General features: G+C 39.0%; 4 protein-coding genes across 6 annotated transcripts; 1 reads left to right on the plus strand and 3 right to left on the minus strand.

Moving 5' to 3' along the window:
* Nucleotides 1–9,716: 9,716 nt before the first annotated feature.
* On the minus strand, nucleotides 9,717–16,718 carry TMEM267 (transmembrane protein 267). The gene is made up of 2 exons (XM_009820904.2): nucleotides 16,375–16,718; nucleotides 9,717–11,081 (listed from the first exon to the last, which is right to left on the minus strand). Exons 1-2 carry the CDS (start codon nucleotides 16,696–16,698, stop codon nucleotides 10,746–10,748), a joined length of 660 nt encoding a protein of 219 aa, XP_009819206.1. The 5' UTR covers nucleotides 16,699–16,718; the 3' UTR covers nucleotides 9,717–10,745.
* Nucleotides 16,719–22,385: 5,667 nt separating this feature from the next.
* Nucleotides 22,386–34,710, minus strand: CZH5orf34 (chromosome Z C5orf34 homolog). Its single transcript, XM_059833877.1, has 12 exons — nucleotides 34,516–34,710; nucleotides 34,037–34,126; nucleotides 30,208–30,854; nucleotides 29,531–29,626; nucleotides 28,129–28,252; nucleotides 27,180–27,271; nucleotides 26,887–26,956; nucleotides 26,430–26,600; nucleotides 25,329–25,417; nucleotides 24,503–24,595; nucleotides 23,667–23,707; nucleotides 22,386–22,893 (listed from the first exon to the last, which is right to left on the minus strand). Exons 1-12 carry the CDS (start codon nucleotides 34,708–34,710, stop codon nucleotides 22,700–22,702), a joined length of 1,902 nt encoding a protein of 633 aa, XP_059689860.1. The 3' UTR covers nucleotides 22,386–22,699.
* A 5,065-nt stretch (nucleotides 34,711–39,775) lies between these two features.
* PAIP1 (poly(A) binding protein interacting protein 1) lies at nucleotides 39,776–64,190 on the minus strand. Of its 3 annotated transcripts, none has more exons than XM_059833675.1 (12): nucleotides 64,068–64,190; nucleotides 62,861–62,978; nucleotides 59,091–59,272; nucleotides 53,491–53,679; nucleotides 49,908–50,020; nucleotides 47,201–47,312; nucleotides 45,834–45,959; nucleotides 44,641–44,747; nucleotides 43,147–43,264; nucleotides 42,958–43,012; nucleotides 42,247–42,340; nucleotides 39,776–40,081 (listed from the first exon to the last, which is right to left on the minus strand). In XM_059833675.1, exons 2-12 carry the CDS (start codon nucleotides 62,889–62,891, stop codon nucleotides 39,988–39,990), a joined length of 1,221 nt encoding a protein of 406 aa, XP_059689658.1. In that variant the 5' UTR covers nucleotides 62,892–62,978; nucleotides 64,068–64,190; the 3' UTR covers nucleotides 39,776–39,987. The 3 variants fall into 3 exon arrangements, with proteins under 3 accessions (XP_059689658.1, XP_059689659.1, XP_059689657.1); XM_059833676.1 differs by having other exon boundaries at nucleotides 64,064–64,190; XM_059833674.1 differs by lacking the exons at nucleotides 62,861–62,978; nucleotides 64,068–64,190 and adding an exon at nucleotides 60,496–60,730.
* A 437-nt stretch (nucleotides 64,191–64,627) lies between these two features.
* Nucleotides 64,628–112,220, plus strand: NNT (nicotinamide nucleotide transhydrogenase). The gene is made up of 22 exons (XM_059833301.1): nucleotides 64,628–64,675; nucleotides 65,738–65,935; nucleotides 72,299–72,528; nucleotides 73,675–73,892; nucleotides 75,369–75,456; nucleotides 76,159–76,247; nucleotides 77,881–78,068; nucleotides 78,822–78,955; nucleotides 80,695–80,886; nucleotides 82,021–82,174; nucleotides 87,082–87,243; nucleotides 88,055–88,165; nucleotides 88,937–89,082; nucleotides 90,067–90,262; nucleotides 90,891–91,124; nucleotides 93,018–93,178; nucleotides 93,921–94,100; nucleotides 98,388–98,547; nucleotides 99,943–100,024; nucleotides 107,588–107,706; nucleotides 108,688–108,803; nucleotides 110,069–112,220. The coding sequence occupies exons 2-22, from the start codon at nucleotides 65,785–65,787 to the stop codon at nucleotides 110,216–110,218; spliced, it is 3,261 nt and encodes a 1,086-aa protein (XP_059689284.1). The 5' UTR covers nucleotides 64,628–64,675; nucleotides 65,738–65,784; the 3' UTR covers nucleotides 110,219–112,220.
* The last annotated feature ends 31,959 nt before the right edge of the window (nucleotides 112,221–144,179 follow it).

The following is a 144,179-nucleotide window of genomic DNA, read 5'->3' on the forward strand; positions in this document are numbered from 1 at the left end:
ACGTTTTTTTTGTCCTAGGCCTTAACTGACTTTTTGAATGAGGAAGTGAGTCTGTTGTTGTGATTCCAAAAGGCAAAAAGCAAAATGGGGAATGGACAGAAGGTCTACTCACAAATACATAATCAGTGAAAGCTCATGCCCTACAGAGGCAATATCTGACTACACAGATCCGTGGTCTGGTTCAGCATGATGCTTTGTTTCTAACCTGCTTCTCCTGAGTCCTAAAAAGCTTGAAGGTGGCTTTCAGGACAACATGTGTTCTGAGCATCTATTCTGATCTCCCTGTCTTTTAAAAACTCACATTGTATGTATGTATAGGGGGATAACAAAAAGTCACAAATGTTCAATGGAAACTTGTTAAATCAAGTTTAAAAAAAAGGTTGGTGCTCGTTTCTACTAACATAAAAAAATACACAAATGTTCTGGTCTTACACTTCGGCTGAAAACATGTTTACGGTCACAAGAGACTTACGCAGGGACAAGCGCAAACATAACCGCTGCATGAGGTTATACTAACACAAGCCTGTGTGGAATACATGCAGCACATTACATCAATGCATGAGGATCAACAACCTTGCACCAATTTTACAGGGAACAAATGTGATTCTCCCTCTTTCCTGACCCAAATTCATTGACTGTTACAGTGACTTCTGAAGTCATTATCAACCCTGAACTATGATCTCTTGCAGCCCTTGTTTATACAGGAAATTAAATTTTGTCTTATCAACCATCATGCCCACATGTTACATTTTCGTTATTTAGCTAGCACTGAGATTTTTATACAACTTCACGTGATGTTACATCTGCCAGGTAACAGTCCCCTCACAGTTCTGAAGCCATGACGTACTCTTTAGTCTCACATAGTATACTCAGTTTTTCATTCACAGAGTTGAATTCACACTTTCTTTATGCCCAGCATAGGTATGGAAGCTGGGGAAGAGGAAAAAGGGCTTCAAGACTTCTTTTATGCTTCTGATAGCCTGGCATAAGAAATAAGAGGGTGGCTCTAACGAAGGCGCTTTCCTTTCTGAATGGGCCCCATGGCCCACTGATCGTGAAACAAGAGTGGTGTGTTTTCACCCCAAGTTCCTGCATAAATTTCCTGTCAATATCCATCCTGTTTCAGGAGCTGCCAGGTAGCTTGGCAGAAGTGGGGAAAACTCACCGTGTAAGGAACATTCATCCAAAACAGCTTCTTCCCCACACCTTTTTGATTTTTTTAGTTCTTTTTTCACAGAAGGGCACAAAAGAACTTCAGTATACAACTCTGTCATGCGTTATGATGAAACACGGTAGGCAGGACTGCAGCTGGGTTAATTTATGCTGCCTCATTTGCAGAAAATATGATATGCCCTGCTTTTGAAAAAGGCCATACTTTACCAACAACAGGAGACATACATAGTAAATTTCTAAACCTTAAAATGATGCATGAGTTGGATATAGATCCTCCCCATCCTCCTCCATGATGTCACTGTCTGTGGAAAATCTACTTAAGAATTTTTTTAAAGATAATTTAAAAAAAAAAAAGCGTGGGGCTATTCTGGGCAGCTCTCTTTTTGGAATACCAGATGCATGAGTTTCACAAGTCCAAGGAGCATGGGAAATGTCAACATTTGGAAAGAAGTACTAATTTGCATTTATTAGTTCTAATTTGTATTTATAAAGTCTGTTACTTGAAGCTAAACAAGATCAGAATCACTTCCTCTATTTTCCTATTTTTATAGTTAAACGTTATCTACATGATATAAAACAGATTATTTATATTGTAAGACTACTTGGGCAGGGACTGTCTTACTGTTACACAACAGCTACCATAATGAGTGACTGAAACTTTCCTGCACTAACCAGAACAAATAAATTATTAATAAGAATGTTGTTAATAATATGCCTGCTTCTGCAGTTCTCAGTCACTAAGTCCAGGAAGGACTTTGGTTGCTGGATTTGGCCTGCTTTTCTTTTGAATTCCACTTAAAGTAATGTGATCACCAAATATTCCTCATTTGCAATACAGGCTACACTATGAAACTTGCACAGTGAACCACGCTCATTTCTTAGCTAACAGATTGAGGCTGCATGGATGTAACAGAGTAAAATTTGATCCAGGAAAATACACAGAAATAAATTTGCACTCAAATCTCTTTTAGGTTATGTTAAGCACTTGAAGTTGGGCAAGTAAATATTCCCTTTTGTTACATCTCGTCTATGTTAGGGTACCACTGACTGTATGTTGCCAGTTAAAGATGGGCCGCCCTGACTTGTCCACTCCTTCAGGGACCCAGTCTTTGGGTTGCAATAAAACCCAAAGAGGACTAAGAGACAAATCTTCGCAGTAAGTACTGACTGTCCTTCCCAGGGGTGGTTCCGTGCCCTCCAGAGGACATTACGCACACTCTCTCCCTGTAATGGCTTCCATTGCCTTTTTTTCAAATTATCCAATGGTTTCCAGTCCATCAAGTACTTGGATGGAAGAAGAGTCCTGCACATTTGTATTTATTGACTAACTTGGGGCAGAGAGGTGATTTACTTTGGCAAGTGAATTTGGTATCTTAGTTCCTCATCGCTATTCCAAAGCCTATTTCCTGGCATTGGAAAGTTGTAATAACCTGCTCTTTTTTTGTAGTTTTAAAACCCAAACAGTTTCATCACTTTGGGTCAGCTAGCAGGAAGTGACTGATACATCCTTTCACCATGAAACTCTGAGCTAGTAATTGCAGAGTTTGAAATGAGCTCCTCCCTAGAACAGTCTTTTTCTTGAAAAACTACATTTAATCCTAACATTCCCCAGCCAGCTCTACTTCTTCAGCTTTGAAGAATTTATCTTTCAACACACTTACCCGGCCCCACTTCCCCACTTGTTCACATAAGACAATAAACCTTTTTTTTTTCCCTCTGTAAACTAATTAGGGACCTAGTGAGATTGGGTAATGCTTATACAGCACTTCGGAGATAAATGTGAAATGCTACCACCAGGATAGTCATTGCGATAGGAATACTAGAGGGAAGAAAACAAGTTTCAGTTAAGAAGTTTTACTTTGATAAATTGTGAAGGGATATAACATTCGATAGCATTAAAATGTATTTTTTGCATGTTACAGAACACCTCTGTTCAACTGTGTTGATTTTGAAAGCCTAGCAGTTACCTCCTCCAGAAGGTTGGTAAACCATTTTCTCCTGTATGTACCTCTGCAAGTTCTTTCCTTCTCCGTGAAGCAGGCTATTCAATTATTCCTAAAGGCTTGCAAGTATGGGTAACTCTGGGACAGAAAGTAAGCAGAAATAGCAAATACCCTTTGTAAACATGACAGGAGGGTGTTTTCAAATGTCTTCAACACAAGGTATTTTGCTGAATTTTGTTTTCCAAGTCTGTACATAGTACAAACTTGGAAAATTTTAGTAAAAGCTGTTCTCATTACACAATCAATGTTTGTTACTGCTGTAGATGTAATTATGTCAGTGTGCCAAATCAGCTGGAATCTCAACTGAAAACTAAAGCTTTTATCTCCCATCAATAAAGTAACTCTTGCCAGGGAAACTGGAGTGATATCCTGGCATAAGGAAATAATCACCAGCGCCAGGGAAATAACGTGTTCTCTACCTTCAATCAATACTACTGCTTTTGAGAGATGCTTCCCCCCCGGTTGGTATAGCATACCATCAACAACTCAGGAACAGAGCATTCTGCTATAATCATGCAACTCACCTTCACCTGTGCACTTGAAACCTTTCATCTGTCATGTAAGCTTAGAGTATGTGTACACTATGTGGCAATGAGAACAAACTCACTAAAAGGCCAGTCCTTCTGCAAGCTAGGGAGGTGGAATAACCGGATGAAGAAAAAAGCTAGAGCAAAGCAACTTTGTCTTCAATGCTTTGTTTTTCAATAGACTATTTTATGATATCAGTTCCTTTCTTCCAGAGGAGATGCATCTACAGCCTGTTGTGTGAGCAGTTTGGACAGATTCTGATGAAAGGCTCAGTGTATGCCTCGTACAAAGCATTTTCCATTTTTACTGAATAACTTTCAAAACCATGATAGGTGAATGTTTGTGAACATGTGCCAAAGGCAAAAAAAATGTACTTAACGTTTCCAAAGCTTTGTATCTGTTCACCATAAAGAGGGAAAATGCTCACACTCTTGATGACTAAGAAGACACTGCCTTTTTCGCAGAGCTAATCCAGGCAACAGAGAACCAAAGAAATGTGACAACATTACTCCCTTCGAAAGAGACAGCAAGAATATACTTTCTTGTAAATCAAGTCACAGCCAAACTGGTTTTCTTATCTAATATGAGTTTTCAAGAAATTTGATCATTCAACAAGACTTTCAGTGGCAGAAATTCATTGGGAAAAACCTCTTTTTTTGAAACTTGGGATTTTCTTTTTAACAGAAGCATGTTTTAACACCCACAGAAACTGCTGAAGCATGGAGCCCCACAGACCACGTACTCAAGCCATCGTTCTCCTTAACTAACACTGCAGCACTCCTTTGCACTGAGTGTGCAGATGGCAGCAGCAAGTACAGCCCACATCTCCTTGGTAGTGCTGGAGAGTAGTATCAGAGGATTCTACCTGCAATAAATATTTATCATGACAATAACAGGTGATCAGCTTTTATATACTGCCATTAAGAGAGACTGATAGTACCTAGTACGAGCTCCGCTGTAGGACACACAAGTAGAGCCTCTTCTAAGTCAACTTGTAAGGGAGAAAGAGGTGCAATCTTTTAATAAATTTCATGTTCCTAGTCCAAGTCCCCATACACTGGAGCTACAGCAAATTATTTTTTTCAAAGAGATGTAAACTGAAGCAAAAACTTAGCATTGAAAATTTCAGCCACGATAAATATACTAACTGCAATTGTTAAAATCTTTTAAAGAGAAACTCCTGGCTTTGGACAGATTTTGATTTTGAGGAAGAAAATAATCTAATTTTACTATAAATGTTTGCTCTGCATTTTAAAACTTACAAATAATTTTAAAAAGCTGATCATCCCTCTACTGAAATATGTCAGTCTAGAAGTGATGTTAAGTGCCTCATGAGAACTGCCTTTAGTTTTTTCACTTTTTCATGGTTCGCTACATGTCAAAGAATCTTCTGGATAAAATACTCCTTGAAGAGACAGTTTCCTTCTCCAGCAATAGGAGATCATGGTGAATGACAGGAAGACAAATCCAATCTACAATCCCAATTTTAGTCAGCTACCATCTAGTTAGTACAATCTGTGGTGACTAGAGTGCAATTCAGGACACCAGAAGTAGGCATCTTTTTTCAGAAGAGATAAATCACATTTTAAGCACCACTGAACAGACTGACTAGCTACACGCTGCATACAAAGGGACTCTATGATGGTTTGCTATGAGATAGATGTCTACCATTTAGTCTGCTGAATCCAGCTGAGGTATCTGGGTCAGGTACATTGAAGCAGAAGCATACTCTTCATCCAACCTGAGGTAAGTCAAGCACCAGGAGAGTGCATGAAACACTGCTGATGTCTCTGTAGCCATACAAAATTACTAGAAATACCACTGGGTCAGCATTTACATAGACACGTAAATGCAAGATGCATGGTGCAAAAGCATGTTAAATTGTTTTTACTTTGGGGAAAAATTTGTAAATAAATCGTGCATAAATTTTTACCGTATGAAGTTGTAAGTGCATTTACTTTGCTTAGTTATGTTTGATGTACAAGGCATACAGAACATTCACCCAAAAGATGCTGGCAAATCACTCAAACTTTCACATTAACAAAACACATCTAGAAGGGAAGATCTCTCTCTCCAGGGACTAATGAAACAAAAATTACTTGTGCTAAAGGGTTTTGCTAGCTAGAGTATTTGTATCAAAACTCTCCAAGCCCCAACCATGCTGCCACAGTAAGACTAGGAAATAACTGACTGCTTGTGTCTATCAATTATATACCGTTAAATGAACAAAAAGACATTGATGATTTTGTTGAAAATACATTGATAAAGCCTTATTACTTGAATCTTACAGTGTTCATCTGGCCCAGAAACAGTATTTTTAGAGCAGTCATCACAAAACTTGCTTCTAAATTGCTGGCAGTAATATAAAAAAGAAGTTGGTTTTGTTTGACTATCAGCAATTTAAAAGTGAAACTAGCAGCACTATAACCTTGTAATTCCTTATGTCATTGTTATGTCTGCTATCTTTGGTTTCATTTCTTTACCATAATTCCTGTACCAGAACACACAGCTACCAGCTCCTTTGGCTCATCTGTAAAAATTGTTATGAAGGAGTGGACAGCAGACCAAGAAAACTACCCCACACCAGTCCAGGGACCCTTACTCAATGTTATGCAGTTTTTAAGGGGAAAACCAACTAAGATCAAAATAAGATTGAATTCCCTTGGCAACATGAGGAAGACTTCAGCAACATTAGTAACATTCCTTGGACAAAGGAATTGTTTCTGTGGTGGATATGGCAACAGCATCTAGTCTGACTTGGTCAGACTTCTGCAACAGTTTCAGTATACAAATCCATTTTCACACAGATTGTTCACCCATATTTATGAATACAAATGTTTTCAGTCAGTTAGTTTTGATTAAACAAATCTGTTTTTACAAACTGCCTAGAAATCTACTTAACATTTCCATGAAAAGGAATGCAATATAATTTCTTTTCTAGTTTTCAGTATTCTGAAGATTTCCTTAACCTTGCATTAAAACATTAGTAGCATACTTGGGTTTCCTAGTCACTGAGACAAACACTCCTCCTTACCCCAGGAAAATTCAATACAAAATTAGGTTAAGCTAATGGAAAATTATGGTATGAACATAGAGGGAAAGATCAGTGTGTGATATATATACATATATATATGCAAATACAAGAACAATTTATCTTTAAGAGGGGATTTATGTTATAAGTAACAGAAAACAGTTTTACAATACAGCATTCAAATTTATAATTCAATGTAGAGGACATAAAATTTGGGAAGTTTTGAGAAAGAACTGAAGGCACCAATTTATTATTTTGAGAAGTGTTACTTCTGGTTTTTTTGTAATGAATACAAAGGGTACTTTAACCTGACAGCTCTTCCTTTGTTTCAATGCAAGGACTGCCTGTAGCAGGGAAACAAAACCTAGCTTGTGGACTAGGTTTTACCAGCGGATCAAAGCCCATGCTGTGTAACATTTACAATACAGAATTTCTTCTGCCCTGAATAAATTTGCATAATTGACACAATTTAGATTGGCTCAAGTACTTAAACAGAAATGTACTCTTCTGATGCATTTAATCATTTAGCTTCATACTGACAGTAGCTGCTGGAATAAAAATATATATGTTCAAAATTAACTATGTACAAACCTGTCCTTTAAACTGAATTTTAAACCCTTCCCTCTCTCGTTCTGGAACTTTATTTCCATTAGCAAAGGAAATGTTCTTCTGATAATAAGCTAATACCAATGGCCTGGCTGTTAAAATTATTTCAGTTTAATTCAAACTCACCAGCATTTTCCTTGGAGCGTAACATCAATTATGAATAATTCACTTATCGATAACCAATTAAAGGCACATGATACAATATACTTCACTGTAGAAAAAAGGGGCACCAGTAGTCATAAGAAAATAGAGATTACCTTTTAAACTAGAATATAAACTGATACGAAATGTGTTCACTCTTTCTGTTAAGGCCACTAGGGAACTAGGAGAAATTTTATCTTATTTCTAGAGGACTGGGGAGAATAAACATTGTAACATTTTTCTTTTAACATGGCAGTTATTAATACCTACTTTTTACAACAGCAATATATTAAACCAGGAAAAAAAGCAGCACAGTTCCAACACACACGTAAGTGAGAAAAAAACCACACTTGAACTTTGTAAGTACAACTTCAAAATACATGGAAAAGATTTAGATTAACATAGTAAATGAACCACTGAAATAACTAATATTTTAGTGATATGTATCATACATTGTGCATGAAATTATTCGCTTGAGTTTGTTAACAATTTTTTGTGTAATTCACATGCTTTTTGTACTTCACATTTACTCCTTACTGTAATGCATGCGGTAAAGCACAAATTCATTATGCTTTAGTATCTTGGTTTATTTTTGCCATAGCTTTGCTACACGTGGCAGGTATCAATGCATAGTTGGAAATATCAAGGAATTTGCAATGTACATGAAATACTGGTATAGAATTGTTAAGCAATTCATTTATAATAGGCAGGTCTATCTCCTAGGTGACATGGGCTGAAACAAATATTTAACTTCTCCTTTGTTCTCTAATCTGGCTACCCGCAAATTACAGCATTACATGCAACGTGTCAGTTTACCTTGAAAAGCTGTCAATGGCCTGAGCTAAAATTGCCTAAATGTCAGGATGAGGCGTGAGACTGCCATGACTGTTTGGAGGGAAGAGAGAAAGAAGTCACGTGGCACAAGTGCTTGCTACTTTCCTTAATACATTTCTAAGGGGTATTCATCTATTGCTGCGCTAGGACTGGTATGAGAACATGACCAGAATAATAGTGTTTTGAAATACAGCTGAAAATTACTGTAAAAAACCCCACAAAAATAGCTAGAAATACAGAGAATGAAAATACATATTTTTAAACTACTGGAGATGTATCCATTAACTGATCCTTAAACATAGGTAGAATAGTACAACAATCTTAAGGACTGTCGGTGGTCATACAGCTACCAAAACTGCTACAGCTACAATCTAAAAATGAGAAAGTGTAACTCTCCTCTTTGTCCCTATATACATTTCCCTTTGCAACAAATCTGGATAAAGCACAAAATTATACAAATACTATACCATGAAACAAGAATACAGAAATTTTTCCACATGGATTTAAGCTTTCACTTCTTGCACAAAATGTATTCATTATTGGCATTTCATAGCCTGTAATTTAAAACACAGGTTAGAAGTAAATGAAAGAGCAACACTCCTCCTCTACTAAATCATCATGCCTTCGGATAAAAGACAGTTCCTGCTCTGAGAGCTCTAAAGCAACACACGTCTGATGTTGTTTCTGGGAAACTTTTACGTACTATAAAAGACAGAAATCCACAGTATGAGGATAATCCTTTAAGGAATGTCCTGCTTTTCCAATCTTCTTTCCAAGAAAAAAACTTTTATTCATTTTATAATAAAGGCTAAACAGGCCCACTGCACTGTCAGACAAGTTTCCATAAGCACAGATTTCTAACGTGAAGAACAAATAGGGCAGAGACTATTCTTTTTGTGGGAAGGCACATTTGAAAAGGGTGAAATGCTTTCCAGCTTAGTGTGCTGCAGGAAGCCTTTAATACTTTGCAACCACAGATGGTCTCTGGTACCCATTAAGCCAGCCATCCTAGTTAATATTTTCTGTAATTTTTTTGTACTTTACACTAACATACATTTACTAATATAGATTTACTATGAACACATCACCTAATCTTTGCACCCTTTGATGACTTAAGTTTAGCACATGCTACCCTATATATGCTCTCCCATAAAAATAATCCCTTTTGATGGCTATTCATCACAAACCAGAATAATTAAGGTCCCATCTCCTTAATGAGCAATGGAGTTCAATGAATAAAAAATTAACAATTATTAATAGACATTTCTCAGCTTGTACACTGTAAACTAGACAAAAGCTTAATTTTTAATTTGGGACTTTTTCTGAGAAATTTCTATAAATTGAAACTGTTACTTTGAATAGTCCACAGTGCAAATTACTACATTATGAACCTGCCACATAATAACATTTTTCCTTAAGGAACTTATTTATGAGGAAATTTTTATTTCCGTATAATAACAATGCATTTTATTTCATAATAGTTACGATGCTATTGCGCTTAATGGAAAATGCTGTTTACCAGTACAGTAGTAAGGTCTTTAAGCAAAATCACATTTTGAGCAATTTTTATTTTCTTATATCTTCCTGAATCTTCCCTAAAGCTTTACTGTAATAAGCAAGTCTGCCTTTACACAATCCTGAAATACTTACTAAAATTCCTTAGTTCCAAATTAAATAATATTCATAATAAGTATATTTTAAAAATTAAACAATTTGGCCAGCACACAAAATACTGTAACCAAACTGTCTTTTCCTTTCTAACCACAAATAACAGCTAGTAATTACCTGCAAATTGAGTATCAAGCAACTATAGAGGAACAGAATTTAGTAGAAACACTCTATGATAGCAGTGTTCAAATAAGTGCAGATATACAGTTGCACATTGTGAAATACAAACAGCATTTCTTTTAAAACAGTTGAATACAAGAGTCCAGCAGGAAATCAAATAAATAAATTCAAAAGACTAACTGATATTTTTTTCAAGTGCCATACACTACTAAGTTCTCACTAATACTTAGCATTTATATAGTACTTTACATTTTTAAAGTGCTATAAAAACACTATCTAGATGAAATGTATTTTCTAAAGGCAGAATACAAATCTGAAGTGAATGGTGATCAGATGAATGGCACCATAACAATAAACTGTCATGTAATTACTACAGAGAGAGACTACGTACTTTATTAATCAGCTAGCTATGCATGAACTATAATGGAAGATCACATATTTTACAACGGGAATGTATAGATATAAAACTATTACCATTCATGAAACAGGCTTCTGTGACCACAAGGAATTGACACAGGAGCTGTAACTGGCTCCATAGGCTTAAAATGCCTAACTTGGAAGTCATAGGAAGCATAAGGAAACCACTTCAGGGACAGACAGCTTATTTCAAGTGCTAATACAACCTTTAAGAGCCATCGTTCTTATACATCAATGCGGATTCCATGTTTTATAGACATTAATTCTCTAGTGCCCGTTAAATACATAATAAATGAACATAGATGAGGTAAAGATGCTGTAATTGCCACATAGAGCCAATATGGCAAAGGAGGAGTTTTTCCAAACGGGCAGATCCAGAGGCCATGACGAATCCCGTCACGGATGTGATGAGAAGTCCAGGATATGAACAACATCCAGGGAAGAAAGCACCATGAGTCCTTAAGCCTGAAAAGGTGCATAATAAACTTTAATGTCAGAGCCACAACAGGAATCACAGTAGAACAATGAAGAAGTGGTCTCTGTGGAAGATTCAGAGCAGCCTGCAGGAAAGAAAAATATAATTGGTGATAGCTACAATCATGACAAGAAAAGAAATGTTTCATGGATGTTTACAGGTGTCTTATCAAGTGGCTAAGTGGAAGTGAAAAGAAAAACATACTGTTCCTTTCCACTGTAGTTGATCAAAATCAACACTACAACTATTTTGATGTATGACAGCTGTGTGCTGCCCTCTCAGTAGCAGGGCTGAGGGTGCTGGGACAGGCTTTTCTCTCTCTATTGTATGGTATGAATCATGCATCCTACTAAGCATTACTGATGGCAAAACAGGGAGGGAGAGGGATGAGGTATGCTATTTGTCATATAGTCGTGGTATACAGCAACTTGTCTAGTCTGCTGCACTGATTATATATATATATAATTTCAAGATAATTAAAAGGAAAACAACCATACAAGACACTTGAAATACTTAATATGCTTTACTTGAAATATTTTATATGCTTTAATGGCATTTATTTTCAAAAATACATCCTGTATTATACTACAGTTAGCACCTGTGAAGTTGTTTTAGTTGGACAATATCAAAAACAGAACAGTAATTTCCAATACAACAAAAATATGATTTGTTACATGTATTGATTGCCTTGACACAGTATTCTTTATGGACAGGCAAAAGACAAGTTCAGAAGCCAACATATGAATAATTTGTGACTGGGGTTTTTATATTGACGACTTCTTTAAAGTTAACTCAGTTGAAAGCCTGATATTTGGTTTTAATTAAGGTGAATGTCTAGCTAGTGAGATTAAATTTAGCCATTTTAAGAAGTTAAAATTATCAATTTAATATACATACTTGAGAAAATATTCCAGATATACTTACTAGCAACAGCTAGAACTATCTCTGCAAATTCAGAGATAGTAAAAAAAAATTAAATTATAATATTTTTGATTTCTAAGCAACAAAAAAGTAGATTCTTGTTTCTGTAAGCACAGGAGAAATGATAGCACATTACTAAAAGATCTCTACAGGTGCTGATGTAATACTAATTGGCTCAATTCAGATAGTGGTGAGCATTTGGAAAGACTGTACCAGGCACCAGACACATACTCTTTGCACATGACGGTGCATCTGATTGTTATGTTGAACATATCCCTTGCTGCATCTACTGCAGAAAGCAAACAAAGCATCGCTACAAGACACCAGCCAGTAACCCATTAATGCTTCAGTTGTGTTAACTGTTGCAGGATTCAACCACTATGGTACGTGACAGTGGGACTCTGGAATAGCTTCATCAAGTTTTCATGGATAATTTAAACAACTGCTTGGAACCCTGTCTTCTCTGTAAGGAAACTTTGATGTAGACTTAGCCAAGAAATACAGGGATGGAAACTTAGGGACTACCTCGGAATATAATAGCCTGTGCTTTAAACCAAAGCCAACGTTAAAAAGCTTGCAGAAAGCTTTGCTCTATTAGCTTCCCACCACATGCTCGTCTATGACTCTCTCGATCAGGTGATGGGATTAAAAACCTCACAAACTGTCTCAATAACTTTTAACTGTAGTGGTATGGACCCAACTCCTTAAAGTTGGTGCAAAGGGTATATGTTCTACAACTTCACTTCTGTTTCATACAAGCAGATTGTTCACAGATTAAAGTAGAAAAATCTTGTGATGGTGAAATTGCTTATCACCTACCCTACAAAGAAAGTCAGATTTTTGTTACTGCCAGCAAGAGCCTAAGAATTTCATACTAGCCTAATTTTGAAAAACCACCCTGGATGGCGATACATTTTGGCGGATATCCTATTGGCTGGTCACTATTTTTGCACTTTGAAAAAATCAGTGGCAAAGTCTAAATGAGGCTTTTCCCTCTGCCCTATGGAGGTTAGGTGCCAACAGCAACAGAGTGAGTAAGGAGAATTTAAATGTTAATTACCTATGCAATTTATCAGTATTAGTACCAATCTTTATCCGGTTTTGGGGAGGTGTTTGCTTGAATTTTTTTTCATACAGAATTTTAGATGGCAGGTTTGTTCATACAGCAAACCTGAGCGCTCAATTTTAGCAAGAGAATACCCTATTTTGTAACTGCAGTACAGTCATTAGGCTTCTGAAATACTGTTGCCTAAGTTCTGAGAGAGGAATAGTCTGGGTTTTTTTTTACCTTCTGTAACTACAGGAACATTTACATCCTTGAGTTGCCAAGCCTGAGACAGACATGCAGTTTTGTTTGGCAGTAGAAGCTGTTATACTCTTTCTCCTAACAGGCAAATTTGTTCACCTTTAGAAATCACCAGTTCTTAAAAAAAAAAATAGTACAAGCCTTTTCTGCCTTAGACCTCCTGGAAAAAGATGATCATGGTTCAGGTAGATTTAGGGGGGAAGTCTACCATAAGAACAATCAGGCTGCAGCTGCAAACAGAATTTATTCACAACACAAATTACCTTTGCCATTTGCCTACATGTTCAATCAGGTGCAAGATCTTCTTGAAGTGCCTGCTTCTCCAGCCCCTCTCATATACTGCAATGAGCAGCTGGAGACAGGAGATAACAATCGCATGCAGGAGAACCCAAGCAAAGTCTTTTTTTTAATGCTCAAAGAAGACACCACGGAACTTATGTGACAACATGGGCTCCCTCACTCATACTCCATGATGCTTCATAAGCCTGAAGTCCTTAGTTTTGAGGTTGATCTATAAATTTAACGTTAAATTAATTGTGTGCATGCAAAGCTTATTCTCCAATTCCAGAAATGCTCCTGTGCAGCCCAGGTTGGTCAGCAGTGGCACATTAACCAGCTCTGTTACGTACGTTTGCCAGTACACTCTTGTTTGCCACCACACTCTTGTTTGCCACCAATTGCATTCTCTACACTTTTAGAAGCTGGTGAGTCTGAAGTAGCAAGCTAGCAATTTCTCCACATCTGTTCTGCAACATGAGCGTTTGGGCTACAATCCTGGGGGACACTTCTCATTAAAGTCATACCTGTATCACATTTAGCCCACCATGCTGCTCTTGTTTATCAGTAATGCTGAGTATGATGGCAGGCTGCAGTAACTTTCACCTTTAGAGCTAGTCAATGAGACAGATTCTTCAAACACCTATACTTAGATTCTTCTACACTTGTGTGTATATAATACACAGTAAAAACTACACGGAATACAAAGAAGTACAAATTCTAAGCAGCAAAGTCTTTGTAGACTTTATACTTGTTGCAAAAATAATGTGGGCAAAAGGGCAGATCACACGCTACTTGGTACACAAGTATTTATCAGAGTAAACATGTAAATACCACAGGTGACTATTTACCCTGAATACTCCAGAAAAATAACAACACCGTGAAAAACAGCCCAATAGCAAATAATCCAAGCAGCAAGCTGTGTCAGCAGGAAGAGGAGTAGACTGGAGTAGTGTGAAGGTAGCAACTGGAGGTAGAAGGCAATACTGCCTTGTGGTGCATAAAAGGGTTACTTCAAAAGAGTAACCCATCATCAGATTTAAGAGGGATGATGAAGAGCTTTATAGATGATTGTGTAGAGTAATGTGAAAAACACTATTGTTACAAATTATTAATAGTGGTGTGGTTAGTTAATTAGATTTCTTAATTTATTAGTTACTTAGTAATGTGTTGCATAAGCAGGAAACATTGTAGTCTCTTAAATCAGTTACTCTCAATCCTGCAATCTAAAGAGGAAGAATGGGACTGGAACTAACAAATATGTAGTAAAAAAGTATCCCATGAAGTAATAAATTACATAGGCAACAACCTGAAGTTACAACATGAAACTGAAAGGCACATCGTATTAAGCTGAGGAAAGAAAAATTATGTATTAAAATCAGGTCTAGTTAGCCAGGCAACAACATAGCAGAGAAGTTTATGGGGATTACATTATATCACAAAAAGACTCTGATGGCAGTACAGTAAGACATGAAACCTGTAATAGATTTTTTCTTTCTTTTTAAAAAGACAGAAGTGTTGATGCATGTGACATTAAAAGGAATTAATCTATGCTATTTGGCTCAAATGAAGTCTCACCTAAAATACTATACGCAGTTTGGGACAGGACCCTTTAAAGATAATTTAGGCAAAAGGCAATCCAGAGGAGACAAGAAAAATAGTAAAAGGTTTAAAAAACATAAATCCAGGCCCTTCAGATTTTTTTGTAAGTTATTTAGTCAAGAAAAGACTTTTTGTAAAGTTTTGCATGTAAGAGTAATGCTGTTACTGCTGTAAGGGACAAGAGACCTACACAGGATATGGTTTACAGGTAAACATCGGTTATTAGCCTGGTTAACATGTGGAAGAGGGAAGAGTTTGGAGGCCAATGACTACGAAAAAGCCTTTGGGCATCTTGCCTTCTCCTTACCTCAGCCAAGTAAGTTTGGCTACTAAAGGGCTATTTTTCTACCTGCAGCATCTTATACTTCTGATTTGAAAAACACTTTTGGGGAGAGCAGAGCAATCAGCTGTCCTTTGCACAGAGGCCTTTAAGAAAACAAGATCCAACCGTCAACAGCAGTACTTTAGGCTGGATATTAGAAAAACAATTTCTAGCTGCTTGGGAACTGAAACAACACAGGAACAAATTAAGTCATGAAACTGCAATAATTTACTTTGTTTGGGATACTAGGGATAGGCTACACAAACATTCTCCATCATGGAAAGTACAAGCATATTTAACCTTGCCTCACTGAAGACAGTAAGGAGATAGGTCACCTCCCAGTTCTGAGACAATACAATACTCAACTTTCTGAACAGACACTGGTGAAGAGTGTCATCTAGTGGTTAGAAGAAGTTTGACACTTGTTTTTTTTTTTTTTTTTTACAACCAACTATATTTAAGGGCAAACTCAGACTGCCTTTTTAAAGATGACAGCTCATATATAGCTTGTTTGTGGGAGAAATATTTAGGGCTGCCTAAAACCAAATGAATGAAATCAAACAGCAGCTGGATTATCTGCTTTCCAGATATTTCTACCCCTTACTGTAAACAGAAATGGAATAATCCACTTTATACACAAGCGAGCATGGCAGCACTAAAGTTTTTAACTTGGATAACAAAGCAACTATGTGATACACATAGGATAACATGTACACAGGCCTTCAGAACTCTTTTTTCAGAGCCTTGTAAGGAGCAGAACTTAACAGCAGATGTAAAATATTTTTAGGGCTCTTAAAATCATAACAACTGCATACAAATATAATTCCCATATATCTGTTAAAAATATATCTAATTAAAGATTCATTGGAACTTTTTCGGTTTGGGTATGGTAGAAGAACAACAAACTGTGATGAAGAAAGAAAATGAACAGTCACTGATCTGTTGACTTACCTTTAACGAGAGGGAGCCAGCAAGAAAGAAGTGGTCCACATCAATGACAGAGGCGAGGAAGCCAGCCAGAGTGACCTCAGTGAAGTCACTTTTCTTCCTGAGTCCAATCACTATTGCCCAGGACCACATTCCTAGTATACCATGCACTGCATTATCAGAGAAGGCTCGGAGCCAGTCATTTTGCTGAATGAAGGAAAACTGCAGAAGTCTGTCTGCTACAAAGCAGAATATTCCCAAACCTAGACTAGAAATAACTGAAGCTGTGCTGAAAGTTTGGAGAAGAGCATGGGCCTTTTCAGTCTCGGATGCCATGGCAAAAACCATGTCACAGCACACAAAATGTCATCAGGATATACACTGTGCATTGTCCTTTGTATCATCAGTTCTTCTGTAAATGTCAGAGAACAGAAAGAAAACTATTAAAGAAAAAAATCCATTAGCACAAAGCATTTGTTATCACAGCTACAACGGAGCATAAAAACCCCAAATTCAATGTTTGCATTTAATATTCCTTGGGAATCTTTGATTTCAGTTAAGTTAGTATGTTGACTTGAACACTACAGCTCTGAATTAAAACACTTGTCCTGTTTTAATTACAACAAGTACCTTTGTAACATAGAAAGCTCTAACTCCACTTTCAGCAATCTTAAATTTTACAGAATAATTTGAAACATGTCTATGATAATACATTGAATACAATACATTGAATTTCAAGATTCCTCCTGGTCTTAAATACATGATATTATCAAATTAAATCCTTTACACTGTAACAACAACAAAAAAGCATTCAATTTGGAGGATTCTTAGGACTGATGCTCAAAAATCCCAAATTTCTCTATGAAACAACTGTTAAAACTGAATTTCTAATCTATAATCCAAACCACTATTTCCACTTCCATACTTTATAAACGTATGTATTATCACCCTGGTACCCCTTTCTGAGCAACTCCTTGTTTAGCTTGGAGACTGGCACATAGAATAAGCTTTAAGAAAACCAGAACCACTAAAATATCTTCACTATTTATCATAAACACAAAGACAACAACCATTCATCAAGCAGAAGTAACCAAAACTAACTCCTTAGAGAGCAAAACTACATATGCTTTTCCTCAGTCTGTGCTCCAGCAGCAAACTCTACGGTTACTTTTAGGACTTGTCTATTGCCTGCCATGTTACCTTCATGACAGCTATTTTTGCAGAAAAAAAGAAAATTAACTAATCCCAGTAATTTTACTTTTCAAGAGTTGACCGTTGCAATTTGAAAATAAAGGCATTGTTATTAGCATTAATAATCACTTAAAAGTCCTTAAAAACTATTTGTGTTCTGTAATGGTTATGAAACCTTCTTGTACAAGGTAATTTCTTGGGAATAATTGTTGTCCTTAAATAACTGCTTGACACCTCAAAAGAAATTCCAAAAATAATTCAAGATCTTAAAGACACCTCTAGCGCACTCCCAAATAGCAATTATAGGATATTCCGATTATAAAGACAGAATACTCACTTCTATGATAACATCAAAAAGAACACTTTTGAAATAAAAATCCTCATATAAATGATGTATTCCCTAGCTTCATTATTTTAAACGCACTGGAAAGCAGTCTTTGAAGGACAGTATCAATTCTAACTGTCCCAATTGTTATGCTCTTCCGTCTTTTTGGGGAGCCATGGAGATAGACCACAGTTTCAAAGCCTATATCCTATCTAAAAATGGATTCTTCCCAAGAGGTTGCTATTTCCGTACAATACATTAAATCTTGATAATCCTTCTTCTTACTGTTCAGGTAAATTTTTATTCTAAACGGGCTTTTTATGAGTGCATTAGACTTCCTTTAAAAATGAGTACTTCTAACAATGCTGACACATAATAATTTATTATTTTAAACACATTATTGATTATAAGCCCCAGAAAATATAAAATGTTTCTTCTGGCTTATTTATATGCCTATTTATTGTAGAATTATCCACAAGACATGACTACTGGCATTGAAATTTATAGAAAAAAAGCCCACTGAAGCATTTATTTGGAAAAGGTTAAAAAAAAGGGAAGCAAGCATGAATAATACATGGACTTTGCACACAGATGAAAAGTGGGTCAAGTTTAGAGTCTGTTAACCATGGCTGTGCCTCTTCTGAATGAACATGTAGACACAAAGTATTTCCTGAAACACTGGAACTGCCATTTTCTGGGGGGTGACTTTACAATATACAGTACACTTCTGAATAAATTCCATTTTAAGGAACAAGTGGTGATCCCCTCACAAATGTTTCTTCTATATAACCATCATGTCAGATTAGATTTTATTTAAAATTACTGTAAAATCTGTATAAGAATCCAATCTGGGAAGAGCTGATGTAGCATCATGCCTTTAAAAAGCACACCAGTACTCAGAATAAAACTTACCCTGGGACTAGGAGAACATATTTTTTCTATGCAGTTGACTTATTCCAGTAGGAAATGTGGTGTATGCCTCAGCGTTGAGCCTCTGTGCTTTCTGAATCCAGTCTGCCCAGTCCAATGCAGGAAAGACCAAACACCATTTGTTCCATCCTAAATAAATTGAACCAGGTAGCAGTAAGCACTGACACAACACAAAGCTCTTCAAACTTTCTACAAAACATACATGAAAACTGAACAATAGTCAAAAATACAGAAAGAAGCAACATCTTTTTAATGAATTCCTGAATAAATATAATTGACCTAAAAGCAACATCAGCTTCTCTGTTAAAGAAAGCAGAGAAAAAAGACCATAAAACAAGAGAAGGGCACAAATAAAGATAGAACAAGATAATAATTAAAAGATAATAAAACCCAATGTTGTAAGATCAGAAAAGGGCACTTCCAGCCTTCTGTTTTAAGTAACTGCATTTCAAAATATACAGAGATCTATTTTAACAGATGTGTACCTGAAATGAACTATGTGCCTGAAAGATTCCCACCTAATGAAACATTTAGGAGTCACATTCAGATATCTCTTTTTAATTTCATCCCACCAATTAGCGGTCTTGGAATAGATAGACAGAGACCTATAAATTCAAATAGCAACAGAGGTGTCAGTTCTGTGGTAGGCTTACACTGCTTTGCTATGGATATTATTAACATGTGCACAAAGTACACAGGAAAAGTATCACCACAGACTTAAAAAAAGTCCAAAATTAGTATGATTTGAGAATGATGCATCATGAGTGAAATAAAGGTAACAATGCCAACTGGAAAACAAGGACAATATATGAATGGGTGTCTCTGAGCCAGAATGAAAAACAGGAAGCAAAAATGTGGCTTCAGAATACCCTTAGTCAAGAGCCATGTCCATGGTGTAACTGTTCTTTTTAAACAGTCTATCTCTGCCGTCTGTTACAGACAAAAATTACTGCTGTGTAAAAATCAAGTCTTATTGCCAGGTACGATGCTGTTAAGTATAAATATTCTGCAGATCAAGAGTGAAATTAGACTAGAAAAAACAAAACTCTATTCAACCAAAATAATCTCAGAAATCAGAATTTTAATATAGAAGTAGAAACCGTATTTTTTGTCTGAAAAATAATTATTTTCAGGCTTTTTACAAAATATCACAATAAAGTGTCACAGGTTTTTCTATCCTATATATCTTAGAAAGCATAGCTGGGGAGCTTACATTCTTGTTCAAACAGAATAGGGGGAAATAGATGTATTACACAAGAATGCTTAGAAATCTGTGGGTGATCAGTCCAGTTAACATACTGAAGGAAAGGTTTAGGTTGGGTTTACATAAAATACATGCACACAACAGTTGACAGAGTAACATTGCTTAGAGTTGTGATTCCTCTATGACATTTTTATGATGGATGAAGCATTATGCGTAATCGACGCCTATTTTTGCTGATCTATTTAATTTCATTTAAGGAAATTATAAAAATCATTTTAACAAACACACAGTTAACACTGTAAACTACTGACACAAGAAGATATTTAGATCAAAGCTGTAAATATGCATTTGGGGAAACAACTGACACTAAGAGGCCTTTCAATTCATGGTGTAAAAGCAAAACAAAAATCCAATGGCTAAAATTATCATTTAGAAATATTGCTCTCCAAAATTTTTGCAAGACATTATCGAGTACATGAATACATATAGGAATTTAATGCACAAAATTAGTAGAACTACACACTTTATGCAAGAAGTCAAAAGATGGCAGTAGTCCCTTATAATTCTATAATCTCCTAAAACCCCATTAATTTATATTGGATGTTAATTTATATGAAAAAAATCCATAAAGTACAATTACTATTTAAGACACAAGCTCAAACCTTTAATGTATTATCTCATGGAAAAGCAGATCCAAGCCTAAAACAATCTGTGAAGAACTGATAATACAAATATTTTTGGGTCAGATAATTATAATGTATTTTCGGGGTTGAAGGGTGGAAGGACGCTAAAGAGGAAAGAGGACAAAAGCACGCAAGAAATTGTTAGGATTTCACCAAGATACTGAGGAACAAACTGAATTAAAACCACAAGGAGATTCAGAAAAACAAACAAACAAAATCCCTGTAAAATCAGGATTTAATTAAATTGTTTATTTCAGGGACCATAAATTGACGTGTTTGAAAAGAAATACCAAGACACCAAAATGCAGACCTTCTCTTTAATGAGTACCTTGGAACTGAGATGTACCTAAAGGAAAGAGTTGAAAGAAATATTCTAAAAGTATGCAGTAAGTAGAAACAGCCCGCAGTACTATCCAGTGGAAGAAAAAATCATTTGTCATCCCAGACAAAAAAAAAAAAAAAAAAAGGAAGAAAAAAGCCTGAGCAGTTTATGTATTATCCTCATTAACTACAACAGCAATCAGATCATAAACAGCTAATCCAATTTAAGATCAAAATACAATTGGTACGTATAACTAAAGAGAGGGACGAAGGAAAGACAGGCATGCGGCAGACAGACGTGAAATTACACAGATCAGCAACAATTTTCATGTCTTGAGGAAAGGGTATGCTTTGTCTCAAGCAAAAGCACCAAACCCCTCATCAGCCACCTCCTCAGTCATTGAGAAATAAAAATGTACTGTCATCTTTACCGCAAAAACGGAGCCAAGAGCGTTAGGGAGCCTTACAAGTAAGTGACATGCCTGGCTTTAGGTAAAGCACTGCTTTACCGTTTCTCATGTTAAGATCTGAGACGACATATGGGTACCTGTATTAATAAAACAGGAGTTTGACGCTGGCTCCTGTCAGACTGCTACGACAGCCTTCCTCCGCTTTAGCCTCTTCTCAGTAACACCCACTGCATTGCAAACGCCCCGGCTCCCCTCACCAACGGACCCCCGAAACCCCAACCCCGCGGCAGGCAGCCCGGAGCCATGAGAAGCCCGCGCCTACCCGGCCCGGGCGGCGGCGAGCGGCTTCCCGCCTCCGCGGGGCAGCCCCCTCACCCCGCGGGAAGTCGCCCGCCGCCGCCGCCGCCGCTCCCTGTGCCCAGCCCGCCCCGCCGCCCTCCGCGCCCACCTGAAGTACGGCCGCCGCCAGCCGCCCCCTCAGCCCCGTGAAGCGCAGCCGCCCGCCCGCCCGGAGCCCCGTCGGCGCCGGGCTAGGAGGCATGCGTGGCCGCGGAGCACGCTGGGACCGCGGCCCGCCCGCCGCAGCTGAGGGGGCAGCCCCTCTCCTTCCCTCTTCACCCGGTGCCGCGGTCGGGTGAGGGGCGCAGGGCTTGGTTCTGAGGGAGAAATTTTTCTAGAAATATTAAAAACAGCGTTTGGGTATTCACAACAAGATTAAATAAAGCGCTGGAAGAGAAACCAACAGTAAAAGGCTAGTATTTTACCACTAAAGAGAGGGTGCACCACCGAGTGACAGACCACACACCAGAAAGGGCTGAAGATGCTTTAAGTAGGTATTTATTTACCACCGAACAGTAGAGTGGAAAGCATTTGGGAAACTTTTTACTCAGTATTGAACTACTTCGTGTAACCATATGAATAAAAGCACATTTTTACTGTTAAAACTGCTAATGCCTACCCTAGTCACTTGAGTAGTAACTAAGTTGCTCTATAAAATTACACAATTCAAAGAGACAAACATGTATTTAAAAGCAGCACTGTCAGGTCAGCCCTGGTGTATTTATATAGCTGTGGTCTATTATTTCACCTGTTCTTTTTGCCTATCCACAACTGTGGTATTATAATGACAACTGATAGACTTTGCTGGTCTGCTGTGGTATTTTAACGGCAACTTAATCACTCTGCCTTCAGCCTTCACTTCCCGTGCACATCAAAGCCTCCTCAGATATAGCTGGGACAGCTCCTATGAAGATACGGCACACAGGTCTTCACGTGCTATGAGGCTTCACTTCCCAGAAGCTGCAAGCAGAGATTCAATATCCTGAATTACTTTAGAAGTTTTTTCCAAAGCCTCCAAGACGCACCCTTCACTGATTTCTTCTGGCTCACTCCCATTTTCTGTTTTTCTGACACTAATTCTAGACGGATTGGTTTTTGCAGCAGATGTCCTTTCCAGAACATTGCTATTATCCAATAAAACTAGCGTTATTTTGTTAAGAAAAAATATCAAACTCTTCCTCCTAATGAGAAAAATATTTTTCCACATTTATATTAATCATTCTGCACTGCAAAGTCTAACATTTCATAGCATGGTAATTACATAAAGCTAAAAAATTAGAGTATATTACTTACAATGTCTACAACATTTATAGAAAATATCTTTAACTAAATTTATCCAAAAGTTACTTTAAAAAGGAAACCGTCCGATGTCACACTGCAGAGCTTAACAGCATGCACTTTCCCTTCTAATAAAATTGAACACTGGCTTCAAGACAGTCAGAGTGGCTTTAAGCACATGCTGTGTAGGACACTTTCTTGAGCTGGCTGAACACAATGGAACAATACTGAGGTAGTTGATAAAACAGAAAGGTATTGTCCTGCAGCAAGCCCAAATGCAACTCTATCACCCCTCTTTCAAGAACAGATGAGCAGATGAGTGTTGGCAAAACTAATGCAATACCCATTAAAGGGCTTCCTTTTTTTGGTGATTTTTTTATTTTAGTTTTGTGCTCTGCCACTGTTTTGTTTCTGGTGCTGTGATGCACAAGTTGGACAAGATAAATGATGAAACAAAAATTATAAATAAGGAAACAAAAAATGGCTTAAAGAGGTAATTTTAATAAGTGGCTAAGTCAGTAAAAGCAGGTGAGAACAGGACAAAGAGCCTTTGATGATCTAAAATGCAGATATGAATATGCAGATGAACAACGGACTATAAAGGTGAAAAATCTTTACAGCTTTCAAAAGGATACAGTTAAATCTCTGTATTTTTTTGAGCTCTGCATCAGCAGACCTGTCCAACAAAATAAAGATTATTAAACGATTTAGTATCATAGAAGATTCTCAAATGTATTTTCTACTTCAGATTTTAATTTTTAACAGTTTCCAGCAATACTGAAAATTGGACGAGTAAAATCCAAGTGACAAAAATGCTTTACTTTTGTCTTTCATACCACTAGCCAATGGCTGCCATTTGTCAATCATTTGTGTTCCCAAAAATCAGGGCTCTGCTCTAAGAATAGTCTCATTGCTGTATATATGTATAAATGTAATTTTCATTTCATCAGCTACTGAATCTGCTATAATTTGAATAACAAGTGCAAGTATAATTGATTTCAATTAACACATTTTTAATACCCGAATGTTCATAGTCAGTAGACCTTTGCTCAGTATCATGGATTAAAAAGGACAAATATATTAGCAAGAGATACAAGTGCCATTTAGCAGTTCAAAGTACTGTTTTGAACTGCTTGGTGTTCTATTAAAAAGACACCTTTCTTAACCTAGTTTCTCTTTTGCACCTTGCAAAATACTATCTCTGTAACATTAATCCTCCTTTGGCAAAGTCACTGTAACTCTGATTTTTAAGTAAGGCAGGCAGAAGTGCCATGAAACAAGCTTCACCTAGAACTCACCTAACATTTTAAACACTGAAAGAAAAATATGAAATCACACAAAAATAAATTGACTTACAATTTTCATTTTTGACCCTTAGGAAACGCAGTCTATAAAACTAAAAAAGACTATAAACTGTGAATTTTATTTTCAACATTATTTTTAGTCAATTATTTAGGATAAAGATGAATACCAATTTTCTTCAGTTACAGAGCGTGCAGTGTATTCAGGAATCTCCTTCCTTTCATTCAAACTTCTGCACCATTCTATTGCTGTTCTGGTGTACCTATGTTAACATGGAAATTCACAAAGAAGTAGAGTCTATTTCTCATATAAGTAACTATTAATTCAAGCAAAAAAATGAAGGCATTAAGGAACACACCTGGATCTGAAAGAAAAAGCCATGATTCAAAAATCTAGCTTTTGCTCTAGGTTTCCTTGCCACTTTTTGATTCCCACTTTTTGTCTAGAATGTCCTTCACATTTAAATCTATGCAGTTATAGAAAATAATAACAAAGCTGTATGATTTGTAATGAATAGTGTACAAATGCTAATTTTTGTTTGTGAATATCTGGTTGCTAAAATGCAGCAAAATAAGCTTCTGATGATTCCCATAATGAGGCTGTAATTACAGCAAGCAGATTAGCGAAAGCAATCTGCAGGCAGAGGTCAATATCTGTAATAAAAAAAAAATTGGCCAAGTGCTATCCAATTCTACGTAACAGCTCTATATAGGACAAAGATTTTTTTTTTTTCTTATCCACTGATATAAGTGCCAAGTTGCAGCTCCGGTTATCTTTTTAAAAAGACATTACTGTAAGAATTATAATGGAATGACAGCATGCAGTGGTCCTGAGTCATACAGGTCCTGAATCTTTGCCAGATGTAAGATGGAGCTTTTATCATCACATATTGGGGGGAAACCAAACACATTTTCAGTAAATACCATTTCTTTATATAAAAGGATTCGTACAGAATTCTTTAATATTTAACTTTAAATTGTTTAAGTTACTTATACCTTTCATAGATTCCAGGATGACTTATTTGTATTAGCTGCTGTACCCCATCAGGAGTAGTTAACTTACACCAGCCTACATCTTCATTTACCTTAGAAGAAAAAAAAAATTACAAGTATTAATCTTCTGCTGCAGTCTGAAGAAAAAACCCCAAGTATAATATGCCAATTTAAGAGTTAAGTATCTATGAACATTCCACTTTAAACACTTAAAAGTTTGTGTTTTGCTAAGGATAGAATTTGGTATAGTCTGCTATGACGAATGCGGGGCGGGTGGGGGGGGGAAGAACACCTGGCATGGCCCCAACACTCGTTTTGTGCTGTTCAAGAATAAATTATTTCTGAAACTGTGTAGACATGTTTCCAAACCTGTAGAATTTTCAGTTCTTCCTCCTTTTATCTTAAGTGAGTATACACATTTGAGTTAGCTCACATTAGGAAGTTATATTGTATCTTTTGACACACTGACTATTGTATTTATCTTGTTTATAATAGAGATATCCTCAGACACTTTAACATCTTTTTTGTGTCTTGTCACCTGAGGGTAACAAGCAAAGACACAGAAGCGCAAAATCTCAGCAGTCAACCATGAATATAATTTTCTCTGTAGTGCTATTTTGCAAAAATCAACATAAACTTTTTACTTCTCTACTAAGTAGATTTAAAAATGTATATGGAATACTGTATGAGCAAGGTTACTTTTCCAAGTAATTTTTCACTATCCATTTGCTCAATTATAGATAATTTGTAATAAAAAACAAACACTCTCTTCTTTAATCAATGTGAGTGACTTGTTAAAAGGATAAAGTTTCATTTGCCTCTTTAGGCAGCAGTTATGCACTACAATATTTTTCTTCCTCGTTTCTGGTTAAAATACTGGCAATACATTAAGGGTGGTGTTTGCAGATAGTTCCTATTTTCATTTAGACGACTATACAAACTCAAGAGTAACCCACAGCAGCAAACTGCTGTGAGTTATCAATCTCTCAAAAGACTTCAGTTTCTATTTTACAGGCATCAAAACTTTAGTTTCGTTTCCTCATTAGTTTCCTAGTAACACTTTTTCACAATTAAGAATGGCCACTCCTCTAACCCATGAGTTACCTGGATCTTACCACAGGATGAGCTGAAATCCCAGACCATATTCAAGTTCATCCCATCCCAAAAAGCGGCATGGACTTTATGATCTGAGTACACAACAAGTCTTCCTATGCTGGGAATAACCTTTTCACACAGCAAAACTGGCAACATTTCCCGTCCATCTGTCTCAGGTACCTAGAACCAAACAAATATATTAGAAACTTGAGGAAAGGTCACTTACATCATTACAGCTGTTTGTCAATTCACTTGTTTTTCCAGGCCACAACCAGCTCTCTATCATGCAATTGCCTTCTGCTTCACAAATACACGTTTACACTGCATGCTTTTGGTTCCCAAACACATACCTTCTGATCTTTGAGGATACACTCACCATTCTTCCCTCTAGATTAGGTCCTATTCCCTATAGCCTATATAATCACCCTTATAACACTGAAAGATTTATAAATCTTCAGTTACATACCATTTTCCAGCAGCAGAGATAATAGTTATGAGTTAATGATAGCTTAGTCTTGTAGCAGTACTGAAGTATTCTGAGGAGAAAAAAACAAACAAAATATTAAGCATTTCATACTTAGTATGTCTTCTGAACAGTTGCAACCTTTGTTCTGTGTGTTTATACATGTCCTCGGGGCTAATATAAATTCCTTTAATTTTTATACTTTATGTCATAATAACTATTATGTGTAATTTTAACCACTGTGCTTTCAGAATCAGAGAAATGAATGTAACAAAGATGAAGTTGAGTAAAGTTACTTGGTTGCCTGAGTAATAGTGGAGGATATAGAGTATGGATTTCCTGGCACATCAGGAGGTAGGCTGTTTACCGAATACATCTTTTCTTCTCTCTGCAGTAAAGAGCAAAAAAGAGATGAGTTAGTTACAGGTACTGTAGAAGGAAAACAGTATTAAGAGTTTACAAGATGTAAAATTTCTGACCTCCCAGAAAGCAACTATGATCACATTTAAATTCCTCCCAGAACACAGATAAATATCTCCTTGAAAAGTAAAAAAAAAAAAGTATTTGTATCCTTTAAGCCTACTTCTGTGGGAAGAAACACTCACAGTTTCCATGCGCTCAGTATGGACTAAGAATTTCTCTTACCAGACAGCAGACTGTAGTTCATTACTGACTACAAGTTAAAGGCTAGGTTCGAAGGGGACAAAGTTGACTCTTAATTCTGCTTTAAAAATACAAAGCACTGCATAAGCACTTGAGAGGATCTCTGCTCTGGGGAAACTTAACAACAGACGGACACAGAGAGGCAAAACCATTTCTCCAGCACTGAACAGCTGGTCTGTGGCAAAGCCAGTACACAACCTGCATCTTCTAGGTTCTGTCTCCATATAGTAAAAAAGAAAACACTTCCAAGTACATAAAGACGAATCTCTAATCATTATATTAAAGACTAAAACCTTCTAAATTAGTGAGAAATGGTTATTGTAGAATCTTATTGGAGTACATACTTGAGCTTGTGAAATAAACGCTACAATGAGTAAGAGTTTTCTTACTGTGTCTATAATTTACAAACTACATTCTGAAACAGAAGAAAATCTCATTTTTTGTGAGACTGATTGCTTATTCAGTCATTATAGTAATTACCAATGTAGGGACTTCACTATAGACTGCATAGCTTAAATGCTTAAAACTAAGAAAACTGCTAACCTAAAGGAATTTGGAACATATTTTAAAATAGTTTTATACCTTTTTTGTTCCTTTTTGGATTGCATAATGTACGAAATAGTTTCCCAAAAATGCTCCCTCTGACTTGAAAAAAGAGTCATCACCAGGATAAATTTCCATTATATTTGTCCTACCATGGATAAATCTAAGAGAAATAACAAGATTTTTAATAGGTATTTAAAATGCTGTGTCACTAGACAAGCAAAACAGGTTAGTGCTCTTGAAGAAAGCACGAGGCAGAAACACATTTTCAACACAGCTCTCACATGAAAAAACCTTCTACTGTTTCACAAACAGCAGAGTGTACAGATTATTTCTTTTAAGCAAGATTAGCATTCCCAGGCTCTTTGTTTGCGTGTGTGCATGGGGAGTGGGAATTAAAGAAGCTAAGGAAACCTTTCTTGCATTGAGGTAAACATCTCACAAGAGCTGCTCATTCCATTGACCACAAAATACAGTGATTCTAAACAGAAAAATCCAATTCTCTTAGTGGACCAGCCCTACCTAGTCCACACAGAGAACTCTCAGTCTGAACAACGACTCCTGAACAACCTGAAGGTCATTTCCACTGCAGCTGTGTTTTGCACTAAGACCAGTGGTCTTTTACTTGTGATCATATGGTGTCTTGGAGCCTAAAACCCATTCTGCAACCTTGTGGTTAGATGCCTGGACTTTGGTAACCGGACTTATAAGACTAAGTATGGCTACTCACCATACTTCCAAAGAAATGAGGTATAGTACTGAACAGCTGCTAAACATTTTGTTCAGATGAGATGAAAATTTAGGAATTACACTGAGAAAAATGAAGAACACTGGGCAGAAAGATTAAAGCTTTAAAGAAGGATTATACTTTTATCAAAGACTTTTAGATGCTGATAGCAACTGTAGCATTTTCGAAGTCTGTAAAACAGATTTGAAAAGGCAATTTAAAAAAAAAGTTGAAGGGTTTTTTTTTCACATGGACAAGGTGATTTGCCAGGAAAATCCACAGTTTAGCTGCCCGCAATATGTGAATTATGTAGGTCACCAAGACAAACATTTCTAAAGCGTGAAATCTTCAGCATCAAAAGGAGCAATATAATTTGCAAAGAAACCAAGCACCATAACTGTCAGCGAAGTCTGTGAGAGCTCCACCTGTCCAGTAAGTCTTTAAGAAATCAGATAATCAGATCACTTCTTTAAAAGCCTTAAACATGATTTCAGATTGTTTGTTTCAGACATACCCACTTTCAGTCCTGGAAATATACTGTACTAGAAAATTGGAAGTCCAATGAACAAACAGCAGAAATTAACAGATTCTTACATGAAGATTGTGTACAATTTCTTAGAGTTAAAAAGGGACAAAGACAGACATTTCATCTTAAAGCTTAATTCCCATACAAATGACATTTTCCAAAGATGAAACGCGTGATCTCCTACATACCTATAAAAAACACCCTGACACCATACAATTTGGATTAGCTGAGGGCATGAATACTTTTCAGTATCTTGATTCTGAAAGAAGTCACAGAAAGTCCACCTGTATAAAATACAATAAAAGGTTCAGTAAGTCCAAAGGACAGGGTTGGTTTTTTTTGTGTGCTGGTAATCATTTCTGTACCAAGAACAGATGCACGCATACCTATTCAAAGGAAAAGAGGCCACATGTTTTCAGAGTCCTCTGATTCCTTAGCTATACACATGTTTTCTCAAACCTGCAAAGGTTTTTTTGATTATTTTCAGTGGTGCTGACAGAGAACGTATGCCACTGGCCCATCTCAGAAGTATTATCGTCTCAAAAATGAAAAAAACCCAAACCAACCCAAAACCCATGTTCTTTTTTCAGTATTCTCTTTTTCATTTACATATTTATACAGCAGGTCAGAAAATAAAATTTATTTTTCTGTGAACTAATTACTATATATTCATTACAGTAGGACAGAGAATGTTGGTTTCACAAATTTCATGTTTCAAGAAGTTCCTAAAAAACCCCAAAACCCAATAGTAATTTTTTTTTATTTTTTACAGTTAGAATTCAGTTATTTTGCTAGAGGTTAAAGTTCCTGATTGCAGAATTGTAAAACATATGTTAACAGCTATGAAGTAAACAGTTTAAATTACCTGTGTAAATGTGGGGCTCTGCAGCTGAGTGGCAAAGCTGTAGGTAAACGAGAAACTGTTTCATGTGGTTTGGGGTCTATTAAAACATCAGCTTCTATAGAAGCGTGGCTGTTTTTCTCACATGTTTTCATAACATTCTTAATAGTATGTAGGTTATAGCACATTAGTGCCAACGACAAAGGGTATTTCCATTCTTCGGGGTAGGAGGAAACAGACCAACACTGTGTAACCCATGTGTATTCAGAAGAACAACTAGTATACAAAAAAGGGACTCCACCTCTGTCTTTTTTGTCCTTTGGTTTGGTTGGTTCTCTGTATTTACCTTCAGCACAACCATGTTCATTCTTCTTATTCTCTATTCTCGTTTGTTTTGATGATATTTCTAGAACAGAATTTTTACTTGATTTTCCATACTGATCTCCAGTTTGATAGTTGCTGTTCTTTTGAGAGGAGTGTAAGGATGCTGCATATGACTGGCTGACTTTGCATAAGAACTCCACTGTAAATTCTTCCTGCAATTCTGACAGGTAAAGGTGTGCATAACCATCTACTGATGAGATCTTCACACTGCCATTGTCTATACATCTCGTCAGATCAGCCGTAGCAGGGTCAGGCCATCTAACTTCTAAGATATCACTGAAAAGAATCTAATACAAGAAAAAGGATTGGAATGTGTGGCAAGATAAAAATTACCTGCTTCCCACAAATTACAATGGAGAATTTACATTTAAATGAATTCAGCCCTTCTGCAAGGTGGTATATGACAACAAAATTTACTCTGCATTTATTTGCACACATGAACTCAAGAGGAAGCAAAATATCTAACTTTCCTATCTACTTCCTCCTGTTGTAACAGAGCTCTATCTAGTGGTAATGTTTTAATTTACTATGCATTCATAAACTAGCAAGGTACATGGCCAACTGACCAGGCACAATTGCCCACGGACAGTAGATATTTCTGTTTCCAACAGCTTCATAAACACTGAAGAGAAAGCCTAAATTATCTTGATCATATCAGTCATCACTAGAGTTCATGGAAAGTCCACACTAAAATTGTGTACATTAAAAACCCATGTGCTCTGAAATCTTCTCTTTATTTATAAAATTAAAATAAACCTGTAAAATGGCAGGTAACATTTATTTATGTGTTCTTACCAAAATGGAAATTTATTGAAAATGTTCTTAATCCCGCAGCACCACATATTAAGTTACACAGCTACTGCTAGGTTGTGGATGAAACATGTTTTTGAAGAATTTAAAATAACATAAAGATTTTTAGACTTCTACAATACAACATTTGCAAAGTCTCAAAAGAATAGCCTCATTTTACCACCGTGGTACTCAAGTACAGATTGCTGCTTCCATCAGCACTTTTGCTCAAAACAAACAAAAACCATTTTCACAGCATATGCCCTCATGCTACCCCTTCTACAAAAATGAAGCAGATAATTCTCAACAAATTGCTCCAAACAAGCACTGCATCTACCTCAAACCCCACACTAAAGCTTTGCGAAAGAGAAGATATAATTACAGTTTAGAAAATGCACTAATCACCTTCTGGAAGTAGACACATTCTGTCAAGATAGAGAATGCCCTTCTAGCCATCTGCAGAAGTCCTGCCCTACAATGAGGTATTTTCCTTTGTATTGTCCTTATACCTGATCACCACACAGAAAATATCCTTAGTCTGCTTTCAATTGGAGACTCCAGGTAAAGCACTGGATCCCAAATAAACACAGAAATGCAAACCCTCTCATGTAAGGTGTAAAAAAAACTTAGCAAACGAGTATTCACACTCCTCATCATTTGTTTTATCTTAATTTAATCAGGTTTGTCTCCTTTGACTGACCTTTAGTCAGATATGTTTCAGCCCTGATCATAGTTTGGCGCAGCACTGGAAAAGCCCGGAGTCCAATGAAAATGAAACAGGGCAGCACTAGTGTATTAGTAAGGTGGGAAAGTCTGCTGAAGGTATTTGGGGCACTAAAGATGAAAATTTACCATAAAGAATTGCAGAAGGACCCTAAAAAAAAAACCCAACCAAAAAAACCAAACCAATAAGGCTGCAGATAAAAATTCAGTGGAGATAAACGTAATGTGATATAAATGGGGAAAAGCAATCCTCCCTTTGCATATAAAAGGATGGGCTCTGAGCTGACTACCACCACCCAGGAATAAGATCTCAGTGTTATGACTGACAGTCCTATGAAAACATACTCTATGTTCAGCAGCAGTTTAAGCAACGTATCAAATGTTTGAAAATTCTAGGAAAGTAACAAGAACAGAAGATATAACCACGCCACTGAATATATTCATGGTTAACCTGCATTTTATTTGCAGTTCTGAACAGGCCACACCACTGACAAGATGCCCCTTGTCAAGCTGTCTAGAGATGTGGATGGTTAGTGTGGCCAAAGCAAACCGTAGTATTAGGTTGTTTTGAATTCAAGCATAAGCAAAGTAATACAGCGTGACTGTGGAAGCCTTTTTGTACCCAGTGGCCTGGTAAAGTATTGTCACTGCTAGTAACAGGCCACAGGCCTCTGGCTGTGTCTCATGCTAACTGTGCAAGTCCCAGCCTGGCCTGTTAGGCTTGTTACCAACTTGTTATGAGAACATGCAGACTGAACTGGAACTTGATAACTGCTACCTTCTTATAGTGGACTGCTGAAGTGTGCAAAATAACGAAGGCCTTGAAAATACGGACACTGGTTGAAAACAGAGGCCACAGAACAATAAACTGATAGTAAATTAACGAAGAAGTACAATCTCAAGAGCTACAAAAAGACGGCTTTTGCTTTAAGAAAAACAGCAGCTGATAAACTGAGAGGGGGGTGGGGGGGCAAAGGCAAAAAAAAGCCAAGCAACAGGATAAGGCACTTGCTATGGCTTGGGAAAGTTATCCCTCAACATCCTGAAGCAGGTAGTCACAGTGGAAGCTGTAAGTTAGAAACTGTCTAGAAACCCAGCCGTATTCCAGAAGAAGACGATCCTGGCCTGGGGGAGGGTTACCCACTAGTGCTAATGACACAGCATCGCTCGCTCCGTGCTGCGGTACCTTGCAGTGAATGTACACTATGACTGTTAAGGACTGACTGCTGCTAAGTATGTAGCGATACGGATTGACAGCATTCTCAGCAACTAAACAGTAGCATGAAGTGTGTTACTAATGAAGTGTCAGTCTACAAGTTTTAAAACCTAAACCTGCCTGATATATCAGTCGTCTTAAGATTCCCACCACAGTGTGCACACTCACGTGCATTCAGTGGGAACACCAAAGGGATGCTGATGAGGGGTAAAGCTCCTATAAACGGTAAAGGGGGTCTCCAGATGGACCTTCAGCCTGACCTGGGACAGCCATTCCCACAGGGTGACGCTCTGCCCCAGCCCTCTCGCAGGCCCCTGCAACAGTCTCACACAGGTACTTCAGTGGGGAAAATATGGGATTCTCAACCTCACAGCCTCTCGGAAAACACTGTCCTATTTCACTGAGTCCTCCCCGAAAGGTTTCAGGTGCGGAAAAGTGACGATATATAAGACAGCTCACGCTATCATACATACAAAATCCTAGATGTTAGTCTTACTAAGAGTAAACGAACTCTTCAGTGTTCAGCTACAAAGGATATGCATAAATATAGGACTAAGTAACATCGAGGACTGTAATTTAAAATGGCAGTAATCTAATCAAGTTGACAAACCAATGAGCCAAACTAGTCTGTAGATCTTCACGTCCTGTACTCATACACATGCCTGTAAAGTTATGTCAGTCCACTTTGTCATACTACTAGGGAAGTTTATTTTACTACAGGATCACATATATAACTCTCACCTTTTTTCTTTCTGGAGGTATAACACGCGAAGGTAAGTACGGGCGAGAAGAAAACTTGTTCCGGAAATCTAGAGCTCGTAGAAGTTGTTCCTATTGAAGTGCAAAGAAACACAAAACAAAATGACGCAACCCTGCTGTATCACGAGTTTTTCTACGCAGCGGTAACATCGTAGCTGATTCCATCTCCTCCTTTTCTGGAGCAGAGCCTCACAAATCCCCTCCACTTTGAAGGGAGGAAGAACAACTGCGGTTTCGCTGTGGAGCAGAGGGCACAGGCCTCCCGCGCGCCGCCCCGCCCCGCCCCGCCGGCCGTTACACGCCTGAGGGGAAGGCGGCGGCGAGCGGCGCCACTGGCGCGCGGCCCTTCGCTCCCTCCGAGCGGCTGCCCAGGCAGGCTCCACCACGGCCGCTTCCGGGAACCCGCGCAGTAACAGACGGCACACCCCCCCCTCCCCAAAGGGCCTGACAACACCACGTACCCTGTAGGCACTGACGACAAAGGCGACCCGCTGGCGGGTGGTCTCCGCCGGCTGGAGGGGGTGGGCAGCAGCGGGGAGCGCCGCTTCGTACAGGTACTCGCAGCCGCAAGGAGAAAGCAGCAAGCGGGACCCCCCCGCGTAGCGCACCTCCACCGAGTCGTCCCCGAACAGCACCATCAGGCTTTCCGCCGCCATCTCGCCAGAAGGCCTCGCGGGACAGCGGGGAATCAAGAGGAGCCACCCGCCCGCGGGGCGAGGCAGCCCAGGCCGCGGGCAGCCGCCGCCTCGGCAAGGCGGGAAGCCCCGGGCGGGGCGGGGCGGGGCGGTCCACGGCCCTCCCGCCCGACCCCCCCCCGTCGAGCCGCTCATAGGTTTGTTGGTGAATTTACCTCACCTTCCTGGTAGCGGGGAACGGGTCGAACATGTGACCAGATTTATGTACACATTCGTAAAAAAAGCTAGATCTAAATACACACCGTGACTTTTTACTTTAACTTCTTTTTTTTTTTAGTTTTTATCTGCTGGAAACAGGGATGTCTTTTTTGCTGCTCCAGAAATGAAAATGAGCAGTACAGAGGCCTAGACTATAGAAAAACCCCTATTTACCTGTAACTGTGCTTTTTTAAGACACACGTCGTTCAGCGGGTGCCCAGAGGCAGAGCACGACTACCGGGAGAACTGCAGCAGCGGCGGCGGCAGCGGCAGCAGAGCCCTCCCGCCTCCCCTGTGCACGGGGCGTTCATTCCCTGCCTCCCCGCACGATCCCCTGTGGAGAAAGAGGAGGCGGCTTAGGGGGCAGAACCGAGGAGGCAAGTCGCCGATGTACAGCATATCTCACAGACAGATTACAGATAAATAATTCTCTTGTGACTGCAGCTTTACATTCATGCGTTCATAGGGCAGGGAAATCGAAGAGATACCCGTGTACTCAGAACTGGGTCGGAGAAGCCCTAGCTGAATAGACTAAAAGATTTAACGTCCCAAAGGTCAATTTAAAAATCATGCTTAGTTGCCTTTTTGGAAGATAGATACATTCTCCCCCCTAAATTTACAGTTTAATCAAAGCTTTTTTAAGTGGATTGATGGTTTACCGTTAAGTGGAAATTTATTGTAAATTCCCGCTTAAAGCACTAAGGAAATGTAATTCAAGGTCCTTCAATATGCAGGCCACGCTAGATCATATGGGCTCATCTAGCGGTAACAATCGTTCCTTACCTGTGGAGGTACAGGTTTCTGGGATCAGTATGCAATCATGGAAGAAGCGCATTCACTACAACTTTCCACTCTCTGAAACTGCTTTCTCAGCAAAGGAGAGAGTAGACAACATCCAGCTGAGTGGCTGCAGGCACAGCCATGCATCAAAATCAGTCTGGTTCTATTTGCCATACCTTTTTAATAACTACTACTCTGTATAGTACCTGCCTGAAGCAAGTTTCAAAGTATGTATTTGGATTGTGAATCCTTTATTACTTTTTATTATTTATGGATGATGCATCATATTTTGCTGGCAACACCACTGCTACGGTCGGAACCCTCCATGTAGGAACTGTGGAAGTAGGTCATGTAGGCTGAAGCAGAGGTGGCAAATCAGCAATTCACAAACAGTGCAGTATCTTACCTGACTTTTGGCTGGAATGTCATTTTCCCTTCCTGTATGAACTACTCAGATCCACAGGCATAAACTGAATGGTTAGAAATACAATTCAGTCAGAGAGAAGTTGCAAACTTGAGCTATCACAAATTGAGTGAGTTCTGTGCAGTAGGAAGGGGAGGCAGAACGTGATAAGGAAGTAGTCACAGAGAGGAAGGAAAAAAAAAAAGACAAACTAGCTTGAGTGTCACTAATACTCAGTGCCATAATGGATTATCCTATTTGAAAAAAATCCAAAATCCCAGCTATGCATAATTTGTGATATCTGACATAGCTGCGCCAGTCTTGCTTCTTTCTGTAGTGCTAAAATTACACTTAAACCCAACATTTGAAAACCCAGTGACCATCTGTTTTCCTAAAAAAACCCTAAGTAGGCCAGTAGCAAGAAGTTCTTAGTATATTGGAAACTACTGAGAAAAAGTTGACTTCATTTCTGAATATGTAACTGTCATTCAAAAGCAAAGCACATGCAAAGCAGCACCTCTTGCAGCCCAGTTTGAAATTAATTTAAGCAAAGTGTGATTTTCAAATACTAAACATTTTTGTTAAAACATAATTGATTTGTCAAGAGTGGCAAATATTGTGCATACTTTTTCTGATATGTGAAGCTTGGTCATGTGCTTGAATTCAAATACAAAGCATGTTTCTTTTCAGAACCAGTGCTAAAGAAGTTTGCTTTACTTCTCCCCCAAAATTTGCTTTCCATGCTTCCGTGCCTCCACTGGCTTACCATTATGCCACAAAGAAAGTAAGTATTTTTAAAGGGTTGTTTATCTGCAAGGTATTGTTCAGAAACTTGTAGATGAGAAACACTTTTACATAGTGCACTTGAAATTTGTAAATGCTAAAATTCAGGTGAAATTATCTTCAAACCTCTCAAAACTCGTGTCTCTCCCTGCTGCCTGAACATGAGCCGGCAGTGTGCCCAGGTGGCCAAGAAGGCCAGTGGCATCCTGGCTTGCATCAGAAACAGCGTGGCCAGGAGGAGGAGGGAAGTGATTGTGCCCCTGTGCTGGTGAGCACTGGTGAGGCTGCACCTCAAATACTGTGTTCAGTTTTGGGCCCCTCACTACGACAAGGACATAGAGGTGCTGGAACGTGTCCAGAGAAGGGCCACAAAGCTGGTGAGGGGTCTGGAGCACAAGTCTTATGAGGAACGGCTGAGAGAACTGGAGTTGTTTAGCCTGGAAAAAAGGAGGCTGAGGGGAGACCTCTACAACTCTTTACAACTACCTGAAAGGGGGGTGTAGCGAGGTGGGTGTTGGTCTCTTCTCCCAAGTCACAGGAGGAGAGGAAATGGCCTCAAGTTGCGCCAGGGGAGGTTTAGATTGGATATAAGGAAAAACTTCTTCACTGAAAGGGTTGTCAGATGCAGGCTGCCCAGGGAGGTGGTTGAGTCACCACCCCCAGAGGTATTTAAAAAAAAATGTGTGGATGAGGCACGTAGGGATATGGTTTAGTGGTGGACTTGGCAGTGCTAGGTTTACAGTTGAGTCAGTGATCTTAAAGGTCTTTTCCAACTTAAATGATTCTATGATTCTCTATCATACACCGAACTATTGGCAGTTAAAAGCAGGCAGATGAGCAGCAAATGGTGATTACGACGGTTGATGCTTTCTCTCACATCTCATTCCACCATCACTAATTTGTATTAGACTCCTGTGAGATTTAAGACAAGTAGGAAAGATTATTAAGTGTTGAAGGCAAAGATTATCCTGTCTTCCTTACTTAGCAGGACAGAGTTAAAACCAATTTTTCCTTACTGCAGTACAGGCTTGAAGCTCTTAACAAAGCTTTCTATGTCCAGAGACCACAAACTTCTCCACTGCTTTGAACAAAAGCTTTACGATTTTTCAGTATTTCTAGTGGAGGACAAAGCTTATTTTGCAAACCTTGATCGGAATTGCTTCATATATACAATTCCTAGTTCCCAACATTTTTGTACAGGATGTCTTGGCATATTTCTTATCTACCTGTAAGACATACTGTCTCCACAAGCTAACAGAGTACATATCTGGAGTCAAACAGCTACTTTACAGAAAAAAAGAGACACCCTACAAAAAAGATGCAAAACTAAAACATGTAAAGCAGAGCCCTTTTAAGACACTATTATTTTACTACAATGCATATATGAATGCTTGTTCCTTGGGACTTTCAAGTTTTGAGTAAGTATGTTTTCCACAAAACATCTCCTTGTAAAACCAGCAGCAAGTCTGACCTGTATTTGGATTAAAAGTTTTGTATGAAAAAATATGCTTAACATTAGAAAATGTGTGTGTGAAAATAATCTAATTTAATTTTCACTTTCCTAGTTTCTGGATTTTAGTCTAAAGACTTTGAAATGCTAATATAGTTCTTATGACCGTATTGTCCTTTGATAAATTTTAGATTTCCAGTGAGTATTAAAAGATAATACTCTGCAACTGTGTACTTTAAAGAAAAAAAAAAAGGAGTGTTAGGTGAAAGGGAGATAGAAGAAGGACAACAAATTATTTTTTTAAAAGCAAAAAGACAAGGTAGTGAAATTATACCAAAGGAAACAAAGTTAAATTTTATTTTCCAAAACTCCAACCTAAATAAGTATGTTAAATAAACATCCAGAAAACAGTCAGTGCTCACTCTGTTAGCAGATGCACAAGTTATTTAACCAAACAAATAACAGTGAAATATTAACAGAATTATTTACATGCATATTTACAACATGTGTTCTTTACAGTAGCTAACTTTTGGGAAATATTTCCATTTGGTTTTGGTAAGGGGTTCTACTCAGTCTAACCAGTAACAGATTAACAGGAAACAGTACAACTGAGTTTGGCAACAACAACGATGGAGTATCCTAGGAAAACTAACATGATTATATGGGGTCAAAAAAAGAGCAGTTGGCTTCAGAATGTTAACATTTATGAAATATATGAGTTTACTCCAACTACAAAATTAAATCAAACTCATAAAATAAGAATGGAGAAAGTCACAATGGTTGCCAGAAGGTTAGACATGTTAGATACGTTAAAAAAAGAAAACAAACCTGAGCACTGCACATACTCTTGAGAAGCATGGGTTGAAACGTAACTATGTTCATATAGTCTTGAAGATCACAACAAATTAAAGGATAGGTTTTGCTTGTAAAAGTTGAGAATAAGCTTCTCTGAACGAAAGATCTTGAAAGCACCCAACTTCCAAAATACTGCTTGCTTTTTCAGATATCAACATATAACATGCTTATTCCAGAAAAAAAAAGTCCAGACCTCACCCATATGGGTTTTGGAAGAGGAAGAAAAAGGAAATAAAAAAAAACAAAAGACCCCACACAGAACAAAACCTTCACAAACCACTTCTCATGATTGTGATCCACAGAAAAAAAAATATCTCCATATTTGGATCATACGCTCCTTAGCAAAAAAAAGTAAAATTAAATACCAGATATCTTGCATATGGTAAAAAGGATGAGTAAATCCCAATATATACGAAAACAAGCAAGCAAGCAGTTACATTTATTCTTTCCCCTTTTCCCTCAAGGGAAATTTTATGGGACAGTTCCCCATTAAATTTTCATTTCAATTATGATAATTTTAAAGTAATTTTTATTGCAGCCAAAACATTGTTCATATACCTGTACATAAAATAAACTATGATATATACACAACATTTTAAGTTACAGGGCATAAGTTTACAATTTTTGGCAGATTCTGTTAAACAAAATGGAAATTGTGTAACTTTAGTACTTGGAGAAACTCAAGTTCCTTATTTTGGTACAAATGTTTTGTGTTCCCCTGTATTCTAACCATACCTAAATGGGCTTAATAAACTTAATGTGTAACATATCACTGTTTTCTATTATGTTCTGATTCTAGACAGAATTTTTCATATGCTTCTTCAATTTCTGGATCCATCTCGTCATCAATGTAATCAAAATACCTAAAAAATAATACAAAAAATTCAAAGATGTTACATACAAATTTTCAGAAACATTTATGCAGATGTCAAGAGTAAAACAGAGCTTTATAAATAGCAGTTAACAATGACATTTTCTGAAAGGGAATGAAGAGGAAAAAAAATCTTGGGTACTAGGAAAACAAATAAACAGAAACCTCAAAGCAGCATAGATAGGTACAAATAACTACAGTGTTCGTCACCATTTCACATCGTCTTATGCTGTCTACAGTTTAAAAGACAAAAATAGTTCCCAAAGTGATAGAAAATGCAATAATGCAATCCAAGCTTCCTAGAATTTAATAATGCATCTATACTGATCTATTTGCAAAAAACATAGTTAGCATCATATTAACATCATTTTTGGTTGGTCAACATCCTAGTTCAAACACTGTATCAACTGTCTTGGTTGCACAGGATATATTTATATAGAAAACCTGCATTCCTATTTGTTGATATATGAAAGGCGTCAACCTTAATTCACCTCCCTATTGCATCTGCATTATATTACCTTCTATTACATGGTAACCAGTCTTTCGGAAAAGGTCTGTCTTATTCAGATCACAGAAAAGACTGGATTCCAATAAGTATAGCACAGAGTGGAGACTACCACAGTTTCAAAATAAAGCTGGAAAGTGATGGGTATCATTTCAGGTTCCTTTCTCCCCACAGTTGTTGGGAAGTAACTTGAGTGTTCCATGTTTTTTCTAGGTCCAACTGGAGTGTTCATCACCATAAACTAGGACAGCAGATTTGTAGCTTGAACATGATAGTGTATATAATTCTCAACAGCCTTACAAAAAAAAACAGTCAGCAGCTATTGACTCTCAAAAAGTGTGCATTAATTTCAGATGCTCAGTTTATTATTTTCTGTGCCTTAGTTCCAAACAAGGGAAATAGAACATTTCATCTGCAGAGGCCATAAATGGTTATGTTTCACACAAAACCACAGTAAGTGCCGCAGAAACATATAAGGAAAGTATTTTTTTTTAGCATTGTGCATTGAAGAAGCAGTCTACACACTTATTTTATTTGTTCCTTCTTTCTTGTAGAAGTGTAGACTTGAGAAGGGACTCAACACAGAACCCTTCTCCCTGATGTCAGTCATGAGAAACAGCTGACAGAAGATCAGCATGCATTTATCTAAGCTTTTCTTAAGCCTTCAACAAAGAAGGTTCCACAGTAACCTTGCATGAAGGTTGACTCACAGTCTTCCACATGTCACTCTTTGGATTTGCTGTGTTTTTTAACTGCTGTCTGTCTCCATTTTGCATTTAATTTGTTCTACTAAGCACAGAGGTTCACATGGGTTTCTATGCCCGCCCCCCCCCCCCCCCCCCCCCGCCCCGTATGAGCTTGTCGATGTCTGATGACATCTCTAATTTATCTTCCAAAGTTCTTGCCACTCCTGTCAGCTAGGCACGATGTAAAAGTTTTCTAATTCACTAACAAAAATACTGATCCAGGCTAGCACTCTTATCCCACGTAAACACAACACTGAAAATGTTCTTACATTATCAAATCATGATCTGGAAGTCCTCTGTCAACCAGGGGAGTACAAAGCTCAGAGCAATTTATTTGAGACCATATTTCTTTTACTAGTTTCCTATTAAATTCTTCTAAACCAGTGTCAGAAAGTCAAGACTACATTCCTATCTATTGCCTCCCCCTTTGCCATTAAGTTGCTTTTCTTGTTCTACAGGAATACTGAATAGCCATTTAATTGAGTGAATACTATTGATCCTGAGGAGAGAAACTTAACAACCCCCTCCCTTTGAAAGACTCTGAAAATTTTGTAATCATCTCTAGCTGGGATGTGTACGCACATCACTCAAATGAATTCAGGTTGCCTCACTACCAACACTTCGAGGTCTGGTGCTTCGAAATTTATTTTTTTTTTTAAATGCAGAAGAGAGTATGTTTGCACATGTGCATACATACCCGAAATTTAATTACCCTACTTACTTGGATAAATATAAAATTTGTTTCAAGCTTGTGTGATTACAAACCAGCTTACACCCAAACAAACACAAAATTTCCATTGTAGAGCTAAATAATAATTATTTAGTTTCACTGTTGTCAAGATTGGATTCCTAAGTCTGCAGTAAAAATAACTAGTATAAAAAAAAAGACTCAATAAGAAAACATACGGATCTCCAGGTCCTGATAGATCTGTTCCATTTTCTTCATACTCTGGAAACAAATCCTCTCTTTCAAGCAGCTCTTGGTATTTTTCTTGGTAATCTGGCAAAGTAAAAATGAGACTGAGTAATATGTAAGATTAGTCATCTCAGTTAACATACATCTATACACCTTGAAAATAGCTTATTTAATGAAACCATAAAGAACATGAAATGTATTATAGAAAAAACTGCTGCTACAGTGTTTCCTCAGGACATCAACTGACCTCGAAGAATGATACCTATTTTCCCAGAGAACTGTAAAGGTAATCACTTGAGGTAAAGACATCTGTGATGTCATGCCACATTGTGCTCAGTTTACAAAAAACAAAGAAACCAAGGAAGAAACAAATGCTTTTGCTAGTAACAATAGACAAATAAAAGACGACTTGAACATTTTTGGCTTGCTGGAGGGACCAAGTGCTGAGGACTGTGGCACAAATTCTTCTGAACTATATGATCTCAAATACATAGTCTCCATTTCAAACATTTACCTTCTTTTAATGCAGAATAAGGCATGTCTTATGCAAAGACAGGAATTCAGACATAATTTTGTCTTTTAAGTTGTATGAGTTTCAGACGTTTGAAGAACAACTTTTTACGTACTTCAACAGGACATAAACTTAACTACAACTTTTTCAAGAAGACTGAAAAGACAGGTATACTAAGCTTGTGACATACCTGGATCTGCTGCAGTGAAAGGAACACCATCAGAAGTGTAAAATGTTGGCTCATTCTAAGAATAAAGTTATACGGAAAGTTATATGCATTCAGAGAGACAGCTGTTTGTAGTTTTCAGCAATGTGATTGTCTATGAATCAAATAAAATTCACATTCAATTAAGGAACTGAAGTGTCTGTACATTCTTACCATAAAATAGTTTGGGTCATTTTCAGGGGTAGCTTCTGTATGTGGAGAAGTTCCGTGAACTCGACCCCAGTTACTTGATCGCAGTTCTACTAGTTTCAGAAGCATATGTTTCACATCTCTGCAATAAAAAGAAGCACTACAAAAGTTACAATGTCTTCTGCTAAGCAAGAAACGGGGCTTCTTTTATCTTGCAAATACTAGATAGTTAAATCCTCCCCCCAAAAAGCTCTAAAAAAGGAAAAATTTGGTCCAGTCTGCAGAAAATTTTGAGTTAATTTTTTTCCCTGCAAGTCTAGCTGTTTTGTGTCAATTATGAGATACTTACCCTCTCCACCTCCTCTGTGATAAAGTAAGGAGACCATATGAAACAGAAATTGCTATAGTTTTTATCAGGATACCAAACATGCAGCACAAGTTAAGAGGCAAATCCTTTTCTGATAAAAGGATAGTACTGGGAAAAACAAGGGGATGATCTTAAAATTGTATTTTAATAATCTAATTTACGCTCCTAACTTTAGCCCTCTTAATCACACCGAAATTTTGCAGTCAACAGTGAGTAGTAATGTCTCCAATACATTAGATACCACCATCCATTTAATCTCTAAAATAAGAGAAAATGCTTTCTTCTTTTAAGCAAGCCCATGGAGAAAAGCCTCATAAAGGAGTAAGTAAATAAATAAAATCTTCCCTTGTTTTTTCTAGTAAAATAGGTTTTTGCTTCTGTTGAAGCCTCGGCTTGTGCTATCAATTTTCTCTGGTTCCTGAAGCAAAATTTCCTCATCCTCCCTGGGGACAGCTCAATTACAACCTACAGATGCTATAAGCTACCAGTTCACTTCCCTCCGTATGGCAAGAGATCAGGTTGCTGTGTCTGAATCTGCTACAGGTTAGTAAGATTGCAAGAGTATGAGGATGAAGTACAGCAGAATAAGATAACCTCATGCACGCAGTGGATTGCAAATTGAGAAGCAGAATATGCTAGCCAACCACTAATTTTTTTTTTCCAGACTGCAGTTAAGACCCTGCCAAAAAGGTATGCTCTCCAGAAAAAAAACCAAAAAACCACAAAGCATATTCCATTTTGCCTTTATATTTATAGTGGTGTGTATGTTTTTAATACTGTTACATATTTAATACTGTTTGTATATATTTAATACTGTTAAATACAGATTTAGAAGTATAAACTATGAGATATCACTGCTATTGTCTCTTTGTATATATACTTGCTCTTAGAGCCTAAAGCTCTTATGGACAATTTAAAGATAAAATAGAAACATGAAAAAACCAAAACCCACCAAACCCCCTCAATTAAATAATATGGGTTTTTTGTTTTTTTTTTTTTTTTTACATGGGAGGTGACCCAAATATCACTTTACTTTTCATAAATAGAAGTTTTTAAGATAATGTTTTGGACATGTTCATTATTCTTGAAGATTTTTAAGGTGTTCTGTTTAATATAGAAACAAAACACTGCACATAAACTTATCTTCTCACCTGCTACAGTTTGCATCCAACACAACATTTTCAATTCGATGAATCATTTCCTCCATATCATTCTTCCCCTTTTCTTTCCAGGCATCTTCTAAAACTGAGCCTGTCAACTAAAGACAAGGGATTACTATTTCTTTTTCTTAAAGCAATTTACAAAACTTTAATAAACTGTCAACGCAAGAGATTCTGTAACAATTCATAACATTTAGATGCACTGTGTGACCACGTGAGGGCTGAAGCTCCCAATTGCCTACATATTTTTGCCAAAAAGATCAAGAGACCTTGTAAATAGTTTAGTCTACAGACAGTATGATAGCTTTATGTCCAATGTTTATGTTACCTAGAAGTTCACAGACACCTCTCTCCTTTCAGTCTTGAAATATGATTTTGAAACAACTCTTCAGTGACATTTGTCAGAGCTTACTTGATTTAAGTACATGCTATAAAAAAGGAGAGCTTATTTTTTGCAGGTAATGCCACCAGCTTACCCAAGAAAAACAAATAGTTTAATAAACTTTAGAAAGACTTCAGTCAACTTAGCTAGCATCAGACATGCCAGAGGATTTTACCTGGGTATATGTAAGAGGAGCCAAGACTTATTTGACCAAGCCAGCCTGAATTTTAATACATAAAATCTGTGAGGCTGAAGATGCTGCTGAGAGCACTTCAGCAGCAGACAGTCTAAAACTGCTGTGGATAAAAGCCTTTTATGTTAAGAATAGGTACTTCATTGCCCAATAATTGCACAGTAGGAGTTAAAGCAGAAAAAATTAGTTTGCCACTATGATCAAAGTTAACAGCAATTCCTGATCTAGTCAGCTTAATTATTACATGATCCAAAATGCTTGGAATGGCACCTGATGATACAAAGGAATAAAATGCAAAGATAAAAGCAAGCATCTTAGTCATCATTTGTTCGGTATTCCCAGTTTTCTACTGCAGTCCTACCTTGATCCTAGATGATTAGGTAATAGCACCAAGAAGGTTTAATTAAAATAAACATATTGCTAAGCAAACAGGTGTTGGCTCCATTTCATAATGGTACTAAGGAAAAAAAAGAGTACAGCTTGTTCTGCTAACAATGTAATGCATAAACCCCTATAAACACTTCCTCATTTGCAGTTTCCCCCACTGCTCCCAAAAGTAGAAGGTTAAAAAACTTGATTTTTTTTTTTCTTTTAAAACTACTGTCTCACCTTCAGCAGTTTCACTGCACATATCAAATTACTGTCCACAGGATTAGAGAAGAGCGCATTTAGTAATTCCCGAAGGCCTTCTTGAAGAATTTCTGCTCGTGTTACCTGTCCCTTTGTTCCTTTAATCTGCAAAATATATATTAAAAAAGACATTTAAGAGACCTACAGTTTAGAAATCAATTTAGTCACATTTTCTCTCTTGAATACTGTATGATTTGGTTTGTGATCAACATAGTTGAGCTCTTTAGTTGGAAGAGCATGCCAAATACTGTAACTATTTTAGAACACAGACTTTGAGTAATATCCTTACAATTCTGACATATACGTCACAATGCATCTCTAGCATTTTGTTTCTTTGCTAATAAATTGCAAAGAAAAGCTACCAAATGCCTGGCAAATAGTCCACAAAACCCCAAATTCCCAGAACTTCCATGCTCTTTCCCAGACTAAATTATGTTTTCTCTACAGCTGTAGTGGCTTACTCCAAGAAGGCACTCTTTATGTATTTAAAAAATGGTAGAAAATGGTTTAAAAATAAATGGTATACTCCACAGAACTGGACAACTCCCCTCCCTCCTTTGTAAATCTTTCTTTTTACAATGAAATGTAGATTTCAAGGCCCACTTACGAACAGGAATGGAAGAGTCAGAGAATTATTTTCTTTCCTCATGCCAGCAAAACATTTTTATAATGTCTGCTTAAATCAAACCATTGAAATACTCCAGTGAAAAATATATTTTTAAATACACTACAGCAGTTAGTGAACTTACTGAACTCACAGGTGTAAGAATCAAGTAAGTTTTACATGCACATACCCTTTTTTTAAGTATCACAGATACAAAAAAAAAATCTAAATACAAGATTTCATGCTTCATGCATAAGCCAAGGACTCAACCTTCAGAAGAAATATCTTTAAAGGTCTGCATTTGTAATTGCTCATTTTGAGGATTTCCACATCTTCCTCAAGGGTTTGATAATAGCTTCTATTAGTGGCTGAATATGGAATTACATGGGTTATTGATCCTGATCTGCTTCAGCTAGGTTGTAACATTTCCAATGTGGGTTAAGCGCAGTCATGTCAGGTTTTGCCAGTCAAAAGAAAATACCAAAAGCTTCATTTCAGAGGTGATTTATGGTTGGTTCTTTTTATGAATTCTTACACTTTTTTTTAATCTTTATACACTTCTCTTGTAACGATCTTGTCATTTTTTGTTAATCTGTTTTTATAATGAAACTGTTCTGAAGTGCTTTTACTTTATTTCCCTCTCCCCTTAGAAAAACACCTCAAATTACATTCCATTTCAGTGTTTACCTAAACACAAGCAAAAATTAATGAAGAACCACCTGACATGCAACTTTCTCCTTACCTCTAGGTTAAGATAAAGTTCAGCTAAGAACAGCACAAAGGCATGAAATTGTTTTCGAGTAGTCTCATCTCCTTTGGTAGCTTCATCTCTGTTTTCATACTCTGTTCGACACCTGTAGACATTAAAACAAAATCATATCATCTGTAGACAGTCCAACACATATAACATGCTACTTATTTAACAGAATGCTAAGAACTTAGAAACTGCATTAAAACTGTTAAATGCTGAATGCTGGAAAGTATAATTTGTGAAGGAAATGAAAGGACTTCAAAGACACCATGGATTTGTGTCCTTTTAGATGAATACATATGATTACATGATTACGTTTTCAAGCACTGAAATATCTGAGACAGCAAAATGAAATAGAGCAAATTACAACATGTAAAAATTAAAAGACAGTTACACAGTTTACGTATTAGAAAATGGGTCCAGGAAGTGTAACACAGGCAACCAAATGTCCACAGAAATAAAGCAGATACATTTTCCCCCTTTCAGGGTGCTGCCCACATTGCCTTAGATGCCTTTACACTTATTCAATAAATTCTTTATCTCACTATTTTAAGTGACAGCGATGCATAATTCATGACACCAAGCTGAGTGGTGTGGTTGATACTCTAAAGGAATGCTATTCAGAAGGACCCTGACAGGCTAGACATGTGGGCGTGTGTGAACCTCATGAAATTCAACAAGGCCAAGTGCAAGGTCCTGCACCTGGGTCAGGGCAATCCCAAACATCGATACAGGCTAGGCGGAGTGGATTGAGAGCAGCCCTGTGGAGAAGGACTTGGGGGTACTGGTGGATGAAAAACTGACGAGGAGCTAGCAATGAGCGCTAGCAGCCCAGCAAGCCAATCACACCCTGGGCTGCACCAAAAGTATGGCCAGCAGGTCGAGGGAGGTGATTCTCCCCCTCTACTCTGCTCTCATGAGACCCCACCTGGAGTACTGCATCCAGTTCTGGAGCCCCCAGCATAAGAAGGACATGGATCTGTTGGATTGGGTCCAGAGGAGGGCCACAAAGATGATCAGGGGGCTGGAGCACCTCCCCTATGAGGACAAGCTGAGGGAGTTGGGCTTGTTTAGCCTAGAGAAGAGAAGGCTCCAGGGAGACCTCACAGCAACCTTCCAGTACTTAAAGGGGGGCCTACAGGAAAGACGGGGAGGCACTCTTTATCAGGGAGTGTAGTGATAGGACGAGGGATAATGGTTTTAAACTGAAAGAGTGTAGATTTAGATTAGGTATTAGGAAGAAATTATTTATGGTGAGGGTGGTGAGACAGTGCAAGAGGTTGCCCAGAGAAGCTGTGGATGCCCCCTCCCTGGCAGTGTTCAAGGCCAGGTTGGACAGGGCTTTGAGCAACCTGGTCTAGTGGAAGGTGTCCCTGCCCATGGCAGGGGGGTTGGAACTAGATGATCTTTAAGGTCCCTTCCAACCCAATCCATTCTATGAGTCTATGACTCTATAATTTAGATATAAGTAGAAGTACAGAGGATTAAGATAACGTGGCAGTGAGGTAATCTTTCTAGTATTCAACAACTGTGCTAAAAGTATACAAGTTTACATAGCAGTTCAAAAACAGAATTAAAAAATATTTGAGATAAAAGGAAAGCCAGACAACTTCTAATGTATTCTTAATGGTTATGTAATGGATTAAGAAACACCAGAGAAACTGAGAAATCTAAGAAGCTGAAATACAAAATTTAAGGTAGAAACTTGGACTGAAAAACAGAAGAGGAGCTCTCTGTGGTCATATTGTTAGGTTGTTCATCACCCCTCTTCCCCCAACATTAACAGGGATTTCCTTCCTGTTCAAGTAACAAACATAATCAAAAAACCCAGATGATGAAAGTGATAATTTTGAAGGCAAAAAGACTCATCTGCTTTGGGACAAGGTGAAAAGTAATTTTTTCAGCTTCTCCGTAAGGTACCACTCCTGATAAAAGACCATCAGAATGCGCTGCTGTTAAAAGTTTATCATGCTTTTGCTCCTAAACATAGGTGTACTAAGCAAAACTTTTAAAATAAGAGAAGCAAGTCTGAAGCTTAGAAAGCCAGAAGTCCTTAAAGAAAAAAAGGCTAATTTCTAAAGAATTCTGAAGTGTTAAAGTGTACTACTCCTTTAAATGTCATGCAGTAAGATTTAAGAGGAACTATATCCACTTAAAAAATGTTGCATTTTTGTCAACTATGAAGTCTAATCATTATTACACTGTAAGCCCCCAGAACTCTGTAGTAACTGAAAATTGAAGAAATTTATCTTTCTGGACTTCATGTATCTACTTCATAGATACAAAGTCAGTTAGCTGATTAATGAATAAACCTTACACAGCAACTCGAGCTGGAAAAGTAATTAAAGAAAACACAATGAAGTAAGTCCTGGCAAGAGTCAAAGGACAAGGACAGTATGTATATGTGCATTTAGTATACTTTTAAAGTTGACTAGCTTTCAAATTTACCCTGTAATTTGGGATCAGTCTAAGATACTCAATTCAAAAGAGCCTACAGAACTCTGAATGGAATCCTATTTTCATATTTTAAAAATTATGTATTTGAAATCCAGTACGTACCTGTGCTTTAACAATCCTCAATCTAAACTTCTATTTTAAATATATACCTCTTTGCACACAACATTAAGAGTTACACACAAAATAGGAAGACATGTAACCTGAGAAAGTAACAGGCTTAAAATGACATGCTGATACTGACCTTTGAAGTAACAACTGTCGGAAGTTCCCACTTTGTGGACTAATGGTTAGGTGGTGAGATAGATAGTTACACAACCGTGCTCCCATGTACGAAAAATTTGGGACAGATGTGGCCTTCCAAAATAAAAGTGGAAAAAGAAATTATTCCTAAAACTCATGATTAGGCTCTCAGGAAATATCTTTAAAAGCTTTTTTGAAAACAGTGTTTAACAGTTGATTAGAAAACTGAAGAGCAGAAGATTAGTAATTACTATTTGTATCTCATCAACACTTTGCTGTATGCATTTCAGCACTTAAAAGTTCATTATACTGTGCTTTTGTGGCTTTAAGAAAACAACCACCGTTATGCCACGTGTCCTCAACTCTACTTCTCCATTGTGACCTACAACGAAAGAGTGTCTGAAAGTCACTTACAAACTGTTCATACCAAAAAAATCAACAGTGGACATTAAGAGACTTTTTCAAGGAGATGCATTCTCTCAAGGAGCAATGAGTACGCTAAACCAAAATAAAAAATCACCTTCATTCAGTCTAAGAGCTATTTACCCCATAATCTCTTTTCGGCAATCATGAATGCCCAGGGAAAGAGTACAAGAATGTGGCAAGTAAAGATGAATACTTTCTCCTGTACATGCTGCAGCAATCTGCAGTATAGCAAACTCCAGATTCAGAGGTTAAAACTGTACCATCACAGTTCATAGGTCTTGATGGGTCCTCTTTTCTAAAACAAATCCTGTTACTGTTGAACATTTACACTTTTGTCATCTAAACCCAGGTGGTAGCAATGAAATTCCACATTGTAAGTTATCCACTGTCTGAAAATATTTTGCCTTAAATCTGATACTTCAAAATTTCAAGAGGTGGAGAAGAGTATTTGGGAATTCAATAGTGTCTACATTCAATCCCTCATACAGCTTAATGCGGTACATCCCCTTATTATGGCAATTTATTACTGTTCACTTGTTTTGAGCTCTCTTCTAACAACACTTTAATTTGAGATTATTTCTCGGATACAGCTTCAACGAAGAGGTTCTGGTGTAAATAACCTCATCAGCTCTGTCAAAAAGAAAACAGGAATACTAAGAACTCATTAAACTTCTACGGCTTTATCATCTTTGAACATTCCTCTTACATCTTGATCAGCACTACAGGTATGCTTGCATGCTTCTGCTTCTAACATGTTTGAAAAAAGCATCTTGCCATTAGTATGTCAATGCACTATAGCTAGCTACCTTCGACAGGCAGGGAAAAATATGTACTCAATGTAACTGTACTATGTGCATAAAGTCGCTGGAAAAAACTGAAGTGTCTATGGAATATACAACAAGTTTAAGTAATTAAGATAGTCAAATAGAATTTAGTTTCCATTTTCACATGCCAAGAGGCATGTGAAATAGCTAACGAGCTTTTTGATGCTTTGGTTCAACCAGTTCCTTGGACTAGAAGAGGTGCCCCCTTTTTAGAAGGCAAAATATATCACTTAAATTACACTTCTCTTTCCTAACAAAAAAAAAAAAACCAAAACACACACACATATTCTTCTAACCTCATCTGTATTTTTTAAACATTATCTTCTCAATTATTTGGTCTGTATTTGTGCTTGCATCAAATATTGAAACAATTAAATTTTAGGTATTATGACCTAGCATAGCACAGAGAGACTAAAAAAACACCTTACATCTTCTTAATAACCGATCATTACAGTGCAGTATCATCTTCCCTGAATTATTGTTGCTGGTAATCCCAGTCTACCTCCAACCCAGAAAGTCACAATCTAAGTAAGGCTAATCTACCAATACGTATCTTGAGAAATTTCAGTTGCTGTGACAGGAACAATCCACTGTATTAACTATACAACAGTCAAGATTCTTAAGCTATGAAGTCAGAGTGTTCAACTTTCGGAAAAAAAAAGAGAACTGACACTTCACTCTGTCCAGAGACATAAATGGATTAGGAAGAACAGAGGGCAAGGATATAATTAATCTTTATAGACAGACTAAGATAACCTGACACACAGAAGAACGGAAGACTATACGGGTTTCCTTCATTTTAGTCTTTTTCCTTCACAAACCTAGCATCTGTAAATCTGCTCAGTTGGGTTAAATTAAGATCACTGAAACAGATGCTTGTAAGTATACTTTAGCAATTTTAATTGTTTTGTGATAAGCCAGGAAACAAATACTTGAGCCTTTGCTCAAGACAGAATAATAATAAACATAATTGACTTATACTCCAACACTATCCTATCCTGACATACAACAAAACTAGAATTGGATGCTTTTGGATACTAGCACAGCTATTTTGTGCAATGTTTTATTTTTCACATAGTTTCAGACTGATAACACTCAGTGCTTCTCAGTTGAGGACGACATGCCCAACCCTAACACTGGACTTGTTTTTAAATAGGGGGAGAGAGGAAGGGGCAACATTAAAGACTCGCATTAAATGAGAGTCAATGTATTTAACATATGAAGTTAAAAATGGGATAAATTCCTCTCTTTTTCTTCCAATAAAGTTATATGGAATATGTTAATCTTCTTTTAACTATACTCCATGAGTTCAATTGAAGAATGGGGAAAAATACGCTGCTAACCACAGCTCAGGTAATCTTAACGTCTAACTAAACTGTTTGGAATTAAATGTGCATTGTAATAAGAAACTTCAGACTCTACAGTTCTGTACAATGACCAACCAGTCACACGGCTTCTACATACCCCAGATTAAAATATTCTGCAAGTATCCGCACTTAGAAGGTGAATAAGAGTTTTCATTTTTCAAGGTAGAATTTCAAAGCAACCAATCCAGGAAAGTGAGAGACACTCAGTGTAATAAATAGCAAGCACAAGTGTGACTTTATTCTCTGCAGCAAGCCCAAAAGACAGTAACAGCAGCTTATTTTCTAAGCAACACGTATTAAGCTGTTTTTTTTCAACGGCTCCCCCAATTAGTACAGAGTTCAGCTCAAGGTCTTTGTGCTCATTTCCACGGCCATCAATGGGACTGGGCCTAGTCACCATTAGACAAGCTTTCCTTTCCTTCAGTTACACTGTTCTGAAATAGGTATATTCCAAATGAAGAAGCAAGCTTGTCAATAAAGAGCATTTCCCAAAGGGTGATGGGTACAGTAAGTATAAATCTAACTTTTTAAAATACCAAGGAATTAAAAATGGCTAAGTTATGAAGAAATTTTTTTGCAGGATAGAATAAAAATGTACAACTCTGACATAGCTTAAGAGTTTCTTCAATCTCTATTATATAAATACAGCAATTCAAGTACAACTGCTTTTAATTAAAGTGCTGTAATTTCAACTCTAGTATGTGACCCAGGAGATCCAAATACAAAACAAAGGAGACAGAGTAAATTGAGGAAATTTATCAACCCACCAGGTATCCCACACTTCAGCTACCATTTCAATTTATTGAGCAAAATCTTTCCCTAAATATTTCAGTCTAAAACGAAAAATTCAAGTCATTAAAATACTATGTAGATACAATTACATAACAAATAATACTGGTATGCATATCTTAGACACTAGGTAACAGAGGCATAACATCCATGTTGTAAGACAGAATACACACACTACCTGCTGATAGATGAGTTCAACAAGTTCTTGTAGAGCTTCATCTGCAGTGACCCAGCCATTCAGTGTTTCAGCAAATTGCTCTATTTCACTTTCAAAACAACCTGGTTGCTCGGTGAGGTGATTTAGGAAGTCTTGTACATATTCCGCCAAAGTCAGATAGCCATCATATCTATCTTCAAAGGAAGAATCCTATAGCAGTGAAAGAACATACCAACTATTTAAAATGAATCTAAAATAATGCTGTTACACTTACTATCTCCAGAAATAACCATATAGTCCTTAGTCTTGAGTCTCTGCATACTTGATAGTGATCTTTGTTACACAGTCCACTTCAACATTTTTAGAGAGCATAGACCTCAATGCATCAAAAAGCTCCAGTAGTCCTATCATCTTAAGGACTAGGTAACATGTTTTTATAGAGATTAGGGTCTCCCAGCAGGACATACCAAAAGACAGATTAAAAAGAGATCAAACAGTTTGCCAAATCGGGTGCAAGATTAACTAACAAACTAATAAGTAAGTAGATCTGTTAAGAATAAAACTACCAAACTGAGGCTCAACACCCATTCCTGACGCATACACAAACCATGCTGCAGATATATGAACTGTAGAAGAAAAAATAATTGAAAATTTGAAACAAAGTATTTTGGGCTTAAATAGAGCGTGTATTGCCCCAAAACATGCAGAAGGGGGCGAAATTACAGAAATACAATATATACACTGTAGTGTTCCCATGTAGAAAGTATAGCTACAAAAACTGATCTTTTAAAGTCAGCAAATTTGCATCTCTTGGCAATGAATGAAACATTACAAGGCACGAAATAAAACTATTCAAATGATATTGCATTAACTTGCAGTTACTGAGGTTAAAAACCAGACAGTAAACACACCTGCTCCCTAAAGAAAGGATGAGCTAGCACAATACCACTTTATCGATGTTTATGCTCCTGCTGATGGAACAGAAGGTTGCTAGTTTTGTCCATTCAAAAATGAATGTATGTAACAGTCTCTAAAGTCAATACTCTTCTGTATGATTATAATGCTAGTGTATTAGGGGAATAGCAAAGGAAGCATACTTTGTGATGTCACTAGTAATAACATAGTACAAATAATTCACTTTGTCACACTACACAAAAGATTGTGAAAAGCATCTCATATAGATTTCAGAAGTGCAAGCAGGAGCCTGAAAAGGGACTGCTAAAGAAATGACTTATAATTAACGATTCAAGACAGAAGGGTAACATACAGAATATCAGAATTCTCAACTGATGTACTATTTAACAAGAAAAAGGTTTAAAATATATCTACTATAATGAAAAATTGAACTAAAAATAATAAACCACTTTTTTACTTCGTGGACGTAAATACATTGATAAGCTTTATAATTATATTCTCCCTCTCCCCACCACCCCTCCATTAATGAGGGGGTGTTGTTTACTTTCTGTGTTCAAAATGCCTCAGTCTCTCCTCTACAGTGAAAGATTTTTATGTGGATGTGAACTGTGCAGAAAAGACAGATATGCATTGCTGAAAATCAAGTATTGACATTAATTTCATGACCTCTGAAGAATGTGTGGGGGAAAAAAGCAGATTTTACAAAATTCTTCAAAGACCAATGTCGTAAGGGTATACAACCTAAGCTAACGGGGGACACATGAATATAACAAAATTAGAAAGATTTCCTATGATGTTTAATTAAGTAGAATATTTGCCCAGTGAATAATTCTAAAGACAATGTCAGTTAATGCTGCCCATCAGATATAGGAAAAAAATTATGGGTTTACAAAAATGGTGGCAAATTGTTACTACTCATAAGGATAAAATCTTCAACAACCTGATCCAAGTTGGTTTTGCTTTGAGTTGGGGACTGGAGCAGAGGAACTTCATAGGTCTTTCCAACCTAAAGCATTCTACAATTCTAATGGTTTGGAGCTTATAAAGCCAAAGAATAAAAGCTAACAGGCCTCTGTGTAACTCGCTAAATATTCTATTTCTCTAAAGAAAATCATCTTTTACGAGGCAATTTCAAATAGCCTAGTAAAAGTTCTGTACAATAAACTTAAAATATTTTGTTCCACAGAACTATGACATTACTGTGCAACAACTGCATCTTAATCACGTACAGCTGAACCAGCATCCCCCAGATAACCTGTTTGAAAACTCTCCAGCCAAGTTGCAGGGAATGCAGTTGCTGTAGCTAGGAAAAGAAGCTGCTCCTTCTGACAGCCATCACGTTGTTACAAGATCCTCAATTCAGCAGAGAGGAAAGTATGTTGCTCTCATACTCAGCTGATAAGAATTCAGTCTTGGAGAAGAATGACCTTGTTTTGGAAGGGGCCCCAATACCATTTGGTATACTGGTGTCCCTGTATTCTTACTCCTCTTCCCATTTTGTAATTAAGAGGCTAAACACAGAGGCTAAACTCTGTACCACGTTCACCTACTTGTACTAAATATGCAACTCCAAAGGCAGTCTAGGTTTTAGTAACTATGCCAGGGAACAGAACAAATGGCAGAGAAAAATGAATAATTCAAACATTGTAATAAGGTTGTATATTGCTAAATTAGTAACACTTGATACTTTAAAAACTAATTAAATTTAGCCCAGTAACTTGAAGACGTAAACCACTTACATTTCTCATTGGCAGATTAAGATTTAACAGAGAAGACAGCACCACATACTGTATCAATTGAAGGAAAACCAAACAAATCCCTCTTGATTATTTTCAAACAGCAGTTGGCTAACAAGAGGCTGTAAGTTTACACATTCATTACAAATTTATGATTCAAAGCCGTGAAAGTCAACTAGAAATTCTCCATTAATTTCAATGATTTCTCAGTCAAGCCAGCACTATCTAATCCTTCTCCTTTATGCTTAATAGATGTAGGATGGGATCCTGGATTATTCACAACAAAAGAGTCACCAATTTGAAAATTAGAGATTTGCCTCTCTTCTACTAAGAGTCAGTTCATGAGTTTAAAGACATAACAATGAAAAGGCTAAACAGGTACTAAAACTCCTCTGATTTACATAAAGATAAAAACCAGAAGGTCTATAGAAAAGATCCATGAACCAGATCTGCTCTTGGGCCCCTTTTGCGTACATGTGCCAATTACCACTTTTCTATACCTGATAAGTATTCACAACATTTCCACTTAGGACTTTAAGTCACTGATAGTTTATCATTGATTTGATTTCTGTTCAGAATTCTCAGGAAAAAGCTTTTTTCCCCCTTCAGATTATATGCACTCAACAAATTTACAATAAAGTTATTGAAAACTTAAGTATGAAGACTGTTGCATATACAAAATCACCTATCCATGCCGTATGAGGTTAAGGGGTACCCTCATGCTTGGCTGAATGTATAAAACCAACACCGAGGCTACTTAGCTTCCTTTTGGAAATTAACTGAAGTTAAAAAAAGCCAGGGGGAAGGATTATACAAAGATACAAGATAATACAAATCTCACTCCTGAAACTGTGAAGTGAGAACATCATTATGCCCTTCTGATGGAGTGACAGACATATTATTATCATACACCCATACCAGAGAACAAGTCTGACATTTCCTACTGGCAAGCCAAACCTAAATCCAGTCACCAGTTCTACTGCAGACATCCACAACTTCCGATGGAATGGACACCTGTATGCAAACAGAGAATTCCACGGAGGTTTTCTTTCCCAAAGTCCTGGTAAAGTTTTTCCTGAAAATTCTAGTATGCCTTGTACGCTGTACCCCTTAAAGTATCTTCATGGGAAACTGGTAGTTTTGAGTACCAGAACTAACTGGACATTAACTAATCTAATGTTATATGGACACACATAGTAATTACAATAATGTACAACCAAGCAGGAAATCAACGCTTTATTTCTAAAACAATAAATGCTTAACAGCAAAACCACAGTGTATTTTATAAGAGAAATGCAAATTTTCAGATCTAAAAATTCCAGGGAACATAATAAAAGAAATCTAAAAAGTATTAATTTTAAGTCAGAAAACCAGAAGTTTCTCAAAACAGCATTTTGATTCAAATTTTAAAACTCATGGTCAAAAATCTGTGTAACAGTAAAGTGTGCTAAATGTCTTATTTTTATTGCAAGTGAGCCCAGTTTATGAAATTAATTCAGTCATTACGCTAGAAAAACCTCAAACTTTCTAATAGTGAGGGAAGAAAGTCTGAAACACCACTATTCTATGCCTAGTGTATTCTGATGAGATTAAGGTCCCTGCAACATACTTTCAAATAAATGTTCTAGGCTTTGCTAGCATTTTAAGAGGTATTTTTATTAATAGATGAGTCACATTCATAGCATATTCCTACAACATAGCAACCAGGAACACCCACATGCTTGTGTGTTTTTGCAAAACAGCTGAAAAGCAACATTGCTGGCCTCAAAGCTTTGTAATTATAAGTATGCATTATGTATGCCATACCAAATGGTGGTTTATTTGGTCTTGAAACTGAAAACCTTTATTTATAGAAAATACATAACATGTACTGGGGCAAAGTAGTTATTTTTTCCCTAGATTACCGATTCACTGAAGCATGTTTGTGTTGGCATTTTGTTAACAGTTGTATATTGGCTACAGGCTTGTACTATGCAGGACAGTAATTTTATTTAGTAAGCTGGCAAAGCTGGTAGCATTAAGATAAAAATCAATTTTACTGGTGGGGAAAAGACTTCAAAAATGCCAAACCACTATATTTAGCATTCAAATCAAGTATTTTTCTACAAGTTATTCAAAATCTATTTGTTTCAGTATAATTGTTTTTTAGCACTTGATTGTATTTGTAAAAGTAATAGTTCCCACCTGTTTATATGTAATACCAGAGTTTGGCTGTTTGCCTAACAAAAGGATATTTCAAGAATTCACATAGATCTGCCCTGGAGTAGAGTTACTGAACAATAACATGGAAGACAATCGAGTAGAAAATAATAAGTACTAACTGTTATTACACGATGCATCTACAATATTGATCTGAAACCACCCTTAGTGATATACAATATATTTCTTATTAGGTATGTGAGTAGGTAACTGCTAGGAGTGAGCCTAACACTACTTTTTTACCCTTTGGTGATACAATTACCACTGAAGGAATTCAAAGACACATGATGGTACACTGCGTTAGGCAGTCATGGCCAACCATGCCCACGGCACAGTAAATTTAGGAAAGGAAAAGCCTATGCTCAGAAAAGCTAAAGTTCAAGCTTTCTGCCATGCTTGCTTCAAAAACCTGTAAAATCTGCATAAAAGTGCAGCTAAGCATTTACTTAAAATGCAGTGTAGATGTAACTACAACAGAGGCAGTCACCAAAAAGAGAGCTTACTCTGATGTTGGGTGTAATCAACAAGCAATGTGGTTATCTGCAGCAAGCTTTAGCAAAATATCCCCCGCTAAAGGCTCTCATGTACACCATAATATTCACTCATTATCACTTAACATTCTCACTGTGACTCTGGAGGTTATAATCAGAATTTTTGGAATCTCTTCAGCAAATGCAGCATTCAAATTATCCAATATATAAGACCTCAAAAAAATGTTACTTTGAATATAAGTAAATTGGCATATACTAAGAAGAAAAGATAAACACTTACTGCAAAGTTCTGATTGAAGTTCTGGTTGTATCCTGATGGATAAAACTCAGGTGCTTTCACAGACAACTTTGACGTTACCACAGGAGCCACAGCCAGCTGAGGTTCAGCCACTGCTGGTCCAGAATCAGGAACTGAAACTTTATCTTGTGATCCAGATGGAATTCCTGTCTGTTGTAGGTGTTCTGAAAAGTTAACAGCTTTTCTTATAAATCACTAAACTAGTTATGTATTCACACAGAGCACACACAGAATACATAATTTTTTGGACTTTAAATATACTTTTACTATAATTATACTTTCAAATTTACTTCAAATACATTGTTTTTATTTTCTTAAATACGGATAGTTTTCACTTTAGCAAACTCTAGATGTCTTTCTACATGACAGAAAGTAAACAACATGTTCATAGGAAGGTGACTCAAAAAAAGGGAGAGGAAGGAAAAAAAGAAAAAAGAGCGCTCTCTTCTCCCATGAAAACATGTTTTCCAAAAGAGCTAACCTGAGAAACGAGTAAATCTGCTTATGGTATGCTTGTGGGTTTTTCACAGATTTCAGACACAAATGCAAGACTTTGAAGGTCAATAAATGGAAGGCATCACTAATTTTCAACAACACTAACTTTTAACATCATCCTCAAAGACACTTAGCTATTGTTATCTCTTAACACCATTTGCTAAAAAAATGGAAGTGGAAGTGTTTTTAAAATGTATTTTCCAAATGCATTTTTATAGATTAGCTCCTAAGTTTACTGAAAACAGAACCCGATACCTACTTGAAAAAGCCAACCAACAATGCTTTGTATTACTGTTGGATTAGGTTTATTTCTTGGCAAACTTTTAGGCTGGAGTTCTTCAGCAAGGGGAAGGCTGAGACCATCTGCGGTCACATTAACAGATGGATAAAATGCACACACAGATGTGAGGGCACAAAAATGTGGGAACAGACAGAGAGGTGTTGCGAGTGGCTGCAATACAACACCTTTACCTGGGCGCAGGCCCATAACCCAGAAACATGACCACTCTTCTGAGAAAAAGCTGCAGGTGCTCCTACATGGCTCATCTCCGTGCAGTGCCTAGAGGAGCCAGGCAGGTACCAGGGGTGCGCAGACCGCTGGCCTTCAGGCCACGGTGACCTCTCTGCCCCTAGGCGCGGCGGTAGGAAGAAGGACGCGTCCCCATGGCCAGGCCCGAGGTCGGTCGGGGGGAAGCCCCACGGCTCCAGTCTCAGTGGGACGGCGAAGGGCGGGGGGGGGGGAGGGGGAGTCAGAGCAACAAGCGGAGCAGGAGCAGAGCCGTGCGGGCAAACGAGCGGAGCGCGGCAGGTTTCAGGGGGCTGCTCCCCGACACCTTCTACAGCGGGAGCCTTCGGAGGGGCGGGGAGAGGGCCGCTGCGCGGCGGCCCGTACCTGCGATTCCGGTGCCCAGCGGCGCCGTCTTCGGAGGCCGCAATGGTTCCTGCTGCGCGAAGAGGCCGCCCGTTTGGTGCTGCTGCTCCGCGGCCAAGCCTGAGCTGTGGGAACCGCTGCCCCCAAGGCGGGCCCCACCGCCGCTCTCGGACGCGCCCGCGCCGCTGAGGGAAGCGGCGCCTCCTCGGCCCCGGCCTCGGCCGGCACCTGGAGCTCGGTCGAAACTCTCCGACATGCTCAGGCCAGGGCGGCTCAAGCGCTCATGGGAGGGAGCCGGCGACAGGCGCGGGTGTAGGCTGGGGCCCAGGGGGGGCGGGCGCAGCACGGCAGCTCGGACCCGCCCCGCGGCGGGCCGAGCCCTTCACTTTCAGTTTCACCCCCCACACGCACCGCCACGATGGTCGCGGCCCGGCGCGGCTTACAGCGCCCCCTCGCGGCTTGGCCACGCCCGTCACCATAGCAACCCCGGCGCGGGGCCGCCCGCGGGAGGGGGCGGCCCCAGCCCCGCCGCGCCGGAGGGGGGCCCGGGCCCCCCCGTCCCAGGCGGGGTGTCGGCGAGAGCTGCCGCCGCCGGACAGGCCAGCTCGGCTGCCACGGGTTAAAGGCTCTCGCCCGGGTTTCGGGCCGCGTTGCCAACCTCCCGTATTCAGAACTGATGATTCAGCACCGCCCCCCGCGCCCCAGCACGGGACCGACCTCCGGCAACCCACTAGCGCGGGGTTTGCCTGTGCTCTGGGGCCGCGGGGTATACCCGCGTCACACCTTCCTCGCAAACCAGGGAAGCTTGGAAACGGCATTTTCAAAAAGACAATATTCTCTTGAAATTGCCTCCCTACAGGAACAAGCAGCGTGAGGTGACCGTGACAGGAGCAGGACTGCAGCTACGTAGTAGGAGACCTGTAGCTACAGGTGCACCACGCTACACTGCGCGCACGCAGCTGTTTCCACAAGAAATGGGTTTGTGCGGAAAAGCTGCAGGCTAAATTCTAGATTTCAGCCAACAAAGTTAAGCCTCCAAAGCGACAACATTACTGTACTGTTACGGTATTTAATATAAATGTGTTTGGCCACAATGATGTATTTTCATGTATAATTTGTGCATGACGCGGTAACAAACGCTCTTCTGATTTCATTTTTAAAACCTTCCATGCCAACAGGAGCTAACTGAAGGACACTGTCCATGTAATGCGTTTTGCTAATACTATTACCGCATTAACTGCGCATGACTCCCTTCACAATTTAATTCACCTGGTTTTGTTCAGCTTCAGACCAGAGTCTCGCTTTGCGAACTCCAGACCACGATCTCGTCTCAGGGTGAGGAAGGCAAGGGAGATCCGGGGCGCCCAGCACACACCGCAGCGGACCCAGCTGGGGCCGTTCACATTTTGCCTCCCTGCGCAGCCCGGCCTGTGCCGGCCTCGCCACCTGTCCCGCCCACAGCCACAGTCAAAGGCTTGCGCGGTGTTGGGTCAAACTCTGGTCATCTCTCATGTGGGGATGGAACATACGCAACTACGTATGAAACACTGTCAAAAAATCAGAATAGCACTGTCTTGTATTTAAAAAAACCACCAATTGTATTGTAAAATGGTGCCTGTCGAAGTTACGTTCCTATTTGCTTTATTACTGCATCTTACCATTTTAATTATTAAGGGGGGGCTAGGGTGTAAAATATTTGTTACTTCCCCAAGGCATGAATTGGGCTGATTTTTGGTGAGAGACAAAGTTGGCCAGACAGTAAAAGTGACACAGTTAAAAATCAATAAGGCTCATAGGAAAACTGTTCCTAGGCAACCCTTACTGAAAGTGAAGACTGGTATACTAACAAACCTATACTCTGCAAATGAAATGAGAGCAAATGTAGGAGATTTTGATGAGTCTTCAAGAATTTGAACACTTCCTTTATGTAAACAATCATCAAAACGAGATTTAAGCAGTGTTATCAATCCTTTAAAGACCACAAATTAGCTATATTAAAAATATATTAAAAATATTCAGTGTTCTTGTGTTATTTCACCTCCAGTTTTAAAGCCTATATTGTGACTTCTGGTCACATCTGTAGACTTCACCTTAACAGGAGGAGAATGAAAAGGTTACATTAATGTGAAAAAGGAAGTTGAGATTCTCAGTCACTGCTATCAAGATCCTGAGGCTTTAAGAACACCATCATTATATACTGGCATCACTTTTTAATATGCCAGTCTTTCAAGAAAACAAATCTGATTCTTGAAAACCTATGAGGAATTAAATGCCTCAGGTTATCATTATTGAACCAGACAACTTTTCACCTTTGGTCATAAACATGAATTCTTTTCACTTAGCAAACATTCTATATTAATTTAATGACTGTTTGGTGACTACTTACCGTTCAGAGTGGAATGTGATCCCAGATCCATCTTTTCGTTACAGATGTACTACTGAAGTTTGCATGAAAGCAGTTGTGTTTGGTTGGGAACCCAACTTCTCCTCCCCAATGTAGACCCCTAAACCAAAAATAATAAAAAAAGAATCTTTCAGGCAGTTAAATCGAAAATTACAACCCCCAAATACTACCTACAATAGTCAACCCCTTTAGACAATGCCTTAAATTCTGCCTAGAATATTCTGGCCCGAGTAGCTGAAGTCCTGTCAATGACTTCAATCCTCTAAGACCAAAACAGCAGAAAACCTGAGTGAGATAGCTAAGCTAGTAAGACATATCCTAAGCATCCAATGACTGGATTAAAACTTTCACCAAATGCAGTTATGACCACTTAAAAATATCCACTAGAGGAGTTACCTGCTTTGTCCTAAGAATGCTACCCGATAGCCTAAAACCCAATTCAGAAGCAATACTGTACACACCTGCAGTGCCTGGTGCTGAGAAACCACAAACTGCAACTTTGTCACTACTCAGAACACAAGCACTTTTACGTGCTTTTTTTTTTTCTTTTTATTTCTAATGAAAAAAAAACACAGAAGGCTGGTTCTAGCTTTTAAAACTGAATATATTATTAATAATTGGACTTACGCTGATCCCTGTCATACTGATAAGGCATGTTCTTGGACTAAGGCCAAAACATAAAACAGATATATTAGCACGTAAGCCATAACTAAACAGAATCTTTCCTATAAATTTATTTAAAAGCACGATAGTCTCCTGAACATCTAGTAGTAGGGTCTCCTATTAATTACGATGAGACTCCTATTTTCAGTGCTTAACTTCAGTTCTAGTCATAATTCATCAGTTTTGAGACCGGAAGCTGTGTGACACCTCTGGCAATGCATATTTTGCATGGACAGTTACACAGATGTAAATAAATAAATAAACCTCATACCTAGAAACTACAGATCGTGTGAAATAAGACAACATACACAGGCAATGGGCAACCTGGCAAACTGTCCTCTGTAAACTCTTTAACAGCATGTCCTCTTTATCAATTCATGTATTATTTATACAGTTGCCAGAGTTCCTCTTTTACTGTTATCCTCCCGTACTGTGTCCACTACTCCAAGTCCAACACGTACACCACATCACAGCTTTATTACACATTTCAAGAAATAACGACAATAATAAAGACGATACCACCTACACGCTGTGGCGTTTGTCCACGTGCAACAACTACGTTTCAGGAAGCTTCTCCGCAAGTCGGCTGCTTCGACCTTCGCCTCCTCGTCCCAGTCGCTGGCGGCCCGCCACGGCGGAGGGACGAAGGCGCCAGCGGCTGCTCGTGCCCGCCTGCTGCCGGCGCCCAACACCTGAGGGCTCCCCGAACAGCTGCGACGACTTCAGCCCTGACAGCGACGCCTCAGCTTCCCGCGGGCAAGCCCCCGACAGAGCCGCGGCACCGGGCGGAGCGCAGGACCGGCGGATAAGCCCGTCCCTGGGGCAGCCGCGCGGCCTCCCCTCAGCCGCGCGCGGGCGCCCGAAGCGCGGGCACGAGCGCGAGCCACCAGCGGCACGCAGGCGCCACGTGACGGACACCCCCCGCCGCCCGCTGCCAGGTCGGGGACGCCGTGTGACGCGACCGCTCCGACCTCCGCGTTCCCGTCACCCCTTCCGGGTTGGCGGGGAGCTTCCCCCCCCACCCCCCGCCCTGCTCCGCCCCCCGCCCCGCCCCGCGCCGGGCCGGACCTGCCGCGCCGCCTCGCCCCAAGGTCGCTCAGTGCCGCGGCGGGGCCGGCGCCGGCGGCACGCCTGGTGGGTGAGGGGGTCTGCGGTGCGGTGGGCCGGGCCGGGCCGGGCCGGGGCGCGCGGTGACAGGGGAGGTGGCACCTCCGCTTTCTCCTGACGTGGGCGGGGGGCGGCTGTTGCTGAGGGGAAGGACTGCGGTGTCCCGCTCTCGCAGCGCCTGGGAGCGGCGGGAAGGAGGGCCGGGAAGGAGGGCCGGGCGGGAGGAAGGACGTGTGGAGAAGGCAGGTGGCGCGGGAAGGGGCCCCCGGGAGCGCTTGCAGGCGGGGAGCGGAGAGGTGGCGGCTACGGGCTTCCCCCCGGGCGGGCGCGATGGCCGCCGGCCGTGTGGCGGCGGGGGACGGCGGGCCCGGGCGGCGGAGGGCCAGCCGCCTGCCCAAGGTCAGTCAGTGGCCGCGGGCTATAAATAGCGGCGGGAGCCAAACGGGGCCGCTGCCTTGTGGGCCGGGCCGGCGGGGAGCGGTAGGCCGCCGCTGTGAGGAGGGACGGGACGGGACGGGACGGGACGAGGCGAGGTGGGACGGGACGGGGCGGCGCGTTAGAGCTGGCGAACGGCGGGATTTCGGGAGAAGAGCGTTTCCCTCCGCCGCCAGCCACCTGCTAGCGAGGGCGGCCCGGCTCCCGTGCCCGCTCCCTGCTTGTCCCACTCCCGAGTGCCTGCTTTGGTATGTCTCCTGAGCGCCTGTAAGCTGCTTTCCCGCTCAGGGTAACTCCCTGGGGAGCTTTGGCTGGTGTTTGAATTGTTTGTCTGGTTCCTTGGGGCGCAGGAGGTTTTCATGTGCCGGAGCTGCATGTTTAGAGCAACAGTGTAAAGAGAATACGGTCTTGAGTCGCAGAAGTATGATCTCTACGTCAGCTTGTAATGTCAGTCCTCCCATGGGCTTGTTACTTTACTTTGATAGTTGTTTTAGTTTGAAAAAAAAAGTTGATTTTGTTTTCTAGCTAGAAAGAAAAGGTGGGGAGAAATGATCATCTCATGGCTACTGGCAGTTGGCTGGAGCTAAGCTGCCTAGTTTACATACCTTCTGTCTAATATCATTAATAATTCTTGCTTTGTTTTTACATGTGCAGCAGGGATTCCATACGTGGCAAGGAGTCTGCTGTGAGGTCCAGGCGAAATGGCGAGCCTTCTGCGTATTGCTGTCAGTGGGTGCTCAACTCCTGTTTTTGGCCATGTGTTACCACCTAAGGTGCATTCTGCAAAGATGCCGTGTTTGCGAATGTTTGGAACCCACCAGATGCGCAGGTCTCAGGCAGCTCCAAAGCCAGGTAAATGGTTTAAACTATTGTAAATAACCTTTTATTTTGAAACATGAAGATAGGTTGAATTTCTCTTTCAGATATGCGTTAGTACAGAAAAGGCTTAAAATAAAAAGATGACTCTTAAATCATCTCAGCAGCTTACTTGAGTCAGTCAGTTGCAGTACTATTTTACACTGGTTTTAAAGGGCTTGTGCAGAAGGTGTTTGTGCTTATTATGAGTACTTGGATCCAAATAGTTTTTAAGGGTAGGTCAGAGCTCCTGCTGACACTTACCTTGCTTGAGGGAACTATTTAAACAAATGCTTTTGTTAGTTAAAAGTCTGAGTTCCCCATGAGTTTTGGTAGTGCAACTCTGCATGCATGCAGGGGAAAATACAGCTTTCACAAAGAAAGCATCTGCAAACATGACTATATGTAGATGTAACTATCCCATCTAAGAAACCTCTTACCTTTGTTCAGGAAACTCTTATGTTGTACTACCTTAAAGAACTTTTGATCTGCATCTTCACATGTAGGGTTTGTTGGTATAGTTGCACTAATTACGTTTTAGTGCAGATAATGGACAGGTTCAGGTATTTTCCGGAGAAAAAAGAAAAAGGAGGAGGGAGTGGAGGCATCTTTGGTTCCAGTTTATGATGTGAGCCTGGTGTATGAAAATGAGAATTGACTTTTTTTTTTTCCCCTGTATCCTATGCTGTGCATAGCCTGACAGCTAGAAGACTGGAGAATATTAAGAGTGGTTTAATGATATGTAATGATTAGACTGTATAACCCGGAGAAGCCTTTGTTGCATGGAATTTCTGGCTATACTAACAGTGGCTGGTGCATTTTGGGGTCCTTTCAAAGTGGTAACCCAATGTTTTGGAGCTTCTGAAGAAATATAATGAGAGGAAGAGTTTCTTTACTCTGAGGGCTCCTGATAATCTGTATCGCATGGCTTTTTACCACAGTTGCATGGTGAAACATGAATTTCTTTCTTCTGATAGCCCAGGGATCTGTGGTCTGTTAGAACTGGTCAGGTAATAGTTTTGCCATCTCTTGAATTTGTGATGCTTCAAATTTACTTTTCCATATTCAGTATCTGAATGAGAGACATCTGCTTGTCTTGTTATGGCATATTGTCCCTTGGTTGGGAGTGTTAACGTGGGACGTAAGAAACTAGGTTCAGAGTTCTTTCTCAAATGTTTCAGGTAAGTGCCCTTGTTGTTTGAGTTTGGAATCAATCTTTGTATATGACTTTGACCACAAATTTGATCATGAAACTGAAAGATCTCTTCAGTTTTACTGAAATCAGTATGCTCGCCTGTGTGTGTGTCTGTACATTTTCTTGTTTTTATGAATCACTTTTCAGAATTTTTTCTACAAGAATAGAGAATTCTAATTAGTGTCGTGTTTAAGCATTCAGTGCTGTCCCTTCACATCTGTCGTTTGGAAGCCCTTATTCAAGGGTGGGTAGTATTCATGCAATGCAATTATTTAATGCTGAGAATTATAAGTTGGATAAGTCTTTTGGTTGATAATTAAGCTGTCCTTATAGTTCATTTTGGTAACATGAGATTTGTTACTCAGTGGAGGACAAATCAAGGATAAAACAGCCATTGAATGACAAATTAGTAGCAGTACTACTGCTTATGTAAACTTTTTAAGTGCTCTTGAATCAAAATTTAACAGCATATTAACTATTTTTTATTCTTACTTTTAGAAATTATCTTTGATTGTAGTGACACTTGGTATAATCACTGTAATACTAAGAAGAGTAAGTTTTCTGAAAAGGCTAATGTCACAGTAATTTTTCTTAAGCCTGTAGTTACTACTTCTGTTCTCTCAGATTAGCTTTCATTTAGTCCAGGATATGTTAGGTACAAGAATAACAGCTGCTTGAGGAGTGAAGAGATTTGGAGTCAGTTGGAAAGTAAACTCGTAGGATGGATACTTTTCTTATTGCCATTTATTTTGCTGATATTTTCTTTGTTTCTTAGAAACAAAGGAATTTTCATACAGGAGTAAACAAGTATTCCTGTAACCTGTCTCAAACGGTTGCTAGCACCAGATGCTTCAGAAACAGATGCAAGACTTTCTCAGGCCCTGGGAAAGGTGCTGATGGAGTGACCGACTCTGAGGTTTCCAATATACTTCCAGATTGGTTTGTCCTACAGCTCTGTGACTTTTACCCCTCTTTATCTTGGGATTTTTAATATCCTTTTTATTTTGAAGCTTCTTTCTTAGAATTTCCTAATTTTTTTCTAAATCTTGCAGAATTTTTAAACCTATAACAGTTTGTTGTCACTTAATTCTCTAGATAAGCTGTACATTATTTATAAACCATAGACATTCTCCTTCAATTTCCTTGGGTTTTTTGTATCTCCTTGCTTCTGCAAGAAGAGGGATGAGGTGTTTGTTTAATCTTCTGTACCCTTTTTTTTTTCTTTTCTTTTTGCCAACATCATATTGCTGTTCTTCGGAATATGTCCTCATCTTCAGAACAGGTGAGATGGTTTGTTTAAAGCTGTTATTAGAGTAATGTAGAAATTAGGCAGGTTACGTATCTTGTTTTCCCATCCCAGAACGTGTGGCATATAGTCAAAACTTCTCCTCTCTCTTTTCTGTAAGTAAGTCTCTAGTATTTGTTGATACTATTTTGCTACAGACTACTTCCGGAAATCAGGTTAAGGAGCTAAAAACCTGTATTTTTCTCTATTTCTCTACATACATTCTGAGTTTTCTTTATGAAGTTAGTATCTTCTTTAAACACTCAGTTTATAGATGGAAGTTATATGAAGAAAATAACTTTTGTAGTTATTTTTAATTGTTTGCTTTCTGAAGTTTGGAGGTGTAGACTGCCTACTTATTTTGTTTACTTGAAGTTTGAGACTGTGCTTTGCATATGTCCTCATTACACAGTCGAGATTATTTTAAGGGGATGAGAAAGACTGGCTTCTTACTAGGTTTTCTAAATTCTAATTTATGTACATTCTAAGATTCTAAGGCCTGTGAAATTTAATGATTCTACTTTTGATAGTGGCAGAATCCTTTTGGTGCTGATTCTTTGTATCAAAAAAACGGCTGTGTATCTCCTACTTAATGAACAATACATTCAAAATCTTCATGTGACTCAAAAAGGTGCTTAAGGTATGTGTGTATCGGTCTGTTTTTGGGAAATGTTCCTGATGTCATAAAGCTAAAACATACTCAAGGCAGTTCTTAAAGAGAATATCTGATGCGGAGCCTTAGAAAGGCAACTTGGAAGCTTCAATCTCTCATGCAGTTTTAAACCCATGGCAAGGATAGCAGATGTGCTTTCTCAAAATAAAACCTAAATCAAGATCCTGAGTTTGTAATTCTAGATTTCAACCTTTCAAAACTAATGACTTTAATGAAATTGCTGAGTTCAACAAACCAAATCTGTGTTCATAGTATAGCTTCCTTCAAACATAGTATTTATCATACGCTGTCCTGAAGTTTTAATGTAGGTCTTTGCTTTGCAGTTGCAGACATCTGCTCCTTTTTGGTGGGGAATGATGTGATAGCTCAGGGTAGTCTGCTCGAAAAATGTCCTATACCTGCTCTAGCTAAAGGGTGGCAAACCAACATCTGTTTGCTTCTGTATTCATTTGCTTCTGTATTCACTGGGTGCTAGAAATTTGATAGTGGGATGGAGGAAAAAAAGGTGGTGAGAGGCACATGAGAGTTGTTGAATGCTTATCTTGGCTTTGATCTTCCAAAGTGTGGGAGGAGGGCATAGTCCTCATTATTGGTCTCTGATCACCCTGCTTACTTAGTAAGGTGCAAATACTTTCTATCTGAAAAACTTTTACCTACTTTTATTGCATGCAAGATGTAACAACGCATAAGAAAGAAATGAGGAAACACATTTGGCATGTAGTAAGTGCATATTTCTGTCCCATCCCTCCTAGCCATTTACTTTTCTACTTTGGTACCCCACACAAAAGCAAGTGAACAAAAAGAAATCAGAAGCATCAACTGTCATTTGAACTTCAGCCTTAGGAGCTAAAAAAAAAATAAAATTAATTTTTTTGCTTGAGAAGTGTATAAGCTTCAGTCAAGTGACTGTGTGCCTTTAAATTTACAGTCATCCTTCCATTCCCTGTATGCTATAATTTATTCCTTCCGTCCTCTGCATTTGTGTGCTGCAAAAACTTCCAAAAGGAGAAAGGGAAGGTAGCACTCCAGGAAGCACTGAGAAAATAAAAACTGAAGAGCTTCTTGCCTTCTATCCTAGAGTTACTTCCGTTCTGAAATTATGATTGGTCTCTTACTCTTAACAAATTTTAGTCTTCTAGGTTTCCTTTCTGTTTCTAAAAGACAAGAGAGCTCATTTTCACTTAGTTGATTTAGTGAAAATCAGAAGCAGGACTTTATTATGTAGTAATTAGGACAAGAGATGGGGAGAAAGTTCTGTTCAAATGACAAGGGTAATTTGTATGAGTGACAGCAACAGTTACCATAGCTTTCAAGTGGCTAGTGCTGCTTTGATAGGGATGCCCTGAGTTGCACGGTAATGTTTAGACATGGTGTATGCTGATGAAGCAAATCTTTGAAAAACTTTGTTACCTTTGTGGGTTTGTTGTTTTAGATGCGCATTCTCACTCCTGTTGTGACTTTATGTTCCTTTAAAGCATGTTTTTCTGAATTTGATTTTTGTCTTGTAATCTAAAGAATTTTAAATGTTCTCAAACGTTTAAAATATCAAAACAGTTGTGTCTTCAGATTATTTGTTACCATTTTATTAGTTTAATTTCAAAGAAAGCTACAAATAAAAAAAGGTAAAAATTATTAGAAGTAATGCTCTTCTTTGGTGATCTTTCACTCTGTCTTCTTGTTGGATGTGTTCAATCAGGTTTTTTTAATGGTTTAGAAGACTGCCAAGCACAGGTAGATATTTAAATACCAGTTCTTAGCAACTCTGGATTGTATTTTCAGAACATTAACAACTTCCAAGATACTATCAACTTATAATCTAAAACATTGTCAGATGTTCAACTTTAAGCATCTTACAGTTCCAGTTTTATTTCATAGGTAGATTTAGATTTAAAAATATCAAAATAATTCTGTTGCTTAAAGCTGTTATAGTATGGTATGATTTTGGCTTCGGTTTGCTTGTTTCTATCTTAAAAAACAAACAGGGAAAAAAAAGTGAAAAGGAGGCCTTCCTAAAATGTGCAACACATTACCAGTCTGGTACAATTTTTGTAGCACAATACATAGTATTGGTGGCCAATTTTTTGCTTTAGGTTTTTTTTGGTGTTTGGTTTGGGTTTTTTGTTTGTTTTTTGTTGCTTGATCTTTAATATGAGTGACTGCTTAGGCTGTTCAAGTTATATTTCATTAATATATATGTGGCGTAGTTGTCTCATGTATAAATGTCACAATCCAAGTTTAAATTGTGCGTAGACATCCGTGAAAGCTGGTGCAGAACTAGGCTTGTGTGCTGGACTGCATGCTGTCTAATGTAATTGAAGCAATCTGGTAGTTTGGTATATGATTATTCTGCAAGTGTATTTAAACACTTGATTGGATCAGAGAAGTTTAACTCTCAGAAATTAGACTGGAAGCCCACAAATTGTACATGAACAAAGTTAGAGGTTTGTAATTTGAAACCATAAGCTAAACCTGATAAATTATAGCTTCTGCAGCTTCCTGGTGGTGTTTAGTAGAGCTTTGAACAAATTAGGACTAGGAGATAAAATTGAAGAGAAGTGTATTTGAACAAACTACAAGATGGATATTCCATTATTCTTCAACTATTCCTGAATTCACATTTTTCATTTTTGTAGCAACTTTTAAGAGTACCTTATCGATGTAGTTGTGCCTTTCAATGTACATTGTGGTATGTAAGTTACATTTGTTAGTAGTGATCTGAGGCAACTGTAATTTGGTAGACATTAAAAACATGTTCAGTTAAAATGCAGTTCAGCTGTTCAAGCTCATTTGTTTATTTCTTCACAATAAAATTGAAGTGACTAGAAAGGTATTTAAATTCTTACCCTGTGTAGAATGTGTTATCACCAGAACACCATGTGTTGTGTAATTGGCATTCTGATTTATACAATCAGAACTGTATAAAATCAGATGGGTATGAACTGCACCAAACACTTGTTACTGCTTGTGTAGCTGATTGTGCTGACCTGCTGATTCTTGAGAGAACAGGGATCTCTAGCAAGATGGTGTAATTTAAGGAAATGTAAACTACACTACTAGAAAATCGCATTCTGCTTCCTTATCCCTTAGGAGGGAGAATTGCTAAGTGTGACATGTCTGCGTGTGTCTGTACAACACTGAAAAGTGCCATTAATATCAATTAATTAATCTTCAGTGCAACTAATGCTGTCTTATCTGCCACTCTTACAGGAATTCCTTATAAACAGCTGACTGTAGGTGTCCCCAAGGAGATATTTGAGAATGAGAAGAGAGTGGCTCTATCACCGGCTGGAGTTCAAGCCTTGGTTAAACAAGGCTTCAATGTTGTGGTGGAATCTGGTGCTGGAGAAGCTTCCAAATTTTCTGATGACCATTACAGAGAAGTTGGAGCAAAGATCCAGGGGACCAAGGAAGTCCTGGCTTCTGATTTGATTGTCAAAGTAATTGTGTTATTAATATATTTCCTATTACATTCTTTTTGGAGAAACATATAGGTCAATTTTTTCTAACAGTCTGCTGAAAGTTCCATAAGTAAGCTCCTTTAAATTAGAATTTTCCATTCTACGTTCTGATTCAATTTTAGTCTGTCATCTTTTTTTTTTTTTATAGTGCAGGTGTACACCTACAGTAATAAACTAGTAAATGGCAGCATTGAAAAAATTGAGGATAATTTCTTACCAACTTTTTAACTACCTTGGAGGAGTTGTGTTTTCTAGAGCGAGGTAGACTAGTTCTGGACTCTACTCAGATAAGATCCCTGCTCTAAGAAACTTTTGCTCCAAAATTGGTAACATACAATTCAAGTTACTCTTTAGAGAGAGTTGCTTGGAATTTTGAAGATGCAAGTTTCTGACTTTTCTTAATTAGAAATCCAACAATTCCACAGCAACAGTGTGTTTCAAAAGTATTTGTAACTAAATGAGTTGAAGCTGATCTGGGAAGACTGTTAAAAGTGAAGTTGCTTGAGAGGTATTAGGTTGTGCAGAGTCCTGAAGGAAAAAAGCAAAAGACCTTAAACTTGAATTTGAGGCTTCCTTTAGCTGCTGTATTTGAAGTTATCCTGTCAGGATTGAACATAGAATTTCTGTGAGCTAGTTTGTGAACCCTTTTAAGTAGGTTTCTTTTTGAAGAAAAGTGAGAAACTCAAAAGAAGTGAGTACAGATCAAGATGAGTATCTGCTGGACTTCACGCTTGAAATTCCCTGTATGTAATGGTGCTTTGCAACCTCATTAGTGATTCTTAGCCTGACACACCTGTTTAGTAATAATTTTGCTTAGAAATGGCCGGTTTTGGGGCAGCTGTCTGTCATAAAAGCCAGTAACTGCTGGTTAGAAGCCAGTAGATCTTTCTGAAGGTGTGTGCTGAATGTTACTGCCCTGCCACCAATCTGCCTAGAGCTAATTCTAATATGTGGACTGCACTTAAAAAGTGCAGTTACTCAGTTCAGTAGTGTGGACATTTTTTGATACACTTCCTTGTGTACTTTGTGGAGGGGAATGAACAGACTGCAAGCTGGGAGAAAGGAAGTGGAGTGTATTCTGATTTATTTCCTCTGATTAATTTGGAAACTTCTCTCTTTCTTCAGGTGAGGGCTCCTATATATAACTCTACTCTAGGTGTACATGAGGCAGATCTCTTTAAGACGGCGGCTACCCTGATTAGTTTTATCTACCCAGCACAAAATCCAGACCTCCTGAAAAAACTTGCAGAAAAAAAAACTACTGTCTTGGCTATGGATCAGGTTCCACGGGTCACCATTGCTCAGGGTTATGATGCACTTAGCTCCATGGCCAACATTGCTGGGTATGAATCTTTTTTTTGTCCCCACCCCCTTCCAGCTTGTGTAAGTATAGCTGGATTAAAAGCTATATATTGATATTAGGTCTGTCTACAACAATTCTGCATCTCTGTTTTCATACAGCTGTTTCAAGCAGGATGAAGCTGTTCGAGGTGCCAAACAACTTCTTAAGTTTCTTATGGTCAGCTTTGCAGCAGATCAGAGCAAGGCTTTACAAAAAGCAAATAAATAAACAAAACTGAAGCCTGTTCTTCTAATTCCTGGACTGCTTTGTCTAGTGCCTTTTTGGTCTGAACTAGATCAGAGCAGGCTCAAAGATATCCTTAAGACAGCTTGAATACAGATTGTCTGTCGTGGGGATTTGATGTTGTTGGGATCTAACTAACCCAAACAGTGCTCAGTATGAATGCAATTGCCATGGCAGATATAAACAAAAGACCAGATACTCTCGGACATCTTCATGCTCTGTGACTGGTATTTAGTGAATTAAAATGTTGTCATCAAGCTGACTTCTATTATTTGGTTCTTTATCGCTTCTTAATTTTTTTGGCTTTTTACATGGTTGATGTCTGTGAGGCATAATAAGCCTCGGAGAAGGCTGCCAGATTTTGTGGACATCAGCAGTATACATCCACATACATGTTTGGTTACTTCTCTGTGTTTTCATTCTGTGTAATTTTACTAAAACACGGAATTCATAATGTATTTGAAGTATTAACTCTACAAGCTGTATTCCAAATTAGAATTAATTTTATGGCATACAGACCTCCCAATGTCCCTGCTGGAGATAGGAAAGAGAGTGGAACGGGACTGTTGAACCACACCACTGTTAGTAAAAATGCCAGAAAATGTGCACTGTTGTTAAGAAAAGATGTAATTACACCTTAATCTGCATTTTCAGATAGCTTTACTGATGTTAACTTGGTGTCCAGCCACCCATTCTTGGATGGCTACAAAGCAGATGGGGCAAAAGAAGTAGCAAGGTTAAGTTATTTGCCCTAAGCCATATAGCTCTATAGAGTTAGGGTCAGAGTATCTTTTTTTGAATGTGTGCTTGCTTGTCTAAGTGAGCTTACTGCAAAACTGCTCTGGGTTTTGCAATTGCTTATTCATGTTTCCTTCCCTAACAAAGCCTCAGGTTACAACCTTTGAAGGTAGCTTCAAAGACCACAAAGTTAACTTTTGGCAAGTTATGCCTTTATTACTCAGGTAAAATTTTATTTGAGAGACTGAATAGTTGTGGACATCCAGTATCTTGCAGTCCAAAAATTATGTCTGAAAATGCATTCCATGATTAAAAAAAAAAAAGGCAAGAAATATGAACAAAGACAGACTATTAAACTTGTGCTCAATAGTAAAATATTTAACTTGCTTTGTCCTACGCATGCTATGGTCAAATGCTCATCCTTTTGATTGCTGTCATGAATGGAATTGTACTGAGCCTGGGAAAATACTGATATGTGTTTGTCCTTAATTGACAGTTACAAGGCTGTAGTACTGGCAGCAAATCACTTTGGTCGATTTTTCACGGGTCAGATCACAGCTGCTGGTAAAGTTCCTCCAGCAAAGGTATGTGCAATTAAATAGACATTGTGGTAGAAGAATATGTGAGTTCCTAAGCACAGCTAACCACTGCTGAAACTGTGTTAAAAGGCTTCTTTCCTGCCTTGGGACTAGTTCTAGAGACTTTATAAATCCCCATAGTTATTCTCATACCGATTTTTGTTCACTACCTGTAGTGTTGTTTTTTGGGGGAATAATATAATAATTTGAGTTTCATTTAGGTTTGCTTGGTTTTAAAGATCAGACTAGCTGTACGTGGATGGATGTTTTTTTTTTTTCCCAGATGGGGAAAGACAAGAAAGCAGTTAAGAAGAGTCAGAGATGTTGGGATTTCTGCTGTATTGAAGGCTGCAATGGAAAGGATTGCTTGATTGGTATTGCACATGGATTGGGTTGAAGAGAAATGAAAGTAGAATTAGGAAAAGAAAAAAAAAGATAAGGAGAAAACCTGTACTTACTTACATAAGCTGTTAGCTACAGATGACTTGGCTCTCAGATAAGTGAAGTTGGCAGTTACAGCTTTTAAACTGTTAGATTTATGGGGCAGCTTTACCAAAGTAATTTTGGGATCTGTCTCCTAAGGTAACTTGTTTAAATGGCTGGTTAATGAGATGTATCTCCAGTTGTGAAAGCAGTACAATGCTGCTGCTTTTCCAAGCAGCTCTAGTTTTAGTTTATGCTCCAGGCATGATGATGGTATCATTCTAGGTCTTGATCATCGGAGGAGGAGTTGCTGGCCTGGCTTCTGCAGGAGCAGCTAAATCGATGGGTGCAGTGGTTCGTGGATTTGATACTAGGTAGGTGTGTGAAAATGGTAACAGCAATCTGAAATTATTTTAAGATTAAGTAGTTCATAGCTGTATTACAGTGAAAACACTTGTACTGCACTGAATCACAATTCCTTTCCTACCATTTTTGTTCCATCAGTATTCCTCTGTTTTTTATACCTCAAAACAACCAAATCTTCCAAAGAGTCCTTCTCATTAAATCATTCAGAACTATATGTGTAGAAAAATCATTGCTTTATGAAAATGAGTTAGGGCTTTTATCTAGAATTTTATGTCTCTGTTCTTCTTGGGGACACAGGGAAAATAGTAAAGAAATAACCTTTCTGCCCTCATTTACAGCTTGCTTTGATCCAAGTTCATAGCTGCGTACTCTCATTCACCTCTACTCTCCTGATCCCAGAGAGGCCAGCTAGGAACTCTTTGGAGAGACACTTCTTTCAATCTGCTGACAGAGAGAAAGAGATCAAGTTATTTTATTTATGAAACTCAAGATGAAGGAACGGAAACTGCAGCTGAAGCTACTTTAAATGCTGCTTTCCTTGGGTCTCTTCTTTATGTTCGGAAGAATTATTTTGTCCCATAGCCATTTTTTTTAGAGCAATAGACTGGGAAAATTACATAGCACAAATATTTTTCTTCTTACAGCTACAGGGACTGCAAACTTCATTGAATTTTTTTCTATTAAATGGCTTTCTTATTTTGAATTTGTATGTGCTTAATACTGTATTTGCATTAAAATTACTTATACATGTTTGTTTTTATGCAGAAATGGCATCTAGTGCTACTTAGCTGTAGCTAATATGAAAGAACAAAAATGAATATATCTGAAGATTTATGACGTGCAATATGAAAAAACCTTCACTCTGGGTTCTTAGAAAATCTGCATATGCCTTAAAACAAACTGGAAAGAGTTTCTTTTTCCTAAAAGCGTGATCAAAATCTGTCTAAAACTTTTCAGATTTTTTTAAATTCCCTTCTTAAACATCCTGTATGCTTTTATCTCAGCGTGCGAGAATGTGTTAAATCCTCTGCATGTTGTGAAAGTTCACCTAACATTGAAATTGAGTCTCATTATTTACTGTGATATCACATGGGGCAAAATAAATTACAGATTTACAGGATAACTGTAAAAAAAAAAAAACCGAAAAACAAAAAACACCCAAAACACCCCCACCCCCCAAACCCCCACAAAACCAATCTTCCCTGTGAAAATAAGACTTAATAGTATTTCCCATTTCACAGATTAAAGGCAGGGCCACAGGTTGTGTATTTATCACCTATCTTAGATATCTAAGTTTGGGCTGTAGATTTGCCTAGTCATGACAAGAGAAATGGGTGAGCAAAGTTAGTCAACAGTTAAGGTCCCAGCTTTGAGACTTTTCTTGGAGCAACGCTGCTGACTATATAGGAAACTAAGCTGCCTTCATTCCTTATCCAAGAATCTTTATTAGGGACCTGAAATTCGTGATGCAGTTACTTTTTTCACTAAATCCAGAAGGCTGAGAACCTTAGTTATGGTCTTCTTAATCCTAGAAAAAGTTTTAAGTCTCTTGTCTGAAGACTGCCACTAAAAAGACCAGAAAAGTCATGGTGGATTTTTAAAGTAGTGGTTGTTTCTTCCCCTGCAATTTTCTTTCCCTAGAGCTGCGGCTTTGGAACAGTTCAAGTCTCTTGGTGCTGAGCCTTTGGAAGTAGACTTAAAGGAATCTGGAGAGGGACAAGGTGGTTATGCTAAAGAAATGTCCAAAGAATTTATTGAAGCTGAAATGAAACTCTTCGCCAAGCAGTGCCAAGACGTTGATATTATCATCACTACAGCACTTATTCCAGGTATGTTTTATGTGCAAGATGCTAATTTTCATTTATTTTGTGTAAGTTGGCATGTTTTGGAGCTGTGCCTGCAGTGAAAACAGAGGTGTTAATGAATTGTGTCTGTGTGAGCATGTACCTTTTCCCTTCCCTGTTAAATGCCTGTTTTTAAAGTGTGTGCCGTTTTTACAACCTTTGTTTTCACAAACTAGCAGTCTTTGACTCAATATCATAATTTTCTTATTAAACAAGGAGTAGATAGTAATAAAGTAAGAATATATAATTCTCTTGCATATTTATTGCCTCACTGCTACTTCTGCTGTCCAGCTGGTGCACTGAAACAAGTCCAATTGAAACAGTACTGTCTTTTGTAATTGAAACATAGTAAGGTAGAGCTTAGTGCTTTGTATTGCACAACATCTGTCTTTTAAGAACGTATGAGGTGGCATTTCTTTTTTTTTTTTGGTTATGACTTGAATTGTAAGATTGGATGTTGTCAGTTTACTGAGGACAGAATTGGACTTGCCAGCATCTTTGGTAGACTGCCCATGCATACCTTTTTGATATGCTTGGGAGCAGGACGTTCTAGGAGCTCTTCTCTCTGCCTGTATAAACAAACTTTCTGTGACATTTCATCCTAGGTACCAATTACTTGAAAATTTTGGTTACAAAAAATAAGGTTTAGAGAGAGGGAGAAGGGGAGAACTCATCTCCTGAGCTCTACAGACAAAAATCTGTATTTTGTGTTTAATTTACTATGCCTTGTCTTATCAGGCAAAAAAGCTCCTGTCTTGTTTAAGAAAGATATGATTGAATCAATGAAGGAAGGTTCAGTTGTTGTGGATTTAGCTGCAGAAGCAGGGGGAAACATTGAGACTACAAAGCCTGGAGAAATGTATGTTCATAAGGTGAGCATTTTAATCTGCAGATCATTCTCAGTTTGCATAATTCACATTGTGTTTTGTAAACTGTGTGCTGAAAATGAGTAACTGATTTTGCTATTTGGGCTTAAGTAATGCTTTAGATTTGCATTTGGTCACTAGTCATCTCTATGTAGAACAATTTGAAAAATTTTAAAGAAACAAATGCCATTATATAGTGTTAATTTGGTTGTAAACTATGGAAGTGTTACTAGTTAGACTTCAAAGTCTAGTGCTTTGTCTCTGCTGAGTTGAGGGTGTGGTTTGATGTCTATTTCTTGGTCTACCAAAGTAGCAATAGCTTCTTTGACTTCCTCGTCATCTCCCACAACTGGAGGTTAACAGTCCATGTTGTAGGTGAGCTAAACTGGTTCAGACTATGTCAGTGTTAACTTCAGTGCAAAGTCTCTGGCTTAGCTCAATACAGTTTCAGCTTCAGGAGAGTGCTGTCTTTGTATATCTTTAGCTTTGCCAACATGAGTGTGTCTGCCCTAGAGTATCTAAACCACTTGTAACCCAAACTAGGAGTAGCGTGAATTGGTTCATTAAAGTCAGCAATTTTGCTCTGGACTGAACTACTTTGGTTTTGCTCCAGTGTTCGTTGGCTCAGTTGAGAGCTTGTTTTTCTGCTTTTTGGGTTTTATTTTTCCTATTTGTGAGAAATCTATTAGCAGTTATAGAAACTTGGGTGATGAGGTTTAAAGTAGCAGATTTCCAAGGTTGTTATTTGGTAATATAAGGACATAATGATGTTATTAGGGAAGCCGGTAGCACAAATTGCTGCCATGGTTGTCATTACTATAAGCAGGGCTTTGTGTGTATATATTATGAGTCATGCATTGTATTTGGCTTTGTGGTTTTCTAGGGCTTTTGATGTCATTACTTAAAAACTGAAATTAGAGTATGTAGAACAGAAATAAGCAGATACTTGCATGAAGAATTTATATGGAGTGCTTTTAGTCAGAGGAATATTACCACTGCATATAGCGTACTGGCACCTAGCTGTGGAAAAGAGCAGCAGTGCAGAACTATTTGCAGTGTGCCGGAGCGTTGCGTTAAGAAGCCAGCGTTCCTGGAAGCATGCGTGGATCTTAGCTTTAAGTTGTGGGAGCAGTGTTTTAACACAAGCCTGCTTGAACATGAAGAGGGTATGCCAGCCTCAGCTTCCCATACCTTGCAAAAGCTCAAGAGCCTGATAGCCAGGTAAACTCACATTTGTTCTTTAAACAGTGTGGATATATTATGTTACATCTTTACATAAATGTGAACCTGGGCACATTAGTTGCACAGCTAGCTAGCTTTGAGGAAGCTCCTTTTGCTGTCCTATAAAAAGTCTCCTCCAGTGCATGGCCTCCAGAAGGACTGAGAAGGTGCCAAGCATTGGGCACAATAATCTGTTACCTGGTTGCTTTAAGAAGCTAAGTTTTGAGAGGATGGTAGCATTTGGAGAGGACACGTTCTTGCACCAATACATCTTCCTGTCTATGTAGGCTTGTTGCTAAGAGCATTTAAGGTGTTGGGTTTGATCATGTTGAATTGTGTAACTGTTGTGAGTAATCCTCCCCTGACTTAATAATGTTGGAGCTGCAGGTAACAGTTTTAGCTGGGGTTAAAACCAGAAATAAGTGAAACAGTTTGGATATATATTTCTAGAAGGATATATTGGATGAGATGCTGCTTCTTCAGAGATTGAACTAATCCTTAATATTTTATTTGCATTTTTTCAGGGTGTTACACACATCGGCTACACAGACCTGCCTAGCAGAATGGCTACTCAGGCCAGTACTCTTTATTCCAATAATATTACCAAACTCCTAAAGGCTATTAGTCCTGACAAAGAGAACTTCTACTTTGATCCAAAAGATGAATTTGATTATGGGACTCTGGATCATGTTATTAGAGGAACTGTAGTCATGAAAGTAAGTCAGTAAATATTCTCTTCTTAATTTGTGAGTACATAGTTTTACACTTACCAGTGTTGTCTCTTTAAAATGCATTCAGAGATACTGCATGCCAAGAGACTTCCGATGTGTCTTGATAGACAGTGTGGGCAATCGTGTTTTTATTCAGCTGCATATTCCTGTCCCTTTTTGTGAAGGAAAACCTCTTTGCTTTTGTCTTCTTGTCGTGGTTAAACAAATACCTAATGTCTGCTCTGGAATAATAGGAAAAAGATTAAATTTGCAAGTTGTATTCATGTGATGAAAGCATAGTTATTTAAAACATGTTTGAAACATTACTATAGGACCAGAAAAACTTTTTTTTTTTAAATACATGCATGTTTCTGTTCTTATAAGAGTAATTTCAAAAAAAAACTGGTGGAACTAGAATATGCAGGATACTTTAAGCTCTGTTAGGAAATAATAAAATATGAACTTAGGGCATGGGCCAGTATGGGCTCTCCTCCTGCAACTATTAGGAAATAATAATTTGCAGTTGAGGTAAGAGGTATTAATTTCTGTTGAGTTTTGCTGCATAACGTTGCCAGCATTTTGTAATACTTATGATACCTACTCTGGAGGAGGCTTGCATTGACTTCAGCTCTCCCAGACCATTGAAGTGGTGTGTACAACTCAGGTCTGACAGCTCCATCAGTTGTTCCTCCAGAGGTCTGGAGAACAGCAAGAAATGTGAGACATCATGCTTGGTACCTAGCTGAGATCTGGGCAGGCTCTGATTACAGTTAAGATCTATAGCAGATTTTGCTATTTCCAAGACGCTGTTTTATTTCACATAAATGCTTTCCATTTAAGGGACTTTACCTCTTTGTTTTGGTTTCTGCATTGAAGCCTTGTGCTGTGTTTCTGCCAGGTGCTCTTGGACACCAATATTAAATCTTGTCTGAAAAATGTGTAAGCCAGTATGGTTAATTTGGTCAGGCTGTACTGATCATCCAGCCTCCCAGATTTCTGCTGTTGCAGAAAAGGAAGATGTTCCTGTGGCATGGCTGTAGGATGTTAAGTCTTATCTGAGTTACAGGATTAAGGAGAATAGGCTTCTCTAACTGTAAAGCATCTACCATGTTAGGGATAACTGTAAATATCTCTTGTCAGGATGGCAAGGTGATTTTCCCAGCACCTCCACCAAATAACATTCCTCAAGGAGCCCCTGTGAAGCAGAAGACTGTAGCAGAGCTGGAAGCGGAAAAAGCAGCTACTATTACACCTTTTAGAAAAACTATGACTAGTGCATCTGTATACACAGCAGGTAGGCAACTTCCAGAGTTGGATAATCAGTGTAGAGTGCTCCTCATTTGGCTAATATTTTCGAGTGACTTCTCATCTTATTCATTCAATTTAATAACTCGTTGGGAGAGCAGTTGATTGGCTGGTGTATCCTAGTGCAAAATTAGTGTAATGTAATTGCTCTTGAGAGGGAAAATAAAATTTTGGAAATTCAATCAAAAGTATTACATTTTCAAACAGTGCTGACTTACGCTGTATGCATGTATGTGTGTTTGGCTTTATTTAAGTATCAGTAAAATACTTAAAATTCTGAAGGACTCCTGCTAGGGACTGTGCCCATACTTTGCAAGAGAATCAGTTCAATGCCATTGCTTTCTTCAAACTTCAGTGTAATGTATGAGACTTAAATGTCCACAGTCTATTGAAGTACTGAGAATAGCATATTTGTCTTGAAAAATAAATATTGGCTCTAATTGTCATTTGGTATTCTGTGTGCATCAGAACCTCTCCATGAGGTAATTAATGAATTGAGTATTCTTAATTTTAACCTCTGTCACAGAATCACAGAATGATAGGGGTTGGAAAGGGACCTCTGGAGCTCATCTAGTCCAGCCACCACGCCAGAGCAGGTTCACCTACAGCAGGTTGCACAAGAATGCGTCCAGGAGAGTTTTGAATATCTCCAGAGAAGGAGACTCCACAACCTCTCTGAGCAGCTTGTTCCAGTGCTCTGCCACCCTCAAAGCAAAGAAGTTCCTCCTCATGTTTAGATGGAACTTCCTATGACCAAGTTTGTGCCCATTACCTCTTCTCCTGTCACTAGGCACTACTGAAAAAAGACTGGCCCCATCCTCCTGGCACCCACCCCTTCGGTATTTATAAGTATTTATAAGATTCCCCCCTCAGTCTTCTCTTCTCGAGATTAAAAAGACCCAAGTCCCTCAGTCTTTCCTCACAAGAAAGATGTTCCAGTCCCCTAATCATCTTTGTAGCCCTTTGCTGTACCCTTTCCAGCAGTTCCCTGTCCTTCTTGAACCAGGGAGCCCAGAACTGGACACAGTACTCCAGATGCGGCCTCACCAGGGCAGAGTAGAGAGGGAGAATAACCTCCCTCGACCTGCTAGCCACACTCTTCTTGATGCACCCCAGGATGCCATTGGCCTTGGCCCCAAGGGCACATTGCTGGCTCGTGGTCATCCTGTTGTCCACCAGGTCCCTTTCCACAGAGCTGCTCTCCAGCAGGTCAGTCCCTAACCTGTACTGATGCATGGGGTTATTCCTCCCCGGGTGCAGTACCCTACACTTGCCTTTGTTGAATCTCATAAGGTTCCTCTCTGCCCAACTCTCCAGCCTGTCCAGGTTACACTGAATGGCAGCACAGCCTTCCGGGGTGTCTGCCACTCCGTGCAGTTTTGTGTCATCAGCAAACTTGCTGAGGGCACACTCTATCTCTTCATCCAGGTCATTGATGAATGTATTGAACAGGGCTGGACCCAGAACTGACCCCTGGGGAACACCACTTGTTACAGACTTCCAACTAGACTCTGTGCCGCTAACCCCAACCCTCTGAGCTCTACCTATCAGCCAGTTTTCAATCCACCCCACTGTCCATTCATCTAACCCACACTTCCTAAGCTTGCCTATGAGGATGATGTGGGAGACGGTGTCAAAAGCCTTGCTGAAGTCAAGGTAGACAACATCCACTGCCATCCCCTCATCTATCCATCCAGTCATGCCATCGCAGGAGGCTATCGGATTGGTCAGACATGACTTCCCTTTGGTGAATCCATGTTGACTACTTCTGATAACCTTCTTTTCCTGCAGATGCTTTGAGATGATGCCTAGAATGAGCTGTTCCATCATCTTTCCAGGGATGCAGGTGATGCTGACTGGCCTGTAGCTTCCTGGGTCTTCCTTCTTGCTCTTTTTGAAGACTGGAGTGACACTGGCTTTCCTCCAGTCCTCAGGCACCTCGCCTGTTCTCCAGGACCTTTCAAAGATGATGGAGAGTGGCCCAGCAATGACTTCTGCCAGCTCCCTCAGCACTCAATGTGTGCATTCTCTCAGGACCCATGGACTTCATGAACCCATGGGCTCATGAAAGGCAGGTCCTGCTTGACCAACCTGATCTCTTTCTATGACCAGGTGACCCGCCCAGTGGGTGAGGGAAAGGCTGTTGTCTACCTGGACTTCAGTAAAGTCTTCGACACTGTCTCCCACAGTATTCTCCTGGAGAAGCTGGCGACTCGTGGCTTAGACAGGTGCACTCTTCGCTGGGTAAAAAAACTGGCTGGACGGCCAAGCCCAGAGAGTTGTGGTGAATGGAGTGAAATCCAGTTGGCGGCCGGTCACAAGCGGAGTCCCCCAGGGCTCAGTTTTGAGGTCGGTCTTGTTTAGTATCTTTATCGATGATCTGGATGAGGAGATTGAGTGCACCCTCAGCAAGCTGCAGATGACACCAAGTTGGGAGGGACTGTTGATCTGCTCGAGGGTCGGAAGGTTCTGCAGAGGGATGTGGACAGGCTGGATGGATGGGCCGAGGCCAGTTGTATGAGGTTCAACAAGGCCAAGTGCCGGGTCCTGCACTTGGGTCACAACAACCCCATGCAACGCTACAGGCTGGGGGAAGAGTGGCTGGAAAGCTGCACGGCGGAAAAGGACCTGGGGATGCTGGTAGACAGATGGCTAAAGATGAGCCAGCAGTGTGCCCAGGTGGCCAAGAAGGCCAACAGCATCCTGGCCTGTATCAGAAATCATGTGGCCAGCAGGAGCAGGGAGGTGATCGTGCCCCTGTACTTGGTGCTGGTGAGGCCGCACCTCGAATCCTGTGTTCAGTTTTGGGCCCCTCACTACCAGAAGGACATTGAGGTGCTGGAGCGTGTCTAGAGAAGGGCGACAAAGCTGTTGAGGGGCCTGGAGCACAAGTCTTATGAGGAGCGGCTGAGGGAACTGGGGTTGTTCAGCCTGCAGAAGATGAGGCTGAAGGGAGACCTTTATCGCTCTCTACAACTACCTGAAAGGGGGTTGTAGCAAGGTGGATATTTGTCTTTTTTCCCAAGTGACAAGTGATAGGACAAGAGGAAATGGCCTCAAGTTGCGCCAGGGGAGGTTCAGACTGGATATTAGGAAAAATTTCTTTACTGAGAGAGTGGTGACACACTGGAATAAATGGCCAAGGGAAGTGGTGGAGTCACCCCCCATGGAGGTGTTCAAGGAACATGTGGATGTGGCATTGTGGGACATGGTTTAATGGGCATGGTGGTGGTTTTTTGGTTGATGGTTGGACTTGATGATCTTACAGGTCTTTTCCAACCTTAGTGATTCTGTGATTCTGTGGCTTGTGGATGTTCAGTTTACTTAATTGGTCTCTAACTTGATCGTCCTTAACCAAGGGAAAGTCTTCCTTCCTCCAGACTTTCTCTGTTACCTCCAAAGTCTAGAGGGCTGGCCGGAGCAATAACGACTGAAGCGAAGGCGGCATTCAGTAACTCTGCCTTCTCTGCATCATCTGTTGCCATAGCACCTGTCTCATTCAACAGCGGGCCCACATTTTCTCTAGTTTTCCTTTTGCCTCCATTGTACTTGAAGAAACCCTTCTTTTTGACCTTGCCAGTTTCAATTCCAAGGAGGTCTTGGCTTTCCTTGTTTCACCCCTGCATACTCTGACAGCATTCTTGTAGTCTTCCCAAGTGGTCAGTCCCTTCTTCCACTTGAGCTTTTTCAGAAGCTCATTGCTCAACCATGCAGGTCTCCTGTTTCCCTTGCCTGATTTCTTCCTCTTAGGAATACACTGATCCTGAGCTTGATCCTGAGCTTGGAGGAAGTGGGACTTGAATATCATCCAGCTCTCTTGAGCCCCCCTACCCTCTAGAGCCCTAACCCATGGGATTTCTCCAAGCAGTTCCTTGAGAAGATCAAAGTTAGCCCTCCTGAAGTCCAAGGTTGCAATCCTACTTGTAGTTTTGTGCATACTGCACATGATCCTGAACTCTTTACCTTCTCATGATCGCTGCAGTCAAGGCTGCCTCCAACCTTAATGTCCTCCACCACTCCCTCTTTATTTGTCAGTGCTAGGTCCAATAGTACACCTCTCCTTGTTCGCTCCTCCACCACCTAAGTCAAAAAGTTATCATCAATACACTGGAGGAACCTCCTGGACTGTACACGCCTGGCTGTGTAGCCTTCCCAGCAGATATCGGGGTGATTGAAGTCCCCCATGAGAACCAAGGCCTGTGATTGTGAGGCGACTCTCAGCTGTCTGTAGAAAGCCTCATCAGCTTCCCCATCCTGACCAGGTGGCCTGTAATAAACACCCACAACAGTGTCTCCCATATTAGCCTGCCCCATAACCCTTACCCACAAGCTCTCAACTTGCTCTTCCTCTGCCCCCAGGGAGAGCTCGATACATTCCAGTTGCTCTCTTGCATAAAGAGCAACTCCACCACCTCGCCTTGCTGTCCTGTCTTTCCTAAAAAGAACATAAGCTGTCCATGACAGTGTTCCAGTCATGTGAGCTGTCCCACCATGTCTCAGTAATTGCAATGAGATCATGGCCCTGTGACCACACATGGATCTCTAATTCTTTCTGTTCTTCCTGTACACGCTTTAAGTCTTCCAAGTAGTATCTCAGTATTACTGTGATTCTTCTACATTTTTGCTATAGAACAGGAGAGTGACAGGATTCAGTGTTGGTGTAGAAACCTATTTTTGCGGCTTTGTGTGCATGCACAACAAAGATGTGTGTTTTATATTTATGGTTTTATATTCTGTTGTAAAAGAAACACAAGCACCGAAAGAGCCTTGTAGTTGACAAAGATAATCCATGTTCATGTACAAAACTCCATTTTGCTGGACTCCTGTTGTACAGAGTTTAAATGTAAGAAACCCCTGGAAAGTTATAGAAAAGTTTTGCTGTGCTTTTTCTTCTAGGTTTAGCCAGCATGTTAGGACTGGGCATTGTAGCTCCTAATACTGCTTTCACTCAAATGGTGACGACATTTGGCCTAGCTGGAATAGTGGGGTACCATACAGTATGGGGTGTGACTCCTGCTCTTCACTCTCCACTTATGTCAGTGACTAATGCTATCTCAGGTAAGTAGCTGTCACACAACTGCTTATTTTCTATTTGAAGTAGGCACAGCTCCTTTTACTTGAACTTTAGACAGAACTCTGCTGATTCGCCTTTTAAAATGCCAAAAAGCCTGGTACTACTTTGCATGTCTGAGTTTACTTTCATAAATAGCAAGGACACCTGAAACGTACTTTTTCTGAGAGTACGTTTTTTGAAAAGAAGGGCAAATGTGGTGCTGTGTATTTTTAATTTTTGTAAGTAATTTTTTGCTCTTAACCTGTTTGCTTTAAAGTTTGTTTTACTTGAAGTGCTGCAGTCTCTCCTTTCACAGAACACATCTTTCCTCCCATGTCTCCAAAACGTTGCCCTGAAAATAACTTGTCTTTCATACTTCCTGCATTCTTTTTTTCCTCTCCTCAAACTATGTGTTTTGAGAGGTGGGGAAGGAGAAAAATTCCTAAGTGATCTGTAAGGTTAATAACTCTATAAATATGTAAGATTTTATATATCTGTGTGTATATATGTGACAGGTCACAAGTCTGATCTACTTCGACTGTTAAAAGCAAAGTTTCTTTTATTGAACAAGTCCTCAGAGGCTGACGCTGTGCTTGAGGCACTGTACTTCAAAATGATATTCATATACTAATTTATTTTCTTTTGAAACATGTTTGTATTGCTGAAAAAGACCATGGTAGTCTTTGTTTAAATAGTAATGTGTAGAGTAGGGGTCAAAATTTGAGTTGACTCATATCTGTTTGACAGGTGAAAGGAAACTTGCTATAGGAATAGAGCCTTTTAAGGTTCAGTAACAATTTTGTCTCTTTTAAATAGGACTAACTGCAGTTGGTGGGCTGGTATTGATGGGAGGAAACTATCTCCCTGAAAACACTCCTCAAAGTCTAGCAGTGCTTTCAACCTTTATCTCTTCAGTCAATATTGCAGGTATGAATGTTAGGTTTTCTCCTGAGAGTAACTTCAAAGCATTTGTGTAATTCTTTTTTTTCTTCTAGCTCTTTAATTCTATAGATTCCAGAAATACTGTTCTGGGAATAGGATCTGAGAGCATCCATCAATAAAGACATACCCCTCCACCCCAAATTTTCATGGTAGTTATTTTATCTGGTTTGCACTCCCTGTGGTGTAACCTTTTTTTAGGGAAGCATTTAAATGTGCATTTTTCTTTTACAGTATCCTTTGGGTGATGATTATATGAAATACGTTTTCCTGTATATCCCAAGATGGTATTGCATTTGTCCTTGTATTCCTTCTCCTACTTGAAAGATATACTAATGGCATAGAAATTCTGCTTGCTCGAGCTTCAGAAGTCCCAGCTTCACAAATAAAAAACATAAGAAAGTGAGCAACGTGACTTATAAATACTGCTTTTTGCTTGAGTAGATAGGGAAAAGGACACAGTCATAAACTAAACTGTATCCTACAGTCGTTGTAGAGTATGGAGCCAGAGCAAACCCTCCAGGCTTTCCAACTCCTTTTATGAATTTCCTCCAAAGGTTAAAAAAGACAACAGGATCTCAGCCTGATTACACCTTTGTTTCCTGGTGTTTTTTCAGATTACTAGCTTTTCAGAGGCTTTATTGGTGTCAGTTGCTAATTTTGGGTAGTAACGTGGTTAAACACATATTTCTCTTATAGCTTGGGATAGGCTTAGTTTCAGATTTTATTTCTGTAAAATTGTTCCTTTACTTTGGCCAGGTGGGTTCCTAGTTACACAGAGAATGCTGGATATGTTCAAACGTCCCACAGATCCTCCTGAATACAACTACTTGTACCTACTTCCTGGTGGTGTATTTGTAGGAGGCTATGCAGCTGCTCTCAATGGTGGCTATAATATTGAACAGGTGAGAAGATAATGTGGCTTTTAGCCCACTGTTCACAGCATGGTATGCTTCTTCACTGCTTACTCTGAGGAGTAAATAACAAATCAGCCATGGTCTTTTCATCAGCTATGTATTCGCACAAAGTCAATCTGAAGCAGATTAACTTTAGGCTCGCAATCATACCCCAAATGCTGAATTTGCAAATTTTAAAAGCTTTGAGGTTTTTTTTTTCTGTAAAGCAGCAGGTACTTCGTTATTTATTGGGCAGTTTTCCTAAATTGCAGCTTAAATATTAGAGTGACTACAGAAATCAGTCTTTGATTTAAATCTTTCTGAAAATTCAACTTGGTGTGGCAGTTAAAGTAGGTATGATATCTGGATGGGATGAGATTTCAACACAGAGGGATGCACATGGATTGTACGTATAGCACCTTTTATGGTAAACTTTTGTTTGCATTTGTTTTCATAGTAAGAAAAATCAATGTGTATTGCCTTCTGTGTTTGGAAAAAGTGACTCCAAACGTACCTTTATGCCAGGGGCTTGTACTATATTAGAGTTTTTTCAGTTATTTAGACATGTACAGCTCAGTTCATTTAAGTTTGTTTATACTTTTTGAAAACAGGGTTTCAGATGTGTTATAAGAAAATTCTGAAACTATTTCTATAATGAACAGGACAGTTTAGCTTTGGGTTTGTACTAAAGAAAAACTTGCTTCTGAACTGATGAGGAAAATTGGCTTGAGTCAAGTTTAGTATTCATAGTGCAGATAAACTAGGGTCATAAAGTGGGGAAGAAGTTTTAATAGATACCGCATTTTAGTTGGCCAAAATCACATCCTGTACAACAGTTTCTCACAGTCAAGAGCTTTGACTTCAGTTAAGAACTGTGACTTATACACATTCTGGAGAAATCAGCCCTTTTGCGTAATAATCAGAAAGATTTTTGTAGTGATTATGCACTTTGTCTTTACTTAATGTATGCGTAATGTTTTTCTTATTTTAAAGATCATGTATCTGGGCTCAGGCTTATGCTGTGTTGGTGCCCTGGCTGGTCTGTCCACCCAAGGAACAGCTCGTCTTGGAAATGCTTTGGGTATGATTGGTGTTGCAGGAGGTTTAGCAGCAACTCTTGGAGGCCTTAAACCCTCACCTGAATTGTTGGCACAGATGTCAGGTGCAATGGCACTTGGTGGTACCATAGGTATGTGTATGATACTATAAACTAACAATATATGCTCTATACATGCATTTATGCAAGCTGTATATACACACAATACTGTGTGGCTCACAGGTGAATTGACTAACTTACGTTTATGGCTTGTGTATGTTATTTTGCAAATATGTGAACAAAGAATCCTAAGTCCCAGGGCTTTTATTAATGCATCAGGATGTCGTAAAGAATGGGAAGACTGGTGGAAAAGCAGGAGCACACCATCTCTGTTAGGGAAACTGGGTATGCAGAGGTGAATGAACTTACCCAACTTCATACTTCTATTCAGTTCCTGACTGAATGCTGCCAAATTCCCTTTTTCACACTGTGTTTCTGTTACAGAAAATGTTGAATTTCTCAATATTTAGTGAAGCTTCTAAGAACATGATACACTTGAATCTTCTCTCTAATTTCCATGATATCCTCATTGCACAAAATACACATAGGCAGCTTTCAGTTAAATGCCATAACAATTTATAGTGTAGAACAAATTTTTCCATTGGAACAGGCACGTGTGTGCATGTATTCATTGCACATTAAACCATGATACGTTAAATTTCTAGCTAAACAGATTGGTTCTGTTGTGTAAGGCTTCCCTTCTGTTTTCAACTCTCAATAGGTTTGACGATTGCTAAACGCATCCAGATTACAGATCTGCCTCAGTTAGTGGCTGCTTTCCATAGTTTGGTTGGTTTGGCTGCGGTGCTCACCTGTGTAGCAGAATACATGATTGAATATCCTCACTTCGCTACTGATCCAGCTGCAAACCTCACCAAGGTTGTGGCATACCTTGGCACATACATTGGTGGAGTGACTTTCAGTGGCTCTCTTATTGCTTATGGAAAACTGCAAGGTGAGACCTTCCATTCAGACTTAAGTATTTCTTAAAGGGTTTTTTCTTCTCCCAAGGTTTAGCTCTGTCTTTAGACTGCTGTGTAATTGGCAAGAAACCTTGTATTTTGCATCAGGTAAAAGTTTGTATGTTTAATTCTTATGAGTATACGTTTTTCTTTTTAATTCTGTTTAATTTCTGTACAGCTTTAGTTATGAAAGGTTGTCTTCAGTGCTTGGACATACTACTGCTATTAATTACCAAGTCATGTAAGCTTCCCTTAGTTCATCTCGTCTAGAAATAAGTGTTGCATTAGTGTTGTTAAGACACTATCTGACACGTTCTATAATGCATTTTATTGAACTTTTGTGATCACAACTTCATATTCCTGCGCAGACATTTTAATTGAAACCCTGGTGTTGCTGGACTCAGTGAGCACCGCTAATATTTATGGGATTTTGTTCTTAGCATTGTAGGCTTCATTTAGATAGGTAGCTTGCGGCATTGGTTGAGACTGCCTCCCTTTAAACCATTCAGTTCAGTGCCCGTTTACCTACTGTGCAAACTCCATGCTCTGTACCTTTTACTGTTTTAGTAAATATGCTTTCTAAATTAAATACTTAACTCATTCCTGGTTCTTATACACCTGAAGGTTTCTTTATAGCATTTTTTTTGGTTTTGTAAGCACACAGCTTTTGAGAAACTGAGATAATACCTGTACTAAGAAGTTCTGGCTAAGAGCTTCCTGTTGCTAATCCTCTTACTAGCTTTGCAATAGCTCCTTTGGGAAACGTCTGTTTGCTTTCTTCAGTGTTTGAGACCAGCCATTGAAGGAGGAAGCATGACATGGATGGAAAGCTGTCTTCTCTAATAATCTTTTGAAGGATTTGTCAGTAGTATGTATTTCTGATGTATTTCTGCTAAGTAGTTAACTCATTTATTTCTTCTTGGTTATTTTTTTCTCTTCTCCATCTTACACCCTCTGCTCCCTCAGTGATTTGTGCACATGTCCCTGGTGAACTTCACTGCCTGTTTCAGCCCACTGTCCTGGGCTGAATTTATTTTATTTTTTTTATTTTTTTCCCCCCTTGCATTTTCATACCAGCACAATAATAACAAGCTTGTCTATACTGTTGAACTAGAGGTAGTAGGTTACACATCTTTGACTCCTAGTCCTGAGACCATAAGTTCATTCTTTCCCTTGAATTCAGCAAAATTTAAATTAGACACTTGGTAAGTAATTACTTACACCAAAAGTGACAGATAAACTTGCATTATTTTTACTTTTTGCTGTGTTGTTTGGGGGGAAAAATAACCCTAGGGTGAAAATAAATTATGTAATTGTCGTCTTAAAGTGAATCACACAAATACCGAACCCTCTTTTCCCCTCAAGTCTCTACCAATGTGGGAAGCTGTGGGAAGTCTGTGTGACTGAGGGTACTGATGAAATTAAAGCATTTGAAAGCAGGAGTGTTACCTGCATAGTCGTATTTTTCTAAGCACCCAGCTTTTGAGAGTCTGAGATAATACCTGTAGTAAGAAGTTGCAGCTAAAAGCTTTGATTACAGAATGTCACACACAAGACCCAAAGACTTGGGGCCAGAATGAAAGTACCTTTTATTAAAAAAAAAAAAAAAAAAGGCATTTCAAGAGGAGAAGAGAATTTAGTGATTTTTTTGAGGCACTTCAACGAGATTAGGAAGTAAAACAAAAGTTTAAACAGGAGTATTTGAGAATCTAGAGTGTATCGCAGTACTGAGTCAGCACAAGGTCTCAGCTTCAACTAACTTGTTTTATCTTCTGCCCCTCCCTTTTTTAATTTTTCTTTTGCTGAGGTATTCAGTCTTCTCTGAAGGCAAGAGGCAGGCTCTCCTGCATGTATGTGTCAATCTCTGAATATGCATTTTTTTACAGGTATCCTGAATTCTGCACCACTGCTCTTGCCTGGTCGACATGCATTGAATGCAGGATTGCTGGCTGCCAGCATTGGTGGAATGGTTCCGTACATGATTGACCCTAGTTACACTACGGGAATTACTTGCTTAGGTTCTGTGTCAGCTCTGTCAGCCATAATGGTAAGTCGGAGAATTGTAGGTGAAACAAATTAAACATGCAGTTTGTTCTTCAGCTTTGCAAGTTTCCTCTTGATGACTGTATTTTACCATCCTGAGTCACAATCATCATAGTGCCTGTGTGCTAACTTGCAGTAGCAAGTAGCAACTGACTTTCCTAAATGTAGCTGTAAACTAGAACTGTTCCAGAGAACAGGCACATATGTATATAATTACTTTTTGCAGCTATGGCTTAATGGAGCCTTTTATATGACAAACTGATATTTTAAAAGACTTTTTGGAAAGTTTATCCTTAAAATACTTAAAAGAGCACTGGATCTACAGGTTATCAGGGTAACTTTGTAAGATTATCCCCATGTGTAACTTTCCCCATTAACTCACACCAGCTGTTGCAAAATTTACCCTGCATATTAGCATTCCATAAACTGAGTCTTGCAAAGACTGCTCAGTATGAATCCTTTAATGGTATGAACAGTTCCATGGAGCTGGTAGGATATTTTTGTGAGTGAAAGTACGTGACTAAGCACAGGATGACGACAGTGGAGTGCCTTCCTGTCCTCTTTCAAAAGGCAAGTATCAGTAAGTCCAGTCCTCAGGCCACAGCTCGATGTCTCCTACATTGAAAATACTTGAATAGGTTATTAAGTAACTTGATACTTATTTTTCAGTGCTGTAGGCAGACTGTCTTTTCTGCATGTTCTCCTTACTCGTAGCTTACACTGAAGTATTTTCTTTCCCTTTCCAGGGTGTCACTTTAACAGCAGCTATTGGAGGTGCTGACATGCCTGTGGTTATTACTGTCCTGAACAGTTATTCTGGATGGGCTTTGTGTGCCGAGGGCTTTCTACTGAACAACAACTTGCTGACCATTGTTGGTGCACTCATTGGCTCCTCTGGTGCCATCCTCTCTTACATCATGTGTGTGGTAAGAAGTCAGCAGAAATTGTGCTTGTTTTCCAAGTAATGAAAAACCTTATTCAGTATGTTTGCTAGGAAGATAAGCAATTGAAGACCAACCTGCTAAGTGTTTACAGACTAGAAAATACTTGATTGAAACTGTTGGATTAGATGTCAGTCATCTCTCTTTGGTTTGGAGAGATACATGCTTCAAAACTGAGGAAAGCCTTTGCATTGTCTTGGGCATTGAGCGTTTGAATCTGGGCTCAAATAGGTATGATTACTTGTGCTCAGGTGTTTTTTTTATTCGTTATCACTCTGTAGTGTTGTTAAATTTAAGCTAAATTTAAAATTTATCAGCAGAAGATACTTTTAAGTTGTGAGTTCCTTTAAAAAATGTTTGGTTCGATTAAAGAGTAATTTAAAGTTTGTTTTTTGGAGTGTAGGAGTGTGCTACTTTCATCGGAGCAGCTGCTTTAAAGTACCACAGGGTGGCAGCAGGCTTGCATTAACGTATTGCTGATACTAATGTCTGTGTCAGAGCAAACTTGAGCTTCAGCTCTGTGTGTAAATCATATTGCATTATTAGTAATGGTCTCCTTTTCTCTGGAACCTTTATACAGAAGTCTCTTGTTTTCCCGTGTCTCTCTCCTTTCTGTTTTCAAAGATGGAGAGGTAATGACTTAAAGAAAGCTGTTCACAGTGCAACAGCTGGCAACCTCCTGATTCTCTGTTGTGTAATTCTGTTTCACTTCTGCTCTTGTGTTCTTGTATGATCAGTGTCGCTGTTCTCCTGTCCTGATGTTTTCCTATGGTCAGCCCTGGCTGTCGTCTTTTACTTCGTCTCTGCTGATAAATAGTGTTGTTACCATGTTAGGAATGTTCAGTGTCATTCATTTTCATCTCTCTTGAGGAACAGTTTCAGAAAAGCTTAAAAAAGTATTTTTGTGCAGCTTCATGGAGGTGAGTTCAAATGAACAATCCCAGGTACGAATTTTTAAGAATCTTGTTCTTTCTTGAACATTTTATGTCTCCTTATCAGAAGGAAATCAGATTATGTGGCTCATGGCCATCTTTTTATACACAAATATATATATACACATATATTTGGATACAGTCAGCAGTTTAGTCCATGTCAGTAGAAAGATGATGCTTATGGGCAACACAGGTATGAAAAGTATATTCTTTAAAGATCAAATTCTTGTAAGTCTTGGTGAAAATACAATCTGTTGGGTATGTATTTACCAGTAGGCAGTCACTCTATACCTTCATTTTTCTTTTACTGTCCCCTTCCTTTTTTTATTTTATTGCTAGCTCCTCTCAGCATTCACAGAGAGTTTTGAGATATGTGCATCTGTTGGTTGGAGGAATCTACGTAAATAGGAAGCCTGGGGAAGTAATTTACAAAATACTTACGCAGTGACAGTAGCGAAATAGTTATGCAGTGAGAGAGTGGCTTTCCTCTATGTATTTCTCAAATTTCAGGAAGTTTAATTTGTGAGGTAGTACTCTAGAAATCTTGTGCTGCTTTACTTAAACTTAGACAATTAAAGTTGATCAGCCAGTAAGATTAAAATTATTTTGTATAATTTGTGCATAATAAGCAGAGTAACTTGTTTTTAGCCCAGCATTTTTCTTTTCTGCTTTACTTCCTTTAATGGAAATAATTACTTTTTTTTAAAAGCATTGTTATCATCAGGGGATTCACTATCATTGTCTTGAAGCTGCATTTCAGGAGAAAAAATGCTCAATATACTCTGCTTTAGGCTGTTGCAACCTGTGCTAATGAAGCAACAGTTTTCCCCTCCTTCCCCCCCCAGTATGACTTCCATCCAAAGCAGTGTATTTATTGAAGCCCATCTAGTACAGGTGAGAACGTGTTTGTGGAAACATCTTAACAGTTGAAAACTTCCTTTTACAACACTTCCAGTTACTTTTTGTGATAAAACTGTAGCTTAATCATCTAAAGCATCTCCAGATAATCTCTTAAAGTTTGAGTTGATAAAATTGGCCAACATCTATTCAGATAAGAGTGCAAAACCTAAGTGGTTATGTGCTTGATTTTTCCACCCATCCCTCTTTTGCACCTATTAGCAGGGTGAGTTAAGGACAGAGAATTTAACTTCAAAAGGAAAAAGCAAATGCCTGTTCTGTTCACTCATCCTGTGAATTGTGACTTCTTTTAAAATACGTAACACAACCTGTATTCTTCAGAACACTTGATTGTATTAGCATGTCCTTATCCCATTTTTTTGCAGAGTGAATACTTGATGATTGCAACTGTAGTAGTAGAATCAGTATGCTGAGGGATGGGGAAAACACTTCAGGTCGAAGAGGAACCATTAATTGGGGTGATGAAACAGAGCAAGAGAAGGGACAAACTGTGTCAGTTTTATGAATTGTATGCTGGCCCATCACCTGTACTAGCTGTGTGTGGTTTCTGTGGGCACAGTGGAAGGACTTGGACTTCTCAGGCATCAAGGGTTTGGTTTTCCTTGGGCTGTAAGCTCCTGGCCAGTATCACCTGTGTATGCACAGCATAGAGGGCTTTTTGCTGGTGGTTGGATTATCCATGAATGGTGAAGCCTGCACTTTATTCGTGTATGTTTGTGGTCTGTGGTGGTAAAGAAGGCAAAAGAGGCTATGGAAGAGTTCCCATACTGTCCCTGTGCTGGGTAGGTCTCAGCTGCATTGGTAAATTGTTGCTTGAAGAGGTCTTGGCTCATTTTGAAGCCTCTGTACCACCCCTTTTTTTTTGCCAGACTTCCCTCTTCTTTCATCTGCTCTTTGGTGTGGAGTCAGGCAAGGGTGCTTCAACCTCATGCTTGCTTTGTGTGGATTCTCAGATTTCTAGTAATATTTGAACTTTTTTTTTCCTTTGGCATGGTCTTACTGTTGTCTTTTGGTTTAGATATGAGTAGAAAAAGCTTTGTTTCTTGTAAGCTTAGCGTGCGCAACATCTGAAGAGGGTATTCCTCTGTCTAGGCTCTCTTACCTGGCACTTAACTGCTGTAATATGCTAAGTAGTCTGTGTTTCTGTTTGACGGCTTAATATTGTGATACGCATCAAAGTCTGTGTGTTCTTAGAGGGTATGAACTAGTGCCTGCTGTCGACAGTAGAAAGATGCTGATTTCACCGCATTTGTGCGCCTTCCTTACAGTATTTGAAACAGTAATGATTTATTGGGATAAACAAAAGTTCTTCTAACGTCTTCATTGTGCTTGTTTGCTAGATGATGAATTTCACAGAATGGCATGTCTTCTCAGGCTATAGCAAAAAACCTGTGGAGTTGCATGATTTGAAATGTCAGTGGAAAATGGACACTTGGAAGCATACTTTTGTGTGGGTGTTTCCTCTTGCTTATGTGTGTGCCTCTCCAGATCCATTCTTAAATTTTTCTGTGGCTTCTGAACTAGTGCAGCAGATGTATGACACGCATGTTTAATTAAGGAAGCAGTTTATCCTGTTCTTTTCCTGCTTCTAAAGTTTTGTTTACTGCAATTACAAGTTTTGCCTACTTCCAGATACTGCTTTCGGACCACACTTGCAAGGACACATGCCAGTGAAAGCATTTAGCCAGTGGCTTTTCCTGGCTATGTATCTAACAGAGCCAAATTTTGAGGATGTGTTCTCCTCTTAAACTAGGAGCTTTAGGATCTCTTGTTCCCCTTTGGTGCTCACCCAGTAAGTTAATGGCCCCCTTCACTCATTACAATTTGTTTTGAGTTAGCATTTGGTTAGTTTTGTGTGGCTACTTAGCTTTGTTGTGTTCTTTCCTGTCTTGACGCTGTAGGATTTTTGCTTCTGTGCTACCTTGTAAGAGCTACATGGTTTGCATGCTATCATACAGCAGTTCTCTGCTTACATGTTTTACAAGAACCTAAGAAAGTATCTTGCAAAAATTGTGTGCATATATATCTATGTACGTAAAAAAAAAAAAAAACCAAAACCAAAACCCAAACCCCACAAACTGTCATCAAATATGTATTCTTTTATATCCCTCACTTTTACTAACAAAAAGAGACCAATATTTGCTGTTTGTGTGCTGTTCTTTGTCTTGGGGAAATGCTGATGATCTCTCATTACATGTGTAATGCAATGCTTTAGAAGCTGATGTTTGCTATTCTTGTGTTAATCTGGGTCTTGGTTTTAAGGAGCCTGTTTTAAGAAATTTTGAGTTGTAAGCAGGCAAAACCAGTAGATAAAGACTATTGTCAGGAAGGCTTTAATATTTTCAGAAGTTTTCTTTGTGGACATCTCTCCTTTTATTTTTGGATTTCAACTTTAGCTGATCAAAAACCTCTTGTGTTTCAGGCTATGAACCGTTCCCTTGCAAATGTGATTCTAGGGGGCTATGGCACCACATCAACAGCTGGTGGGAAGCCCATGGAAATTACTGGAACCCACACAGAAATTAATGTGGACAATGCAATTGAAATGATAAAGGAAGCCAATAATATTATTATTACTCCAGGTAAGACACTCTAGACTCATACAGCAAGATGTTCAGAGGATGTATTATTAAAAAAAAACAACTAACCAAAGGAAAACCCAAAACAAAACAGAAAACTGTAGCCTGTCATGCAGTTGCAACATAGCAGCAGCATGTCAAATGTTGTCTGGGTCTGTGGTATCTGTTTTTGTTCCCAGGTCAGTCATCATTCCTCTGTGTAGACATGTGTATGCCACTTTATTTTTCCTTGTGTGTGTCTCTTCAATCTTCATCCTATTTATTTAGATTTAAAATTCTTCAGGACAAAGACTGTCTTTTGTAAATTATGTTTACAGTTAATTTTGTGTTGTGGTGTGAGTTTCCAAGCACCGCCACAGTACCAGGGGTACCAACAACAGAATATCTGTCTGTGAAGTTACTGAAAGAGAGGATTTTGTTTATGTTTCTCATCTACTTGCTCAATTCTGCATTGTTTTATTAAAAAAAGGCAGAAAAACATCTCAAACGTAGTTAGCATACAATAAATACTGGAATTAAAGTAGAAAAGCGCTGAAAACCAAACCTCTCAATTGTCTGAAACTATTGTGTTGGCTGTAGGCTCATCTGGTTCAATAGCACATTCCCTGTTAGGAGAGGTCAGGTAGGGAATAGCTCAAGACTTGTTTTCCTTCAACTGAATGGCCAACTATTGTGTTAAATTTATTTTAGCATTAGAATGAGAAGAATGCTAAAAACCAAAATCGTCTTTCATTTTGCTTCAGCTTAAATGAAAACATCAGTGAGGTAGGGTTCTAATTTGTGAAGTTACCTTTGTTTCCAGCAAAGCTTCCAAACATCTTCTAGGAGTTTGCCTCTTGCTCCTGTCGTCAAACCTTGAGGACACCATTAGTAATTTATACTCTGCATTTTCTTCCTGGGCATTATTGCTCTGATGAATTAATTCAGACAGAATGACTGAAAAGATTATTTGCTGCTAAAAGCCGTATTCAACTACTAGATTTGCATTATGCAAATCCAAAATTTTATTGAGGCTATGGTGGTGAAGTAACCTCATAGTAGCCTCTTTATCAATTTTTCAGTGTAGCTGTCTGAAACATCCTTTTCTGATAGAGGGGAACACATGTTTTTGTGAACCTGAAATAAGTTACTTGTGTAGTTTGACTGGTCAAACCGCTACACTATTAGTGGTCAGGAGACCAAAAAGATGAGATGAATTACAGTGGTCAGACTGAAACTCCCCTGGGAATATGAGTATCTGATATATTTATCTATGTATATAAAAAGAGGGATTTATTATTCGTTTGTCTATTTTTACATATGAGAATGTCTCTGTGTGTGGCAAGTACACTTACTGTCTGTAACTATTCTGTCTGCACTGACACAAAAAAATTGCTTAAAGTTTGGAAATTCTTTCAGGTTATGGTTTATGTGCAGCAAAAGCTCAGTACCCCATAGCTGATCTGGTGAAGATGTTGAGAGAACAAGGGAAAAATGTCAGGTAAGTACTTTCTTTGATGAAAACTATTACAGGTTTGTTTGTGTGTGCGCTTGTTTTCTTTTCATGCCATTAAAATCCCCTACAAGTCTGTGTTGTGGTTTAATTTTTCTTTTAGCAGTCATTATTACGCTGATCTCTCTCAGAAATACTAGCTGGAGGAATGCTCTAGCCTTATTAACCTATAGTTGCATATCTAGAATTTTCATCCTTTAGTGTCAAAGGTATTTCTACCTTTTACTGATTTTGGGGAATTAAGATCCATTATTCCCTTAAACGCTTAGTAAATCTGGTTTTTGCAAGTAGCCCCAGCAGTTGGGAGAATAAATTTTAGTTGTTGTTGGGGTTTTTTGGTTTTGTTTTGTTTTGTTTGGTGTCATGCTGAAGTTTAGTTAAAAACAATGGCTTTAAAATTTAATGCTTCTTTATTGTAGCAACAAAACCTTACTTTTTTTGAAACGTATGCCTTGCCTTTAGGTATAATAATACTTTGCTACAAAACAAGCAGTGAAGTTTTTTGAAAAATGAAACTTTAATGTACCTTTTTGTATTGTGTTCAAGAGAACAGTTAGCAGCCTTTTTTAAAGGTGGAGGTTGGAGAGCTCTGTGAAAGCAACCACTTTGTGGAAATATGTTGCTGTGAGGAGTAATCACAACAGATGACTTCAGTGCAGGGAAAGCAGGGCGAATAGTTTTTCTTTGTGCTTGTAGTCAGTGGGGAGAGAGCACAGGCCTAACTTAAGTGCTTTGAATTGTCTCCTAGAGAAACCTATGTTAAGGGGGATTGATCATTAGGCTAAATAGCTTTAATATTTTTTGTTTTTGTTAAGTCCTAATTTGCTAAGGAAATGGACCTCTCTGCTTGTGAAACTGATGGGGAATAGTTAAAGGAGTGCAGTGGGAATAGTTGAGGCTCCTAGGCAGGAAATGAGTCTCCTGCAGCATGGAGAAATGTTTGCTGGGGTCAGTCTGGTATAAAGTGCAAGGATAGATCAGGTAGCAGCCTCTGCACCAAGAATGTGGGACTTACTTGTTTCCTGGGATAACTGACTTGCATTAATAGAAGTAATGCTTACTACTACACATCAACGTTTGTTACTGTCTGTATTTATTTTTTTAATATACATCCAATTCTGATCGGCATGCTTGAAACAATGCTGAAAAGGGTTAACCCCACTATAATGTTTAACTTAGGTTAAAAATCCACAGCCTGCCTTGCCTTTTTACTCTTCTAAAAATTTTGAAGACCCATCAGTTGTGTAGCGAAAGAACCTCTCCTCTAATGTGATGACAATGTCACATGCTTTTGGCTTTCTTTTCAGTGCTTCTGTAGGGACGAGCTTTACTTTTTATCAGCTTGGTGATATAAAAGATTATTGGTTTTGCCTTTTATGTTGGCTTTGCAGGGGAGAAATGTGAATGAATCCTTGAAATAACTGGCTTATACTTGAAATGAGTCAATTTCAGGAAGGGATCACTACAGTGGTTACCTAGCATTTTAATGAAATAAATCTGTATTTACAGTTCGTGGTAATTCAGGCCTTTCATCACTTTGCGGAGCTCCCACGGTGTTCATTGAGTGCAGCTGCTGTCCCTCTGGTCTCAGTAGGCCTGGAGTGCCTCGGGACCCTAGTATGCTCACCATCCAGATGTAGTGACACTCTCACATATCCGCTGTGGAGGGGTGCCAGCGTGGACATATGATTGTCATCAATTTGTAATGCCCATACCGTGCCAAGAAAAATTGTGTCTGTCATATGGTCTTTTTTTGCTTCATGGCTCACGATTGATCCAGAGAAGCTGTTGTTTTCATTTACTTTGCCTATAGCCATAACATTCTCAGTGAAGAGTGCAGATTATATAACATGATGCATAACCTTTGACTAGGGTTTAAATTTAGAAATATGGGAGAGTTTGGAAACTTCAGACTGTTTTAGTTATTAAATTGCATAGCTAACATCATCGCTTACTTGAGATGATCTTGCAGCAGATCACATCTTTAATGCATTAGTAGGATCACATAGAAAGCTGGATATTGCTGAGCCTTCATTATAGCTTTCCTTTGTTATGGATGGGTAAAACAACAAAACTTTTCATAGGCTAAATCCTCTAGTCCCCAGAATCCATTGGCCTTGGAGAGGAAATGCTTGTTCTGCAACTGGTGTCGTATTTCTGCAAAGTTACAACTGAGTAAATTGTTGAAAGTTCTCGCCTTGCCAAAGTTCTTCAGCCATGTGCTGTGTCGCTTCTAGGCCCCTAGTTGTGAAATTCTGATTTTTTTCTATATAATTAAATTATATTCTATAGTAATTCTATATACAGATATATAATTATTCTGTAGTATTATAGTACAGTTTAAAAGCGTATACATTCTCATATGTGCATGGGTAATTGATACTGTCCATGTCCACATCGAGTTAACTATCTAAGCTTTTGCCGTAGTATGAATTCCCTAACATTTTTTCTATCAGTGTGTTTTCTTTTCCTGCATAGTAAGAAATTCCTGAAAAAAAAATTTATTGTGCGGTGAAAGGACTCTTAAAATTCTGCTTTGTATAGACTTTCTAAATCTAATTCATAATTAAATATGGTGGTTTTCTGGCAACTCTCATAGTTGAGGGAAATGCAGATTACCTCTTTAACAGCCTTTCAAAATACGTTAGTGTTTTGTTTTGGTTTTTTTAAACCTGATTTTTATAGGTGGGTATCTTGAAGGACTGGATTTCTGTCTTCTCATACTGGAGAATCTAATTGCTTTTGAGCACATGGAGACATGGGATTTTTACATTTTTTAAAATGTGATAGCATGGATTTAGCACTGGACCTGCAATTTTGGATTTTTATTGTTACGTCTATGTCTGAGCTCTAATCAAAAGTGTTTAGGGTTCTGTGGTTTGGTTTTTTCCCTCCATTATTTTAAGTGCTGTCCTAAATATGACGTGTACATTGGGAGTTTTAGATTTTTAGTCTTAATTTTAAAAGAAAATGTTGCACTCCTTATATTACAAGAAAAGGTTCAGTAGCTGAATAGCCTTGCTTGGTACTCGTGCTGTTTAGGCGTGAAGTCTTAGTAGCAAGGAGATGTATGCTCGCTTTAGTGTATCTGACAATTGGAGGTGATAAGCAAGCCCCACACCACACAGTCAGGGTCAGGGTCAGGGTCACGAGAAAAAAATTCCTGGTGAATTCTGCGTTTCAGTGAACTACCAGAATGATGTTCAAGTTGGACACATCATGATTGTGAATCTTTATTATGGGTAAGCTCTATGTAGACTGAAAACTTAATGTCATGTAAAGAGAAAGTCACAAAGAGTGTGAGATTTCTGCTTGATTTGAAAACAAACCAACCAACCTAAGGCAGTTCTTGCGTAACTGAAATTAAAAGCATATCAAAGAAATGTAGCAATTTCTCACTTTAAAACATTTTTACCATAAAACATGTCTCTCTCTTAAAATCATTAATGTTTTGAATTTTTGAATATGAATAAGGTTCCTATTTTGAACATCTAGGAGAGCATATGTGACAAAATGTTTCTGCTGTAATGCATATAGCTTTGAAGAACTGCTGCTGTTGTGAGTCAGGAGCAAGATACACAGCTTTTATTAGACACGTTGTGAGCCATCAAGCAATTTAGCTATCTATTTTCCATGCTTAAATGAGTTCTGCTTTCAATTGGACAGGCTGATTTCACTACGGATATATGTAGAGCTTACCTTTTGAAATAATGAAAGCCTTAGAGAGGTACATATTTTTAATGATTCTTTTTGACACTTGCACATCCAGTTTCAAGAGGTACTGGCAGGCTACTGTTGTATTTGGTTACAGCCTCTCAGAAGTAGACTTCTGGGAGTCACTTCAATATTTGTCCAAAAAGCCTTTGTATGAGCAGCTTTCTCAAACTTTGTGAATACGCAGTATGTGGTTTCAAGCAGAGTCTCTAACTACTGATGGTTGATGCCATAATTCTTCCTGAACAAAGATAATTTGTCCCTTTCTTTTTGTCTTTCTTTGCCTCTTGCCAGGAATAGTGAAGTCAAAGGTGAAATTCATTCTCTTGGCAGCTTAAATTTTGGCTTTCCAGCCCTTGAAATAAGATTGTATGTGTGTATAGTATTTAATAGAAACCTCACGAGTATTTTGTTTTGTGTATTGCCAAAACAGCTTTGGTCACAAAGACGCTCAAATAATTTTATTAGAAACAAAAGAGAATTTTGTTGGAAAATCTATTTTCACTGCCAGGGGAGTGATGGGTGTTCTCAAGTGTACTTCAGAATAAGAGTTCTCCTACTGTACTGTAAGTGATTGAATTTGGTACACTTTAGAACTAGCTGCAGTACTACACATGGCTTGTATTACTGAGTGAGTAGTGTGAAAAGTAAGCTGTTAATGTTTTGTCCTGTGTGTTTCCTCTCCTTTTTCTGATTCTAGGTATTATCCTTTGCAACACGATCCCAAATGTGTACTAGCTGAATACAATCTATTATTTTTGTTTCTTTAAAAGCATTCCTTTTAAAGATAGCTTTTATCCTGTTGTTTGACCTATAGCTTAAAATTGTGGTATATCTAGTATTATGTGGATTAGTCATATGTCTTTAATTTTGTTTCTGGAGTTCCAATTGTCTCATCTTTGCATTGTCTTAATGTTGTCTTGCTGATGGAGTGCTCAGTTGCCCTTTTAAGGATGTATTTTTACAGTGTTAAATTCACAAGTGATCTGTGTTGATTGGACTGAGACTTGTGGACCATCAATGATGTGTTATCCACTTCCATTGCAGTGGAGATGAAAATAGAAATATGTGACAATCCCTTTGTCACGGCAAGTTGATTTATCAGTCTTGCCCTCCTTTCTGAAGGAAGTCTGAAGTCCTTTTATTGCACTCTTGAATCACTTGGATTTCTGCTCAGAAATTTCTGTTCAGAAATCCAAGAATTTACAGTTTTCTGTTGGGTATTTTCTGTCTTTTCCAAAGTACACATAGGTTTCCTCATGAAACATTTAACTTCAGTTATATACAAGATTAATCTGAGGCATCTCTGGTGTGCTTGAGTCTGCATTACATTTGGTGATAGCTCCAGAGCTAGAAAGAGAGAAAATGCACAGGAAAGTAGACGTTGATCTACGCAGTTTATTCTGGCCCAGTGCATGACCAGAACAGTACAATCTGACCCCAAGAAACAGATTTTCTTCTAACCAAAATATGTCTTTGGGAGTTGCAGCTAAACCAGTTTAAGATCTCCATTCTGAATTTTGTCAGGTTTTTACTCTTACAGAACTGCATTAACAGGCCCCATCACCACCTTGTGTGCGTCTGAATTTTTGGTAGCTCATAAGCAGTGTATTTTCTTTAAGTTGGTTTTGAGCTGTTCTGAAAACATTTCTTAAATTGTTATGCTTAGACTGGTGTAGCTTCTTACTATCCACCTTCTCAATCCCCCTCCTTTTTTTAACTCCTAAGATCAATCATGAGAAAAAGTGGCATGTTGACCTAATTCAGCAAAGCATTGTTTTGTGCTTGGGGTCCCTGCTAATTTTTCTGTTGGAGTGTTAGACGGTGATAACCATGCATAAACCACGACACCTATATCAATAGTCAATAAGGTTGTTTGCCAAGGGCATTTCTAGGTCCAAAAGTGGTTTTCCTTCAGGAAGGCTGCACAGTCTTTTGGCCTTTTCATGAAGAGTGTTATATTGTGCCCAGTGGTGCTTTCACTTTTCAGTGATGTAAGGGACCTGCAAAGCATAATAATGTGGGTGGTGGTTTTGCAGCAAAAAAGCTTATTCATAAAAAATTAAAGGTATCTGTCACAAGGTTTTAAATATGGTACTGCTTGGAAGGTGGACACGAATGCTTGCTGTGTGTGATGTGGCTCAGGCTGATGACTGTAGCCAGACAAAATGGTCAAATAGTCCTGTTAATTTCAAAAGTAATTGAAGAAAAGCTTGTTGTTGGTATAAGCTGTTGCTGGGTGGAAAATTTGCTCTGTTGGTCCATCTTGCAGTGATGTGTTCCCATACGTTTCTGGCCATGAGTTCCTTCTGTGTTGTCACTAGAAGTGTCCAGCATGCTCTCCAAAGCTACTTTGCAGGTGCAACAACTTTCTGAAAGAGTCTTCTTATGATGGAAGGTGTATTGGGTTTGCGTGGCAGCATTTTGGTAGCGGGCGGGCTACACGGGTGGCTTCTGTGAGAAGCTGCTAGAAACTTCCCCTATATCTGATAGAGCCAATGCCAGCCGGCTCCAAGACGGATCTGCCACTGGTTAAGGCTGAGCTAATAAGCAACAGTGGTAGCGCCTCTGTGATAACATATTTAAGAAGGGGGGGAAAAACTGGGAAATGGCAGCCGAAGAAGAGAGGAGTGAGAATATGTGAGAGAAACAGCTCTGCAGACACCAAGGTCAGTGAAGAAGGAGGGGGAGGAGAGGCTCCAGCCGCTGGAGCAGAGGTTCCCCTGCAGCCCGTGGTGAAGACCATGGTGAGGCAGGCTGTGCCCCTGCAGCCCATGGAGGTCCACGGTGGAGCAGGTGGATGCCTGGAGGAGGCTGTGATCCTGTGGGAAGCCCATGCTGGAGCAGGCTCCTGGCAGGACCTGTAGACTTGTGGAGAGAGGAGCCTATGCTGGAGCAGGTTTGCTGGCAGGACTTGCGACCCCGTGGGGGACCCACGCTGGAGCAGTCTGTTCCTGAAGGACTGCACCCCGTGGAAAGGACCCACGCTGGAGCAGTTTGTGAAGAACTGCAGCCCGTGGGAAGGACCCACGTTGGAGAAGTTCGTGGAGAACTGTCTCTCATGGGAGGGATCCCAAGCTGGAGCAGGGGAAGAGTGTGAGGAGGAAGGAGCAGCAGAAACAACGTGTGATGAACTGACCTCAACCCCTATTCCCCATCCCTCTGCGCCGCTCAGGGGGAAGAGGTAGAGAGAATCGGGAGTGAAGTTGAGCCCAGGAAGAAGGGAGGGGTGGGGGGAAGGTGTTGTTTTTTTAAGATTTGGTTTTATTTCTCATTATCCTACTCTGATTTCGATTGGTAATAAATTAAACTAATTTCCCCAAGTCAGGTCTATTTTGCCCATGATGATAATTGGTGAATGATTTCCCTATGTCCTTGTCTTGACCTACGAGCCTTTCCTCATATTTTCTCTCTCCTGTCCAGCTGAGGAAGGGGAGTGAGTGAGCGGCTGTGTGGTGGTTAGTCCGGCTGGGGCTAAACCACGACAGAAGCATTGAAAATATACTCCTAGCTTCTTTAATTCTACTGGGAAATGAGCATATTCTTTTGCATACCTGTTGTGTCAGTCACGCTTTCACCTTTGCAGAAAAGGAACAGCTGCTCTCCATGTGAAAAGTCAGATCTATGGGCCTTGTTCCCTTTCCCACCCACTCAGTTCCCTGCAACGCTGGAAAAGAAATTACGATATTGTTATGGTTTAACCATTTCTTTTTATTAATTCACATCTGTGCTTATATGTAAGAACTTCTCAGACTTGTGGGTCACAGGTGGCAATTTTACTGTATAAAACAGAGTGCTCAGTACCTATTAATGGGGTTGGACTTTCTTTCCTATTAGGTTTGGTATTCACCCTGTGGCTGGCCGTATGCCTGGTCAGCTGAACGTACTCTTAGCAGAAGCTGGTGTTCCGTATGATATCGTACTGGAAATGGATGAGATCAACGAAGACTTCCCAGGTTAGCATGCGAGCTATAAGTTTCCAGTAGATTGGATTTATCTTGTTGATTTTCATTTGGTTCTGGTTTTACATCGCACAAGGATTTTTAAAAATAGAAAATTTCTGTCAGGCCATTCAGTTTCTCTTTTTGCCTGTTGTGATACCAGTGTAGAGCAACAGAGGTCTTCCTCTTGCAATCTGAGTGCTCACCCAGCTGATGGCAAGTGAGCACAGAGGAATACAAGAAATAGCCTGACTCAGAAGCAGAAAACTGAGAAGCAGAGAGTACAGACAGGTAAAGCAAAGGGAAATGTTGAATGCAGAAGTACAGAAAAGAGTAGATACTGAAGGGAGGTTAAATAGGCCTGTGGAAACTTGTTTCCTCCAGAACCAAGAGGACAGTTCTTTTAATTGCTTGTAGCTGTGAAATAAATGACAATTGCTGTGTCTTTTTTATCGCTGTTACTGCTTCATACAGGAAAACTACTGTTACTTCCTTAGGTCAGGTGTTGTGGATGACTTGACCCTGTCATGTCTGCAAACCAGTATAACATTGTACAGACAACTTCTTGCTTTCTTACATCTTTGTATAACAATCAGAAAGTTACTGGTAAAAGGGTTTTTTGAAAGAATATTCAAAGGAAAAGCCAGGCACAAAAAAATTAGCAGGTGATGATACTATGTGTATATGAAACCATATTTAAATATCAAAGGATTTAACTTCTGTGTGGCAGAGTGGTCTAATGAGTCCCTTGGAATGGGGTTGTAGATGCTTGCAGTTTGCTGGCAGTAGTTGGTAGTACACTTGGACTCTCGCATATAGCTGGCTTAATAAGTCTAAAATATTTGTGAGTGAAGTCCCCATGAATGTTTGTGGAGTGCTTACCATAAGGGGTTCTTCTGCCTCCAAGGATCAGATTTAACACAAAAACGTACGTCAGCCTCTGTTCGGGTTTCAGATTAATTTTTCATCAGTTTTATTTTCTTTGTCTTGCTGCAGAAACTGACTTGGTCCTTGTAATTGGTGCAAATGATACAGTTAATTCAGCAGCTCAGGAAGATCCGAACTCTATCATAGCTGGAATGCCAGTTCTTGAGGTCTGGAAGTCCAAACAGGTGAGACTAACAGAGTTGCGTTTAGCACCTACCTTAGGTAGCATGCTTTATAGAATAAGCTAACAAGGTTCTTCTACTCTTCCGGTTTCCATGAGAAGCTTTTCTGCAAGGTATCCAACAAAACAGTCAGTACTTTGCAAGTGTATTGCACTGTTCATGATTTTATAATCATCAGCAAGTGCTTTAGTGAGACTAACGATGACTGCAGTAGAAAAGACCAATGAAGGTGTTTCTGCTAGAAAATGTGATTAGAGTAAATGATGTTCTGCTCACTTCTGCAGCCCTGAAGCATTTCTGTACAGATATCTGTTTTTTTAAGTTTATTGGATAATTGGTTGACATCTTTAATATTGAGGCGGAAATATAAAAATGAATAATATAAATAAAAAAACCCAAACAAACAATGAGTGGCTGGGTTGAGAGTTTGTTCTGTCCAGATTGAACAGACAGTTTAGTTACCTCACCAGTTTTGCTCTTTGAAAGCAACGTCATCTGATCTAAAGTACATATTCGTGAGTTTCCTTGATGTGAAATCCTTGATCTCTTGTTCTGAACCCAATTGTAGCCTCAGTTCTTCTGTGGATTAGCCATTCAAGTGCTCAGAGTCATAGGCACATATATTTATCAGTGTTTTGTGCATAGCTATGTGTTGCAGTTTGAGAAATAAACATGTACATGGTTAAAGTTGGTAAAACTTCACAGTTTTTCAGCTGAAGGTGCTGTGGTTGACTAATTTGACATTTAATAACTAGAACTGGCTGAAATTTATTTTAGGATTTTTATTAATTAATTAATTAATTAATTAATTTTAAATCCCATGTATGAAGTAATACAGAGTAATGGTCTGGAGAAATAGCAGAGAGCGTTGCACCAAATATTGATGTGAACGCTCACCTGAATTGTGTTGCTGTCAGGGAATGGGGTTCTTAAAAGAGTTCAAAAAGAAAAAAGCCTTAAAAACCTTCTCAGTTATAATCATTTGTGCCCATCTTGCTTTGACTTTTTTACATGGAATAAAGTAGAAGCGTGTGCATGTGTAGGGTCCACAGTCTCTGACATGTAATACTATTTTTAACAATAAAATGTTCATGAAACTGGTTCAGATATCAATTTGTCTGCTATATGGTTTTGTAGCAGTGAGCACTTTATTTTGGCCAGGGATCCCTCTTCCTCTCCATTCGTTTGTGGAGGTTGGTTTTGTGTTGTCTTTGAGAGGGAGTGGTGGTTGGTTTTTGCTGTTTCAAACATGAACTCTTTATGTGCAGGTCATTGTAATGAAGAGATCTTTGGGAGTTGGTTATGCAGCGGTGGACAATCCAATCTTCTACAAACCCAATACTGCCATGTTGTTGGGAGATGCTAAGAAGACTTGTGATGCTCTGCAGGCCAAAGTCAGGGAATCGTATCAAAGCTAAATACTGGTCTATATTCCACTCATGATTGCGACTATAGTTTTGTCACAGAGGTCACGGAAAACAAGAGTTAGAAGAATCTTTTCCTGTCATAATGCAGCCGGCATTTGGAGAAGACTGCATTGACTCCTAGGAGATGTAGTTTAGTCAGGGAATGTAGGCTTTTATGAAAGGACGGGCACATTAGCCCTTCAAACTAAATCTCCCATGAGGCAATGCATTAAAGAATGAAAATGTGCTTTTTAAGGTTAACATTGAGGTGTTAGAAGCAGGAACTAATAACTCGTCATCTTTAAGTAGTTATTGGCTTCTTCCTACTAACTGTACTTCAGTCATGCGAATTCACTAAAAAATACTGTGCCAAAATTGTATTCTGTCTTATCATCAAAGCTGTTCTTTGCCGGTATGGACAAAACAACTATTTATTTCATCAAAACTTAAAGCAAAATTAAAAACAGATGCAAGCAGATGCAAATAGATGCTTACATGATTTGAGATTCTAATGTTCTGTTAAATCTCTATAGAAAAATTGAACTGTTTCTTTTGTGGATTGTATGGATGCTGTGAATCACGAACATTTTATGAATACAGTTCCACTTTTTTGTAGTGCCCTCTTACATTATGTAAAATGAAACACAGGATTTCAGGGACCTACCAAGTGATCTTCAAGCCTGACAAGGAAATGTACAGTTACTTGCACTGCTTAACTCTTCTAAGCAGCTGCTAAATTCTTCATCTTTTCCGGTCGTTGCCTTTTTACGTGTCTGAGGAAAAATGTGGTCCAGTTCTGCACAGACAGAACATCTTGCATACCTTATCTGTTCACAGAATTTGGACCACGGTGTTTTAGTTTATGTTCACTTAGTCTTTTAACTGTATTTGCTACTTTAAAATTTAGTGATGCTTTCTTAATTAACATTTTTGTGATGCTGGAAAAGGCAGTTTTGAACATACTTAAGATGCTGGAGTTTATTAGAATTTTTCTAAATAAATAAGCTATTGTTTGGACAGCACAAAACACACCAAACTTAAAATCCAGTGTTTTGATTATTTGACTTCTCCCTAATCTAATTAAAAGTACTGTTAAATCACCATAATAAGTTCAGCAAAGAAGTAAATTCAATTATGACATAAATTGCTGTTTTGTTTTTATGTTAAGTGTACTTGAGTGGAACTCAAATATTTGTCTAAGAAAATGAATTTATTGTGTTTCCATAATGATGTAGCAACTGTCCATGGTGACGAAGGCTAAATAGAAATAGCTGTACTTGTGTTAGAAAGCATTCATATCTGGGGAAGACAAACTATTAAAAAGTAAATCTTGATAATCCATCTTGATTGATAGAACAAACATTTTTATTACACCGTGTATAGAAACCTCATAAAATATAGTATTTCTACTTAGCTACCTCTGTTTTTATGTGAAGATCACTTAAAACACAGACTTTGAAAGGTAATGCATTAAGAAATGTAACAATGTATGAAAGAAGCTACCCTTTTTGCAAATCTCTCTTATATGATTTGAAATAAAAATTATCATGTAAGCATTAATATGTTGTACGCTGCAGGAGAAGACTTGTAATTAAATTTTAATTTAAAACATCGTGGCAGCTATATTTGAATGTAGCATGTGTGGCCTCTTGATATCATTGTATTCAACTTTTCTTTTAGGTCTGCAAAAAATAGGAGGTAAATGGGAAAAGGGGAAAGACAAAGAAATAATCCTCTATCTCTCTCCCTCCTAACTAAGCGAAAAGGGGATTTGAAGGGATTTAACATCCCAAAGTGTTAATTTTTGTCTTGCTGAACTTGAAGTATCTAACTGCGGTATGCAATATGTCTTTGCTTATAAGTAGCTAATATAAGACTTAGCTTTTCCTTTGTATTTGGAAAAAACCGCAATGTTATATTGGATCAGAGGTACCAGTGTTATCTTTAAAACTGTGCTTTACCATGGAACATCAGGTAATTGTTGAAGTGCTAATAAAAAATCAATTATTTTTCATTATTGATCACTGTCTCTTTTTCTCTCCTGTTGTGTTTCCGGACTAGGTAAGTGGTCTGAGATTCTTTCTGGGAGTTAGAAGATCAAAATGCCACCAAAGGATGTTGAGATTGAAAAATGTAGTGAAAAGGAATCACGGTGAAATATGCATATTTCTTTTCTTTTTCTAATTTGAACGGTTCTTTAAAATATTCATTCTAGGTGTGACTGATGTCACCTGACCTTAGTGACTTCACTATAGTTCTTCTAGTAAATGAAGAGGGTTAGATAACTTCTGAGAGCAGTCGATCCCAATATGTGTTGCCTTTTTGACTTAAAGAGAAAAAATAAAAAGCTGTAAGAACTAACTTAGCTGAGTACTTCATTTTCCATTGGCTGAGGTCCAAGATGAATCGTATCCATTTGAACCTGATACCATAGAAGTTTGCTTCAGTTCTTAGTTATTTAGTTCTACAAGATGTTGATTGTGATGATTTCAGTTTCTACCTTCAACGTGAATGATAAATAAATAATTTTAGCCATCTCATAGTCTGTTCAATTGTATCATTGCACAAGTCTGACATGCAACTTTCATGTTTTCTTCAAGCTTTGGTCAAGCTGAGACTTGAGGTCTTTCTTTTCAGAGGCTGCAGCGCTGTTGATTCATGAGGTAACCTCTCCTCCCTCTTGATTGAGCAGTCCATCTGAGAAACATATACTCACACTATATGGATTTGTAGTCTGACAAATTGTAAAGCCATAGCATGTGTCCTTTTGGTGGATCTGACTGCTAGTTTGAAGATACTACTCTCTACCCCATCTCCAGCTGCTTATTATCACCCAAGAGGTATTTATCCTGCCTCAAGCAGGCTATGGAAATCTGTTCTCAGATCATAGCAAAGCGGTGCAGCAGGAACAGAAGAGGGTGAAGGACACTAATCTCTGTTCAGCTCGTGGAACTTTTCCAGTTTGCGGTGTGTGTCCTTGGCTGCAAGACACATTGGATCTTTGTTTTTAATACAAGTTGTTGCACTACTAAAGTTACAGAGGAATTTTGTTTGGAAGGGTCCTCTAGAGAGAGTTTTGTCCACTTCCCTGCTGCAAACAGATCCAGTTCGATCAGATTGCTCCAAGCTTTGATTTGAACATCTCCTGTGTGGAGATTCCACAACCTCTCTGTTCCCCTATTCCAGTGTTTGATTCTTCCAATTGTGAATATTATTTTTTTTTTAGTATCTAATTGGAATTTCCTTTGCTGCAACTTGTGTGCATTACCTAATCTAATCCTGTTACTGCGCCCCTCTGAGAAGAGTGTTTTCACCACTGTCTCATGGAAAACAACAGGAAGATTCTGCCCCTATCCTCCTCCAAACGCAGTTCACTCTTTCTCCTTCTATGTCATGTGTGAATGATGGCTCCCAGTTTGGCTCACTTCGGTATGTCAGTGGTTTCTTGTACCAGACATGCTAATGCAGACAGTCTCACAAGTATAAGGTGTAGGGAAATCATCACTTCCCTTACCTGCTGGCTATATGCTTACTGATTAAGCCCAATATGCAGTTTGCCTTTGCTGGAAGGTTGTGCTACTGTTTAATGTTTCATGATAGTCTAGTGGGACCATCTTTTTGTTTTCTGCAGAGCTGTTTTCTAGCTAGTCAGGCCCCACTCTGTACTGTTGTATGGGGTTATTCCATCCTGAGTAATGGACTTCACATTTGCCTTGGAACTTAATGAGATCCTGTCAACCTGTTTCTTAGCCTGCTGAGGTCCCTCTGGCAGTTGTGCGCTGCAGTATATAATTTGTTCCTGCAATTTGCTAAAATCTCTGAGCTTGTTGTGGGTGGCTTTCCTTCCCATTTTCCAGGTCAGTAATAAAGACATCAAAGTGTCTAGACACTAGAGGTAGTCCACAGTAAACACCCTCAAGCATACAGGAGTGGATTTTATATCCTCAGCACCAAGTACCTTGTTTGCCAGGATTGATTCTGTTGTGCCAAAATAATTGCTAAGGTAGACTGCCAGATGACCAGAGCATAAGAGAGAGATTAGAGAGAGATTTCTTCCATTCTGGGGCTTAATTATTTGTAATAAATTAACTTAAATTTTAAATTAAAAAAAAACGACTCCAAAACAAAAAAGCTTTTTGCTCCGCTAGCACGTGTATGCTTTTGTGTAAGCATAAAAAAAGTTCTTGCAGGAAAACTTTATAGGAAGGAATCTGAACACTGGGAGATCTGGGCATTCTGTTCTGAACCTAAGTAGTGTGGTTCAAAGACTTGTTTCATAAGACTTGCAATGAGTATTGTTACAACAATATCACTAGTGTGGGGTGGTTTAAAAAAAACCAAAACAGCAAAACAACAAAATTACAAATGGTAATGACTTGCATAATCCAACTGCTCTGTAGCTGCCCAGAGGATATATTACATTAACTGTTGGACTAACGTGATACATGGTTCTTTCTGAGAGGAAGATAATGTACTTACACATTTTCATAAATGGGCTTAGTAATATTCGAACCTTCAAGTTCCCAGAAGGTAATGTTTTGAAGTACCAAAACCAGTCCCAAAACAGTAATTTAAGGTATTACTTGAGAAATTAAGAGACTAATTTATAGCCCTTATTCCAAGGCAATCATCATAATGACTTCTAAGGAAAGAACTTTTTCTCTAGTTGCAAAGATAATGAGAAATGTTAGCTAATGAGAAGAGAGTGAACGGAAAAAAGTGTTTAGAGGAAATATAGCTATTCTGCTTTCTCTATTTCACTTTTGCCTGGAGACAGATTTTCCCTGAGAATGAGGGGGATAATACTCTTCAGCTGAACATATGCATAGGTAGCTTGTGTTCTTACCTTAATGACAGTTGATCAGTTTTATTTTTCCGTATATACTCCAAGACTGCATGTAGCCCTGTACATCACTCTGAAATGTGGCACTCCACAGTCCAATTTTCTGCACAGCATATATAATTTATAAATTAATACCCAGTTTTACTTACCTGTTAGAGAAATGGCTCTCTGAATTCTATATTGCAAATTTTTAAATTCACATCTCTTGACACTTTTTTGAACTCTGTGGGTTGTACTTCTGCAAAGCAGTTTCAGTTAGCCAGAGATATGGAAAATAACTATTACACCTTATTTACCAACCACAGCTGTCTTTGGAATATTATGTGAACAAGAGATAAAAAAAATGTCTGTTACACGTTTTGAAAATAGGATTGAAGTGGTTCAGACAAGATGGGGAAGAAATTGTATGTCAGGGAAGTAAAGTAGTCATGCTGCAAAGATCAGACCTTTAATTCACGTATAAGTATAGCTTTGAAAATAAGTTTATACATGATGCAGTTCTGTTAGATGTGCTGACTATGATCTTTACTAATAGTGTGATATTTGCAATTAGGCGTGAGACCAGGAAAAGGCCCTGTGTGTCTCTTGACCTTCTTTTCCTGTCCGTTGTTGCAAAATCCATAAAACAGCTTATTATCCAAACCTTTCCCTATTAAAGGAAGGAAGCAACAAAGGAGCTGGAGGACAAAAGGGCTGAGGGGGCTTCACGCTCAGTAAGAAGTGTCTTCTGAGAGAAGATTGCGGTTGAACTCTAGCACAGCATGAAATTAAGTTATTCTATTACATGGTCAGTCTAACCCATAATTTAAAAAATCCCTAGCAGAGTGGAAGCTAACAGCTAGTGAACATAAAAAGCTCAAGCAGATGTTAAAGCTGTCTCATGCAGTAATAACTAGCAGTTGCCCATTCTCCATATTAAAATATTACAGATGTGGATAGGAAAAACCATTTGGTTTTCTGATTTTACGTTCTCAGAAGCTCATTGTTGTCATAGGCCATGGTACAATGAACTTAAGTTTTCAAGTGGTTTATGGTGGATTTGTTAATGTGCGGACACAACACAGGAAGTTGGCTCTTCTGTGATTTATGGGCACATCAACAATCCTTATTTTTCATCAGCATTCTGTCCCCAAATGTATCCATTGACTGTTAGTTTAGTGAACCATATAATATGAGGTGATCTAATTATATTTGAATTGTAAAACCAGAGAAGTGTAATCAGCACAGTGCAATGTGCTAAGTATTGCTATAATTTTCATGTTGCATTCCTGATGTAACATTGACTTATTTTTTTTTAAACTTCTGGAGATATCATAAACCATTCTTTCTACCTGGTCAATTAGATCTGTGAACAGTGTTAAAGTTAACGTGTGGAGCTGCTGAATTTTGTCTGTAGACCTCAGAACCCTGTTTTTCTGCAGGACAATGGAGCAAGAGTAGGTATCTGTTGCCTATTTACCTACTTGTTCCTTTTTTGGTTTCTGTGAAATCATTACGGCATTTGGTATTTAAATGCTAACTCTTGCTGAGGGATCTAATTTCTGTTGTCCTCCGGAGAAGGTAGTCACCTTTGCATTTTTCTGTGGAGTTGATCTTACAGGAAACCATACAGTAGCCCCACCCTACTGTCCTGTATCTATAACTCTGTTAGCAAGCTAGAAAAGGGAGGCAGCTTCCCATCTCTGCTGTAGACTGACCATTGGGGTTGGTCCTAAAATGTTACTCTGCTGCTCTAACATTTGTTTTCAAATATGAAACTGTTCTTTACTGTGAGGGTGGTGAGGAACTGGAAGAGGTTGCCCAGAGAAGCTGTGAATGCCCCCTCCCTGGCAGTGTTCAAGGCCAGGTTGGATGGGGGTTTGAGCAACCTGGTCTAGTGGAAGGTGTCCCTGCCCATGGCAGGTGGGTTGGAACTAGATGATCTTTAAAGTCCCTTCCAACCCAAACCATGCTTTTTAAGGTAGCTGGAAATCCCTTATGTTCATTAAACATCTGAATAGAGTGAATATGGCCTGAATGGGAGATTATATGAATGACAAACTTCAGTTTCAGTTTGGAAACATACCCATTGTCCTTGAGATTGGGCTTGAGATTACCATAGTCCTCATGTTAGACAGATGTTGCAAGTCCTCTGATTTATTAGAATGGATTTTATTAAAAGATTGAGCAAAACAATGTTGGGATGAAGCTGAGGTGACAGTGAAGTCTGAAATACAGTGCAAAGAGCTCAGTGTAACAAATGGTGTAGCACTGGAGGTAAAAAGACTGGCTTTGGTTGTCCTGCAGATGTGCTGGGTTGGTCTCCCTGATGAATTGCAGTGTACCCCTCTGGATGAGAAGGAGGCATTTGAAGTTTTATGTCCTTTGTTGATGACATGACAAATGAGAAAATTTTCAAGAGGAGGTGAGTTTGACTTTTGTAACAATCAATTCTCTTTCATTCTGTTTAGGGACCAGCTCTGTGGCTTTGGCTGAACAGTTAAATCTCAGTGTTTGAACAGGTGTGATATCCTTCCATCTCAGAAAATGTACAATGAGTTACACAGACCAACCATTTTTTAAATAAGTAGTAGTCTTAGCAACACATTTTTTTCTGTGCATGCATTCTTCTCAAAATAATTGTCTTTAAAATTGTCAGCTCTTAAAAAGAAAAAGAAGAAAGCTGGATCTTTTACCAACCAGAACCTGGAACACACATAGTCTCCAGACTTCTCCTGAATTGGTTTTCTGTTTCTTAGGTGGTATTCTACTGTTAGTTTTCAATAAAGCCATAGCAAAGCCTTCCATGAATCAGATAACTTCTCACTGCAAATAGCTGTAAAATCATTTAAGCCTATTTGTCTCTTTAATTCAGAAACAAGTTCTAGTATTTGGAAGATACGTCTTTGAGAAGATGTTTTGTTAGAATTGTTCCTGCAGACGATGCTTTTTTTAATCAAAAAAGCATGTGGGTGAGGTGCAAAAGTCAGTATTCGAGCCTTAGTTTTCAACCAGTATCTTTCTTATTTGATCTTCAAAATATACTGATTTGACTCTCAGCCAGACTTACCTAATAATATATTAGGTTGGGACAGGGAAGTAGCTCGTTTTGATTAGTTTGACATTAAGTTTACCATACCTGAAGACTTACGTTCTTTGCAGGAAATACCGAAGCATTCTGCCAGAGTTTAAATTCATTAATATTTTTCCATTTCCAAGCAGATGTAGTAAGATCAACTCCTTTTTGTCTATTTAGCTCCAAAAATTGCTTCCCTCATGACTTTTACTTTTAAGAATAGTTGTAATTGGATTGGGAATTACTCTGATGAACTTGCGATGTAACTTTTATTGGTGGCTGAAACTTAGTTTCAGTTATTTTCTTAATTGTCTGCATTTTGTCTTAGAGGAGGTGGCGGCCATGGTTAATAGGAATGGAAACATGGAATAGAATTATCAGTTTGCAGGTGTTAAATTGTGTTGAATACAAAGATAATAGGAAGGGAACAGGGAAAAATAGGATTTGGGCATCTAAACCAGCTTTTTTTTGGTAAAAATTTTAGGTTTTATATGTTAAAGTTTCATCAAAATAAAGGTGCAAGAAGGCACTTTATCCAGCCTGCATCTGATGCTCTATCCACAAATTTCAGTGCTCCTAATAGGAATTATTTGTGATTTATATCAGTATTCACAAGCTGTCAAAATAGAGGCATTCAAGAAATCTAAGTGTTGAGTTTTTTATCTTTGAAATATGAAATTCATGTCTTCTGATGAAAGTATAGATAAACAATTATCCCCTTACTGGATTGTATTTCTTGTGTGGAATTTGGGGTCCAGAATAAAGGATAGTTGAAAAGAAAGCCCCTTAAAGAACAGTATGATTCAGACCTTTGTGAACTAGGGAAGGTTTGATACTCTGAGAAAGGGAATCACAGTTTGCGTCATGACTGCCCTGTGATGGTAATATCTTTACTGTGCAAGAGGAGTTAGGATCTTTGTCACACCAAGCACTACGTAGGTGTTCAGGGTAGAATTATAAATCGTAGAATTGTTTAGGTTGGAAAAGACCTTCGAGTTCAACTATTAACCTAACACTGCCAAGTCCACCACTAAAACATGTCCCTAAACACCACATCTACATGTCTTTTAAATACCTCCAGGCATGGTGACTCAATCACTTCCCTGGGCAGCCCGTTCCAATGCTTGACAACCCTTTCAGTGAAGAAATTTTTCCTAATATCCAGTCTAAACCTTCCCTGGTGCAGCTTGAGGCCATTTCCTCTTGTCCTGTCACTCATCACTTGGGAGAAGAGACCAACACCCACCTCTCTGCAACCCCCTTTCAGGTAGTTCTAGAGAGCGATGAGGTCTCCCCTCAGCCTCCTCTTCTCCAGGGTAAACAACCCTAGTTCCCTCATAAGACTTGTTCTCCAGACCCCTCACCAGCTTCGTCGCCCTTCTCTGGACACGCTCCAGCACCTCAATGTCCTTCTGGTAGTGAGGGGCCCAAAACTGAACACAGTATTCGAGGTGCGGCCTCACCAGGGCTGAGTACAGGGGCACGATCACCTCCCTACTCCTGCTGGCCACACCATTTCTGACACAGGCCAGGATGCCATTGGCCTTCTTGGCCACCTGGGCACACTGCTGGCTCATATTCAGCCGGCTGTCAACCAGCACCCCCAGGTCCTTTTCTGCGGGGCAGCTTTCCAGCCACTCGTCCCCAAGCCTGTAGCGTTGCATGTTGTGACCCAAGTGCAGGACCCAGCACTTGGCCTTGTTGAACCTCATACAATTGGCCTCGGCCCATCGATCCAGCCTGTCCCTCTGCAGAGCCTTCCTACCCTCGAGCAGATCAACACTCCCGCCCAACTTGGTGTTGTCTGCAAACTTACTGAGGGTGCACTCAATCCCCTCATCCAGATCATTGATAAAGGTATTAAACAGAACTGTCCCCAATACTGAGCCCTGGGGAACACCGCTTGTGACCAGCTGCCATCTGGATTTAACTCCATTCGGCACAACTCTTTGGGCCCGGCCATCCAGCCAGTTTTCTACCCAGCAATGTGGAATATGAGTTGCCACAAAATAAGCACGTCTTTTAAGGCTAGTGTTTTGCCAATATTTATTAAAATCCTGTTGGAATAAATACTGTTCAGATCCAAACAGTGGGGGTGAAGCTGTGTTTGTATGTTTGTTGGTGTATGTAAATGCAAGTTGTCAAAATGTAGGTGTCAGCTGATATTTACCTCCACAAAGACATTTTGCTTGCACATCTAAGACTTTCACGTAAACTGCTGCCTGTTTGCACATTTAGAGATTTTTTTGAAAGCTTGTACAGAAATGTCAAAGTTAGCTCTCTTTGGCTTAGCTTGTGAGAAATAATCCTCGTGCAGAATGAGTAATGGGGCAGCTATGATACTGTCTTCTGAAAAAGACCTTTGCTTCTTGGGGAGTTGGTTGTTGCTATTGTTCGGTGGCCTGTGGGTGTCATAACAGACTAAAAATTAAAGGGAGAGTTAACATCTTTTATTAGGCAAATGATGCAGTTGGGAAAAGAATAGACACATTTTTCAGACCTCATTTTCTTCTAGTCGGAAATGGCCTTGTACTCAGCTTTGAAGGGTGTGTTAGTCTGAAAGCTTGTCTGGTTCTTTTCCCAGCTATATTGTTTGGTCTTACATTATTTCTTATTACAAAACTTGTTTTCTGTGGTATGCCAGGCAAACCCGTACATTCTAACATTTCTTGAATTATTAAATATTAAAGTGGTATTAAAGCTAACTGATGTGTTTTTCTGGAATTTATTCTTAAATGACTTTGCCCATTTTTCTTTAGCAGCAATGTTTGTTAACCTAATTTTAAATCCTAAAATCTTGAAAATTCTTAGATAAGAATTTCAAATAGTATGCACATGTTACTATTAACACAGCAAAAAAATGAAACATCTTATTGTAAGTAAGCTACAGCAAATATAGGAAGTTGTGCGTACATGGTGAACAGGTATAGAGGGTATTTCAAGGCAGAAAAAAAAGGCAAAGTTTTTTAAATACTATATTGTGTTTTCTAGCATTTGATATTTTTCAGACCAGGGTACTTGATTTGAATACTTTCTCAAATACTCCTTTAAAATAAACTAAATACTTCAGACTGTTACAGAATTTCATAGTTTATAGCATTCTCTTATTACTTAACTGGATTCCGATCTGTATCTTGCTCATTGATAATAATATAAAGTAAAATAAATGCCTGCTATCCCCAAGCTGTTTGGTAGTCGTGCAATGTATTCATACTAGCAGTTTTCATGACACAAATGGTCAGTGGCTGCTTTTTGATGGGATCTGAGCTTCTTTTCTGTGCTGTCTCCTTTTTCAGTGAGTTCTGGTATCAGTTGTAAGAACAGCAGCAATGCCTGCTAAGTCCCTGATGCTGTGACTGGGCCTTTTGCTTGAGACTGTTGTAGGAGAGCTCCCATTTTCTTGGGACCATTCCAGAGTGCCCAGGTTGGAGATCTGTCCATCCCCATCTTCCCTGGTGTATAAATTCTGCCCATGTGATCTTATTGTGAGAAGTGTTCAGTAAAATTTATGTAACATTATCTATGCCGAGCCAATTAGTATGAAAATGCTTGATTTTTGAGCTCATAAAAATGAGGTTGAATGTAGTTTGTAAGTATGAAAGTACCTTTGGATATCGGATCTTTGTAACAATATTTCCCAAGCAAAATGTCTAATGCTGCTTCTGTGTTCTTTTTTCCAGTCCTAGCAGAGACTTGCTGGGATTTTTCAGAAACAATTTCTAAATATGCCTACTCAATTCAGCTGTTAATTTGTGCTTTTTGAGAGTATTCTATGCAGCACTTTGAGATTTGATGTATATCACAGACAGGTAGAGAGTTTCTTTGGAGTACCTTTAGGAAATCAATTTTAACTTTGCTTTTTTGAGGATTAAAACAAGCTGCAACATTCATGGCTTTGTGATCAAATGTCACTGCAAACCTGAACGTCAAAATCCTCATTTAAATGTGACCTTGGCTTCCTGTCTACCTCCCTAATCCTTCTGTCGTTCTTCCTTGTGATTTTTTTAGTGAGGGTCCTGAAGAAGTTCTCCTCAGACAGAAAAACTGGTTGACTTGCTGTGGGCACTTAGAGTAAACAGGAGCAGAAGAAAGGAGGGAGAATGGTATGGATGCTGGAGCACCTGGCTTGAGAGCTGAGTAGTAATTGACTGTACCAGCCACTGGATGTCACTTGTTCCACATAAATATATGTAAGAAGTTAATGGTCTGGCATCAGAGAAAATACTTCGCATGTTGTGAACATGGAAATGGTGGCTAGGTGACAACGGGCAGCAGAATTTTTCTTTCTCTGCCTTATGCTTTTTCATCTGAAAATCAAGAGAGGTTAATTTTAGGTGACATCTTGTTGCCTTGGAACGCAAGATGCTTGTAGCTGACTTTTTCGTATGTTACTCTGTAATGCTTCTAAAGCAGGGTTTAGATGTTGGCTTTTCCTATAATGTGTACCCATGACACAGCCATCGGGAAGGTCCTTTTTCTGCCAGTACTATGCTGATCTCCATCTCCTCTGTAGCACCAGCGTTGACTCGCACTATGAGTTCGAGTCAACAGAAATGTGGTTTTCACAACAGTGCTTTTGATCTTCTGTGCATTTATAGGCTTGTCTTAAAGACAAAAATCTGGGTGTAGAGAAAGATACATCAAAGGCAGAAAAAGGCAAGATGCCGCCAAAAAAAAAAAAAAAACCAAAAAGAGAAAAGACAGAAAGGAACAAAACCCAAGCGTAAGTGTTCTGTTCTTGAGGTAGTGACCATTTACTGCAGAATATCTGGTTAAGGAAATTCACATCTTGAAAAAAAATGTGAGGGCAACATCAGGACCAGTCAAATTCTAACTGTTCTTCTATGTATTGACATATGCAGTTACACTTGATCTGGTCATGTGTTCTGCAAACGGAATTGTGCCTACACATACAGCCTGTCTGTTATGTCAGTCCTAACGGCAGCATCTGACAGCATTATCAAACGACTGGAATAAAAGGGTGAAGGGTCTTCTCTTGACTAAGCCACAGAGAACAGTGGTAAGTTTTTTTCACTTACGTGTCAATGCATATACAGGTAACCCTCAGCCAGAGCACACCGCCCCATCACTTCTTTTCTGTTCCTGGCTAAATTTTCATCTTTCTAGTAAGTATGTAAAATAATAAAATATAAATAATGTTCAAAATATATAAACAAAATGTAAGAAAATATGTATAATAAAGTATATAAGATGCGTACTATAAGCAATATATATATCAAGTATGCCCTATTTAATTAGCTTAATAACATTGCCATCTTTACAATATGAATCATACAGACTTCCTGTAGTGTCAGAATGTTCTTTTCTACTGACATGCTTCCTGTCTAATTGTCAGCTCTTAAAATTTTACTGGTATTTAGGATGTACAATGACATCTTGTCCTTAGTGAAGTAAGGTCTACTTCCTCCAATGACTTCAGGTTGAGCAGGTTTTTCCCATGTGTACTGAGTTGTTCTGAAGTGCTATGGCATTCTCGCAAAAAAACCTAAATGCAAACAGAACTGTCCCCTGTCATGTGGGAAACAAAATTTATAAAATCATCCAGTGAAAAATCAGTTCTGATTTTTATTTGTAACCAAGACTTCTTGTTTAAAATGAAAATACATGTTGTTGTATCTGACAAAATTCTGTGCATTTGACTTTGAAGAATAGAAGTTCAAGTGTGGATCCAATCTAAAAACCAGCAATTATTGTTAACAATTTTGCTCCTACTTGTCATTCCCCTGAAACTTATGACATAAACACTTAAGTGATAGTGTCTTTGCAGGGTACATTAATACATTTTTACTATGTTTGTATTTGTAAATTTTTATTAAGTTTCACCTATTTATGGTAAATTGCTATCTTAAAGGTTTATCTAGTGCTCTGGAAAACTTTTTAGTTTTTACAGTATGATCTCATTAGTCTTCTTAAAACTGAAATAGTCTTTTTTTTTCCCTTCTAGTTGTGTTTTCATCATCTGATGTCACCTGCTATTAAATCCCAAGAAAGTGTCACTGCATGGTAGGGTCTCAGGTGGCTGCTGGTTATCAACTCTACAGGCTTTTTTGTTAAAGAATGGTGTCTTTCCGAGGGTCTTTTAGTCAATCTGAGTGTTTTCATGTCTGTTTTTTGAACACGTCTTTTATAAAAAAGTTTTGTCTGTTCAGTTTTGTTGTATCTTAAAACTAGACAGTGAAGTTTTCAGTCCCCATTTTTCATTACTCTATACAGTATTAATATCTCAACGGCAAAGGCTGCATCTGTCTGGTTATTATAAAACCATATTAGATACCAATGGAGGCAACTGAGCTTGTTTACTCTTAATTACATACAATTCAGGCAGTGTATAATACAATCTTTGCTAATTTTGTTTTAACAGTTAAACATATTGGTCAAATTTGGTAAATGATGCCCTAAAGGACTGTGCTACAAAGTACAAGAGCTGAAGCAGTTTGTCTTGTGAAATATAGCTGGTTTCTGGCACTGAATATTTTAATTAAAAATATCAGTGGAGCTTTTGTAATCACACACATGTGAGGAATGGAAAAAGGCAAAGAAATAAAAAATTCACCTTTTAACTTATTGGTGTGCACTTCAACAATTTTTTTTTTTTTTTTTTTTTTTGTAATAGCTATACCATGTAATTTAAAATGTTCCCAGTAGAATTTAAATACGGAAAGAGACAGCTGTTTCCACCATGGCTGTTCATGGAGGTAAGCTTCCATGTGCTAGGTCTCCATCACAATTTTCAGAAGAAGCTGTACTCACAGTTCATTGCTTTCTGTTGTGTCTCCACTAGTATTTGACTGGTGTTTTGTTTCACATTTGAGGAGGAGGGCAGAGGGCTGCTGCAGGTAGACAGTGGCATGTGCTGTGGCTTCATGTCCTGCTTCCCCATTTGCCTCCTGTCCTCTGAACAGTGCAGATTCTACCCCAAGAAAGCCATTCCAAGTAGTTTTATTTTGGGTTGTTTGTGCCACTTTCTACTTCCCATGATGAGGAATTCCAAGAAGAAGAAGAAAGGCAAGGTGTGTGTTGTGGAGCTTCCACCTCTCCCTTGCTTTGCCTAATAACTAAGTGAAGGAGACTTTGCTGGGTGTTTTTATTCATTTATTTGTCTAGGACTCCTACGGGTCTTTTTGTTTTGGGGACTTACTTATCTAGTTTTAAATTACAGATGAGCAGATTAATCTTAGGTTGCTTGCTTAGCTGGAATTGTATCAGCTTCTTCCAAAGGAGCTCTTCTACAACGGTCATAGAATGTCTCCTATGTCTGATACATAACATTAAAAACATACTTTAAGGAAACATTTGCTAGCTTTAAATTCATGAGATGTGAAGTCACGAAGAGTGGTATCCAGCAGAAACCCATGTGTACAATGGTACCAAAAGTATAGCGGATTCTTAGAGCAGTAGTATATTAATCATACAAGAGCCCAGTGCTGTAAATTTTGCTGCAGTCATGTTGCAGGCACTGCAAGTGATGAAATGAAACAGTACCTACTAGAGTTCCTTTTCATGCAAACATTTCAAACAAGCTGAGGCAGAATGAATAATGCATGCATTAGTGTTCTGCAGGGTGATATAGTCATTAATTATTTTAAAGTGTATGGTGGACCTACCTGTGAATCATGAGAAAAAACTAAGTAGTTCCAACCTGCTGAGTGTCAAAATCTATTTAAAAATGGTAGAAAAACTCATTTAGGCTTTGTTTTGTTCATTCTTTTGAAAACTTGCGTGCCTGTATACTTTAAGCTCCTGGTAGGCTGTAAATGAAAACCTTTTTTCCCTTTCTTGTACGGCAAATAGTGAAACAGTCCTGCCACTGACAACTCACAAAATAAGTAGAGAGAAAAAAATCCAGGTAAAATAGTGTAGATAGAAGTCACTTTGTCCAAGGAAAATAGGCAAAAAGACATGACTTTTTCACTGAGTTCTGGCAAGTGGCAAAATGACTCATGGTGTAACAGTACATTTATACTCCGTGCTAACACCCATGAGAGCCCTGGATTCCATGTCCTGTTAGACTTGCCATTAAATTGGAAAAAAAGTCTTAAAATCATCCAGGTTGGTGAGATGACCATAGCTTAGTGTAAAAGGGTAACTTCTTGCCTGAGCTAAGCAGAGTTCTCTTCTCCCCACCCTTCTCCCTCCAATGAGGCAGATTTTGGTATCAATTCTGTGACGTTTGTATGAATGACCCCTTTCCAGCAGAAAACCTTTATGACAACTATGGAATGTACCTAAACTGCGTTATAGCTGCATAACTACAAGCTAAGGGGTAATCGAAGATCTGTCAGGCTTAAGGTAAGCATATGGACAGCTCTCCACTACTAATACAGGAAAAAAAACCCCACTTAATTTGGAATTTTTAGGCAGAAGTCCCTAAGGATGCTTTTACGTAAATGATCTTCAACTTATACAATGCAACTGGAAACATCAATGTGGGAGAATAAGGAACTAGGAGGTACTATGCTCTGAAAGGGAGAAGGAGCACATGAATATTTAATCTCTGTATATATATATATAAAATTAGCACAGAGATAAACAATTTTATGAGTAATGATGCTTGTATTTAATTCATGGTTTTATGCATTTTTAAAGAAAATGTAAGTAGGTAGAAGCTTGAGCTTAATTAAAATAGCAAAAGAAGCATTCAGGCTAGTTTATTCTCTGCTAAACATTGAAACACATGTGACAACTTCTGAAAATTGCAGTTCCTGAAAGGGAGGAACCAGAAGGATCTGTGAGATTTAACAGGAGTTCTGGTTACGCTGTGGACAGCAGGCTTTTCACAAAGCCTGCAGAATTTGTGGAAATACAATATATTGAACCTTTCAGGCATTGCCACTGGACATGCCTTTCATCATCTGAGTAATATCAGTGCCAAAGTTGTGAAAGTTGTCAGGCGTTCTGACACTACAGTGCTGCTATTTATGGTTTTGTATGGATGTTCTAACTTTTGTATTAATAAGACGAAGAAGCGATTAATATAAAGAGAAATGTGGCACTGCATGGTGGGAAATACATTTTTCTTCTTAGGGCCAAGCAATTTTTCAGGAAGAATGGCACAGTTTAAGAAATCCAAATCTTGAATTCATATTGACTCAGAGGGGATTTGACAAGGGAGCTGAAGATTTAATTGCCAGCCTAGCTGTGTGCTGATTCAGGTGCAGCAAAGGTTAGAGCAGAACAGCGGCCAGAGTGCGATGTAAGAGCTGAAAACATCTTCCAAGGGGCAGCAAAGCAGCTGTGAATTGAAAGCAGTGGCTGAGGGAACTGGGATTGTTCAGCCTAGAGAAGAGGAGGCTGAGGGGAGACCTTATCGCTTTCTACCATTACCTGAAAGGGGGTTGCAGAGAGGTGGGTGTTGGTCTCTTCTCCCAAGTGACGAGTGACAGGACAAGAGGAAATGGCCTCAAGTTGCACCAGGGGAGGTTCAGGCTGGATATTAGGAACAATTTCTTTACTGAGAGAGTGGTGAAGCACTGGAACAGGCTACCCAGGGAGGTGGTGGATTCACCATCCCTGGAGGTGTTCAAGGAACATGTGGACGTGGCATTGTGGGACATGGTTTAATGGGCATGGTGGTGTTGGGTTGACGGTTGGACTTGATGATCTTACAGGTCTTTTCCAACCTTAGTGATTCTGTGATTCTGTGACTCCAGGCTGAATAGAGCAGGTCCAGTTGAGAGCTTCAGTCTGGCATTAACAGACGATGTTAACATGCCCAACATGCTGCTGCATACTGCTAGTCCATGGCTGAACAGCATGTAATGCTAGATTTTCATGCTGCATCTCCAGAAGCACAGACCTCCTGTGGTTTGAGCTCAAGAGGAATTTCTGTCTGGGTAGCAGCTATGGTTTGGAGAGGTTTCATTCCTCACCAGGTCAGCCAATAGGGAAGGACCCATTTGCACGCAATTTGCGAAAGGCAGGCATTCCTTCTAATGAAACTGCGTAATAGACACTCAAATGAATACATTTCAATAGGGTAGGTCATGTGTAGTGTTTCCTGTAATTAGAAAATATTTATATGACTAATGTCTTAGGAAAATGGGGAAAAAGCTATCAGTTTTCCCACACTTTAAACTCTAAAATGTGACCTCAATAGGAAAGTTACCTTTGGCAGGAGATTTCTTTTCATGAGCAATACTCCTTGGTTTGACATTTGAAACTTGTGCCGAAACCACTGAGGTCAAAAGGTAGAATTAGAAATCTCCCTTTTTTTTTTTAAAAAAAAAAAAAAAGGAACAGGTATGTGTCGTTGTACAGAAGGTAAAAAGATGGAGTCTTTTTGCCTTTCAAAAAGTTCCTTATTCACTTGAAGTTTTGCAGAAGAAAAAGTTATTTACAAACTGGGCAAATATGTTCTGTTTATCTGCCAAAACAATTCTTGCACCATAATAATTCTTTCTGAAGAAACAAATGTCCCCTTTCACATTACAGCTATGCACAGTTTACATGAATTTTTCCAGGACTCCACTTTAGAAAAACTGAAGTAACACTTACATGTTTTTCTTTTCCCTCATGTGTAAGCTGTGACCTTTTTATCACGGCCACATGCTTATACAAGCCAAAGCACTAGTAGGTGATAACCTGTAGGTGTTACGAAAAGTACTCTGCTAAACAGGAGCACTGCAAGTTTTGTCAGAAAAAATAAAGAAGAGCAGACAAGAACAGGAATTAGGAGGTCAGGCTTGATGCGAAAGTGTTCTGTGAAACACATCCAGCCTTGACTACGTTTCCCTTCTTTTGGGTCCCCATCTAACATTGTTGAGAGGCCTGTTATGCTTAAAGCAAGTCTTCTAACATTTGTTGTGCCAAGAATTCTGTTACTGCCTACCAATAAATTCTTTAAATAAAATCATCTTTAAACCCTCCCCCCACCAGCTGAAAAAGAACCCCAAACACCAGCTTTTTCTGAACAGAGGTTATAATGCCTCTTCATTAGATTCCTTTTGCTTGGTGACATATCCAAGGGTTACCAGGAAGATGTGGAGGTAGGGATGGATGCCGAGTTACAGAGCATCCTCTACCCTAACAGCTGAAGGTATTGCTGATTGTCTCAACACCTGGTCTGGACTTTTTTTTCTGTTGTCTTTTGTTTAGAGATGAAGAACTAGCAACAGGGAACCAAATTCAAAAGCAGTCCAAGCCAAATCCTAAGTAACCCCATATAGCTAGAAGTGCCTAATCTCATAAGAGACCGCATTTTTGATATAAAAATCTGAGCCTATCTATTTTTTTTATCAATGTGAAAACCAACACCTATCTCCTTACGAGGGTATTGAGCCTGGGCTAAGTGATGCCTGGTTTCCCTGGGATGCAAGTCCACTAGGAATTCTTCCAGGATGCTTAACTCCTGGGGCCCAATGAAAGCACTGGATTCCTCCAGAAATACAGTTATACAGAGATTTTTTTTTTTTTTTTTTTTTTTTAAATAGGATCAGCACACACAATGCCCCCAAACAGCCTGTATACTCCTTAGAGCACAGGCTCTGGAAGTAGAGGCTGTAAGCCATGAGGAGATATCTGCCTCCTCACGGGACTAAGACATGTCTCCAAGGAATTCCCTAAACCATGGATTTAAAGTCTTATAATTTTTTTCTATTTTTAATTAATCTTGAGCACAGACTTTTAGAAAAGGGGTGGGTAAGTTTGAGTTAAGAGGAGGGAATTGGATCCTCTTCTTTGGGATTACAGAACCACTCTTACCTTTTATTGCTTCTGCTGGCCATGTCTGGAGATACCCCAAGCTGATTCTGCACAGATAAGTATCTATAAGGCAAACCCGGGGAAAGGGTAAAGCCTCTCAAGGAACCAGGCTAGAGAAACACCAATCTGGAAGTTGGACTTAAACTTTTTAGGTACTTTCTAGCCAGGTGCCTATAAGTATAAATCCATCCAGAGGTAGGCTGGATTTAGTGCCATAAAAATCTTCCTTGAAGATCTAAGCTGTAGCCGTTTGCCAAGGTAACACAGTGTGTGGCACAGCAGCCAAGAGGGCTTCCTTATGCTCTGTTCTCCATGGGTGCCTTGCACTAGGACCCTATAGCTTTGCAACCGTTCTTCAGTACCTCACTGTGCAGAGCTCTGTGCAGGAGGTTTGTTGATCACTGCTGGTTGCCTAAAGGGCCTATGCTCATTTCCTGTCAGAGGAACAGAGCCCTCCTGCCAATTTGGATGGCTGCAGTGGGTGCTGAAGGCAGTTTCTGAGGCTGCAGCACATGACCAAGGAAAGCACCTCTGGCCTCCCCTGCTACCCATCCTTTCAGGGGCAGAGCTCTCTGGCCATGACCAGTGGTCACAATAAAGCTGTTATTGCTGAACTAACATCCCACAGGTGCATCGCCTCCACCAGGAATTCTCAATAAAACCCAAGAAGTATTTTTCTTTTAAACTCATAACTACTCAGATATTCCCAATCACAAATCTTTAAAATACTTTGCATATCACTAGGATTAAGTGTTACTTGCTTTGAGTCACCCATGCCTTGAAGGTTAGCAGTTACTGATTTGCTTTTACTCTTGGTAGTGCCTTATTTTATTGAAAAACTATTTTTTTCTTGCTAGCAAGTTCCTCTTCTATTGGAACTGATGTATTATGTCATTTACAAAAGACTTCTGACATTATTTATGTGACATATAAGATGTCATTCACAGAAAACCTTTATAGATGTTAGCTGTGGAGAGTAGTATTATCTTGATAAGTGTCATTTTCTAAACAACTTGTGGAATTTGTAACTTTCTTATGTTGTCCTATGTTTTAAAAACGAGCTAAAAATAGACAAATGAAATGTGCAACACAGGTTTTATACAGTAAGTTAAAATGGAGATGTTTCCTGTAACAAATGTGTCATTTTATAAACATATTTCCTTTTTTTTTGGAGAAGAATTTGGTCAGTATTTCCTGTGTTTTAATACTCCCAATGTATTTGTTATGATTGGTCATAGGAAAAGTAGATAGACATTTAGTTCATGGAAATGGAAGATATATTATTGTTTTTATTACCAACTGTAACTTAAGTGTTAGGACAAAGTCATATATTTTCTTTTAAAAGGCTATTGGTTACCACGTTGTAAGTGCTGTAATAAAAACTAGTATTTGTATGGTGTGTGATTAATATAAGGTAAAGCATTAAAATGAAAATTCCAAAAATATTTTAGGGTTTTTTTTCCTTGCATTTTTCTCTGCTTAGGCAGTGAGAGCAGGCTTGTGTGTTGGAGTTTTTAAAAATCTATTAGGTTTCACTTACTAGCTTCTATAGAGTGAGACATTTCTTAGAAATGCAACAACATTAGGGGCCTCTTAAAATATGAACTGCTCTTTTTGCTGAGACAGTTTAAGATCATCTTAAATTTTGTATTAGCTTTACATTCTTGTTTAAAAAGTTTTTATTAAATCCAGAATTTAGGCCTAAGTTATCCTGACACCATCCCTTTAAGAAAATGTCAGCATATAGTAAGCACTCTGGATACGCTTTAAATTTTATTATTGTAGAGGGGGTTTTGGGGGCAGGGGGAGGCAGGGGGGATGTTGGACAATTCAGAGCAAAGGGGAAGAAAACCTAACAAATTCTTGGGTACTGTCCAATTCCTGAGCTAAGCCATGAACTCCATATTTGGCTTGAACTAAGGAATTTTCTCCTCAACAGCTGTCCCTGGAGTCAGTATAAACTGTTCTAAAACATTTAGTTACCAGCAGAGAGATACTACGGGAGAACTGAAACAAACTGTTGTGAAGCACTGGCCATTGTAAGGGAGCCCTGATTCATAGACTGCACTCTACATTGCATAATGGTGCAGCTACCCTACATGTTTTTGATGTTATGGCACGTTACATAATGAGAGGGCTTCCAAGGCACCCAAGTAGTTCTTTCAGGAGGCATGACACAGAGCTCAGTAAGGCTGTTTGTAAGGAAGGAATGCAGATCCAGGCTTGATGGTAGCAACTGAATTACCATTTCTTTATTCCTTAGAAGACTTTTAAAAAGAACATGGTGTTCACCTCTTTCCCTATCTTTGTACTTTTTAAAGACTTACTGCTCTAATAAATGATGATTTTTGGAAACAATACTTCCTGACAATGGAAGAAAGCCAAAAAACCCTTAAAATCTAAATGGAGCATTAGAAATAAAAGTACCATTTCAGTAAGATTTTGCCATTTTGAATGAACTATGTATTCAATCAAAGTCTTGAAACACTACTTAAAATGAAGCCTTAAGAAAGACATTACTTTTCTTCTTTCATTTATGAATCATCATAAAAGCAGGGTAAAAAGCTATTTGTAAAATGCTGCTTGACTCCTCAGCTGCTGAACTGAAATCCTATGCTAATCCAGTTTATGCAACTGAATAATGAACTGAGACTGAGATTACCTACTCTAGGTTGTATATTTATACTGCTACAAAAGCAGCAACCTTATTGTATATTTAAACAATGTATGAAAGACAGTGCATGCAAATAAAGAATGTCAGGTAGATATAAACCAGAACTAGCTGGAGTAAGGAGGCTGTGGAGCTATATCTTCCCTTATGGAACATTTTTCAGTCTACTAAGAATGCTGTGTATTTTATTATCATCATGGATGATGACCATTTTTGAAATCTGAAGTATTGACAAAGAAGGTTTGGATGTATCTTCTGCAAAGAAAGGACTATCAGACTGCATCACAGGATAGAATGGGTTTTGCAGGATTTCTTCCTTCAAGGGCAGTTCAAAAGAATGCAATAAAATGGGTTTATTTTGTACAGAAATGCAACAATTGGCAGGAGTTTTCTTCCAACTAAAGCAAAAGATTAAACCTGTCTTAGGGTTGAATATGGGACAACATCAAGAGATTGAAACTAAAGTCTTTACCTCACAGGTATTAAATTAAGATTGCTGGCAGTAAACTCATTCATGTTTTGGATGTTGGCTGTTTCAAATGTGGTTAACCTCATTCAGTTAAAGTAAAACTGGGGGACTCTATACTGTTACTAGAAGGAGCACAGCACAAAAAAAAAGCTTAGTATTTGCTCAGCTCAGGAGAACAGTGAAGGTATGGGAACAGAAGATGGAAAGAGGATGGTAGGGTTAGTGAAAAGAAAAAAGACAGAAAATGTAAATATGTAAACATATGCAATAGGTAAGAATGCAAATAACTGTGGGTTCTGAAAAGATGAGGATTTTTCTTGTGTTGTCCATAGTATTTGGGGACTGAGCAGTTCACAATAAAAGTAAATTTTTCATTTTCTAAACTGAGGCAAGAATTGGTGTTAGGTTTCTGTACAAAATTGCTGTCTTCCTCAGTAGAACTATTGTCATGAAGGAAAGACAGTATCATATTAAAATTATATTGAGTCATAGGAACCAATTGTTTACATGAATTTGGTCATATGGTTTGAGCTGTAATAACTTTTTAATGAAAAGAAACAATTTTCTAGGGATAGTCTTCAAAAATAGTTTTCTCTAAAGCCATGGCACTGGTTGAGACTGTTGGCATGTGCAGTCTGTATACTTGTCTCTTTCCAGTAGCCAACTGGCATATTCCTCCAGCAGGCTAGTAGAGAGCCCACACTAATGTTAGGAGTATTTAATTGAATCTCTTTTGAACACCATTTAATTTATTCTCTAATAGAGTGTCAAGGGTTGGAGGGCCAAAGACAGTTTTTCTAAAAGAGGCAGGAGTGAAAGGCATCAGCATGCAAGGGGCCAACAAGATGCTGGAAGCAAAGGTAAATAAATACAATGCTCCCATTTGTGCTCTTACTTATAGATTGCCTTAGTTGTCCCAGGCTGATGAGCCATTCAGGTTTAGGATGGATGTAGAATTGAAATGCGTGTTCATGCTGCTAGAAATCAGAAAACTCAAGTTAGAAAACTTTAAATTCATACAATTGCCTCTCAGTGGTAACCACTAAATGACGCCTATCTTCTGGAGATAAATCAGCTTTTTTGTGTGCATATTCTTCCAGTAAAGCACTGGTATTTGCTGTGTTTGCTTGCATGATCTGGTTCCCTGTAAGAATCTATGTAGCATGAGAATATCCAACATTTTTACTGAAGTCTCCTTGGGGAGTGGATTGTCTTCAAGTTTTATTTTGCATAAAGCAAAATGGGTTGTTGACACTTTATGAATAATAACAAATACTAATTTGAATATTCTGATAACTTAATTTTAAAAATTATTAATGGAGGTCTGTTCTGAGAAGTTCTGAAGGCAGGGTTTTAATTTAAATATATTACTTTATATAGCATTTAACTTTTCTGTACAAAGTTTAAAATTAATAATGTGTGGTTTTCAAGTTTCAGACAGTTGTTGATTAGTTTCTTTACGGAACCTCTCCAATGAAAGCAGTTGTTTAAAGCTGTCAATCTGCAGTCTCCCGTAAATCACATCTTATTTCTGCGAATTTTACTGAACATACATACCCTTACAAATAAAAACTAACTCACGCTCTCAAATGTTGATAATTCATTTCTGCTGATATAACTGATTTTATAAAAATATTCATTAGAATGTATACTTGGCACTTGGGCACAATCTGCACTCAATATGAAAACAGCTTTATAAGTTTTAATGTCATAAAATTTATGATGCCCATAACCTTGCATTTCTGTAAATGTAAAAACTTGAGTTTTAAAATTGTTTGCTGTTAGAAACAAAATGATCTGGAAGGAATTTTGCTTCAGACTCAGAAAAAGGTTTTATAGGATGGTTAGGGGGATTTTGTTTTATCTCACTCTAAGGGGGACAGTATTGTGTCTGTAAGCACCAAGGTCTTAAATAGATCTGGTGTACTTTCATTTGGTCCAAGTTCGCTCTAAGTGGCTATGGCTATATTAGTAAGATATATAGCTACATTAGTAAAACTGCTCACGTAGCTCCTGGCTGTGGCCCAAGCCAGCTGGTACATTCACAGAGGAGACCTCGCCTTAAGATCATCCAGGGGCCATTCCCAGGCACTGGTTTGGATGCTGCTACCCTGGTATCATGGGTGGATGGGGAAGAGGGCACATGTGGTGTACTCTGTGCACGGCCGGTTGGCCTCGGGGCCAGCAAACAGTCCTGGGCCTGTTGTGAATATAACCAAAGCATCTAGCAAGGCTGAACTGATGACTCTTCCTTATCAGGGGAATCTTCTATGGGCAAGAACAGTTCATCAGTACCTTCTGGCAAAACACCGAATGGGAAGTTTTGTTATGCCCCAGAAAAAAATGTGCACAGTGGTTTAGCAGAGAAGCGTCTTGAGTGGAGAGCTGCTCCTTAGCAGCCTGTCTTCTCCCTGCTCTGCCCAAAGCCTCCTCTCTGAGAAACTGCCATGTATCTTTTCCTTGCTCTTCTGGGCCTTATTTCACCACCGACGTGAGTTGGAGCTGTTTCTTCGCAGATTGTGGAGATTTAACATACACCAGCATATTACCCTGCAGAGTTTCCCCATAAACGCAGGTGGACAGACAGCTCCGTTTATCTCTCCAGCAGACATACTGTCTCTTCAGTAGCTCGTCCTAGCGAAAAACATGGTTTCTCATCCACTTTTCATCCCTTTCAGAAGAAGGAGGGAACAAAACATTCCTCAAATCCTGTGACAGCAGTACTGTAGCCAGAAAAATAATGTATAACCATGAATTTAGTCCATAAAATATTTAAGGTGAATTCTAAGATTCTTTCCCCTGGGCTTGATTTCATATTAATGTGTGCCAAAATCAGGTCCTACAGCATAGTCTACTGATGAATTCAGTCTCCCAGAGAGGCGGGTCCCCAGGGGACCGATTATTTGAGTTAATATATTTGGCATCCAGTACATCCATCTGAAATTCATAATCTCCAGGTCTCAGAGGTCAAAAAAAATATTGGAAACAACTGACAAAGGCATTTTCTTTTTGTTATTGTTTCTGGGATTAAGATGGAGACATTGGTCTTCTTGCAAACATTAGTTCGAAACATTCTGCGATTACATCCCTAGTCCAAATCTTCTTGTGAAGAAGCTAGTATCACTTGACTAGACCTTAAAATGGAGACTATCTATGGCCATACCACCTTCTCTTGGGATCTTGCCCAATCTGACATGCTAAGTAGGGTAGGGCATGTTGAGAAACTTCTGAGGAGAGGTTGTAGTCGAACCTACTGGCAATCCACAAGCCAATTTTTGTCATAGCTTTCCTGGCCTTGCACTCAGTTTTTCATATGATTTCTTTTTCTCAGTATCAGTGAGTGACTGTCTGGCCACATGCCCAAGTTCAGCTGCCAGGTTTTTGGGGCACTCATTGGTGTGGTAGAATGATTTGGGTCCACGCTCCACTTGTCCTTACCACAACATCATATGGTAGACATTGTGAGGCTTATATTGAGTAGATCCCCAAATTGGGGGGCCTGGAACTATCCTGAGCCATTGCCTAACGGTGTGTTTCTGTGTCTCTGAGCTACATATGCTCTGCTTCCAGGAACCTGGATGGGGAGCTCAGTCAGGGAGCACAAGTGTGTTTATCACCCTCTTGCTTGCACTCCTATGGTCTGAAAATACAGCTTTATGGGATTTCAGGGACTCCCTTTGGCGTAGAAGCTAAGAGAGATCATGTGTCTCCACTGGGTCTATAAAGTTGGGTATCTTTCCAAATCTGTTGCTTTGTGCTTCAGTTTCCCACTGATTAAAAATATCATGTCCATGTCTCAGAGAGAAGCTTTGAGAGCAAATGTATGAATGAGTATGATATTCTAGGGTACCACTGCAATAGAGGTCGTCAGTGTATTTTCTTTTTTTATGTGGCAAGTGTAAGATTTCAAATGTCCTTTATTAATTTCCTGGCTTTTAAGTGTTTCACTTTGTAAATGATGTGATAAGTAAGTATACTGTCATTTAGCAATATTCACTGTTTGTACATAAAACTCATTTTATCCGTTAATAAAAACATCAGTTTGGACCTAGTAAGATACTACGGAAGACCTAGTTCTCATACTTGTTGTATGTTACCCACCAAATGACAAGTGTCTATAAGACAAGTGGTTTTCCAGTTTTTGAAAGGATTATTCCCCTCCCCACCCCCCCCACCCCCCACCCCCCCAATATGGCCTAAATTTTGTTAAATAGAAGATGTGAGTCTGTCTGTGTTTGTATTTTCCCAGGCTCTTTTATTGCCTGAGGGAATAATTTATAGGGCTGTAATTTTGTGGGTTACTGTGTTATGACCATTTATAAATGGCTCCTTAGGGCACTAAAATGGCCAAGAAAATGTAAATACAAACAGAAAACAGAAACAAATACCTGCAACATGAAGAAAACTACAAGGAGAGAGACCATATGGCCTAACAATTCAACTCCACTTAATGGCTCCATTCACGTCCTATTGAAGTAAAAGCATGTTTTACTACTGACTGTAGTGAAAGAAAAATTGAATGTTAAAACCTCACCTGTAAGATGACAATCTCCTAACTCTGTTTAATAGTATCCATACTCTTTTTTTTTTTTTTTTTAATATTGGGCTGCAGTTCTTTACTACCAAATATAATTCCTTATTCCCCCTTCCCTCCGAATTTAATAATGAATATTTTGAAATACTCCTGTAGCTTTAGGCTTGGCCAATTAATAAGCTCTTTATGGCATTTTATGTTGCAGTAGTTAAAGGGAACTGTTGGCTGGGACACCTGAGGGGAGCCAGGCACTGTGGGTCCTGGTCAGTTTTTACTGGAGATAGATATGGGCTCCCATGGGGAGGAATGGGAGCTTTGCTGAGCTGAGCTGCCCTGTGGAAGCACGCACCGTATTGTCAAGAGTGTCTGAGCATCTGTCATGGGCAAAACATCTCTACTCAGGATATTTTTACTCAATTTATGTCCGGTTAACATCAACTTCTGATCACTGATTTGGGTCTAGAGAAAAAAGAGAACACCAGCAATCAAAGAATCACTTGAGCCAAACACTTTTCCCTCCCTCTTTCCCAGGCTCAATTTCCCCTGTGTTTGCTGGGGGTTAAACTCAGTCTGTCCCCGTTACTCTGGTCAGGTGATGGGTGACACAGGAGGTCTGGGGTTGTGTGCATAACTGTTTTTTCTGCTGCTCTCTTTGCTTATTTATTTTGTTCTGCTGCACTTTGCTTCTTCAGGTTTTCTTGCTGTGCCGTTTCTTAGTGCCTTTCCTCTGCTGTGGGTTGCCTGTGTGCCATAGTGACTCAAGTGTCCCTGTCTTGGTGTGGGTCCCCTGTGGGCTGCAGTCCCACAGGAGCATCCCTCCTGGAGCATTGGTAACCCCTGGGCCACTGTCCCGTGGGAGACTGTGGGGTATTTACAATACCTATGTGAGCATCTTGCTTTGCATCACACCTTGTGAAGTTTATTTCTCTCCACTGTGAAGTGAAAATTTCTGATGTGCTTCTGATTCCTCTGCAATCAGGTTCCTGAATATACCTGAAAAGGTATTCCTTTGCTCTTGAATTCTTCATTGTTAAAAATGAGTACACCATGTATACATATAGTAAACATACAGAGTGTACATACATAGTGTACACACCCTACAGACTGTGAGGCACTCTGAGAGTGCAGCCACATGGACAAATGTCTCATTTTGAAAAGAAGATGTCTTTTCCTTTATTGTGTCATAGATTTTGTGAATAACTACCTGCAAAAACATTATGGGCCAAATCACAGGCAGCAATCCTGCACAGGGCTAGCTTCCTGGCTTCATAGAGACAAACGTTGCACAAGCTAAGCTCTGTGATTTAATGATTTAGGACAGTGTTTTTCTATGACGAGTCTGTGAGAGACAGCTAATGAAATCAAGGCTTTGCCTTTTGGGTTTATTATACAAACTTCCCACTTCTCCTGCAGAAATGCTGAAAACCCAGAAACTGAAAAAGCCAAAAATCACTGTTTTGGGCCATTCCTGCTCACATTAAATCTATTATGAGTTTTGTCTTAAATCTATTCAGATTGGGACAGGAGGCTGTATGGGAATATTTAATGTGACTGAGACAAACAACCCTGCCTTTTTCACACCAGAGGAAACTTTTACTAAATGGTAAGAAAGTGAAAAGAAGTGATGTAACCAGGGAGCTTTTACAGCCACACTGATGGTTTGCAGAAGGGTAGGTGCCATATGAACAATGCTGCCTGAACCTCGAAACCTCCTGGCAGGGAAGTCAGTTCTGAATGAAGAATCCTCGCCAAATGCACCCTGTCATGTTTTCCATCAGTAGAGTGGGATATTTGTATATAATTCCTGTGGGATTTGAGGATGGTAATGTATACACACAGAAAAAGTTCAATTTCAAGTAGCTGCTAACATCCAGTAAACAATATGTTCCAAATTCCTTTCAAGGCTCCTAGCACACTGAATTTTTTTCTGAACACTGCCATTCTCTGTGATGTTCAAGACTATTGGTGAGAGCCTTAATAACTAGAAAATGAAAAGATTTGGATACAAAATATTTCATATTGAAGCTGCAACAAACAGTATGCCTTCCTCCTAGCCCCAGCCTTCTATTTTCACTGTGGCCATCACCAGGGCACTTCAGCAAAAAAAGATTCCAGGCTACTTCAAAGCTGTGTGCCTCCACACAGTTTCACTGTTTGATACTACCAGATAGACTTGCTGAAGTTCATGTTTATCATCATAAATTGGGGAGATTCTGGACCTTTATACTATGGGGCTTTATGACCAAGGCAGGCAGTACACACAAAGCTGCTGTTGGTACTGAAAAGGCACTGAGTGGCAGAGACACTTTCAGAAGAGTTTGAGATGCACCTGTGAGTTCACTGACTTTTCTGAAAGGAAATAAATCCCTGCTCAGGGTTTTTGCAGAGCATCACATCCATGTATTTGTGTTTATGCACACTCATAATAAGCAGAACCTTTGCGTAGCCACATGGCAGCATTGCAATCCCTATCATCAACACTGAGATTACAAAAGAAAATTCCTCTGTGTTTAACCCACAGTTCATTTCTTCACACAGCACAGGCCATAAACATCAGCCACTGCAGCTCATCCAAACATACTGAGTTCCCTCTCAGCCTGAAGGGCTCATGGATGCACGCATACAACCCTCGCTACTCTCAGACAGCCTCTTGCACACTTGCTGCTAATGCTGTCAAGCAAAGGAAGCTGCTTGGGCTTCTTTTAAAGAGGAAGAGACATGATGGGCCATACTTGAGAACTGGAATATTTATCCAAGAGCTGATGCAGTGCTTCTGGATATTCGACAAACCCACTTCAAAAATGATGAGGGTAGCTTAAAAATCATGACTTGGCATGGCATAAAATGTACCATGCTTAGCCTTTGGGCTTTGAACTTCTAGACATGAGGGATGCGCATCTTTAAACCTCAGCAAGAACAACTTCATTTGGTACCCAGGCCGCCTAACCTGTGGCTTCGTTTTAACCATATCAGGCCACTACTCTAGGATCCCTCTCTCATCAAGGGAGAGAAGAAAGTGTCTTTCGAGGCTTGTAGAGGGAGATCCTGTCTGCTTAAATTCTGCAGGAAAGCTGGATTCTTTGGGTGCTTTAGGGTTTCCATGCCAGCTGAGGTAAGCAATGAATGCTCCTGCTTGAAAGTAGCAAACTGATGTTCTTCATGAACTGGGATTTTTAAGAAAAATACAATGTACTGGCATATTCTTGATAAAATCCTGTGAGCTGACAATGCTATGAGAAAGCAGATGAGAACAACAAAAGTTTTGTTTGGATTACTTAGGGCCTTTAAATGCCCACAACTATGAATAGACTTTCCTTACCTTGTCCTTACCTTCTTTCTTAATCACACACGATGATTAAAAGGTGTGTTATGTTATGATGAAATAATACTAATTGTCAAGCCATAAACTGTACTCCAGAAGTAGTTGAATACATAGTTACCCTGTGTTTATAAGTTGATTTTCCAATAAATTCTCAAAGTGCAAATGATGAACTGGTTTGGAACATTGTGGTGTATCTATAGAGAAGCAAGATGGTTACTGACTGCACCCATCACACTGGGTGGACACACTGGATTGTGCCATTCATGTGTGTTTAGGTAATCTTACTATTGTGAGTCTTATGGAGAGCTTGCTAGGAATTTACGGTGGAGCTGTTTCCAATCCTCACAAGCTTATCACACCCTTATGCAACTAAAACAGGCATTCAGAGTCTTCTGAATCCTGCTGGCTAACATCCCTAGATACTTCTGCCCCTTACCTGGAGGCTAATATGATCTTTTTAATCCTCACTTGTGATTATGAGGTGAATGCGTGTGACGAATATTGAGTTTCGCTAACAACAGAGAGTAAAGGTAAGAAAGGAAATTTTCCCATCAGTTATAGCAGAAATGGATCAACCTTGGGGTCTGTGAGTGTAGATCAACACCTACCTAATTTTTTTTCTTTGGGAGAAATATTCACAGGATGAAAATTAATCATTTGCATTGCGTTACTGCTTTCAGTCCCTGACTATCTGGGCAATGCTGGAGTCAAGCGCCTTCAGCTATTGGTCTCTATCTTTCAAATGGGAAATAATTTCAATAAAGGGGATACAATTTACTTTGTAAAAGCTGTCATTGTAATGTTAGCTACTGTATCACTGCTAACATTGTATACTGTCCCATGAATGGCTAAAGCCCATAACATTTTTCCTTCATGTCACACCTCCAATGACTTCATCCTTTGATTTTGTGCAGGACTTCAAACACAGAAGTAAAAAGCAGGCTCCAAACAGGGTGAAATTCCACTAAGCTGGAGAAGAACATATTTTGAACTTTACTAATAAAAATTAATTTATATTCTAACTGATGAAAGTTGTTGCCTTGACCTAAATAAGCTGTGAACTGAAAGAAAGACAAAATTACCACATTTTAAAATATGGAATCAATCTTCATGACCTGTGAGCAGGAAGGTTCATCATGCTGGTAGTTTTATTTGTTGTGCAAGCGGTCTAGCTTCTATTGACAAGATAATAAAAGTGCCTAAACATGATTCCAGCACTACTGGTTAGATGTAGCCATAAATGGTGACTTGTGAAGCAGCTTTAATAGGTGTGATAATACTTTGCATTTCAACAGGGCCTGCTATCTAAGCCAGATGACTTATAAATATTAATTGAGCTTTAAAAAATTTTTGTGAAGTATAGTAAATATAGCGATATTAAGTTTAGAAGAAAGATTATCTGAACTGTTAAGCAACGTGCCAAAAGTCATATAGTAACCCAGCGCCTGACCTGGGAGTAGAGCTTTCTAGTTAATGCTCTAAGCCATTAGGCTGCACTAGATTACAGTTCACTGGAACTGTAAATGAACTCAGAGCAGTCCTAATGCATACGGAAATGATCCTTAATGTCCTCTGTCAGCAAATTACAAGGCAGCGAGTCAGCCACACTGGAACTTAGCAGAGAATTTGATGCTGGAGCAGTTGGATTTAATAATGCAACTAATTATACTTGATGTGGCATTATATGAGAGGGTTCTCCAGCATAGACATAAGTGACATGTTTGTTTTGAGAGTAGGAGAATCCCATCTTGGGAAAGTCAGTTGAGTATTCAAGCTTGACTTTGAAGCCTTTGATGAGAGCAGCATGTCTGGTCTAATCTCTGAGTGACAGGTTCATAAATGCACACACTACAGTTGATACGCTAATGGCCATATTATGCTCTGCTGATTTTCTTTGCCCTGCTTATTCAATTTCTTTGAAGACATCCAAAGATGAAAGAGAAAAATGCACAGTATGTTGTAAAGACCAAAAAGAGTTTTTGTTTGCAAACTCTCTTGTTATCAAGAAAAGCATTAGAAATGTACAGCAGCTTGTGTAACTTAAAAAGCCCATGTAGTATGGAAGAATACCAGTCTTTTAGATGAAAACCTGTCAGTGTCCTTGGGAGGTAAATGTAGATTAGTGAAGGTACAATGTCACTGAGAACTGCAGGCTTCTGTCTTTGCTCACTTTGCTGGTCACATCTGTGGAAATCATTTGCCAACAATTATGACTCCCTCTCCTGCTTTATGTCATGATGTGACTTACAAGCAGAAGACCAACTGGTTTCACTTCTTACTAGGGAAATCTTCCAGAGCAGGATGAGGCAAGTCCTCAGCAAGTGCAAACTGATGGTGAAAACAAGGGTTGCTGTGATGCTGTATCTCTTACCAGCAGCTGTCACACCTGCACTGAAGCTCTGGACAGCTGGGACAAAGGTCAGGGTAGCCTATGAGCTGTGTGAATGTAAAGCAGTGTTTTTGACTGTCTTACTCTGAGTGAAGGTCACTGATTTTCTGTGCATCCAGCAGGGTAGAAAACTGTGTCTCTGTAGCCTTTAACAACAGCTGGTACAGAACATTACCAAGTCCATCATAAAAAATGCTTGGAATCTTTGTTTATTCTGCTTCAAAATCAAGAAATCAAGTTTGATTTCATGCCCTACTGGAAAATCATCTCTCTTTGATTAGTATTTCTGAGTTTAATTTTTGGTATATGTTTTTCTCTTACAAAAGATGAAGTAAAAATGTTAGTCTTGCATTCATAGGCAAGATGTTCTTGCCAGTTTTATAGACATAAAACCGTTAATCTTTCCATTAATGATTAAAAAAAAAGTTCATTAGAGCCTGGGTTGCACGAAAATTATATAGCTCTTGCAGCTATATAGTCTCATTTTCAAATGTCCTCTCTTGTGTCAAAAACTTAACTACATTAATTCAGGGATATGTCATGGTGTGGAAAAGGGCACTGAGCTGGGATGCTGGGATTTATTGTCAGCAGTGCCACTCTCCTGTTTGGTGGCTTATGGCAAATGACCTTCCAGTGTAGTATGTCTGAATGCTCCCTGCGCTTTGCCCTCTCAGAGCCTATGCACTCTCTCCGCTGCACTGGAAAAAATGGGATTCTATCTTGATTAGGCTAAGAGGCATTGAAAGAATGAACAATAAAGTTTGTATGTGCATGTTTATAGTGAAAAGTAAGACAATGGGCAGGAATCCACTTTAAGCTCTAAGATCCCCTCTCTCCTCTTCCTCTTCTCTCTCTCTCTCTCTCTCCTCCCCCCCTCCTAGGGGGGACCAAAAAGGCTCCAAATAGCAGCTCTGCTCTCCCCTACGACCTCAGTGGGAACTGAAAATCTGAAAATACAGCTCATAGCTG

This window comes from Gavia stellata, chromosome Z, assembly GCF_030936135.1.
Source record: "Gavia stellata isolate bGavSte3 chromosome Z, bGavSte3.hap2, whole genome shotgun sequence".
NCBI classification, from domain to species: domain Eukaryota; kingdom Metazoa; phylum Chordata; class Aves; order Gaviiformes; family Gaviidae; genus Gavia; species Gavia stellata.

Excerpts from the sequence above, each read along its gene's own strand:
- TMEM267 (XM_009820904.2), bottom strand. The coding sequence starts at position 16,698 with ATGGTTTTTGCCATGGCATCCGAGACTGAAAAGGCCCATGCTCTTCTC. Across the intron at positions 11,082-16,374 it reads CTGGCTCCCTCTCGTTAAAG|GCTGCTCTGAATCTTCCACA; the intron begins GTAAGTCAACAG and ends TCTTTCCTGCAG.
- CZH5orf34 (XM_059833877.1), bottom strand. The coding sequence starts at position 34,710 with ATGGCGGCGGAAAGCCTGATGGTGCTGTTCGGGGACGACTCGGTGGAG. Across the intron at positions 29,627-30,207 it reads AGAGCCCCACATTTACACAG|GTGGACTTTCTGTGACTTCT; the intron begins GTAATTTAAACT and ends TATTTTATACAG. Across the intron at positions 23,708-24,502 it reads TCTGTAACTGAAGAAAATTG|GTCTGCTGATGCAGAGCTCA; the intron begins GTATTCATCTTT and ends TTTGTTGGACAG.
- PAIP1 (XM_059833674.1), bottom strand. The coding sequence starts at position 60,730 with ATGTCGGAGAGTTTCGACCGAGCTCCAGGTGCCGGCCGAGGCCGGGGC. Across the intron at positions 43,265-44,640 it reads TTGGATGCAAACTGTAGCAG|AGATGTGAAACATATGCTTC; the intron begins GTGAGAAGATAA and ends TTTTTATTGCAG. Across the intron at positions 42,341-42,957 it reads TTTCACTGCAGCAGATCCAG|ATTACCAAGAAAAATACCAA; the intron begins GTATGTCACAAG and ends TTACTTTGCCAG.
- NNT (XM_059833301.1), top strand. The coding sequence starts at position 65,785 with ATGGCGAGCCTTCTGCGTATTGCTGTCAGTGGGTGCTCAACTCCTGTT. Across the intron at positions 82,175-87,081 it reads TGCATCTGTATACACAGCAG|GTTTAGCCAGCATGTTAGGA; the intron begins GTAGGCAACTTC and ends TTTTTCTTCTAG. Across the intron at positions 98,548-99,942 it reads TAATATTATTATTACTCCAG|GTTATGGTTTATGTGCAGCA; the intron begins GTAAGACACTCT and ends AAATTCTTTCAG.